The 144179-nt window shown below is 34.7% G+C and overlaps 13 protein-coding genes and 1 long non-coding RNA gene across 22 annotated transcripts in view; 13 read left to right on the forward strand and 1 right to left on the reverse strand.

Annotated features, from left to right (window-relative positions):
- The first annotated feature begins 13937 nt into the window (after positions 1-13937).
- LOC131001196 (low affinity inorganic phosphate transporter 1-like) lies at positions 13938-17114 on the forward strand. Of its 3 annotated transcripts, none has more exons than XM_057927511.1 (2): positions 13938-14142; positions 15313-17114. In XM_057927511.1, exon 2 carries the CDS (start codon positions 15319-15321, stop codon positions 16930-16932), a length of 1614 nt encoding a protein of 537 aa, XP_057783494.1. In that variant the 5' UTR covers positions 13938-14142; positions 15313-15318; the 3' UTR covers positions 16933-17114. The 3 variants fall into 3 exon arrangements, with proteins under 3 accessions (XP_057783494.1, XP_057783493.1, XP_057783495.1); XM_057927510.1 differs by having other exon boundaries at positions 13938-14137; XM_057927512.1 differs by lacking the exon at positions 13938-14142 and adding an exon at positions 14938-15227.
- Positions 17115-17910: 796 nt separating this feature from the next.
- On the reverse strand, positions 17911-20178 carry LOC131001197 (phosphoenolpyruvate carboxylase kinase 1-like). Its single transcript, XM_057927513.1, has 3 exons — positions 19736-20178; positions 18576-19014; positions 17911-18282 (listed from the first exon to the last, which is right to left on the reverse strand). Exons 1-3 carry the CDS (start codon positions 20078-20080, stop codon positions 18227-18229), a joined length of 840 nt encoding a protein of 279 aa, XP_057783496.1. The 5' UTR covers positions 20081-20178; the 3' UTR covers positions 17911-18226.
- Positions 20179-27465: 7287 nt separating this feature from the next.
- On the forward strand, positions 27466-29648 carry LOC131001199 (malate dehydrogenase-like). The gene is made up of 7 exons (XM_057927514.1): positions 27466-27615; positions 28109-28267; positions 28351-28526; positions 28598-28875; positions 28959-29094; positions 29164-29275; positions 29376-29648. Exons 1-7 carry the CDS (start codon positions 27573-27575, stop codon positions 29468-29470), a joined length of 999 nt encoding a protein of 332 aa, XP_057783497.1. The 5' UTR covers positions 27466-27572; the 3' UTR covers positions 29471-29648.
- A 5260-nt stretch (positions 29649-34908) lies between these two features.
- On the forward strand, positions 34909-35513 carry LOC131001200 (uncharacterized). Its single transcript, XR_009093884.1, has 2 exons — positions 34909-35051; positions 35121-35513. It is a non-coding gene; the product is annotated as an uncharacterized LOC131001200 (long non-coding RNA).
- A 10217-nt stretch (positions 35514-45730) lies between these two features.
- Positions 45731-46494, forward strand: LOC131001201 (uncharacterized). The gene is made up of 2 exons (XM_057927515.1): positions 45731-46032; positions 46102-46494. The coding sequence occupies exons 1-2, from the start codon at positions 45746-45748 to the stop codon at positions 46175-46177; spliced, it is 363 nt and encodes a 120-aa protein (XP_057783498.1). The 5' UTR covers positions 45731-45745; the 3' UTR covers positions 46178-46494.
- A 7936-nt stretch (positions 46495-54430) lies between these two features.
- Positions 54431-61856, forward strand: LOC131001203 (uncharacterized). 4 transcript variants are annotated; one of them, XM_057927521.1, is made up of 9 exons: positions 54431-54566; positions 59414-59604; positions 59708-59795; positions 60020-60199; positions 60406-60585; positions 60707-60871; positions 60966-61120; positions 61237-61363; positions 61640-61856. In XM_057927521.1, the coding sequence occupies exons 2-9, from the start codon at positions 59558-59560 to the stop codon at positions 61649-61651; spliced, it is 954 nt and encodes a 317-aa protein (XP_057783504.1). In that variant the 5' UTR covers positions 54431-54566; positions 59414-59557; the 3' UTR covers positions 61652-61856. The 4 variants fall into 4 exon arrangements, with proteins under 4 accessions (XP_057783504.1, XP_057783502.1, XP_057783501.1 ...); XM_057927519.1 differs by having other exon boundaries at positions 54541-54556; positions 59431-59604; positions 61237-61856; XM_057927520.1 differs by lacking the exon at positions 54431-54566 and having other exon boundaries at positions 59411-59604.
- Positions 61857-64126: 2270 nt separating this feature from the next.
- Positions 64127-69213, forward strand: LOC131001202 (uncharacterized). Its single transcript, XM_057927517.1, has 8 exons — positions 64127-64572; positions 64721-64816; positions 65234-65317; positions 66295-66455; positions 67138-67255; positions 68029-68164; positions 68287-68465; positions 68832-69213. The coding sequence occupies exons 1-8, from the start codon at positions 64336-64338 to the stop codon at positions 69069-69071; spliced, it is 1251 nt and encodes a 416-aa protein (XP_057783500.1). The 5' UTR covers positions 64127-64335; the 3' UTR covers positions 69072-69213.
- A 3289-nt stretch (positions 69214-72502) lies between these two features.
- Positions 72503-77030, forward strand: LOC131001205 (putative E3 ubiquitin-protein ligase XBAT35). Its single transcript, XM_057927523.1, has 9 exons — positions 72503-72926; positions 73472-73586; positions 74411-74491; positions 74591-74679; positions 74761-74852; positions 75179-75260; positions 75481-75583; positions 75980-76065; positions 76149-77030. The coding sequence occupies exons 1-9, from the start codon at positions 72825-72827 to the stop codon at positions 76782-76784; spliced, it is 1386 nt and encodes a 461-aa protein (XP_057783506.1). The 5' UTR covers positions 72503-72824; the 3' UTR covers positions 76785-77030.
- Positions 77031-91432: 14402 nt separating this feature from the next.
- LOC131001206 (protein LIGHT-DEPENDENT SHORT HYPOCOTYLS 4-like) lies at positions 91433-92755 on the forward strand. Its single transcript, XM_057927524.1, has 2 exons — positions 91433-91701; positions 91943-92755. The coding sequence occupies exon 2, from the start codon at positions 91985-91987 to the stop codon at positions 92564-92566; it is 582 nt and encodes a 193-aa protein (XP_057783507.1). The 5' UTR covers positions 91433-91701; positions 91943-91984; the 3' UTR covers positions 92567-92755.
- Positions 92756-100771: 8016 nt separating this feature from the next.
- LOC131001204 (probable methyltransferase PMT3) lies at positions 100772-105060 on the forward strand. The gene is made up of 8 exons (XM_057927522.1): positions 100772-101038; positions 102040-102499; positions 102612-102776; positions 102897-103079; positions 103198-103792; positions 103943-104055; positions 104164-104384; positions 104504-105060. Exons 2-8 carry the CDS (start codon positions 102233-102235, stop codon positions 104814-104816), a joined length of 1857 nt encoding a protein of 618 aa, XP_057783505.1. The 5' UTR covers positions 100772-101038; positions 102040-102232; the 3' UTR covers positions 104817-105060.
- Positions 105061-126597: 21537 nt separating this feature from the next.
- LOC131001209 (uncharacterized) lies at positions 126598-133224 on the forward strand. 2 transcript variants are annotated; one of them, XM_057927527.1, is made up of 14 exons: positions 126598-126997; positions 127691-128030; positions 129086-129260; positions 129770-129853; positions 129940-130181; positions 130273-130492; positions 131031-131110; positions 131203-131287; positions 131471-131602; positions 131687-131800; positions 131886-131933; positions 132374-132458; positions 132649-132705; positions 132812-133224. In XM_057927527.1, exons 2-14 carry the CDS (start codon positions 127807-127809, stop codon positions 132907-132909), a joined length of 1644 nt encoding a protein of 547 aa, XP_057783510.1. In that variant the 5' UTR covers positions 126598-126997; positions 127691-127806; the 3' UTR covers positions 132910-133224. The 2 variants fall into 2 exon arrangements, with proteins under 2 accessions (XP_057783510.1, XP_057783509.1); XM_057927526.1 differs by having other exon boundaries at positions 132649-133224.
- A 1004-nt stretch (positions 133225-134228) lies between these two features.
- On the forward strand, positions 134229-138091 carry LOC131001210 (uncharacterized protein At4g14342). 2 transcript variants are annotated; one of them, XM_057927530.1, is made up of 4 exons: positions 134233-134382; positions 134535-134620; positions 134739-134862; positions 137730-138091. In XM_057927530.1, exons 1-4 carry the CDS (start codon positions 134377-134379, stop codon positions 137775-137777), a joined length of 264 nt encoding a protein of 87 aa, XP_057783513.1. In that variant the 5' UTR covers positions 134233-134376; the 3' UTR covers positions 137778-138091. The 2 variants fall into 2 exon arrangements, with proteins under 2 accessions (XP_057783511.1, XP_057783513.1); XM_057927528.1 differs by lacking the exon at positions 137730-138091 and having other exon boundaries at positions 134229-134382; positions 134739-135329.
- Positions 138092-138633: 542 nt separating this feature from the next.
- On the forward strand, positions 138634-141256 carry LOC131001208 (putative pentatricopeptide repeat-containing protein At3g23330). Its single transcript, XM_057927525.1, has one exon. The coding sequence runs from the start codon at positions 138759-138761 to the stop codon at positions 140697-140699; it is 1941 nt and encodes a 646-aa protein (XP_057783508.1). The 5' UTR covers positions 138634-138758; the 3' UTR covers positions 140700-141256.
- Positions 141257-143377: 2121 nt separating this feature from the next.
- Positions 143378-144179, forward strand: part of LOC131001211 (casein kinase 1-like protein 10) — a 6644-nt gene continuing 5842 nt past the window's right edge. Inside the window, exon 1 of one of the 2 annotated variants that reach the window (XM_057927531.1) lies at positions 143378-144179. This exon is cut by the window's right edge and continues 80 nt beyond it. The gene's annotated coding sequence lies outside the window, so the exon portion shown is untranslated. The other variant, XM_057927532.1, reaches the window with a different exon arrangement.

A 144179-nucleotide genomic window follows, 5' to 3' on the forward strand; every position in this document is an offset into this window, starting at 1 on the left:
CCATCCCTATGGATTGATTCTCAACCTCGACGAAGCCAGTTTCAAAGATTGGGAGGATCTTATCGATGAATGGGCTTCAGCATTGAATATCGTAGTCACCACGATAGAGTACGATAAAAAGGAGTTTGCCAAAATCTTCGAAGCAAGTCTTGCAGGAATGGCAAAACAATACTGGGATAAAATCGATATCTCAGCAAGGGAAGAACTGTTTACTAGCACAAAACCTTATGACATCATTAAGGAGGCTACTAAACAGATCAAGATCCATTTCTTGGGAATGGGTTTTTTCGAAGGATCCGCAGAGGAGAAGCGCAAGAAATATCATCAGGCACTCTACAATCTAAGATTAATGGTGCTAGAGCCAAAAGCTCTTGATGAATTTCTACGCCTTTATACCCTATATGTTCATATGGGGGTAGTTGATGCTCAAACCGCCAAGGACCTCTTTTTCACAAAGTTTCCAAGTCCATGGAGGGAGATGCTCATCAACGAATATGTTTCACCAGGAGAATATCCTCTTGATAGTGCCTCAAGAAGGATGTCTTATGTTCACAAGAAGCTGTCCGAATGGTGCCAGAAGGCGGCGGACCTAAGAAACCTCAAGAAATTGAGGAGGCTCAACAAGAAATCTCCATTGATGTGCGACAACATTGATCTTCCAACAGAGATCGGTGCTGAGTTGCTGTATCAAAGGAAAAGCCGAAGGAAACATAGGTATCAACCCTATGAAAGAAAGTCCAGAAGGAGTTCTTGGAAGCCAAGAACTATGTGGACCAGACAGAAGGCACGCTCTTACAAGTCAGGCCAACGGAGCGGACCATCAAGAAACCGATTCTCAAATCAAAAGAGAATCCCGGCGAGAAAAACTTTCAGGCGCACTCAGGCCAAAGCCAATGAAAGTTTCAAGGATTGCAACTGCTGGTCGTGCGGTGCAAATGGGCATATTTCAACCAATTGCCCAGACAATGAGAAAAGGCAGATAAGGAGATTCGAATCCACACCGGATATCGAAGACGCTATCTACCACCAGAAATTGATACCCGTGTATCAATTCGAAGATATATCCTCTGATGAGAGTATATATGAGCAAGAAGAGGTCTTTAGTTCTGAAGATTCGGAGATGTCCGATGGATCAACCGGAAACGAGTCAGACTAAAGAGGAACACGAGGTCCACCACATCCAGAAGGAGGATCAGAATGGATTCACTAGCCATTTTCTGATTCCACAGGAAGAAGTGGTGAAAAAGCTCGTGAAGAAACTCAATAGGGAAACTGGAGAGGTACAAACATACCAAGGGTTTTCCAATGGGAGATTGAATCGAGTTTTTAATAGCTTGATTCCATCCAAAAGGAAGCATCATGTCTATTTTGGTGTCACAAACCGAGAAATGGCGCTTCCAATGGAGATTACAAGTAATCAGGTGGAGATCCAGCTGGTTCCTGCTGAAGATATTAAGCAGGATCTTAAGAAAATGAAGCCAGAAGTCGCGAGCACGATGAAATGGATTCATATTGGAGCAATTCAGTTGGTAATCAAATCATCCCTCTCCCCAGGGACAGACCAACCAATTGATGTCGCACTTTGCGACAAAAGAATCAGGGATACTAGAGCATCAGTTCTGGGAGCCTTTTCGGGCAATCTCTATGCCAAGACGATTATAACCGAGTTTTATCCACAGATCGCTTATAATCTACAGGATTCATCCTTCAGCAGAGCCCTGACTCTCTATCAGGACTACAAAAAGAAGGAGCTGTTGACAGAGGGAAATAGGCCATACTCACTGACTTATCAAGTCTCGTATGCCTTATCAAATTCCCATCATACAGAATTATTTCTGGGAAAAGAGTTTATTGAAATTCCAGAAATATTCAAGGAGGTAGCCAAGGCAGTCAAACCAAACCGAGTGGAGATTCCTCAGATCGGAGAAATCGACATCGATATTGGAGACAAAACGGTGCTGAGCCATACTCAAAGTCTCAGACTTGGAGCACCGAGGCTATCATTCCAAGGAAATAGGCTAACTTCAGGGCCTATTACAAGGAGTTTCTCTCAATCATATGAGAGAATGATGATCCAGGAAACACCAGCTCCAGACATGAGAGTTAAACTCAAATGTCCCGAAGGATGGAGACAAGTTTCCACAAGATTTGATACAACAAGCAGGGAGAACCAATTTCCTTGTAGTTCGTTGTATTATTTGGCAAATCCAGGAGACAACCGATACATCGGAACTCTGGAGGTTGGAGGTTTTGAAATCCAAACCGAAGGCCAAGCCGGACAGGAAGCAGATGTCCTGATCTTAGGACGAGATTTCCTTGACAAATATAAACCATGGTCATGGAAATCAGGAAGAATGGAGATCACAATCGGACGCCAAAGATTGATGATCCAATGACAAGTCCATTCTCGATATACATCTCTGTTGGGATGTTATACGAGAAATACAAAGCAGAATATTTTGCTGCTTATGTGGATTCAGGAGCAGGAATCTGTACAGCAAAACGAGGAGTCTTTCCAGCAGAAGTGGAAGAAGATCTACCTCGAATTGCAGGAAGGGATTTCTCCAAAAAGATTTTGCTCCTATCAAAAGGAGTAAAACAGACGGAAATACTGATCGGCGGTGCAGGACAGACACCTTGGTACAAAGTCAAGACTCCACCGATATATTTCCATGATACCGGAGCAGATATATTATTCGGAAATAATTTTCTGCAAAGCTTCAAGAGATACATACAGGACAATGAAGCCAGGAGGCTAGTGTTCACAACCAATTGTGATCACAAAATCATTGTACAAAGGCTCAATGGAGCTTTTCATCGATCAATGCCAATCAAATTCCGCAGCAAGCGTGGTGATGATGGCAGACTCCGGAGACCACAAATGAAGGATCAACGGAGATTCAGAGAAGTTTTGCTCAAATGCAGAACAGAGGGATTCCCAGATCTCTCCGAGGAAGAAATTCAAATCCTCAAAGTATCTCTGATATCACACAAAGATATCAAAGAAGAAGAACAGGTGTCCATTGCCGACGTCAAAAGAAGAATCCAGAAGTGTTATCACGAGGATCCTTTGGCATGGTGGGACAAGAACCAGCTCAGAGCAACCTTGAAAGCTAAAACTGGAAAGGAGCATGAGTTCGTAAGGTACAAACCTATCCTGATGAATCCTCAAGATCAACAGGATATGATGAGTATAATCAAGGAACACCTTGATTTAAAGCTAATCGAAGGAGGAAGATCACCCTACAGTAGTCCTGGATTTCTGGTAAGAAATCATGGGGAGATCAAGCGAGGAAAACCAAGATTGGTCATTAATTATAAAGGGATTAATGACATTCTTGAGTTCGATGGATATTTTATCCCAAGCAGAGAGCACCTTATCAACTGCATCAGAAGTGCAAGGGTATTCTCAAAGTTTGATTGCAAATCAGGTTTCTACCAGATTCGCATGGAGGAAGGGAGTAAGAAGTTCACAGCCTTCTCAACTCCTCAAGGACATTATGTCTGGAATGTCATGCCAATGGGGTTAGCCAACGCGCCTCAGATATTCCAAAGGAAGATGGATAATCTCTTCAAAGATTATTCTTCGTTTATGTTTGTTTATATTGATGACATTCTTATTGCATCAAAAAACATGCATGAACATGTCAGGCATCTGGAGATCTTTGCGGATGTTTGTCAACAAGAAGGACTAGTACTGTCAGAAAAGAAGGCAGTCATAGCCACCCAGAAGATGGAGTTTCTGGGGATCGAGATCGATGAATCAGGGATTATTCTACAAGATCATATTGTGGAAAAAGTCCAGGGTTTCCCGGAGGATCTCAAGGAGAAAAAACAGCTCCAAAGCTTTCTGGGAGTTGTCAATTTCGCAGGGATGTTCATCAAAAACCTTGCGGAGCACAGAAAGGTCTTCAGTCCATTACTGAAGAAAGATGTTCCATTCATATGGAAGGAGGAACATCGGGAGGGTATAAAGAGGTTAAAAGAGATTTGTAAAAATCTCCCGAAACTTTCAATACCACAAGACGAGGATGACTTGGTCCTCTACACCGACGCAAGTGATCATTGGTGGGCAGCTGTGCTTACAAAGATTACCCCTTATGGAGAAGAACCTTGCAGATACTGTAGCGGCCTTTTCTCCAACGACGAAGCTGTGCGATGGCACATAAACGAGAAAGAGTTTTTTGCAGTCAGAAAGGCGTTCAAAAAATGGCCGCTATTCTTACTTGCTAAAAAATTTGTTTTGAAAGTTGATAACACTAACGTTAAAGCTTTCTTAACCAAAAAGATTGAATCTAAACCTGAAAAGGCTAGATTAATTAGATGGCAAGCAGAATGCCAATATTATGATTATGATATTGTCGTTTTGAAATCTGATCAGAATGTTCTTGCAGATTTCCTTACAAGGGATGGAGCTCCCTGAAGCGGAGGCCATCGAGGCAATACAGGGGCAGCTCTTTGAAAGTCTAGAGCTGCTACAACAAGAGTGGCACAGATGTGTGCTGCATACTAAACAAGCAGGAAAGATACAAGCGGCTGACGAAGCCAAAGTATCTAGCCAAATTGATGTCTGTTTCATGAAGATGTTCAATCTTCAGGAAGCAACTGAAAAGCCGCTCTTGCGCGCAGTCCGTGAAAATCGGGCTAAAGCAATGCTTTCCGTACAGGGCGGATTACCTGTAGCAGGGGATTCAAGTACCCCTAGCCCAAGTCCTGAGAGAATGGCTTCACAGCCGGACGCTCGAGGAAAAGATGTTGTTAAGGGGTCACTCCCTGAATCAACATGTCAACCCTCCACCTCTGGGGTAAAAGAGGGAGAGATCAGCCTTAGGCCCATGACAGGCCAAGTTAAGGTTGATACTAATCTTATTATTTCTTCTCCTTCTTGGCAGAATTATCAAGACAGGTGGGAGAAACTTCTTACGAGAAGGGGCATTAATCCGGGAAATTGCCGGGTTGATGTTGCAGGAAAATATCCAAGGGTTTGGTTCACGCCAGGAGCCAATCCAAACGATGTCAAAGAATGGTATGAATTTGGGGCATTAGCTTCAGTTTATACCACTTCTCCGGCATTCACCGAAATCAAGGGTCTACCCAAATGGATCCAGAAAACGGTGTTCGATGCATGGGAGAACAACGAGTCCCTCAAAAGGGGAGACGTTCTGGAATTGTACTTCTTCAGTGCAGCTCCAGAGCCAGTTGGCAAAGGAGTCTACGAAGCCTTCCATTTCATCAAGCTTCGGAGACCAGATACAGGAGCCTTGAACCGGATCAAAGTTCCTGAATTTAATGCCGCAATCGTCTCAACATTTACGGAGGATCAAATCTCCACGAGGCGAGCATGGGGTCTATGGGTCTGTCTTACAGAGATGGACAAAATGAAGTCCAGATTTAAGTTCTTTCAAAGCTCAGATCTGGGAACGTTCCTGGTTAACACAATGACAGGAACAACAACTCAGTTTGCTGAAAATTCTTTCGAGAATAAGAGGCAAACTATTTGGGGAAACAAGATCGCGGGGAGCAAAGAGACTCGTCGCAAATTCTGCAATATGGCTCATGTGAGCCATTGGATCGAGAGAATCTGTGACCAATGTTCGTCGCAGAAGGAGCCAGAATTCGGCAAAGGTTTCCTCCCGAAACCTGACAGAAGAAGGTTCCGGTCTGATGAACATGAAGAGCGTCAGACACCAAAGGGAAGAACACCTCGGGCACCAAAAAAGTAAGGTGGCCAACAAAACTTGGTGAATCATGTGATTCACAGCAAGGAGCGCACCCACAAAAGAAACGACAAAAGTGGGTGGAAGAACAGGAGGACCACTCACCAAAAGCTGCGGGACAAAAGTGAGTGGAAGGAAAAGTAGCCGGCCCCTACCAAGCATTATCACAAGACGATAAGGCAAGGGTCCAGCACCATGTGATGCCACTAACAAGTGTCGGCAATCAAGGCCGACAAAAGAAGGTGGATGTCATATTCAAGCAAGCTGGCCACGAGGATAGCATTCGAGGCCAACCACCAAGCAATAATGGAGGGTATCAGACCTCTATAAAACCACAAGAGCTGGAGAGAAGAGATCATCGAAAAATTTCCACAACTTTCTCACACTACACACTCTCTCTTCAGAATCTATCTTTGTAATTTTAAATTCTTGTTTTCAAAGTTTTCCGTTTTTAGTTTTAGTTCCTTTTTATTTTTATGTACACAAGGATTAGCTACTATGAGTAGCTAAACTAGTTTGTCTCCTCCCTTGGGGGATATTTTTATGAAATAAATTAATTATTATATAATTCCTCTATAAACACTTTGTTTTTGTCCAACTATTCCGGGTTGAGTAGAAATATTTTCTTTTCATTTTTCAACAAAAATATTTGACGTCGAGACACAGTGAAGGAGGGAAACTGATTCCTGAAGGTGACCATTCGGCGAAAGCCGGAACACAGTGAAGGGAGAAGGTTGCAACCACCACTTGCGAGCGTGTGGTTGGACGAAGGCCGAGGAGGCAAGAAGTCCGTAAAACGCGATAAAAGCTCCAGAAGGTGACCAATCGACGAAAGGTATACTGTTGATTTATGTTTTGAATTATTTTGAAGTGTTACGGAAGCATGTTGGGCCTGATTAAACATTAGACTGTTTAGATCAAATTGATTTGTTAAATGAGCTTGAATGGTATATCGGCTGGAAACTTTCCTCGTGCCCGATAGGTTACTTCGGTAAACTGGGTCTGGACTGTGATACAACGCCACGTACCTTTAAGCAAAAACAGTTTAATAAAATTTGGTTTGCATGTATTAATTAAGCTTGATTGTAGACGAAGGGCGGTTTGGTCAATTGATTGGCTTTTGGTTACTAAAGTCTCACTTTAAATCTTGTGGCTATATAAGTCCTTAACTATGTGAGTTTGGCTAAATGTGTCTTTCCCTCTTTCCATATACTCCCTGGTCTTTTTATTACTTCCTGGTCCCATGAAGCATAACTCAGTTCTTTTCGGCACGGAAATTAAGAAATTGATATTTTGTGTGTTAAGTATGGTAGGTGAAAAAGTGAAAAAGTGAATAAATGGTAAATTGTTTGTCATTTTTAGAAACAAGTCAAACTTCGTGGGACAACTCAAAAAGGAAACTGGGTCATGCTTCGTGGGACGGAGGGATTAATTTTTTTCTTAATATGATAAATTCATAGTTGTTACTAATAATTGTGTTTGAAGTTCATGTTCCCAGACGCTCTTGTTAAGATTTTAGATTTGGTACTTGACCATGGTCCTGTAAGTTGTAACAAATACACGACATGCATATCGTAGTATCATGTTATTTGTAAATGAGTTAGCTTAATTTGACGCCACCTGTAGTGACGGAGTCGGGAATTTTTATTAGGGGACTGAATTTGTACCGCCAAATTGTTTTTGGTTAATTCATACAATTATTAAAAAAAAAACACATAAGTAATAGAAACAAACAATATTTTTATACATTAAATAAATTTAGTACATTACAAGTAACTTAAAAATAAATACTTGGTGAATTAAATAGATCGAGTTTGTATGGGTTCCACCAGTGGACTTGTTGGAAAATGATTTTCCATGAGAGTTGGTGAGGGTTATTTTTTTCTGAATTTGGAGTAAGTTTAATAAAAATATAATTTTCAATATTTGAAAAAAAAAAGGGTTAATGATAATCTTTACCCTATTCGCAGACACACACACGCGCACACACACACGCTCTCTCTCTCTCTCCACCGCGCCTCCACGCCTCTGCTGCGTCTCTGGCGCCTCCACGCTGCCGGCGCCTATAATTGGTAGTGAATATATCTATGCAACTTCAACATCAAACACAAAACGAAACAATTTTTAAATATTCATCTTCAAACCCCAAAGCTTCTTCAATTGTGGTTTTTTCGATTCAATCATAATCTGGTGGTTTGAAAGGTATATTGAGGTCTTCTATACATGAGTTACTGTTATTCAAAAATATTTTATGGTTTATGAACAACATTTTTGAATTGAATTGATATATTTAGAAAATTCACGTGTTTGTTCTATAGTGCTCGATTTGCGAACTTTGCTCGGCATACTCGACACTAGTGTCGAGCAATAGTTCAATTTGAAATATTGCGCTCGCCACGCTCGACATCTCCACCTTGCTCGGCAGTTCAATGCTCGACGCTCGATGCCTTCGCCTCGCTCGATAGTTCTTAGTTCAATTTGAACTATTGCTCGCCTTGCTCGACGCTTGACGCCTCTGCCTCGCTCAACAATTCTTAATTGCTCGACATGTGATGCTCGACACTTGATGCTCGACGCTCGATGCTTGAGGTATCGAGCAATAGTTCAATTTAAAATATTGCTCGACGCCTCGATGCTCTATGCTCGACACAATACGCGAATTACACATAAAGGTAAAAATATCTTAAGTAAGTAGATTTTATTGTTTTTTAAAAAAATTGGTATATTTTATGTTTCATCTTTCAAAAAGGGTATATCTCATTTTGCCTCTAAAAAAAATGTCTTAAGTTCTGTTTGCGGTCATATAAAAAATTAATTTACAAAGTAATATATGCGAGGAAAAGTCAGCTTTAAAGACTTCAATTTAAATTTGGTTTTTTATGAGAAAATTCCATCGACTTTTTGCCTACTCTTTTTAAATTTTACGGCCCACAAGTACGAGGAGAAGTCTTCGATTATATCTAAGAAAAAAATTAATAGAATCATGTCCCCGTGATTCTTTTCATTAGAGTTTGAATTTTTATTGTAAATTTTTATTTTGGTGAAAAAAATTTATTGTGAAACAATCATCCAATTTTAATTAGTACTAGAATTTACTCTCAGGTTTACCAGACTCTCCATATTTGATATATTTATTATTCATTTATTCCCCATCATTTATTTCGTATTACAAAAAATTCCGAAGTTTCTTAAGATCTCATTATTCATTTTAAAGCGCTTGACAACTGTTAAAATAATCAAATTGACATTACACTAAAATCGGAAATAATGCAAGATATAATTAATGATTTGGATACTATGTTGCACAGGTGCGAGGAGGCGCGCGGGTGCGGGAATACGAATTTTCAAAAATTATAAAGTGCGATTCGTGAAGGATAAGTCTATTATATTTATATACTATATTTTATTATATGTGACCAATCAAATTAAAAAAAGAAAAGAACATTTATAAATTAAATATTGCATTGCAAATATAAGTCAAAGTAAAAGTTTCAATAATGAGTTCTTCAAAAATTGCAAAAGAGCCCAAAAATAATGAAAAAAAATTGCATCGCAAATACAAGTCAAAGTAAAAATTTCAATAAATTGCATGTAAAAGTTTCAAATTGCATGCAAATATAACTCAAAAATTACAAAAGAGCCCAAAAATAATTGAAAAATTGTAAAAGAGCCCAAAATGCACCTTATTCGTGGGTGCGCGCACCCGATTCGCAAATCCTTTTTTTTTTTTTGGAGGATTCGCCACCTGGCGAATCCCGTGTGAATCGCACCTTGCGCGTATTCGATACTGCATTGTGCTATTTTTTGAAGAATCCGTGCATCATAGGATACTAATCGACATACAATATTGAAAAACACCACATAGAATATACCTCATCCAACGGATTTATATAGCCTTGTTTTTATTTTTTGAATGTCCCAAACATATAAAATTAGTTTCATAAAAAGATTATAGTTTTTTTTTTTTTTACTCATTTACTAACATATATTTATTTAATTGTTTAATTCACTCTAACTTTATTTCATCGTTAGATAATAAATGTGAATATATATAATAGAAAGTTTATTTGTATGTATTCATTTTCATTTTTTTTTCTTCTTTTTAATTCATTTCCAAATTACATTTAGTCTATATGAATGCGACGGAATGAGTAGAAAACTGCCTTCTTTTTAATGTATTCGCTTTGGATGACTACTTGTGACAGATGACTTGGACTTTCTGTATACATGCCAAGAATAATGAATTTAATGGGGACCCTTAACTGACATTTACGTGTGAATGCAATTTTAATTTAATACTACTATGCGACGAATTAATTCAAATAGGCGCAGAATTCGTAACATAAATTAATAGTTGAATTTCAATCTTTATATTTAAAGGCAATTTTATTCATAGCTTTTGTTTTACTTAGTATAGTCCTCATCTAAAATAATAATGATAATTATAATTTTACTATTTCATTCATCCTCAAAAAAGAAATTACTATTTCATTCTATAGCCCATAAATCTCGAAATTAAATATCACAACCCATTGCTCATGTAATATATTTATTATATCGTACTTCATTTTCAATTGAGTTTTGTCACGTAACTTCACAAATTTGATTATTGGCATAACTTCAATTAATGAATTTTCAATTGGGTCGGACTAAAGCAATGAAGAATACAATTAACAAAATCTCTCCCTCATACTTTGTCAAGCTTTCTCATCTATCTATCCGTTGACAACGTTCTTGCCTCGATTCAACTGCGCGACTAAAAACATTATAAGATTACTAGTGGGTTCCCAGATTCCAAAGTCGCGCTGCTAGTGGTGGTTTAAGACTTCTTCTGGTGGTTGTCCATGGCGGTGCCCTCAGCTTCTTCGAAGATGCGTTAGAGCTGTTATTGTTTGGTGAAACTAATCTGTGAGTTCAATACACCAACATTGAAAATATAGTACGACACAGTTTCATAATTGATTTGGCGTCCCTACGTTGTTAGGGTTTTCGTCCATCTCTGTTAGGGTTTTTTGCGTCCATTTGTATGGAGGTGGCGGTTGTCCCGATAGTTTCTCGGGTGGTGGGTGTCGTTCTAACTTTTTGGGGTGATTATCCTCAATATTTCCTTTATTGTCCCTTCTCTCAGTGGTTGTTGGACTCATCTCTTCTTGAGAACTACTTTCGTGCTACCTTTTGTTGGGTACTATCTGAGAGTTATTGTGTCTAGGGCTTCCAGTGTGCACGCCGCCTTTACACGAGTATTTTTTTTTTTTCTGATATAGCTTTATTCCTTTTGCCCATATTTTGTCCGATCTTTGATCTATTTCCTCTCATCCCTACCTTTTCATATCACTCTTTGTCTAGAGTTTTTCTACTGCTCCTAAAAGGTACTCCATTTTACTGTCTACCTCGCACCACATCGAGTCGCTTGGTGGCCATCACCCTTCTCACTTCGGTTGGAACCACATATTTGTATCTGAACTAACATGGCGGCGCTGGAAGCAAATTGGGGAACTAGGCACAGCGACGAAGACGAAGAGTGGTTCATCATCCAGACCCTAATTCTTAAACGAATAATTGTAATTGAGACGCGACCAATTTATAGAAATAAACAAGGAAAAATTCCATACTTGGTCCAAATAACAAGACAATGAGTTGGGCGACGCCCCTTTGAATGAAGAAAGAAAGACATTGTACTCTCGGCCACTATTACCACCATAGGTGGGGTGTGTGAGTGGTTTGTATTATTTATTTGGAAATTTCATCAAAAAAAAGAAAGAAAGACATTGAATAACATTAGTCAATCATCAACATAGCTAAACCTTTGGATCACAAGTTTAGTTCCATGCTTCTGATAACCAACATTTGTTAACATAATACTAAAGGCTAAGAGTATAAGCTCGACAAAAGGTGTCATTTAAAATGCAACATATATAGAAGTCAAAAGTTGGGAAAACAAAAGATAAGATAAGAGCTAGCTAGTGCTACAACGAAAGTCAAAATATGAAGTTGAACCCTAGCCTCAACTCTGCCCTATCAGCACTAGCTAGTCAACCTGAAAATTTTTGAAACTTTATGCATTTTTTTGTACAATTTAATGCATTATTTGTGTGAAACTTTATGCATATTAAACATGTCTGTTTTGAGATAATGTAAAAAATTTTGATTTTGACGATTTTGATTTTTAATATCCAAAAAATATATTCTGATTTTACCCCAGCCTTGGAAGCTCCTTGCTACGTGTCACAATCTTGGTGCGCCACATGGACAAAATGTGTGGTCCACATTTGATCCTACGTCACTACCTAAGGACATGGTACTACATGATCATATTCTTATATATATGAGATGGGGGGCCTCCGTCCTACTTGCGAAACCTTAATTGCTCCCCCTATTTTTTACTTGCCACAACGCTCTCAAATTTTCCCTCTTCTTCGGTCGTCTCTCCAAATGCAATGTCCCACCCCGATGTGCAAAATCATAATTGTAACCACCTCCACAAAGATGGAATGAGCCCAAAATTGAACTTTTTGCCTACGACGATGAAGCGAAGTTCTTCATGTGCATTTGAATTTTTAGAATGTTTTGGCGCAATTCTAAATGTGTTCAACATTTTTCTAGAAAATTTCAAAGGTTTATAGACTTGGCGATAAAATTTGGAAGGAAATTCAATTAAATTGGCTTTAAGAGTATTTGTGAGGTTTTAATTAAAAATTGTCCATCCATCTATGAAAAGAAGTCATAAGTTATGACTTCTTTTCATAGAGAGATTGACACAAATTTTAAGTAAAATTAATTTTTTATTTAGTGAGTACTCACTAATTAAAAGAAAGTGGAGAATGTTAACGAGAAATGACCCACTAATTAAAACATGAAAGATCCAAGAATGACAATGTATAAATATGTGAAATTCTTAAGAATTAATAATTAGTAAAATTATTGTCAAAAAAGGATTAGAACATATTTATTGACGGACGAAAATAATAATGAATTATGATTTCTCTGTGGACAAAGTGAATAATGAATAATAATATAATAATACCAATAAAATTACAGGTCATACTACTTAAAGCATTCGTTAAAAAAGAATTAATTTTCGTGTCTATAAAATTTGAGACATTAACAGTGGATCAGCATCAGATGGAGTAATTTTAATAGTTGCCTCTGTTTTTAAAAACTACTCCATATATTATTCAATATAGAGGCAATTAATTTGCAAAGTTTGTTTCTATTTTACACGTTTCCCAATGTATTCGATATACATGAGGAGTATTTAATAATACAATAAAATTAATCAGAGAAATTCCTCATGAAAAGAAGTGAAGTGAGCAAGATCAAGGGGTATTTTAAAAGAGGTGGTCTTGGGTAGCCGAGTGTACCGTATAATTGAGTTGCTTCTTTTTTTTTTGATCAAGAAAGAAAATTTCATTAAGCATGAAGCTGGTACCAGAAGTACCTAAAAGTTAAAACAAGAAGAAAGAGACAAAGCCAAAGAGCACCAAGTCTCGAAACTACATTCCACCACAAACAGATTGTAAGATTTAATCCAGCTCCAAAGTCTTCCTTTCGCTTCCAAAACCAGATTTTTTGCCTCCCAAACCTTTCCATCAAATCTACTCTCGTTTCTTTTCTTCCAGATGAGCCAAACAGTACACATCCATAAAGCCTTGAGAATTGTAATGCTTCTCTTACCTCTTCCCAGATGGCTGAACATCAAGAAGCTATGAGAATTTTAAAGCCTTGAGAATTGAGTTGCTTCTTCACTTAGACTTTAATCCGTATTATGATTTGAACTCATATCCTGATCCAAATCATATAAATAATAGTATTATTTTGGGTACGGGTCAACCTGGTTGTACGGTACACTCGGGTGTACCCAAGATTTTATGATTTTAAAATAGAATTTCGACTTTTATTACTCTAAATTACATAAAATTTCCCACGTGTAATTTATTAGTATATCTGTAGTTTTTTCTCAACCATTTTTAAAAGATATATATACTTCTCAAAATACAGCGTTTTTACTTTCGGGAAAAAAAAAATCTTATAAGGTAACCAAACCGTTGACCAAGAGAGTCAGAAGTCAAGGAAGCTTTACTTTAGTATTCAAAGTAGGGCCTGCCTAAGAGCACACGTGTCAAAACCAAAAAAGCTAAGCTGCTTAATTATGGGCCCGAATCCGAATATGCCGCCCAAGATTCCTCCAAATAACTGTTAAATACGTAACTAAACCCCCTTTCTTCTGCACAGTCTACTTTAGTCCTTCCCAATCTTAATTCTGTTCCGATTATCTCTCAATTTTTATTCCCTCAATCTTACTGATCCCTTTAAATAAGACAAATGCAAGTTCAGAGCTTCTGAAAATCGAGACTCTTCTTCTCGCCAAAACCATTACTCCTCGAGACTTCTTCTTCTCGCCTTAAGCTTCTGAAACTCAGGTGAGGTCAGTTTTTTAAAATATTTTTATATTTATTTCGTTTTTATCTGAACGAGAAATCTTGATTATGAATTCCATGCATTTGTTGCTTGAAGAATGATTATGTGAATGAATTGGTGTACTTTTTTTCATCTTCCTGAAAATGGAATTTTATTTAAGTAATTATATCCATGGATTTGAATTTGAATTTTCACGTAGCGTGATGATAAAAACTTTTCTTTAATAGAATTCCTTTCCATATTATTGATGTTTTAATAATGGGAATACGAACATATTCATGCTACTAAAATTCTGAAAGTGGTGCAACATGATTCACATAAATCTTTTATTCCAATATGTGAAAATAGTAGTTGAATAGATTGGTGTATTTTGAAACGGCCTTCCCAAGTTTCCGGGATAGTGTGACCACAGCTGCATTTTGGCGATTCACATAAATCTTTTATTCCAATATGTGAAAATAGTAGTTAGATATATTTACAAACGGCCTTCCCAAGTTTCCGGGAAAGTGTGATCACAACTGCATTTTGTTTTCTTTCTATCAGAAACAGTCTTTTTTGTGGTTCACATGATCTCTTGTTTGTATTTTCAAAGTCTCCTCCAATCATTTCATTTCATTTTTGGCATCAATGTGTAGCAGTCCAATATGACGGGCTGGGCCCATACCATTTCATTTTAGTGCTCGGCCCAACTTACTTTCATTCTTGAGGACTAAAAATATCTAATCGTTTGACTATACTGGTGTCACAAATGGAAAAACGTTTATAATATTCTATTGACTAGAAGGGTTCAAACTTGAGTCAGATGCTGACTGATCCAGCCAGATTCGAGTATTCAATTTCAATAAGATAATTATATGTAAATATAAAGAGCGACAGCTGTGAGCATTAATTTCTTAAATCGGACTATTAATTCAATCTAGGAAATATTTATCGACTTTGGCAAGTAGACTTTTCGATATCATGTGACCCATTTCCACGTCTTGTTCGACCCCCCCAAATCCAATATTATTAGACATCCATTGCACGCATCATCTCTCTTTGGGAAACTTTTGATCATGCAATAAATATATATAGTTTCTTGGAAACTTACAAGTAATCAATTTCGTAATTACTTTTTTTTTTTTTAAGAATAATTTCCTAATTATTTATTTGACTGTTTCTTGCTTCCATTTTTCAGGTAATTATGGCTAAGAAGCAATTGGAAGTGCTAAACGCACTAGACGTTGCGAAAACGCAATGGTACCATTTCACGGCGATCGTGATCGCCGGAATGGGATTCTTCACGGACGCCTACGATCTCTTCTGCATCTCTCTTGTAACGAAGCTCCTCGGACGTCTCTACTACACCGTCGAGGGGGCTGAGAAGCCAGGGTCTCTGCCCCCTAACGTTGCCGCCGCCGTCAACGGCGTCGCCTTCTGCGGCACCCTCACCGGCCAGCTGTTCTTCGGGTGGCTCGGTGATAAATTAGGCCGGAAAAAAGTTTACGGCATGACGCTGATGATGATGGTTATCTGCTCCATCGCCTCCGGCCTGTCCCTGGGCAGCCGCCCAAAGGCAGTGATGGCGACGCTTTGCTTCTTCCGGTTCTGGCTAGGGTTCGGCATCGGTGGCGACTACCCACTCTCCGCCACCATCATGTCGGAGTATGCCAACAAGAAGACCCGTGGCGCTTTCATCGCCGCCGTATTTGCCATGCAGGGGTTTGGGATTCTCGCCGGCGGGATGGTGGCGATCATCATGTCGTCGGCCTTCAAGGCCGCGTACCCGGCCCCGGCCTACGAGGTGGACCCGGCGGCCTCTCTCCCGGCGGCGTCGGACTACGTGTGGCGGCTGATCGTCATGTTCGGCGCGCTCCCAGCCGCCCTGACCTACTACTGGCGGATGAAGATGCCGGAGACCGCCCGCTACACCGCCCTGGTGGCGAAGAACGCGAAGCAGGCGGCGGCGGACATGTCTAGGGTTTTGCAAGTGGATCTGGAGGCGGAGCCCGAGAGAGTTGTGGAAGAAAAGGGGAAGCAGTTCGGATTGTTCTCCAAGGAATTCCTCCGGCGGCACGGCCTGCATCTCCTGGGCACGACGAGCACGTGGTTCCTCCTCGACATTGCCTTCTACAGCCAGAACCTCTTCCAGAAAGACATCTTCAGCGCCATCGGCTGGATTCCGGCGGCCAAGACCATGAACGCCTTAGAAGAAGTTTTCAGAATTGCAAGGGCTCAAACTCTGATCGCTCTCTGCAGCACTGTCCCTGGCTACTGGTTCACTGTCGTCTTCATCGACAGAATTGGAAGATTCGCCATCCAGATTATGGGATTCACGATGATGACCATCTTCATGTTTGCATTAGCCATTCCCTACGATCACTGGACTCACAAAGACAACAGGATCGGCTTCGTCATCATGTACTCGTTGACGTTTTTCTTCGCCAACTTCGGCCCCAACGCAACGACGTTTGTGGTGCCGGCGGAGATATTTCCGGCGAGGTTCAGGTCGACCTGCCACGGGATCTCGTCGGCGGCGGGGAAGGCTGGGGCGATGGTGGGGGCGTTCGGATTCTTGTACGCGGCTCAGTCCAAGGATCCAAAGAAGACGGATGCGGGTTACCCGGCGGGGATCGGAGTGAGAAACTCGCTGCTGGTGCTGGGGTGTGTGAATGCTTTGGGCGTTATGTTCACGTTTTTGGTGCCCGAGTCAAACGGGAAGTCACTGGAGGAAATGTCGAGGGAAAATGAGAATGAGAATGAAAACGAGAATGTGGAGATGGGGGATGTTCATGATGCTAGGACGGTTCCGCTTTGATCACCTTTGCCTTGTCTAAATATATAGTTTGTTTATCTGCGACATGATGGACATTATTATGAGATTCCAGATCTACTCTACTTGCATTCTTCATGTCTGTTTTGAATGCTAATGTGCTACTATAATGTTGTGAGAAATTATTTCGAGCTAGTGGCAGTATCATATTTCAAACTTGATGTTCATATGTATTAGGGCAAGATGGTTATAACAGGATCTTACGAGATGAAACTAAGAGCTCATTCAATGTGGAGTTACCAGTAGTATTATATGTGCTTGATAAATGTTCGTCCACATTTGATTGTTTAGAATCTTTCAACTGCTCATGTGAAAAGTTTGGGGAAATCTTTTTCTGTAAGTGAAAGAAACCAGAACATATAATATTGAAGTCATCTTAGCAAAGCTTGCATAATAATTCCGAGGCAATTATGAATCATTTTGATTTCACTCTTAACCAAAATGATTTATAATTTTTTTTTTTTAAATCAAAACCTAATTTAACCCCTCCCCTCGCGCTCTTTCAATCATTTTTTTGCAAAGAAGACTTTTTTTTTTACTTGCAAAGAAATTTTTTAATTTGCTAGTTTCATCTAAATATGATAGTTGAATACAGTTCAATATTAAGATAAACTTATTCTTACTTCTTTGTAGTTGAAAGTAAAAGATGGATTATTGTGTGTTGATTTAGAAGATAAATTAAGATGTATGGATAGTACGGGATTTAATTAAACTTTCGCTCCTCCAATGACATAAACAGCCTAATATAAATTTGTTGTTACTTTCATGATATAAAGGTTAATTTAATGTTTGTTGCCACATTTTTTATTTATTATAATTTAATTACATATTTTGTGTGTAATGAGATTGGCACCCATATCACCAAAATAAATGAATTAACAATTTAGAAAATCGAAAATTAGTAACTTATGGAATTGATATATGAACAAGCATAACCCGAATTTAAATGATAAGTCCAAAATCTAAACACACACACAAAAAGAAACTTCATTCCATCAACATTAGCAAATTTACAGGTTGTCTGTCTCTTGAACATCATAGAAGAAACGAAAAACAAAAGGGCAAGTGAAGTGCTTATACAAACACTTCCACAGATAGGAAGGCACTCGCCATTGATGCTAACAGCTCCGACTTCTGCACAAACTCTGTACAAAACCAGTGTGCAGAACATTCTACATTCTACAACTATATTATCTAGGTAAGTTTATGGACACGGTGCCTATAAAACGGTTTCATATCCAGTTTTACTAGGATCTCAGCAGTCTTATAAACATCCAACTCAAGCAAGAAGAGCCACGTCTATGGAGTCGCCACCATTTTTCATCCACGGATGCCCTTCACAAAGTGACCGTGAAAGCTAGTTTAGCATCACATTATTGGTATTTAAGAAAAAAGAGAGATCTAGATTACTAGTCTATGCAGCTTCAACTTGAACAATAATTTGCTTTTCTAGGAGCAAGTACTCTTAGCGTTATCAAGGCAATGCCTTCCATTTTTTTTGGCATAAATTTACCAATTCAACTCACTAAGAAACAACACGAAAGCATGCCAAACAATGCAGCATAGTATTTACCAAAACAGAGAAAACAAGATCTTATATTATTAGTTGGCTGTTGGCATATGCTTACTTAGAACTTGGTCAGCTGAGAACCTTCGAGAGATATCCTTGCAAAGCATTCGTCTCAGCAGATCCTTAGCTTCTGGTGAAACAGAACTGAAAACTTTTCTTGGGAATCTCAGATTCGCCCTAAGCACAGCCTCAAAAATCTCCTGCGCCGACTCCCCATAGAAAGGAGGGATCCCGGCTAGCATTATGTACAAGATGACACCCGCACTCCACACATCAACCGTTTCGTTGTAGTCCCTGCCTGCTAATACCTCTGGGGCAACATAGTAGGGGGTCCCAACAATGCCAGACATTAGCCCTCCACTGCCAAAGCACTCAGCTGAACCAAAATCTGCAAGTTTCAGCTCATCGTAGTTGTTGAAGAGAATGTTGTCGGGTTTGATGTCCCGATGGGCTATTCCGTGGTGGTGGCAGTGTGCTATGGCCTCCATTAGTGGCAACTACATAACATCATCATCAAGTATGTAAGCATAAAAATGCAACTCCACTATAATATCACTGTGTTTTTACTATAATTGGTAATTGGTAATTTGGTACTACATACATAGAGAGATCAATTAATGAAAAAAAAAACTGATTGTAAAACAGCAATTTCCCTAATTCAGTACCTAAAATTAGGAGAATAATTACATCTGCTCAAATCCCAATTGTTTTAACAAAAGAATGGTTAATGACAATCTTGTGTATATCTTTCCAAAGTCCAAGCCAAGTAAATAATCATATACTCCTAACTTCAAGTTAGGATAAAACTAGAAAATTAAACCGAGCAATATTGCATGATAATTACAATGAACACCTAGTCAAATTTCTCCCAAAATAGCACAGTAAGGATAAACAGCTTCAAAAGGATAAACAAAAAAGAGGTTTTCTGGTAGAGAACTTTCAAGAAAAAGATAACAATTTTATCTACCAAATCACAATTTCCCATTTAATCTAAATCTGAATAACAAGAGGGAAAAAAAAATCGCACTCCTTTTAACCAAAAGGGGGAAAATATACCAAACTTGTCGAAAAATTATCCTTCAAAAATAATCGAGAAGCGAAGCATAATGTACCTAAAAACTTGCATTTACTTCCAAAGTAGAAGAATAAATTCAGGGATTTAATTTAATTTATTTTTATTTTCAAAAAAGGAAAAGGAAAAGGAAAAGAAGAATTCACCAGGACTCGGCGGGCTTCCGACTCGGTGAGAACGGGTCGGGCGGTGATCCGTTCAAAAAGATCGCCGCCGCCGCAATACTCCAAAACGACATGCAGGAAGTCTTCGTCCTCGTACACATCGAAAACTCCGACGACATTCGGGTGGCCCGAGACGAGTTGCATGAGCTTCGCCTCGTTTTGGAGGCAGAGGCTGTCGACGGCATCGTCCTGGATGAGGCGCTTCTCGATCGACTTCACGGCGAAGCACTGGCCGGTGACGGCGGCGTGGCACCTCGAAACGACGCCGTATCTGCCCCTCCCGATCTGCTCGCCCACTGTGTAGTCTCTCTCTAGCTCTCCACTCATTACTTTTTTTGTTTGTCTCTAGAAGAATAGGATAACAGTACGTACGGTGGGGTATATTTATGAGAGAGAGAGAGAGTGGTATGGTAGTTGGAATTTTTGGGGCGGAATATTCGGCTAAATTGTGAAACCATTTATATGAGCACACGTGTCCACGAGTTGACGGAGAGTTGACGGAGTTGCCTTCAGGTGTTTACTTGTTGCGAGTGTTGAAGTCTTGATCTTGAAGAGAAACCAGGAAATAGATTAATACTCTATTTTTTTTTTCAGCATGTGCGATGTGCGGTGTGACTATTTTTGGAGTTTTTAATATATAGAAAATTAATTCATAAGATAATTTCTGATATATAGAGTAATATTAGAAGATAAAATACAATAAATAATACTTCATTCGTTCACTAAATAAAATAAACTTATTATATATCTCTGCTTTATAGTGTTAAAAATAAAGATTATGAGTACGGGTTACTCCATCTAACCTGGATAAGATCACTCCAATGAGTTCATAATCATGAGCTATCTAATGCTGGGGGATAAATGTAATATGTGGTCAACATTAATCATATTATTGTAATCATAATATTATACTAGCTAGTATATATGAGATTTAAAAAGATATTATGCTGCATGATCCAAGGAAAGACAAAGTAACGTGATAGTAAGATTTCTTATGTATGACATATGTGAGTTGTTACAAAATTCTTGTGATTAATTCTTGGAATATGTAAATTTTAGATGGGGTTTTACATCACTAATGCCTCTGATATTTTGGAACATCACTAGCATTGTTAATTTGATCCTATGTAAAATTCTAATTGAAACCATGACACTCGTTAATTAGATCATCAACAACATATTTGCATATAATTAAGTTGATTGTATAAATATCCTTTCATATGTGTTCAATTAGGAGGTCTAATTGTGGATGACTATCTTTTAATGCCTATATATAAACATTGGCTTGCTAGAAAAATAGATTCAACTTGAATAATGGAATAATGATACACTAATGAAGCCTAACTTAAATGGCAAAGTTGAGGTACCTAAAGACTTTTTTTGTGAGAGGACTTGGGTTCAATCTCGTCTGTGTATGGGGTAATTTTCTCACCTTTATGTGGGTAGAGGTTCCGCCTGCATGCGGATGAACAATGATACATTAACAAAAGATGCATTAATAGCGAAAAATTATCTAGATTATATAAATTAAATCAATTAATTTATGGGGAAAATGTTAAGAGTTGAGATGTTGAAACAGCCCAAATCCTTCCAAAATTTCATCAGATTGGACTTTTCTTCAAGAGATGCGAACACTCACTCGATATTTTTATTTTGCACGTGAACACGTGTCATGCCAAAATTGATGTGGAAAAAGTTTTTTTTTTTTTTTTTTTTGAATCGGTGGAAAAAGTTTAATTGCTAAATATATCCCTACGCCATAAAAATCAATTTGGCTATGTTTGAGTCTGTTGTGAATCTCTTTTTAGCTTGATGAACTCGATCTGGGTCTTGTGTCATGTTATAAATCTCTTTTAGTTTGATAAACTCAATCCAATCATATTATAAATCTATTTTTAGTTTGATAATCTGACCCGACTCTTTTGAAATATATCTACTAATGATACACTTTCGTATAGACAAATTCGAAAATCTAACGTGTTTGGTGTAACTTGAATTATTATTTCAAATTTAAATAATAGTGTGAATAGTGAAATGGGATATGATAAGGTATACAGATTCCTTAAGATAGAATATGCTTTAAAAATAAAGAAACGGCATAAGTTAGGAAACATGAATACTCCGTATTTATCAACTGCAACGGCTCCGTACAGAAGCAGTTAGATTTGGAATCCAGGTATATATATCCGTGATCCACAGGGGTCAGTTATTTTCGTCTACATGTGGTCTATAGTAAGTTGGTGTGTATCCCCAATGGCCGGGCAGCACGGGGCCCACACCCCTTCAATACCCTCAATGGTTTGGTTTGATAAATAAATAAAACTTGGCTTTTTGTAAATTGTAAGCAGACCCAATTTGTTAGTGGGGCTGACTAAATTCCAACACCATTATTTACCAAATATGATCATTAACATGATTTTATAATACTACTATAAGGTTTGGTTTGGTTTGAAAATAAGTACGTTGATCAAAGTGGACACCAAAATACTTCACTACATATGGCACTACAACATTCTAAAATATAACTGATATATTATATCACTTAAATACAGTATAGTTAAATTGAAAAAAAGGCTATAAAGCTTATGTTTTTATGAAAAATGGCTAAATGTGATAATTCTCAAAAAAAATAAAAAAATACCATTCGCAGGACATTAAAATTTCAAATCGATGATGATAAAATTAAAAAGGCTACGTACTTATTAGTATATCTGAAACCTCTTATGGTTGATAACTTATAAATTTATAATAAGTCATTTTAATGTGTGTATCTGACATCTTCAACGTGTGTGTACCATGTGTGTGTGAGAGAGAGAAAGAGAGATCAGCATCACTTATGGTTGATATCTTATACTATCACTTGTCTTTAACTTATTATACATATACTTTTTCAGAAAACTTATTATACATATACAATACATAAAATATCTGAATGTGTATGTATAGCCACGTATATGCATGTATTCGAACAATATTCAAAAATAGAGAGAAACAAAAAAAGAAGTTACATAAACCTAATCAAACAAGCTTTTAAAATAGGTTATCCATTAAAATCCTAAACCATATATTATCAATATTCACCGTAATATCCTAAAATATCAATATACTCCTTCGAAATGTATAGTGGGGATGCATGATAGCATGTTTTTCGATTAATTTTAAAAAGAACTAATATGGCAAAACAACATCGTTTCACTCTGGCATCCGACTATACACGTCAAGTTTTCGGTTTCAAAATTTTACTCACAAGATATTTAATATTTTTGTAACTTTACAAATAGTTCAAGCTTTTTAGCAATATTATCGATAGCTAAAGATATTTTTATGAAAACGCTTATAATTTAAAATTTTAACCGATATTTTTAAGACTATAAAGATTTGATTTGCCGACTGTCTAGGATAAAATTTTATTGAGTAGTTAATAGTCGTACAAAGAAAATATGAAGTACATCCCACAACCGCACAGATCACAACATGGAAATTTTGAGGCTATATTGCGGTGGCTTTTCAAAAGAAGCATGGGTTCATACTTCATATGGAAAATAGATTTTTGTTTCCTCTTCTTTCGAGTATTGACAATATGAAGATACAAGGCACACAACAATCACAATAAAAGGTTGAGTGTGACAACATGTCTTCTAGGTAAGGACAATAATTTAATGCTTTCATTATTTATACAAACGACATAGGCACGTGATCATGAATTATGAATATGTACGTCTTACTTGACAACTATACATTTCTTAATGGAATTCTTAATATTCTTGGAATTTAAAAATGCACAGAAATAATTCTTAAAATAATAATTTTCATTACAATCTGAAAAATAATACACCTAAATCAAATATATATTACGTCTCAGTGGATATGTATTGAATTATCCCAAATATACTTAATTTATTATTTGATATTACGGGGCAAGAGACGCACTCTCGTCCATATTTTTAAGAGACGAAATGAATATTGTTTAGGGAGCCGCACAAAAACTCATTATGTTTGTTTTGGTGAAAACACCCCTAATTAATTCCCCGAACATCGTTAGTTCAATCTCAATCTTTTAGAAAAAAAAAATACTTTGTCTACATGATTAAGCCTCAAATTTCAAAATTCTATGTACTTTTTAGTATATTTAACCATTTTAAAAACTCCTATACACTGTTGAATCCGATCAAAAATGAAAATTATTTTGTGTTGGATGAGTTAATTAACCTATATGCATACTGAAATTATCACCTATTCGAACATATAAAATCTCGCACACAGTAAACATAGTTAAGTATGTGTGCAGATACCGTAAGATAGAATGTACTAAAATAAAGAACAATACGTCAAAAATGATTAGCTTAATTATTCGTTGATAAAACATCTATATTCAGTGATAAAACCCTTATTATTATAAACATTATCTATAAAGTGGCCCCAATCCCATCATCTTTGCGGCTCACCGCACATAAGTTTTTGTGTATATGAAATTGTAGATTATCGATTAATTTCATTATCACAATTGACAAATTTACAAAAAGTTATCACAACTTATAATAAATCGGGACTTCTCGATACTTAATTTTTTAATGGATTCTATCATTACTTTAAGAACTTAATTTTAACATGAATGTGATATTAGAGGTTCCTTACACACCTCCAGTCCCATAATACATGAGTACATACATGATCTACCCATGTCATATTTTTTAAATAATACATGAGTACATACATGATCTACCCATGTCATATTTTTTTAATATAACTAGTAAGCGATCCGTCGAAATTCGACGGGGTCTATTAAAATATAAATTTATAAAATTATTAATGTATTTTTTGGTTCATGAATTTTTTCACTAAAATAAAGAATTTAATGAAATTGTTTTAAACTAGAAAATTATAATATTTATTTGAAATTGACCGACCTAATTTAAATATCTTATGAAATTTATATGTAAGCAGAGTTTCAATCCAATTTTATTGTGATTTTTAAGGGATCTGTAGTATTTTTCTATAGTAGTTTTTTATTCCTAATATACAGTAGGTATTAGAGGCAAATTAAGATATAATAAATTTTAAATCGTGTCCATTAAAGTATTATTGATTAAGGGTATGGATTAGTTCTACATTCTTATCTTAAGAGTGATTTTTATTTTAACCCAATTAAAGTATTATATACGTTGGAACCTGAATTGGTCTGCCCATGATCGAAGATAATTTTTTAGGGAATATAAATAGAATTATAACATCAAAGTCATATATATTAAAAAGTAAATCAAGTACGTTTTTAAATTGAAATTGGAGAGTTGGATATTATGAAGTATAATATTACAATAATCATTACAACCTCAAAATTACAAATATATGTACATTCCATTTTTCGTGTATGGATATAAATAAAATTTTATTGATCAATGGAATACTAATATAAAGATTTTTATTGATCAATGGAATACTAATATAAAGATTTTTAGATATTTAATAGTTTTTAGATATATAATGATTTTTAGATATTTCATAGTTTTTGGATATGGAAATTGATTGAAAAATAAAAAATAAAAATGAATGAGAATTGAGGAAAATTAGAATGGAGTGATTGTACGACGCCACGTAGGATAGAATTTATTTTGTTGGAATATTTACATAATGTTTTTTTAGATATTTAGTTTTAAAATATATCATGATTTTTAGATTTTTAATGATTTTTAGATATAGAAATTGATTAAAATTTAGAAAAAAAATAAGAATGAATGAGAATTGAGGAAAATTAGAATGGAGTGATTATAGGATGCCACATACGGTAGGATTTATTTTGCTTTAATATATGCTGAAATGGAATTTTATTAAAAAATAAAAGCAAAACCAAAGAAACCCCTGAAAGCACATAGCAGCAAACTAGGGGCAGAAAAACAGAGAAATTTTGCTTTTATATATATATATATATATATATATATATATATATATATATATGTAGATTGTGGAAATAGAATTTAATTTATCGGAATATTTATATAATGATTTTTTAGATATAAAAATTAATTAAAATTAAAAAAAATAAGAATGAAAGAGAATTGAGGAAAATTAGAATGGAGTGATTTAATCCATATATTTGGCTAATATTTTAATCATATTATTAAATAGGATTTAATTTAAAGAATATAAATAAAATTATCTATTACATAAAGCCTACACAACACATATCTATATATTAAAGCAAAATAAATCCTACCGTATGTGGCATCCTATAATCACTCCATTCTAATTTTCCTCAATTCTCATTCATTCTTATTTTTTTTCTAAATTTTAATCAATTTCTATATCTAAAAGATTATTATATAAATATTCCAACAAAATAAATTCTATTTCCTCAATCTATATATATATATATATATATATATATATATATATATATATATATATAGGAAGAGGTTCTAATAAAAACCTCTGTTAAAATGAGAACTAGGAACCTAATCTTGACCTTTTAAATATTAGATCTAATGGTTAGGATTTAGTCAACAAAAGAAATTGTGTATCTATTATATTTTACTATGCACTTAAAAAAAATGCAATTTATGCAATTGAAACCAACAATGCAAAATACTCAAGCAAATCGAAATTGTGCATCTATGCAATTGAAACTGTGCATCTATGCAATCGAAATTGTGCATCTGTAGTTAATCTCAGCCCTCTATTTTATTTAAATCAATGGCTTTAAATTGGTTCCTAGTTTTCATCTTAAGAGGTGTTTTTATATTAACCCTACCCTATATATATATATATATATATATATATATATATATATTAAAGCAAAATAAATCGTACCGTACGTGGCATCATATAATCACTCAATTCAAATTTTTCTCAATTTTCATTCATTCTTATTTTTTTCTAAATTTTAAATAGGCTAGATAGGTAACTAATGTTGTTTTTCATCCTTTAATATATATATATATATATATATATATTGAGGAAATAGAATTTATTTTGTTGGAATGATTTTTAGATATAGAAATTGATTAATAATTTAATATTTAAAAAAAAATAAGAATGAATGATAATTGAGAAAAATTAGAATGAAGTGATTATAAAATGTCATCTAGGATAGAATTTATTTTGCTTTAATATATAGATTTCCCTTTTAAGATTTAAGGGATTTAATCAAATGTTTTGCAGAGTCCATATGGCCGTTTTTGCCATCTCATCAATCAAACAAACGTGACATTCAAAATTCCTACATCTATTTGAGGATCTAAATAATACTCCCTCTGTCCAACTTTAATTGACATTTTTTTTTGCACAGAGATTAAAAATAAAGGGTTTGGGCGTGTAAAGTGGATGGAGACCATTTATTTAATATGTGTAAAAAAGGTAGGGACCACATACATTTTTGAAAAGTGTCAGTTAAAGTGAGACAAACAAAAAAAGCAAGTGTGCCAATTGAAGTGGGACGGAGGGAGTAATAAAGCTATGAACTCTTTTTGTCATTCTAATTTCTAAACAAAGATCACATCCAATGAGAAGAAGCATTTGGCTTAATAATCTCCTACATTTATTTCACCATCTCCTAATTATATTTAACGAGTCAAACTTCTATTTTACAATTAGTACTTTTAGCAATAATAAGGAGTCCATGGTTTTGAACACAAAAATTTAGCGGATTTGTTCTATTTTTCACTCTTAGCATGCAATAGTTTGTTAATCGACTAATCGAGATTTTCTCAACAACTTCACCTATAAATATTTGACATACTCTTCTAGAATCAAATCATTCCTCTTCTGCATGTTCTAAGCAACAGCATCGATCTCACATTGCAAATCTAGACCATTCAACAAAGCAATGGCGAAGGAACCAGTTCGCGTTCTCGTCACCGGCGCCGCAGGTGTGATTTTTTGGATCTGCTTTTATTTTTATTTTTTGGAATTGATGTTATTTTTGGATCAGTTTTTACTACTAATTAGAAAATTAGATAATGCATCTGTTGATATGCTGTGGCGAGTGCTTTCCAATGGATGCTTGTGCGTGAAGTTTATGTGTTAAAATGTTATTTGATACAGAAGTAGAAACTAGTAGTTTTGCCTGGAAATCTGTGGAAAATTTTATGTCATTTGTACATGTGTATGAAATATAATCAGTTGTTTAGGAGATTGATGTGAATTTTATTTGTTTCAGTTCCTATCATTTGCTTATACCATGCTTAGATAAGCGTGTTTGAATCGCAGCACTGCATTTTAATCAAACTTGTGTAATGATTTGATCCACCGTTGACAACTGTTTAGATTGTTTTGTTGTGTTAATTGTAGTTGAATTGATGATTGGGTTGTATGAATTGTAAGCAGCAGCATCCAGTTATTAAGGGTTTGTTTGTTATACAGGACAAATTGGATATGCTCTAGTGCCCATGGTTGCTAGGGGAGCTATGTTGGGAGCTGATCAGCCTGTGATCCTCCACATGCTCGATATTCCACCTGCGGCTGAGGCGCTCAACGGCGTTAAAATGGAATTGGTTGATGCAGCATTTCCTCTTCTTAAAGGTATACTATATATATGTGCTCGTCTTGACTAATTGTATATCCTTATTAATTGAGATATGTTTGATTGTGCTGTTGAAAATCAGGTGTGGTAGCGACCACGGATGTCGTTGAAGCGTGCACCAGTGTCAATGTCGCCGTCATGGTTGGTGGCTTCCCAAGGAAAGAGGGTATGGAGAGGAAAGATGTGATGTCAAAGAATGTGTCCATCTACAAGTCTCAAGCGTCTGCTCTTGAAAAGCATGCTGCGCCTAACTGCAAGGTTAATTTAGTTTTCTAAAGGTTTAATTGGCTGTAAATACACAAATTGACCACATCTTGTTGCACTTGCAGGTTCTGGTTGTTGCGAATCCTGCCAATACCAATGCGTTGATTCTTAAGGAATTTGCTCCGTCAATTCCTCAGAAGAACATTACTTGCTTGACTAGATTAGACCACAACAGGGCTCTGGGACAGGTTTCAGAGAGACTGAAGGTGCAAGTAGCAGATGTTAAGAATGTCATAATTTGGGGGAATCACTCCTCAACACAGTATCCCGATGTTAACCATGCATCTGTCAAAACCCCATCTGGAGTGAAGCCTGTGCGCGAGCTTGTTGCGAATGATGAATGGTACTACATGAGTTCATGCGATTGAACACAAAAACATACAACTCATATGTATTTAGAATTTGAATTGTTTGTTATATTGTAAGGCTGAAAGGAGAGTTTATAAGCACTGTCCAGCAACGCGGCGCTGCTATAATCAAAGCTAGAAAACTTTCTAGTGCACTCTCTGCTGCTAGTTCTGCTTGTGATCATATCCGCGACTGGGTCCTTGGCACTCCGGAGGTAAGTTTTCACTTGCTTAATTGTGCTTGTTCAATTTCTAATTATTTTCTTTTGTCTGGCCTTGAACAGGGTACTTGGGTTTCTATGGGTGTATACTCTGATGGATCATACAATGTGCCAGCTGGTCTCATCTATTCATTTCCAGTTACCTGCAAGAATGGGGAGTGGTCGATTGTTCAAGGTTAGAATACATTTAAACACAAAAAATAGCATGTTATTTTAGGTCATTCACATTTTATTTTTTATTTTCCTTGCAATCTTACTACATACTCTGTGTTCAGGTTTGTCAATTGATGAGTTTTCACGAAAGAAATTGGATGTAACCGCTCAAGAACTGAGTGAGGAGAAATCGCTGGCGTATTCTTGTCTTCAATAATTTTCCTCTTCTGTTTAGTCGGTTCAGATTGACTCGAATTAGTTGCACGTTTTAATAATAGCATTATTAACTCTAGTGTGGGAACTAGTTTTGAAAGCTAGCAACTTTCTAAGAAATTTCTATGTATCTAATTGGGTGTAATCGTGCCTTAGATTTAAGAGCGAGAACTACCGAGAAATTGTCGCTTCTACATTAATTAGCATTTACACTCCAAGCAATTCATGATAAATATTTTTATATTTATATAAATTTAATACCAACTCAATTATTATATTTATAAATATAATAAAAAAATTAATTTTAATTAAATATATTTAAATTAAAAATTGAAAAAAATACAAAAAAAAAATTCACAAATAAAAAAATTGATACTCCCTACGTCCCATTACTTTTGAGTACGGAGATTAAGAAATATATAATTAGTAGATTAAATGAGTTAGTGAAATTATTTAAATATAGAATATGTCACCAAAAAACGAATATGACATTTGTAATGAGACAATAGTAATGAGACAGATGGAGTATTATGAAAAGTTAAAATAAATGAAAATGAAAATGAAAATGAAAATGACAATGAAAATAAAAATAAAAATAAAATAGAATGAAACAATAGATTTATTTTTAAAAAAAATTATGAGAGGGGAGAGGGAATATTTTTTAAAATTTTTAATTTTTAAATAAATATAACTTTTACATTTTAAATCAAATATTGATATTTTAAATCAAATAATTTATAAACATAATAAAAAAATAATTTTAACTTAATATATTTGAGCTGAATATTGAAAAAAAAAGAATTAACAATAATAAAAATTGATATTATAAAAAAGTAAAAAAAAAAACTTTAAAATGAAAATAAAAATAAAATATTATTGGCGACTAAATATACAAACTTTGGGCTCATTTTAATTTTTCCCACGAAATTTGAAAGTTGTAAAAAAATACAAAGACTGGAGCTAAGCAGATGGCTTTGTTTGGAAACCAAACTGGTCAAATTCTGGTTCCAGAATCACATAACACAAATGAAGGTAGAGAGAGAGAGAAATATGAAATTACATTCAATGCTAGGGGAGGGGGAGAGAGAGACAGAGATGAAAGGGGAAAAAAGAAGAAGTTAATTTTTAAATTTAATATTAGAGGTAAATTTGTATTTTTGCACAAAAAATAATCAATTTTTAAAATTTTATTTGATAGACTAACTTTTAAATTTACTATAATGTTAGGTCCTGAGGGTCTCGAATAGGTGTATGGGGGGGAATACACCTATGGGCCATTTTTGCAAATTCCTCTAAAGCAGAGGGATCTCCAAGAGAGAACAAAACGAAACTTTACACGCAAACGGTGACGCCTGTTAACTGAAAACAGTTTTGACCAAACAGGGTAGACGACTGATACTGAAAGCTCTTCAGTAAGGAGTTATCAGTTAAGTTACTGGAACTTAACTGATGCACTTATGAGCTTCAGTCGAGTTTGCTAAAACAGAGATGATAACACTCTTCCTGACTATCAAAAGATAGATCAGTCAGACTGATATCATACGCAACGGAAATTAAACTTAGTTTCGTAATAGCCTCGGTTGAGCACGTTGTTGGTCTTAGGTTTCTCTTTGCAGTTAATCAGTATTCAGTTTATCAAATAAAACAACACAAGTATGAATGTAAAACTAAAAGCTGTAAACAACACAAAGACTTTTACGTGGTTCGGAAAAATCCTTTTCTACATCCACGGTCGGTTGATCAGACCAACAATCCACTCCGCAAGTGCTTAACAGGTGCACTGCAAACCAAACTGTGTGCTTTCCGGGTGCACACAACCGTACCACTGAAGAAAACCCTTCTTTAGTACCCACGCTTCACTCGCGTCGGATTTCTCTTGCTTAGCACAACGCGCGCTAAGACTCTCAGAGTCAGAGTACCTTTCTGAACTCCGAATCACTCAAAACACTCAAATCTTTCTTTTGAAAAGGAGGTTTGAACGAGTGCCAACTATACTGCAAGGAACAAGTTCTTTGTAGCAAGTTTGACCTTGGCTTCTGGGTGAACAGAGGTTTGCCTAAGGTCTAAGAGAATGTATGTAATCAGCAGTGACTGATTTTGGCTTTGGAATTCTCTTCTTCGATTCAAGCTTTGGGGAGATTAAGCTTTAGGCTGAGTAGCGATTTTGGCAGAGCTTCAGCTTATGTCGTTGAATCGGTGAAGATTGAAGTTGATCCTCGAGCGCTATTTGTAGGAGAACTCTTGAATAGATCCGTTGGCGTAGAAAGTCCTCAAGATTTCTTCCGTTGGAGAGCAATTCGAATTTGGGCTGAGGTTTCAATCTTCGAGGTTCCTTGTCTAGTGGAAACGACTCTCTTGAGGGACAGGAGATGTGACGTCTTTGATAAAGTAGCCACCAAATAGGAATGACCTCTGCAGAGATAAGATCCTGAGATCTCTGCATTTAATGCGGCTGTACTTTGTGAGTACGTGGCTTCCTTTGAACGTTGGAAGATCAATCCGAGGAAGAATGTTCAACTGATACTTGACTTTAGTATCAGTCCATGGCACGCATTAAGTAATCAGTTCCTAACTGATTCTTCAACTGATACTTCAGTTGGTATCTTCAGTCTTCAGTCTTCAGTCCTTCGTTCTTCAGTCTTCAGTCTTCGAAACCGCAAGTTAAACTAGAAATTAACTCTAACACTTGAGTTCAAAACAGTTCTAGTCTATTACAATTAAGTCCTATGAATTTTGGTATCATCAAAACAAGGATCAAGATATTCCACAAGGTTCCCAATATATAAAAAGTGGTCAATTCCATATATTAATTGAATATGATATGGCATTTATACATACTTGTCACGACCGCACTTGCTAAGGATAGCAAATTCGGGAAAACCGCGACTAAGGGAGGGGATTTAGGAGCGGGAGTTAGAAAGGGGCATATTCGGTTTCTTGATGACTCGACTTGTATAAGGAAAATAATTGAAATTAACTAGAATTTCAACGAAGGCCACAAGGGGACCGTACATAATATTATTCAAAGGGGTACTCAACGAGTTTGAGTACATTATTAAATAGTACATATTGTTTTGACAGATAACATAATGTCTTAGTAAAATCAGTGTTTGCAGCGGAATAATAATTTGAATATATGTATGAAGACATATACTCTACTCTGAGGTACTCATCCTAGATTGACAGAAGCTCCGCTTGCACACTACATCCTCGATCACAGCTCAACCTGCACATTTAAAAATACATGCAGGGCTAAGTACAAAAGTACTTAGTGGACACTTGCCGAAATTTACATACATGCATAATATTTTATTGTCAAGCCTTTCAACAGTAGTAAAATACGAGGGTTTTCCTTTAAAGTCTCGTATTTACCAAACATAATATCATTTCTTTCATCAATAACCCGCGCAGGTATTTTATATCATTAATCACCATATCAGTAACTCGTGCCGAGAGGGAGGCCTCCCTCTACGGACACTATGATCGGCCAACCCGCTAGATGACTCACGATCACAAGGTGTACACTAATTCCGAAGGGATTTGCGGTCCCATCCAGAATCCGAATTCGATTAACATCAGATAGGCAATTAATAATAAAACATAAAGCATTTAGGCATTGACAATATCATTTAAATTCATAAGCATAAAGTCTTAACAATTCTAATATATAATTTTAGTTTATACGTAGAAAGCCTACCTGAATAGCCGACTCACGGTTTAGCTCTAACTCTGGTGCTTGACCTTTAATCCGAGAAAATAAAATAAGATTCTAATTCTCGAAAAATCTCAATAAATGAGGATGCGTGAAATGATTATGCATGACTCATATTCCTTTAATTAAATTATGAGATGCTAATCCTATTTAAGAAATTAAGGCTCGTCTTATGAGGTCGGATTATTAATCTTTAATAATCTACTCATCTTAAAATAATCTAATTCACTTACTAATTAATAATTAGTAAGTCTTAAAATCTTCTCTAATTAAATATAATAGAATAATTATGAAGGCCCAATTAAAATAAAATAATCAAGGCCCAAAAGGAATTTAATTTGAGCCCAAAAGAATAAATTCGAAGCCCAATGCATTAATAATATTAAGCCCAACATCAATTAATTTCTAGAGCCCAACAAATGAGGCCCAAGATAATAAAATCATGAAGCCCAATAAGTGAGCCCATCATCATCCTTAAAAAATTAGTAAACTTTAATATTAATCACTAATTAAAATAATTAGGATTAATAAAGAAGCCTAAAATAATAATTCTTATTGGGTTAAATAAATAAATTTCATTGGACTTAATCAATTAAATCGTAGGAGCCCAAGTAATATAAATTCGAGACCCATTATTAATAAATAATAGGAGTCCAAGTAATAATTAATGTGGACTGGAAAGAATTAATCTTATCTCGTCAAAACCTTTAACTCAAAACATTATCACATAACTATCATTTAGGTTCGAAACTATTTATTCGAACATCAACACGCGCATTAATCATAACTCGTTCTATTTATGCCATCAAGTCAAATATTCCGTCATTTAAAAACAAATCCTATAATATTACATAGATAAATTATATCATCATAGATCATGCTTTCTTATTTTTTTTAAAATCGTTTAATCATTTTCAAATAATCCATATTAATAAGTCATTTGAAAAGAATTAATTTAAATGAGAGTTTAACTCGAAATATTTCATTTTATAATCCATTTATAAATACTTGAAATAAAGAACTCCATTTAAATAATTAATTTAAAGGTCAATATATAATTAAATTAATCAAGCTCAATTTAAATTAATAATTAAGAGCTCAAATAATTTAAATAGATATAAGCCCAAATTAATTAGATAAATTAAGTCTATCATGTTTTTCTTTGAATAAGGCCCAAACAATTTAATTAAATCGGCCCAAGAGTTTAATTAAATCGGCCCAAGAGGGAGCCCAATATTTTCGGCCCAAACCCGGCTCAAACCCGGCCCAAACCCGGCTCAAACCCGGCCCAAACCCGGCTCCCTTTTCTAACCTAAATATACACACACAAACACCTCCCAACACACACAAGCTTATCTCTCTCTAACTCTATCTCTCGGCTCTCTCTCTCCCTACTCTCTCTGCTCTCTCTCTTTACTCTCTCTGATCTCTCTCTTCGATCTGCCGCCGCCGCTGCCGTTCAACGGCGCCGTCGCCGCCGGCGAGCGGCGCGGCCTCTCCTTCTCTCTCCCTGAACTCTTCCCCCCCTCTTCTCCTCTATCTCTCTCTCTCAATCTCGGCCGCTGGAAAGGCACAGCAGCGCAACCATGCCGCCGCTCCGTCGCCTCCGCCTCTCCTCCATGGCAGATCCGCCGCCGCTGCAACTGGATCTCGGCGAGCACCGTCGACTGGAAGCCGCTGGAGCTGCTGCTGCTTCGCCGGGAGTTGAGCTGTCGCCGCCTGGAGCTGCTGCTGCTCGCCCGGAGTCGCCGCTGAAAGTCAGCCGCACGCCGCCGCCTTGGGTGTTCACGGCCATCGCCTGGCCGTGGAAGAGCACGGCCGCCGCCGTTCGTCGTCGGATTCGCTGTGAGGAGCCGAGCACCGTCTCACAAAGGTAAGCCCCCGGATCTCCCTATTCTCATTTTCTTTTTCTTTTTCCTCATCTTTTCCCCTTTCTTGGCAGATCGGAGACAACGGCAGGTTCACCGCCGCCGCTCCGTCGCCGGCGACGAGCCACCGCGGCTGCCGCCTCCCTCTGATTTCGACTCACACACACAGTAGGTTCAAGCCACAATTTCAGTCATAGCATAGATGATTTGAGCAAAATTCATACATAGTCAGGAAATAATTATCTCTATATGTCCATGTAAAAAGTCAAGATCTTTAATTGTTCTTCAATTAATCACACTGCATATAAACACCTCACTTGCAAATTCAGCCTTTCGAACATCAATGTTAAAACGAGTTTATACACAAGTTGTATGCACATAAAGAGGAATATGAGCAGTTGTATGCGTTGGTGGTTCTTTTGGAGTTATGAACTTGATACAAGAAATGGAGTATTTCGATTTAGAAAGTAACCTTGAATTGGTAGATAATGATTTACTGTTTCTGCATAATAAGCATGAATAATAGGATATCAGAAGGTGCTCTGTAAATGACAAAGAAATGAGATGGAAAAATACTTGTAATAATTACCATGAAGTTTGGTTGGAGGAATGAACGTAGGAGACGTTGAGTATGGAAAATAATGGTGAAAGTGCTGTGATTTTAAAGAAAAATGGGGTGGCTTGGATGGATGAGGATGGTGTAAATTATTCAGCTGACCAGTATGAACATGGACATGGATGAGGGTGGCTTGATAAGTATGAATATGAAATTCTTTCTCAGCATGCGTATGACTGAAATTCTTCAGCATGCGTATGACTGAAATTCTTCAGCATGCGTATGACTGAAATTCTTCAGTATGCTTAGGAACTATTCAAATTTAATCATCAAAATATCTAAGAGATTAATACATTAATTATATGGTTTCAAACTCATTTAAATACATTAAGACATATAAGCCTAATTCTTATTGAAGCATAAAATCCATTTGAGCTTGCTTCTAACATAAAATAAATTACTCATGGGCTTAAGTAAACAATCGATAAAAGATTCATATTTAACACTTCAGTGTTAAATTCTCCACAATAAATTAATGGACTCAAAATATATTTTGAGTGCATCATCTATTGAAAATAAAAAAAAAATAAATCATCACATATATAAATTATCAATTTCATATAAGTTCGTATTTTATAAATGGATGCTGAACTCTAATTACCATAATCAATCCTTAAATCAGTAATTAAAAGTATATAATCCTTAATAAAAAGTCGGGTCATTACATACTATCCCCCTTAAAAGAAATTTCGTCCCGAAATTTGCATACCTATGTGAAAAGTTCTGGGTATTTTTCTTTCATCTGGTCCTCAAGTTCCCACGTTGCTTCTTCTGGTCCATGGTGTCTCCACAGTATTTTGACTGACGCGATCGATTTATTCCTTAACTCTTGCACCTTTCGGTCCAAAATGGCTTCAGGTTTTTCCTCGTACGTCAAGTCTGGGTTAAGAATCATTTCATCTTGATGAATCACGTGTTTGGGATCAAACACGTACCGTCTCAGCTGTGACACGTGGAACACATTGTGGACGTTTCCAAAGCTAGGTGGCAGTGCCAACCTATATGCTACGGGACCTATTCTTTCAAGGATCTCATAAGGTCCTACAAAACGGGGTCTCAACTTACCCTTAACACCGAATCTAACGATCCCTTTCGAGGGTGATATTTTAAGGAAAACCTTGTCTCCAATCTGAAATTGTAGTTCAGTTCGTCGGGTATCAGCATAAGACTTCTGTCTGTCCTGAGCCTCTTTAATTCTTGCTCTAATCTGGCGGATGGTCTCAATCATCTCGCTTACTGCATCTGGCCCAAGGATTTTTCTTTCACCCACTTCATCCCAGTAAAGTGGTGATCTACACTTCCTTCCATACAGCGCCTCATAAGGTGCCATATCAATGGTTGCCTGGTAACTATTGTTGTAGGCGAATTCGATTAACGGCAGCACTGATTCCCAACTTCCTCCTCGGTCTAGCACCACTGTCCTCAACATATCTTCAAGGGTCTGAATTGTCCTTTCTGATTGTCCATCTGTTTGAGGGTGAAAGGCGGTGCTAAAGTTTAATCTCGTTCCCAACTCTTTCTGCAAACTGATCCAAAATCTAGAAGTAAATTTTGAATCTCTATCTGAAGTAATGGATATTGGTATTCCATGTAGCCGTACAATCTCACGAATGTACAGTTGGGCTAGTTTCTCCGATCCATGTGTAATTGGAATCGGTATAAAATGAGCGCTCTTTGTGAGACGGTCTACTATTACCCAAATAGCTGTGTTGCCCCTATTTGTCTTGGGTAAACCCGTCACGAAATCCATCGCTATGTGCTCCCACTTCCATTCTGGGATTTCCAATGGCTGTAATTTCCCATATGGTCGTTGATGTAAAGCTTTCACTTGTTGGCATGCAAGGCAACGCTCTACAAACGAGGCTATATCTCGTTTCATCCCGTCCCACCAAAACTTCTGTTTTAGATCTTGGTACATTTTGGTACTTCCGGGATGAGCGGTATAGGGCGTGTCATGAGCTTCACTCATGATCTCGTTTCTGAGTTCCTCGTTATGGGGAACACACAATCTTCCTTCAAAAAGAACTGCGTTATCCGTTGCCTCTTGGTAGCCTCCTGGCGTGCCTGTTCGGATCTTGAGACGAACTTTTTCCAAGCTTTCATCCGCTCTCTGGGCACTGACGATCCTTTCTCTGAGGTCTGGGACGGCTACTAGAGTTGCAATAATTGCTCTTGTCGTTGCCGGTGGCTGAACCACTTCTATCTTCAATTTGTCAAAATCCCTTACAAGCGTGTCCTCTTGAGTGAGAAGAAGTCCTAACTCGGATTGAGTTTTACGACTTAAAGCATCAGCTACTACATTAGCTTTTCCCGGGTGGTAGTTGATACCGCAGTCGTAATCCTTTACGAGTTCGAGCCATCTCCTCTGTCTCATATTCAAGTCTTTCTGCTCAAAAAAATACTTAAGGCTTTTGTGATCAGTGAAGATTTCACATCTAACTCCGTATAGATGGTGTCTCCAAATTTTCAAAGCATGCACAATTGCTGCCAGTTCCAGATCATGAGTGGGGTAGTTCAATTCATGTGGCCTTAGTTGTCGCGAGGCGTAGGCAATGACCTTTCCTTCTTGCATCAACACACAACCTAGCCCATTTTTGGACGCGTCTGTGAAGATCACGTATTCTTTATCGGCTGCTGGAACTGCTAACACTGGTGCAGTTGTCAATTTCTTCTTCAGCTCTTGGAAGCTGGCTTCACACTCTTCGTTCCACTTATACTTGATTCCTTTGCGAAGTAATTGCGTCATTGGTCTCGCTATTTTAGAGAATCCTTCGATGAATCTCCGGTAGTATCCTGCCAAACCTAAGAAACTTCGGATTTCATTAGGTGTGGTTGGTGATTTCCACTCGCGCACTGCTTGCACCTTGGCGGGGTCCACCTTGATTCCATCTGCTGATACGATGTGCCCTAGAAACATTACTTCTTTCAACCAAAATTCGCACTTGCTGAATTTGGCGAACAATTTCTCCATCTTTAATGTCTCCAGGATGATTCTCAAATGATTTTCATGCTCTTGGTCATTCTTAGAATAGATGAGGATATCATCTATAAACACTAAGACAAATTTGTCTAAGTATGGATGGAAAACTCGATTCATGAGGTCCATGAATACTGCCGGTGCATTGGTTAAACCAAATGGCATGACAACGAATTCATAGTGACCATATCTTGTGCGGAAAGCGGTCTTAGATATATCCTCTGATCTGATCTTCAGTTGATGATACCCAGACCTTAAATCTATTTTTGAGAATACACTGGCTCCTTTGAGTTGATCAAACAAATCATCTATCCTTGGATGAGGATATTTGTTTTTAAGCGTCAGTTTGTTCAACTCTCGATAATCAATGCACATTCTCATGGTTCCATCTTTCTTTTTGACAAAGAGTACAGGCGCTCCCCAAGGCGAGACACTGGGTCTGATGAAACCCAAGTCCAAGAGTTCCTGTAGTTGCACCTTTAATTCTTGTAGTTCCTTTGGGGCCATCCTGTACGGTGCCTTTGATACTGGGGCAGATCCAGGTTCTAGATCAATGGTGAAATCTAGTTGCCTGTCTGGAGGTAGTCCTGGCAATATTTCAGGAAAAACTTCTGGAAAATCTCGTACTATTGCCACATCTTCCACTTTCTTGTCTTCACTAGCTTCCCCGTTTAGGTAGACGAGATAAGCTGTGCTTCCTTCCTTCATCATCTCTTTTCTGGCTTGTAATGCGGATATCACTGGTACTCTTTTCTTCATACCTATGCCGTGAAATTCCGTCGGTTCCTTTCCAGGTGGTCGAATAGAAATTTTTCGTTCACTACAAAGGATGGTGGCGTGATTCTCAGCTAGCCAGTCCATTCCTAAGATTATATCTACATCCCACATGAGCAGAATATTAAGATTGTTCGCTACCATCTTAAGTTCTCCTATTTCAAATTCTACGTTCGAGCAAACATGTGTGGTGGTAGATCTTCCTCCTGAGGGTGTAGTGATTCTTAAGGCACACTTAGCTCGTTCTGATTCGATTTCTAAGGTATCTACGCAAGGGGCAGATATAAAAGAATGCGAGGCACCAGTATCGAACAGAATCATTATGGAAAAACCTTTAAGCTTGCCCATACCTGCCAGGTTTCCTTGGTTTTTCTCGGGCTGGTTTTGGGTGAGAGCAAAGGCTCTCGCCTGCTGCGGCAATGGTTGCTGCCGCCTCTGTTGCTGTTGGCGCTGTTGGTGCTTGTGTTGGTATTGCTGCTGGTATGGCTGTTGTTGGCGGGGCTGGTATTGGTATTGCTGCTGGTATGGCTGTTGTTGGCGGGGCTGGTGTTGCCCTTGAACTGCTTGCAGGGGCTGGGCATAAGTGGCCCTGATTGCCGCGCCCTGCTGTTTGTTGGGGCATTGTGACGAGTAGTGGCCCTTCTGGCCACACGTGTAGCAACTGTCAGTTCCAGCCTTACAGACACCACGATGTGGTTTGTGGCATTTTGGACAAAGGGGAACTTCATTTTGTCTTTGGCTGCCTCCAGCCGGGGCAGGACCCTGTTGCTTCCCTTGTCCTTGTTGCTGATATTGTCTCAACGGCGCATTTCCTTGCCATGGCCTCTTGTTAGTCTGGTTTTCATTTCCTCCATGGTCGTTCCAGTTGCGCTTCCCTTTAAAGTTCTGAGGGCGTGCAGGTGGGTTGGCTGGCGCTGAGGTCTGTGGCGGAGCCAACCTTTCTACTGGCATCGCAGCTTCGATGTCCAGTGCCCTGTTCAAAGATTCCGTGTATGAGAGTCCACCATGACTAGCTAGAGTCATCCGAATCTCGTGCCTCAGACCGGCACAAAATTTCTCCGCCATTTTCTCATCAGTATCCACCTGTTGTGGAGCATAACGCGATAGATCGCAGAACTCTCTGTCATACTCTGTCACCGTCTTCTTCCCTTGTTTCAGGCTATAGAACTCAGCCTCCTTCTTCTTTCTGTAGCTTTTGGGAATATACTTATCATATAATCCCGTCTTAAAGTCTTCCCAAGTGTATGCTGCCCATTGTTCGGGAGTCAGAGTCTTTCGGCGGGCTTCCCACCAAAAGTCAGCCGATCCGGCTAGTTGGAAAGACATACACGAGAGTCGCTCCTCTTCTGTGCAGTGTAGGAAGGTGAAGATACGCTCCAAGGCGCGTATCCAAGCTTCGGCTTCGGCTGGGTCGCCTGTCCCAGTGAATGTGGGCGGATTCTGTCGAAGAAATAGTTCTTCAGTCCTTCTAGCAGGGGGTGGAGGGGGTGGGGTAGGTTCCCTATCGTTTCGCCGCCCTTCAGGTATTTCATCGCGATTTCCATCATTGTTAACGTTTCTCCTAGGGGGGCGACCTCGTTTAGGCGGCATTCTGCAAATTACAAACACCCTTTTTAATATATTCTCTACAGGAATCTCTAAGGCAATTAATAAAGAATTGTTTGTCAAATTTAACTTATCATAATTCCAAAAATATAACAGGATCTGTTGCATACACGAGTCACATTATTCAAAGTTACTACATTCTTAACTGACTCGTGAAGAATAAGAACCCGTAGAGAAACATAAAATATATACGAGATCGTCGCAGAAAACCCATGCTAGGGTCATATATATATCATGGAATATTGCCTCATTGAGGGCTTTTACATCGTCAACCAAAACGTAAATAAAGTCGATCCGAGTACTCCCTATGGTGTACCGGTTTACTAGCTAAGCAACCTCGCAAGGGTACTTAATCATGGAACGTCCTAGAGACCAACGTTTTCGTATAAATGCTAGCTAGAGACAACATAAATAAAATCATAGTCATAGGTTACAAAAATATCGGAATGAATTATCGTTTTCGGAAAACATCAACAAGCTTAAAAATTATCAAATCCGCGAACCCTGAGTCGCGGTACGACTGCTCCTCGGTGACGCCAGGGGGTCCTCTTCTGGATCCTCCTCGGGGTCCTCCTCCTCATCCTCCTCGGGGTCCTCCCTGGCCCTCGCCTGTCTCCCGCATGATCTGGGCTGAGCGGAAGATGTCGTTCACCAACTCACGGATCGGATCATCTCTGGTGCTGATCCTGGCCGTGGCACGAGGCTCGGTTGGAGCTGGAGGTGGCACGGGCTCGGGATGAGTACTCCTCATCGTACCATACGGTACTGTACCATCATTCTCCTGCATAGGGGCTTTGCCCCTATCTATGAACTCCCTCAGGTTGGACATGACCCTGTCAGCGTTGGCCATGGCAGTCGAAAGCCTTGCTTCTGCCGTAGGTATCATTGGTGGTGGAGGAGTAGCAGCCCGGGCTGATGAGTCAGGGGGCGATGGAAAATCCCTGCGAGCCCGTGGACGAGAAGGGCCTGCCTCGTCATCGTGCCTACTACGGCGCCCTAGAACTGAGGCTCGTGGTGGAGGATCTCGGGGCAAGGCCATCGAGGGCTCGGGAGTAGTAGTGGGTGCTTCCGCTGGCAAAGGCGTCCCCACCTGTACGTAGTCTCCCGGAAGGATGTAGGGCCCTAGAGGAGCACGGCCCCACAAAGTGAAACAGATCTGAAGCTCCGCAATAAAGCTAGGGAAGTCTCCCATGAGGTCGTGGTAATCTTCTCGGCGAAAGATATAGTGGGCAGAGACCTGTCTAGCCCATCCCTGCCACTCGGAAGGTAACAGTAAGATCAACCTCTGGATACCGTCATATCCTGATACTCCATGTGCACTCGCCTCGACCCAGTGTCTGTGAAAACCTGCGAGGAACTGTCCGAGGTTATCCCCGTGACATGGAGCATAGGTGCGGTAGGACCGCTTGACCTCCTCTGGACTAGCCCATGGGGGTAGTGGTCGTCGTCGGGTGAAAACAGTTCTCGCCATCTAACAAAGGAAATTCTATCGTCAAAAGTAGCACACGACAAGTAACTTAAGGCGATAAGGTTCTAAATATCTAAAATCGGAAAACAAGTTCGGTTCAATAACCATAACGTGCAAAAACACCTCATCATCTAAATCTACCATTTACACAAGCCATACAGGTTCTTAATACTTAATCACAGATTATCAATTCGACTATCATATAGTTCTAGTGTCGTTGTTTACCGAACTTAGGGCTTGTTATGTGATGATGATATTTTCTTAAATCTAGCAACGAGCACTAAAAGTTTCAACAAATTAAGTTCAAAAGGCCAAGTTAATTCGAGATCTCATCGTAGAAAAACACTCGAATTTTTAAGCTATGCCCATGCCATCAACGTACTATTGGCGTTCGTTACGCTGCTCAATCTTCATGCTCGTGGTTTCATCATGCGACCCTTCGTGTGATTCTTCTTTCTCTATTTCGACCGTCCTTGTCGATGTCATCGTAACATGAAGAAAAAGTTAAGGCATCTCCCTAAGTTCTCTTCTATGTTCCGTCGTGAGAGTGAGCATATATAACTTAACAGTTCTAAGTTCTTGTGATTCATACCATAGTCATACTTATTCATGCTTTATACATTTCAAGAAATTAACTTAATTAAAACTTGAAAGTACTTACCATAACCTTCGTTGAGCGTGACGAGATGTAGTGCCAAGCTTTTGTCAACTAGTTCAAAGTGTATTTACTTACTTAATCTAGACTCAACTTAGAAAGAATGATTAGTACTCAGAGCAAAAGAAACGCTCTGATACCATTCTGTCACGACCGCACTTGCTAAGGATAGCAAATTCGGGAAAACCGCGACTAAGGGAGGGGATTTAGGAGCGGGAGTTAGAAAGGGGCATATTCGGTTTCTTGATGACTCGACTTGTATAAGGAAAATAATTGAAATTAACTAGAATTTCAACGAAGGCCACAAGGGGACCGTACATAATATTATTCAAAGGGGTACTCAACGAGTTTGAGTACATTATTAAATAGTACATATTGTTTTGACAGATAACATAATGTCTTAGTAAAATCAGTGTTTGCAGCGGAATAATAATTTGAATATATGTATGAAGACATATACTCTACTCTGAGGTACTCATCCTAGATTGACAGAAGCTCCGCTTGCACACTACATCCTCGATCACAGCTCAACCTGCACATTTAAAAATACATGCAGGGCTAAGTACAAAAGTACTTAGTGGACACTTGCCGAAATTTACATACATGCATAATATTTTATTGTCAAGCCTTTCAACAGTAGTAAAATACGAGGGTTTTCCTTTAAAGTCTCGTATTTACCAAACATAATATCATTTCTTTCATCAATAACCCGCGCAGGTATTTTATATCATTAATCACCATATCAGTAACTCGTGCCGAGAGGGAGGCCTCCCTCTACGGACACTATGATCGGCCAACCCGCTAGATGACTCACGATCACAAGGTGTACACTAATTCCGAAGGGATTTGCGGTCCCATCCAGAATCCGAATTCGATTAACATCAGATAGGCAATTAATAATAAAACATAAAGCATTTAGGCATTGACAATATCATTTAAATTCATAAGCATAAAGTCTTAACAATTCTAATATATAATTTTAGTTTATACGTAGAAAGCCTACCTGAATAGCCGACTCACGGTTTAGCTCTAACTCTGGTGCTTGACCTTTAATCCGAGAAAATAAAATAAGATTCTAATTCTCGAAAAATCTCAATAAATGAGGATGCGTGAAATGATTATGCATGACTCATATTCCTTTAATTAAATTATGAGATGCTAATCCTATTTAAGAAATTAAGGCTCGTCTTATGAGGTCGGATTATTAATCTTTAATAATCTACTCATCTTAAAATAATCTAATTCACTTACTAATTAATAATTAGTAAGTCTTAAAATCTTCTCTAATTAAATATAATAGAATAATTATGAAGGCCCAATTAAAATAAAATAATCAAGGCCCAAAAGGAATTTAATTTGAGCCCAAAAGAATAAATTCGAAGCCCAATGCATTAATAATATTAAGCCCAACATCAATTAATTTCTAGAGCCCAACAAATGAGGCCCAAGATAATAAAATCATGAAGCCCAATAAGTGAGCCCATCATCATCCTTAAAAAATTAGTAAACTTTAATATTAATCACTAATTAAAATAATTAGGATTAATAAAGAAGCCTAAAATAATAATTCTTATTGGGTTAAATAAATAAATTTCATTGGACTTAATCAATTAAATCGTAGGAGCCCAAGTAATATAAATTCGAGACCCATTATTAATAAATAATAGGAGTCCAAGTAATAATTAATGTGGACTGGAAAGAATTAATCTTATCTCGTCAAAACCTTTAACTCAAAACATTATCACATAACTATCATTTAGGTTCGAAACTATTTATTCGAACATCAACACGCGCATTAATCATAACTCGTTCTATTTATGCCATCAAGTCAAATATTCCGTCATTTAAAAACAAATCCTATAATATTACATAGATAAATTATATCATCATAGATCATGCTTTCTTATTTTTTTTAAAATCGTTTAATCATTTTCAAATAATCCATATTAATAAGTCATTTGAAAAGAATTAATTTAAATGAGAGTTTAACTCGAAATATTTCATTTTATAATCCATTTATAAATACTTGAAATAAAGAACTCCATTTAAATAATTAATTTAAAGGTCAATATATAATTAAATTAATCAAGCTCAATTTAAATTAATAATTAAGAGCTCAAATAATTTAAATAGATATAAGCCCAAATTAATTAGATAAATTAAGTCTATCATGTTTTTCTTTGAATAAGGCCCAAACAATTTAATTAAATCGGCCCAAGAGTTTAATTAAATCGGCCCAAGAGGGAGCCCAATATTTTCGGCCCAAACCCGGCTCAAACCCGGCCCAAACCCGGCTGAAACCCGGCCCAAACCCGGCTCCCTTTTCTAACCTAAATATACACACACAAACACCTCCCAACACACACAAGCTTATCTCTCTCTAACTCTATCTCTCGGCTCTCTCTCTCCCTACTCTCTCTGCTCTCTCTCTTTACTCTCTCTGATCTCTCTCTTCGATCTGCCGCCGCCGCTGCCGTTCAACGGCGCCGTCGCCGCCGGCGAGCGGCGCGGCCTCTCCTTCTCTCTCCCTGAACTCTTCCCCCCCTCTTCTCCTCTATCTCTCTCTCTCAATCTCGGCCGCTGGAAAGGCACAGCAGCGCAACCATGCCGCCGCTCCGTCGCCTCCGCCTCTCCTCCATGGCAGATCCGCCGCCGCTGCAACTGGATCTCGGCGAGCACCGTCGACTGGAAGCCGCTGGAGCTGCTGCTGCTTCGCCGGGAGTCGAGCTGTCGCCGCCTGGAGCTGCTGCTGCTCGCCCGGAGTCGCCGCTGAAAGTCAGCCGCACGCCGCCGCCTTGGGTGTTCACGGCCATCGCCTGGCCGTGGAAGAGCACGGCCGCCGCCGTTCGTCGTCGGATTCGCTGTGAGGAGCCGAGCACCGTCTCACAAAGGTAAGCCCCCGGATCTCCCTATTCTCATTTTCTTTTTCTTTTTCCTCATCTTTTCCCCTTTCTTGGCAGATCGGAGACAACGGCAGGTTCACCGCCGCCGCTCCGTCGCCGGCGACGAGCCACCGCGGCTGCCGCCTCCCTCTGATTTCGACTCACACACACAGTAGGTTCAAGCCACAATTTCAGTCATAGCATAGATGATTTGAGCAAAATTCATACATAGTCAGGAAATAATTATCTCTATATGTCCATGTAAAAAGTCAAGATCTTTAATTGTTCTTCAATTAATCACACTGCATATAAACACCTCACTTGCAAATTCAGCCTTTCGAACATCAATGTTAAAACGAGTTTATACACAAGTTGTATGCACATAAAGAGGAATATGAGCAGTTGTATGCGTTGGTGGTTCTTTTGGAGTTATGAACTTGATACAAGAAATGGAGTATTTCGATTTAGAAAGTAACCTTGAATTGGTAGATAATGATTTACTGTTTCTGCATAATAAGCATGAATAATAGGATATCAGAAGGTGCTCTGTAAATGACAAAGAAATGAGATGGAAAAATACTTGTAATAATTACCATGAAGTTTGGTTGGAGGAATGAACGTAGGAGACGTTGAGTATGGAAAATAATGGTGAAAGTGCTGTGATTTTAAAGAAAAATGGGGTGGCTTGGATGGATGAGGATGGTGTAAATTATTCAGCTGACCAGTATGAACATGGACATGGATGAGGGTGGCTTGATAAGTATGAATATGAAATTCTTTCTCAGCATGCGTATGACTGAAATTCTTCAGCATGCGTATGACTGAAATTCTTCAGCATGCGTATGACTGAAATTCTTCAGTATGCTTAGGAACTATTCAAATTTAATCATCAAAATATCTAAGAGATTAATACATTAATTATATGGTTTCAAACTCATTTAAATACATTAAGACATATAAGCCTAATTCTTATTGAAGCATAAAATCCATTTGAGCTTGCTTCTAACATAAAATAAATTACTCATGGGCTTAAGTAAACAATCGATAAAAGATTCATATTTAACACTTCAGTGTTAAATTCTCCACAATAAATTAATGGACTCAAAATATATTTTGAGTGCATCATCTATTGAAAATAAAAAAAAAAATAAATCATCACATATATAAATTATCAATTTCATATAAGTTCGTATTTTATAAATGGATGCTGAACTCTAATTACCATAATCAATCCTTAAATCAGTAATTAAAAGTATATAATCCTTAATAAAAAGTCGGGTCATTACAATACTATTTTTAGAAACTATATATGAAAAAAATTAAAACTAAAGTTACTAATTACTACAATATGTAATCATTAGTATATATACTCCATTTACCTACGTTCATGATATCGTTTCTTGTTTGCGGGACGACATGGATGTTAAGAAAGTGGTGGATAATACTCCATCTGTTTCAATATTAGTGGCTCCTTTCTTTTAGGCACGTATATTTAGGATACTAAAATTAGGAGTAAAAATGTGGGACCCACATAATTAGTGTTATTTTTAATTGCTTTTAGTAATTGTTAATCGGGACAAAAATCATTCTTCATCAAAATTAAAACTTCAGAAAATCATCAAACCAGTCGAGCTCTAATACACTCAAGATGAAATTTTCAGCAATAAGAACATAAATCAAGATTAAATTTTCAGCAGCAAAAGCTCAAACACGAAAATCTATAAAAGGAAATTAAGAAAAATGTGGATTAAAATCGAAGAAAAATTGTTGTTGTCGCATCATCACCGTCTCCAACCTCCAAACTCAGCACCATCGCAGCCTCCAACCTCCGCACCATCTTCATCGCCGACTCAACCCATGTCATTGTGAAATCTCTACAAAGGGAAATCAAGAAAACTTGCTCCTAGAGGGTGGAAAAATTTCTCCTGGAGGGTGGTGGAGGAGCGAGGCAGTCCCCAACCACAGTGAAACCTCTATAAAGGGAAAACAAGAAAAATTGCTGCTGGAGGGTGGTGGAGGCGCGAGGCTGTGGAGGGTGGTGGAAATAAAAAAAAAATCTCCACAGCCCTTTGAAAATGGCGTCGTTGTTAGTAGACTAGGTTTTGTAGTGGAGGCAATGGAGGTAGGGCAGGAGGATGGTGGGGGCGGTGGAGGCGCGATGCAGTGGAGGGTGGAGGGATTGGAGGCGGCGAAAGAAGGAGTAGAGATAGATGAGGATGGTTTAGACGAGAGATGTGAAAATTAGGTTAAGTTTTGCCTTTTATAGTGTAGTTAATTAAGTTATTAATTCACTCTTCATTATGGCTAAAAAAGGAAACGAGTCATGTTATATGGGACGGCCCAGAGAATAATACGAGCCAACAATATTGGGACAAATGGAGTAGTTGATAATAATAGGAGTAATATTGTTGGGGGTGGAATTTGGATCCCACTTTATTGTGAGTGGAAATTTATGGACCCTACAACTATAGATGAAAGTGGAAACGATACGGTGAACGAATCAGAATGACAAAAGTTAAAACAATATCATGGACAAATGGAGTAGATTATAGTGGCTTGATTAATCTTAAATGTTGAAAATTTCTTTTGTACTTATTAACTAAATATTCATGAATGAAAGATAAATAAATACATGTATTAAAAGTCCATACATAATCATAAATCTTATCTATATTAATATTTTGACAATTTTACATACACTTAACATTTTAATCATTTTAGATAAAAATATGTTATTACATATTTAATTAAAAAAATATGTTATTGCATATTTAATATGGTCATCTATATCTATATAATATATAAAAGAGAATTTTTTCCCTCCATTTTTTTATCTCTTTTCTTTCACCTTTTTCATTATTTTTTGGGTAAATATCATATTAAATATTGAACTATACCTACTTTATCAAAAATACCCTGGAACTTTGGAAATGCTCTCTAAACCTTCAAAGTACCAGGATTTTATCAAATATATCCCGCATTTTTTTTCCGGCGACCAGAAAAGTGACGTGGCTCGCCGGATGCCACAATGTAATTTAAATTCTATTTCTTTTAATCCATGTCATTTTATTCTCTTTTTTAATCCATGTCATTATTTTATTCTCTTTTATTCTGGAAATTAAAATACACGGTTATCTTCCTTTTTAAAATCTTTTAACCCTAATTAAAGAAAGAAAAAAAAACACGGTGACCTCACTCTACCAACTCAAACTTGCGATCTCTACCAGAAAAGAAAAATCTCTCAAGATTTGCCCCGATCTTTGCGTGGCAGTCGAAGGCCGGTAGCTCCTGTGGGGGAAAGAGACAGCGATATACACAAATAGTGTTAAAGGTTACAATATCAGGCTCGAACCCACGTTTGAAAAAAATGCCTAAGATCGCAAACCCAAAATCAGGCCTTTTGAGTCGGAAATAGCAATCAATCGCAATACTCAATGTGTAGTGATCTACAGGAGCATCCGTTTGAAGCATATCATCGATCAGATGAAGGGCAAGAGAGTATTATTTCATCTTGACCACAACACTCAGCAATTTCGAGATTCGAATCTGGGATAGGCGGCTCCGTTCTCATCATATATATCCCAAAATAGAGCAACGACATCATTGGGCTCATGTATAGATTCAAATTCGAATCTGGGATAGGCGGAGAAGTATCTAATTTTGTGGCTGAGATTATAAAAATTGAATCTGGATTTGACAAGAAACGAGTGTAGAGAAGCAATGGGGAGAGTGGATGAATTGAAAGAAGAATTGGAGATAATTTTTTCCAAAATCATGGCAGCATGTTTCCGACTCATTCTCACTCTATTTTTTTATTTTTATGTGATAAAAAAGAGGAGAACCGTGTATTTTAATTACCAGAATAAAAGAGAATAAAAGAATGACATGAATTAAAAAAGAGAATAAAAAAATGGCATGGATTAAAAGAAATAGAATTTAAATTACACTGTGGCATCTGGCGAGCCACGTCACTTTTCTGGTCGCCGAAAAAGAGATGCGAGATATATTTGATAAAGCCCTGGTACTTTGAGGGTTTAGAGAGCATTTCGAAAGTTTCGGGGTATTTTTGATAAAGCGGATATAGTTCAAGGTTTAATATGATATTTACCCTTATTTTTTTCCTCTCTTCCTATCAAATTTTTCTCTTTGTTTTTTTTCTTCTAACTATCGTCATATTTAATTAATGAAAAAACTATTCAATATTTATCTTAAATTTAAGCTCGTGAAAAGATCTTTAACTTGATATAATAATAACCAAAAATAAATTTAAAATAAATAAATTATAATTTTTTAAAAAAAATATGTTATTTTCTCTCTCCATTACTTTTTGCAACTTTTTTTTCTATGTTCGTATATGAAATATTTATTTATTTATTAAAATATATTTTACATTTATTCATATTTTGATTATATGTAATATTTATATTTTTATTATATTTAATATTTATATTTATTTATTTAAATATATCAATTAATTTTGATGTCCGGCGTGCATCGCACGAATGGAGGTACTAGTATAGGATAAAGTTAGGCTACAAATTCATTTTAAAATAAAAACTAACAAATCAAGAAAATGTAAAAAACTATATAAGTAGAAAAAATTATAACAAAAAGATATTTGTATGATATAGTAGATGAAATGAATAAACAAATAAGATTAAAAAAAATTATTTTCAAAAATATTAAGATGATTTTGGCGGAAAAATATACTTCTTCCGTGACTTTCATCCCACCTATCTTGAGACACTTTCTTTTTTTAGCGTCTCATCTATCTTATGATATTTTCTTATTTGATAAAAATTTTGCCCTTCACCTTTTTATTTTTTCACTTATACACAAAATACTACTTTCTTAATTCTCGTGTTCAAAAAAATATCTGAAAATAGTCGGAACGAATGGAGTAACTTACTATTTTTCAAAGTCATTCTCTTTATATACTCTCTCTCCCTCATGTCCACAATATAAGATGGTCCAAGCATTTGCACTAGAATTAAAAAAAATAATTAACACTAAATTTTGAGAATTCACTCTCTTTTCTCACACCCTAGATTAGTGTATTTCGTCATCTATGCATGTGTGTGTGTGTGTGTTTTTTTTTTTTTCCATCTATGCCTATTTTAATAAATTTAAATGAATAATTGATAATCCATTCATTTTAAAAGAGTATTTTGAAAGGGAAATAATAAATAAATTTAATTATTATCTTAATGAGGAAGTTGGAAAATAAAAAATTTAAGGTAAATATCATGAAAATTCTTGAACTATATCCGTTTTATCAAAAATACCCTGAAACTTTAAAAATATTCTCTAAATCCTCAAACTATCAGGTTTTTATCAAATATATCTCGCATCTATTTTCCGGTCACCAGAAACGTGTCGTGGCTCGTCGGATGTCACAATATAATTTATATTCTATATTTTTAAAAATGACATGGCAAAAACAACTTCGTTTCGTATTATATCATTTTAAAAAAATCCACTATGGAATTTAAAATTCACTTCTATCGTGTCTGAAATTCGTGCTAATACGAAGTTATTCTTCTATCGTGTTTATTCCTAATTCTAGTTTATTAGCGTGAATTTCAAACATGATAGAAGTGAATTTTAAATTTCAGAGTGAATTTTTTTAAAATGATATGGTACGAAACGACGTTGTTTTTGCCATTGCATTTTTAAAAAAATAGAATATAAATTACATTGTGGCATCCGGTGAGCCACATCACATCTCTGGTGACCAGAAAATAAATGCGGGATATATTGAATAAATAGTTTGAGGATTTAGAGAACATTTCAAAACTTTTAGGGTATTTTTGATAAAGCGGGTCTACTTCAGGGGTTTTATAAATTTAATTGGGAGAGAGATAATTAATCTTAACTGAAGAGAAAATCTTATATTGTGAAACAAAATAAAAAACTTAAAACATTTTATATCATGGATAGATATTTATATAATATATAAACACAAATTCTCCTGTGCACCCTGGTGCACGGTGCACCCGGATGTACAATGTTATTTCGATAACATGATAGTGTCATTTCAATATAGTGTTAGTGTCATTTCGCGACGGTGTTATTCATATAACATGATAGTGTCATTTATAAAACAAAATAGTGTTAGTGTCATTTCAAGATAGTGTACGTGTCAGTGTCATTTTGCACCAGGGTGCACAGGAGACCACCTCATATATATATAAAAGATGAGTTTTTTCCCTCTAGTTTTTTTCCCTCTTTTTTTTCTCTCTCTTCTCCCACCAATTTTTATATCTATTTTGTTATATAATTTAATTTATTTTTTAAACATCGTTAAATTTGATTAATAAATAAATATTTAATATGCATCTTAAATTTAAGTTCGTGACAAAATATTTAATATTGTATAAAAATCATCAAAAATAAATTTAAAATGAATTATGAAAACATTAAGATATTTTATTTTCTCTCTCTTCGTTAAAATTTTACAACTATTTGGGTAAATATCATATTAAACCTTGAACTATACCAACTTTATCAAAAATACCCTAAAACTTTCAAAATGCTCTCTAAACCCTCAAAGTATCAGCGTTTTATCAAATATATCCCACATCTATTTTTCGGCCACCAGAAACGTAACGTGGCTTGCCGGATGCCACAGTGTAATTTAAAATCTATTTTTTTTAATCCATGTCATTTTTTTATTCTCTTTTTTAATCCACGTCATGCTCCATCTGGAAATTAAACTTACTACACACTAATAAATAAAATGAAAGAATAAATAAACTCATTCCCAAGCCTCAAGGGTTCCGCCGCCACCTCCTACCCGATATGGACAGTCACTTCTCGACCCGTGGGTTTGAAGAGATCAAGAGGATGGGGTTGCTTCGCGTTGCAACGCAGGATGCTATCCACAAACTCTTCTCCCAATTAGGGGTGAGCAAAAAATTTGAAAACGAATAACCGAACCGATCCAAATCGAAATTTCAAAATATGGTTCGTTTTTACAGTTTTTCGGTTCGGTTCGGTTTTTTTTTCCATAAAATTTCGATTTTTCGGTTCGGATTTTTTAAAACTGAACAAAACCGAAAAACCGAATTATATTTATAATATATATATATATATATATATAAATATATGTCATAATATTTTAATTATAATTTTATAATATCTAACTTCTAATATTTTTTTTTATTTTATAGTTTTTTTTTGGAATTTTCGGTTTTTTTTTCTTCGAAAATTTCGGTTTTTTCGATTTTTTTTTTCGAAAATTTCAATTTTCGTCGGATTAATTCGGTTTTTAGGTTCGGTTCAGTTTTAATTATAAAAATTTTGGTTAATTCGGTTCGGTTTGTTCGGTTAATTCGGTTCGGCTCGAATTTTTTTTAAACCAAACTAAAATATGGTTTGGTTTGGTTTTAGCAAAAACCGAACCATATAACCGAATGCTCACCCTTGCTCCCAATCTAGTGTTCAAATCGATATTGACTTAGGGAATGGGAGAAGCCTTTGATAGGGAAGAATTCGAGCAAGTGAATAGAGAAATCTTTGAGAAATGTGAGAACCTAATCAAATGGTGCTTGCTGGATGCAAAGGTGAAAACAGGGGATATAAGTGATGTTATCCTTGTTGGTGGCTGCTCCAACATCTTGAAGCTGCAAGGGTTCCGCCGCCATCACCAAATTCCCATCCCTGTGCAACCTCCACACCCATTCCGGGTGCCGTCAGGAGCGCGTCGCCGACGCCGGCGGTGAAGCGGCGTATAGGTGATGACGCAGCCCATAAGCAGTTATAGTGATCAGGGTTTATTCTTAATTCAAGTTATTAGCTTGATAATTGTAATTATTTAGGGAAGAATATATATTAATTTCCAGATGGTTTTGACATGAATTAAAAAAAGAGAATAAAAAAATGATATGGATTAAAAAAAAAATAGATTTTAAATTACACTGTGGCATCCGGCGAGCCATGTCACATTTCTGGTGGCCAGAAAAGAGATGCGGGATATATTTGATAAAACCCTGATACTTTGAGGGTTTAGAGAGCATTTCGAAAGTTCTAGGGTATTTTTGATAAAGCAGGTATAGTTCAAGGTTTAATATGATATTTACCCCAAATATTTATTTATTTATTTACTACGACGTACAATTTTCTATAATGATAATGTGTAATGTTAAATTTTCATTATCAAATGACTTAAAATTATTCAATTAGACTTTGTACAAATTAAAGTTGAAAATTTATGTTTTTAAATTCGAGATTTTATTGAGTAATTGATGTGAATTATTTATATTTTATTTTTAATATATATTGTACATTTATTTATATTTTAGTAATATTTAATATTTATACTTATTTATTTAAACATATGGTTTGATTTTCATGTTCGCCGGCCGTATTAGTATAGATATATAATGGGTTTAATGAGAAAAAATAATAACTAAATGTAAAATAGTAGTAAAACAAATATAAACAAAATAAAATGCCCTAATTTTATTTCATTACGTCGCGCCGCTTCTTCTTCATCGATCCATCGCAGCTTCTTCTTCAATTCATCGCCGGTGCTTCTGCCGGTCTTGAGAAAAATGAGGCCCTGGGCGAAATTATAAAAATGGGCCCTCAATGTATTGAAAAATAAAATTTTCCATTACTTATAAAAAATGACTTCATCTAGCATTTTTAGTTGCATGTTATCTAAAATCTCTTAATCTCTTTTTCTATACATAACTAGTATTACTCCCGTGTGATGCACGGTAAAAAAAATTATGTCTTTTAGAATATTATATTTAGAAAATAAAATTCTATAAGTTACTTATATTATTATATAAAATAGCTCTAATAAAGATAATAGCATTAAAATGAAGATAAAACGATCTTATAATTGGAGGATATAAAATGAATGATCAAGATCTTGACAAAACCTTTTTAACTAACGATTATTATTATCTATTTAAAAAATTTCCACCCAAATATCTAGATATTTTTCTTTCAAATTTTCTATTAGTTTTGAAAGGATTTTGGAACTTTTTACTTATTTGCATTTCATAATATATATTTTTTTGAGGCGTTAATTGACTGTAAATTTACAAACTATTAGTTAATTTTGCTATTTTTTTCAACTATATAAAGTTACAATATAAATACATAAACTTTAGCTCATTCTGAAATTTGCCCTGAATTTTAATTTTGTTCATACATGACAAAATTAAAGATGATATAATATATACATATTAGATTAAAATAACTTATACAAAATTTCTACTGAAATATACACAGTACTAATAGCATATATATATATATATATATATATATATATATAGGGGTGGGCTAGAATAAAAACACTCTTAAGTGTATAAAATTTTAAAATATATATTTTGATAAAATTAACAAATACAATCTAGCAAAGATGAAATTTAAAATTGGGAAAATGTGCAAATTGGCCCCCGAAGTAGTAGCCCATATAGCGTATAACCCCTCTTACTCACTGTGTGTGCAACTAAACCCCTGAACTCCGAGAAAATGGTGCAAATTCCCTCCTCTGACTAACGGCTGTTAACGACATTAGGTCAGAGGGGGGAATTTGCACCATTTTCTCGGAGTTCAGGGGTTTAGTTGCACACACAGTGACTAAAGGGGGTTTTACGCTATAGGGGCTATTACTTCAGGGGCTAATCTGCATATTTTCCCTTTTTTAATTAACTCTCATCTCTCTCACTAAGCCCTCTTTCTCTCTCGGCCACTGCACCGCCGCTAACGGTGGTTGAATCAACAAGTTGTAGGATCATCTTTTATCAGCAACACAAACGATTAATCCATCAAATCAACATTATATAGAAATAGCGAAAATAAGTAGGTTATGATCGTTACATTGTGAGAGGCGTCAAATTTGGCAATGGCGCCGACGCCTTGCCAAACATCACAAACTCGCGAAGCTTCGAGGCAGCAAGCTTGCTTCTGCGGCGTGATTTGGGGGCGACCTTCGCACTGTCTTTTGTTGAAGCAAAGTACAGAGGACGACCGCAAGTTTGAGAGAGAGCAGCCAGTGGTGATGGAGAGCGTGCGCGGCGCTCTTCGTTCGAGATTCGAGCGATGGAGGCACGCCGGTGCTAAGGTTCAATCCTTCGTCCTCTTTTGAGGAGAATCGAGCAGGAGACGACTCTCCGGCCGGGTGCGGCTGCACTGGAGCCATGGATTGGCTGCTTGCCGGCCTTTTAGCAGCGGTGGCGGTGATATCGCCGTATTTGAGAGAAAGAGGCAACTCCTCATCGAGAAAATGTAGGGCTCGCGATCTATCACAGATTGAGATAGAGAGCATGCGGTGGGTGTCATTGGCGGTAGACGACCGGTTTGCCGGATATCGCGGCGGCGATTTCGGACTGAAGGGGGGAATTAGGGCTCGCCCTTGACGTTGAGCGTGTGCAGCCGAGAAAGCTCCGGGGTTTAGGGCCCAGGAGAGAGGGAAAGGGGCGGTGCCCTCGGCCAGCCTCGCCGGAGCTTAAATCAGCGGTGGCGGCGATCAGATTTTGGAGGAGGAAAGCTTCCTGTTTTTTGTGCGTGACTTTTTGAGAGAAAAGAGAGATGAGAGATAATTTAAAAAAAGAAAGGAAAATGTGCAGATTAGCCCTTGAAGTAGTAGCCCTGTAGCGTAAAACCCCCCATTCGTCACTGTGTGTGCAACTAAACCCCTGAACTCCGAGAAAAGGGTGCGAATTCCCCCCTCTGACCTAACGTCGTTAACAACCGTTAGTCAGAGGGGGCAATTTGCACTCTTTTCTTGGAGTTCAGGGGTTTAATTGCACACACAGTGAGTAAGAGGGGTTATACGCTATAGGGGCTACTACTTCGGGGGCCAATCTGCACCTTTTCCCTTTAAAATTTGTCATGATTAAGAATCATAACATTTTAAAATTTGTTTATTTTATTCTATTTTTTTTTTATATTTTTACTATATAGTATTATTTTTATATTTAAATTTTTTATTATAACAATTTAATGCAGTTACTAAGATTAAACTTATATTTTTTCATTTTAGAACTCTTTAGCTTAAAATATAAATTTGTAGAAAAATAATTTTATATACAAATTTCTAATATGATTTACATTTATTAAGGTGATTTACATATAACTTAAAAATAGTAAGGCGATTTATATATACAAATTTCTATTTTATATAACTTAAAAATAGAATTTCTAATATGATTTACATTTATTAAATTTTTAGTACATTTTTGTATGAATATTATATTATTATTATTATTATTATTATTATTATTATTATTACTATTATTATTATTATTATTATTATTATTATTATTATTATTATTATTATTATCTAGAGTAGATTGATAAAAAAAATAGAAAGAAAAAATTATTTTTAAAAATAGTAAGGTGATTTTTGGTAGGAAAACTAACTTACTATTTTTGAAAGTGATTGAGCTTTTATATATGTATATAGATATTGTCAAATCATTCAATCTCTCTAGGGACATTGACGATCTCAAATACGTTTTCAACAATTTTAAATTTAAGAAGCTCATTTTAGAACAGTAAATCAGTAACTGACATTGTCAGCATAATTTTATATTTCGATTTGAACTTTGAAGTTTTAATATAATATAAATTTGACATTAAGTTATATTGCCTAATATTTTTTTTTAGTATATATAAGACCATCTTTATCCATGACCTTTGAAATCGGTTATAAGAGGTCATCATATAAGATAAAAAAAAATAATAAAAAATAGATGTAATGATTTGGTGGAATAACCGGTTATGAAAAAAGGTTGCGGACCAACCCATTTCACAACCACTTCTATCAAATAAGAAAGTGCCATTTGGCATTTTTTAATTAAAAGATATATGAATAATTAATAAAAAAAAGAAAATATGTTTAGGTTGGAGTGGGTTATTGATAAAATATAAAAGTTGTAGTATTATAGGTTGTATATGTGGAAGAAAGAGAAATATTTTTTTATTAAAAAGTTGGGTTGTTATAGATTGTTGATAAATATAGTCTAAAGTCTATATTTAATGAAATAGAGAATGGATCCGTGGAATAGAGAATAGAGAATCAATCTCATCCTTTGAATTTAGCATATCTAATGGTTTATATTATTTTGTTTTATTTGATTTTTAAATATATGGAAGGCTAACCGTCAATCTAATAAAAAAAAACTGAAACAAATCTCACTATTTCCGGAAACAAACCGATATCCATGGATTTAATAATTTAATTTTTTGTTCTTCCTTTGACGTTGAACGTGTGTACTTATGGCATTGAATTAAATAATTTGTCAAGATTTCAATATTTCATCCACAAATTAAAATGAATACAGGTACGTAGTTCAATAAAAAAATTTCATGAATATTATTGTATCATATATTCTACAGTTATAAGTAGTATATTTTTCAATTTTAATGTTTATGTTTATTTTAATACATGTGCTTATTCATGTTCATTTATATTTTGCAATTATAGTATGAATTATTTTCGATCAATTAAATATCATTCAACATTATTTATAACGAATATCGATGTCATTATTACGAACAGTTATTCAATTGTTTTCGAATATCATTGTATTACATGTTTTACATATTATTGTATAGCAGTATAGTTTTTTCAATTTTTTTTAATATATATTACGTATTCATGTCATTATATTTTTTAAATTTTTGTTAGGTGTACCTTTATTTATTTTTTTGTTTTATTTGTGATATATATTCGGTGTATTATAAATCTTATATTTTCATCAAATAAACATGATGCATCAGTAACTAAAATGAACAGTGTTAAATATATTTAGAATACGTAGGTATATAATATTGAATATTCGTATCAACAGCAAAATAAATTAATCTTCCTAAAAAAAGTAAAATAAATTAATCTATAGGTGCATATACTTCAACGGGAATCTTTTTTTTTTTTTTTTTTTGAGCTTTTCAACGGGAATCTTTGATTTGCAGGAATAAAGTTTGTAATTATGAAAACTCTAATCTACAAAATAAGGAATGAATGTGGGGGCGTGAAAATCGGAAGAGCGAGATTCTTCAAGATTTACTCTAATAATAATTAATCACATTTTTATTGAATATTCGGTTTTAATCCTGTCCGCTTAATTCTCAGGATCTAACGGCAAGTACTAATTCTCTATTCTTTATTATATCCTAATTCTCTATAGATAGCTACCCTAATGAAATATATTTAAAATTTTGGGCCCTCAAAATTATGTTACAAAATTATCATCAAATTAATTTGAAATTGATTTTAAATTGAACTTTGAATTTTTGACAATAAATTATGTTATCTAATATTTTTTAATATACATAAAGCCTATAATTAATGATACATTACTAAAAAATTGGGCCCTAAATTTTTTGGGCCCTGGGCCGTCGCCCCCGCCCGCCCGCCCGCCCTCAGGGCCGGCCCTAGCCTTCACTCTGCTTCATCTTCTTCCGCTTCCTTCTTCTTCTTCACTCTGCTTCGTGTTTTTGCGTATCGGTTGGATAGTTTGTGCAATCATAGACATTGATAGTTTTTGAAATCACTTGACCAGCAGAAAGAATGACAGAGGCACTTAGTTCTACGCCCAGCGATGAACGAATTAGTAGGTAAGGTTATCTGTACTTTTATCCTGATAATTCGCTTTAAGTTGTGTTATTGTTTTTCCTTTTTTCTGTCAAAAAACTCATCTTTTATGTAATGATTGTCTAGAGAATCTCCACAGCTGGTTGCTCTGTTGAAGGAAATGAAGGAAGGTTTGGATAATGTGAGGAGTAAAATCGAATCTTTGACTTCCAAGGTATGGCTCGATCGTTCTATGTCCATTCTGATGCTTGGTGCAAGTTACTGCTATAATTTATTTATTTTGGTGCGCTATTATTTGATTTGATGCAATTCATGGTATTGAACCCTAGACCTCTTCACCCCGTGGAGAACGTTATGAACCCTAAAACAGAATAGTGATGATTCTTGGATGCTGAAATCAAAGGGTTTCGATGCTCGCTTAAACTATTTTATTTACAGGTGAAAGCAGGAAATTTCCCAACATCAGATGGTATAAGCTATCTCGAGGCCAAGCACTTGCTTCTTCTGAACTATTGTCAGTCTCTCGTTTATTTTCTGCTTCGCAAGGCGAAAGGATTATCAATTCAGGGACATCCAGTTGTTAGGAGTCTTGTTGAGATAAGATTATTCTTGGAGAAGGTATCTCTTTATATCTCCTGTCACATTAGACTGTAGAAATAGAATGAAAAAAGAAGAGAACAATGAATCAATTTCTTATAAGAAGCTGCTGCATGCTGATATATGACGAAAATTTAAAGCTTGGTTGAATTGTTAGTGTTGCACTGTTGTTTTTCAGTTCCATTCGTTTAGGACTTCTGTTCCCTCATATCTTCGATTTTGTGCAGATTCGCCCAGTAGACAGGAAAATGCAATACCAAATTCAGAAGTTAACAAACACCACCACAACAATGGCAGAACCAGGTTCGACTGAGAAGGGAACAGATAAACAAGAGAAGGCGGAGGACTTGTTAAAATATCGCCCAAATCCAGATTTACTTATCAGCAAAACAAAAGCAACTTCAGAGGTGATTAATACTATAATTCAGTAGCTATTGCTTATTATAATTAATTGTTGCTAATGTTTGTGGGTTATCCTCCAGTTATTATCTTTTTTGGTGTAAATAATATAATGAAATTGTTATACAGGATGGTTCTGGTGTATATCGACCCCCCAAATTCGCTCCAGTTGAGGATAAGATGTCAAAACAAGAGAAAAACATTTTGAGGAAAGAAGTACAAATGATGCGACAAGCGAAACAGAGTGCTTATGTTAGAGAGTTAATGGATGATCTCCAGGGAAAACCTGAGGAGGTGAGTTGATGTTGAAACTACTAACAATGTACATTTTTTCGTCATTGGATTATGTGCTCATATGTGGTTGTCTGGTTGGTCATGCTAAATGCAGATTAGAGAAAGTGTAGGAGTAGAGAGTAGAGAAGCAATGAAGTACATGGCAAAGATGGAGGAACGTGCACAACAAGAAGAGGAACTTTTTACTCGTGCGCCTATAACCAAAGCTGAGAAGCAAAAGATGAAGCACTTAACTAAGTCTAGAAACGGGTAAGTTCCTGGGGAACATGGACGAAAGCTGCATTGAATGAGTCATCTGCCATGATAATATTGCTTCCCTTATGCTGTTTTAATCAATCAAGTGTGTTGCCTTTGCGTTGTGCCAGGTTGCTTGGTCTCACTGAAAGCTTCTATGACGAGATAAAAACTTTACCCCTTGATGGTAGCGCCCCAGAAGAAATTACCAGTTTTAACAATGTTGGCAATGGAGATAGGAAATTTAAGAGGCGCAAGGTATGGCTCTGTACTTCTATAACATTACTTGGATTAAATTGTTACTTTCCCAGAGTGATGGACCATGAATCAGCTGCAAATTGTTTACAGTTTCTTCATGGATCCATCATTGAAATCTAGGCACAGAATCTTGATATCATGAAATTGAAACTGCTGCTGCTCTGAGCAATTGATGGGGCATAGTCACTGCTCTCATTTTGTTACCTTCATATCATTAAATGATTCATTTTGCTTAGAAAATCTCGTATTAAAATCTGCGAACCCGTTGTGTTACAGAGAAAGCATTGAGTCGAGGATACACCAAGTCATCAGAACAGGATGGCATTTGTGTTGAAGTCTTGCCAAATACAAGCAGAGATCATTGTGTTGGTAGCTTTTCTCGACGTAATGAGTGTAATGACTATAAGTTCATTGTTTGGCATCAAGGAGAAGCATACTGTAAACCGCATATATTGTTTTTTATTCTTTGATTAGGCTCAACCTTATTTACAAATTGATCGCCTTTTACTAGTATAACTCGTAATGAGCTCATGGCTGGTATGCAGGAATGGAATGGTGAATTTTTGTGTCCATTCCCAATCTTTTCCCAATTTTGTGGCCGGTACACTTTTTATAATGGGAATCGTCATTTCCGATGGAATCTCTATTCCCATGTATATGGGATTAGCCATTCCTCCTCTCCCCTATGGTATTGTGCATTGTCACGAATATGAGATTACTTAAAAATATTATTTATTTATTATTATTAAAATAAATAATAATAATAATAGTAAAAAAATATAATAATACAATATAATAATAATAATAATAAAAATAATAAAATAATTTTAATAATAATAAATAAATAATGTTAATAGTAAATTAATAAATGATAATAATAGTGAAACAATAATAATAATACTATTATTATTATTTTAATTTTATTTTATTCCTATTCATCCATTCTTTGTAAATACTAGCCATATGAATCCTATATTCCATTCCAAAATTCATTCTATTTCCTTCTAATTTCATTCATGCATACCAGCCATCACCTGAGTCTAATGACTCTGAATCTCATGTTAGTCCTGATTGGAAAGTACTCCCTCCGTCTGCCAAAAGTGGACCACTTTTACTATATCGGGCGTCCGCAAAGCGTATACCACTTTCCTTTTATAGAAATTGTCTCACCATCCACTTTAATCTTTTATCCTTACAAACACTCTTTATTTACAAAAAAATCACTTCAAATTCAATCTCGACCGCACATCTCATAAAGTGATAGGACTCTTTCTCCGCTACATCAAAATTATCACAAATTTTATTAAATCATGTGCCTAGGACGAAGGGAGTATTACCAAAATAGTAAGAGGCCCAGTTGTGAAAAATAAATAAATAAATAAAGTACGAGAAAGATGAATGTTTTGAGTTAACTACGAAAGTGATGCGTATTTTTTTTAACCGTCCCAACGAAAGTAGTGCATTTCCTTTTCTGGTAATAATTTTACATTACAAACAATGTGGCTCCATACATATTTACACTACAATCTTATTCTCCTCAAATCTCGTGCCGAAAAGAAGCGCATCGCTTTCGTTGGGACGGTGGGAGTATTAGTCCATATCATCTTATTATTTATTATAATTAAATTTATATTATTCTAAAATAAAGAAATTTTTTATAGGAAACCTAATTCCGTCATATTTTGCTTGTCGACCCCTTGGCTGCAATCTTGTTTAACACGAGACAACTTATTTAAATGGAGTAATTTACTCGTGTTAATGGGTAAGCTACCCACTTTTCATGATGCAGTACGTCCATACGTGTAATATGCGATGAAATCAAAATTAAATAACACTTTAATTATATACATATATATATATTAAACATAATTAAAATATAAATAAGTATTAAATATGATTTAAAAATAAAATATCAATTACTCAATAAAATCCTAAATTTAAAAACGTAATTTTCAACTATGTATAAAGTGTATTGATAATTATAATTACTAAATAAATTTAAATTATTTGATAATGAAAATTAATATACACGTTATTATTATATAGTATTACACATAACAAATAAATAAATAAATATTTTCATACACGGATATAAATTAAAAAAATTGTAAAATTTTAACAAAGAAAAAGAAAATAACATATTTAAAATTTTTAATAACATATTCGTTTTCATTTTTGATGATTTTTATACCATATTAAAGATTTTGTTACAAACTTAAACTTAAAATGCATATTGAATATTTCTTCATAAATTAAATTTGACGATATTTAGAAAATAATTAAAATTATTGAAAAATTGTGAAAAAATTAACGGGAGAAGAGAGAAAAAATGGAAGAAAAAATGGAGGGGGAAAACTCTTCTTTTATATATTATATAAATTTAGGAACATGGAATTTTTACATAACTGAATATTTGACAATTTCTTAAAAAGAAAAGAATATTGACAATTAGTTTCTTTGAATTTATACACATACTTGCACAGGTACATGATATGGTCACCTTGCACATTGAAAACATTTGCTTCATGGGCTCATAGGCTCATAGCCCTACCAAAAAGTAATTGTTTTCATATACAAATGCGTAGATATAATTATCAATTCACTAGAGAAGATATGTATAAAATATACTATGATCTACTAGTGTGCTGAATGGTGACACTTATTATTATTATTATTATTATTATTATTATTATTATTATTATTATTATTATTATTATTATGTTGAGAAAGACACTCATTATCCATGGACAAATAGATATTGTTGAATGAAGGCAAGTAGGAAAGAGGCGGTAATGGAGTAGAAGCCCAATAAAAAGCTAAAGTGGTTTGAGATAATAATGAAGAAGTTGGAGGGCCTAAACGCAATATAATCATCCAGTCCAGTGCACTGCTTTAGTCCACGTTGCATAGAGTTACTGTTTGTGCAGCTATATTTTTTCAAACTTGACCACTCCGTTCTTGTAATTTCTTCCATGGCTTCATCGCCCAACTCCTCCTCATTTCTTGGCAGAAGTTCCACTCTCGCCGTCACCCGTTTCCCCCGCCACCAGGCGCCGCCTCCGGAACGCGGCCGGAATGTCGCGGTGCTTTGGAGGTGGAAGAGGAGCAGCAGCTTTGTGGTTTTCAGCAAAAAACAGCAGGAAAACGCGCTGCAGTACAGAAGGCTCGGGGACTCCGACCTCGTAATCAGCGAAATCACTCTCGGCACTGTCAGCTCTCCCTCTTTCTCAGTTTTAATTCGAGTTGTTGCCTAGTGCTGGAATTATCCGTGATTTTATTCTAGTTTTTTCAGTCACGTTGTAATGCTAGGGTATCTGAAGGTTTTAGATATTCCAATCGTGGTTATGCATATTGCAGATGACTTACGGCCAGCAGAATACAGAGAAAGAGGCTCACGAACAGCTTAGTTACGCGTTTGAGCGCGGAATTAATGCTCTAGACACTGCAGAAATGGTAAAGCTCAATCACACCTCACCAAACTAGACATACCATTGCGAATTAGGATGTGATGAATTCATATCCTACAGTGCGATGAGTTTGCTAGTTTTATTTGGTTGGAGACTACTAATTTTTCGGGCACTTTGTCTTTGCTTATATATGTTGAATCAAGCATGTTATGTCGGTTGGTTTTTCATTAATCTGTTTTAAGTTTTTTGGTCTAGCTGTGGTGCTTGTGCTTCGCAAGAAAATTTCCATAAATTTATTTTTTCCGCAGAGTTTAGAAGGCCTGCTTGAACAAACTTTTCTGTTTAGCTGACGGATTAGGAGTATTCACATTTTTCTGCAAAGATCTATCTTCCAATCCCATTTTTTGGTTGGCAACTTGCTCATGATAAGAGATACTGTTTATGTTTTTCTTACCCTTTTAAGTATCCAATACCACCGAGAGAAGAGACCCAGGGGAGGACAGACCTGTATATCAGTAACTGGCTCAAGACTCAGCCCCGAGACAAGGTTCAGAGTTATTTTAACTCCTGTTTTGTTTTGAAATTTTCATTTTCATCTGCTATCTTCATTGAGTTTTATGCCATCTTTTTCTTTATCTGCTCAGTGTTGCAAAATTTGAGCTTAGAAGGATTTAATGTTTCTGTATGATCCATGATCCAAGATGTTCTGGGGTGTCATCAATCTCATCGACTTTTTACAATATCAATGGCCACATCTGTAATGTGTAAATCTTGCCTGTGATAATCTCTTAGCTGCAGCCTACATATTTTTGCTAATTTTAGGCCAAAGAACTTGATAATGCGTGAAGGCTGCTGACTGTCAATTACTCGTGAAATTTGTTCCATTTCCCGTTAAAAGTCGTTCATCTTCTGATGAAAATAAAGGCTTGACGATAACACTAATGAGAGGAAAGATAAAATTTATTTTTGCAAGAAGCAGAAATGTATTATTGTTCGTCGGTATGAAGTCCTGCCCAAGCTAATAGCTGCTGAAATTTAGAAAACACTAGACAACATAACTAATGGTGTGCAGCCTTATTTTTATACCCTAATACAATCCTAACTAATCCTCTCAACGACAAACATAACTTAATAAGATACCCCAGGTAATTAAAATATCAAAGGTATTAGGATCTCAACCGCCAATAACAAAATCCAAATGCCTTACCCATAGGCTAATCCTTCTTCTCCTGCTATACACACGATAACGAGGATTCATATAATTTTATCATTTCATGTTCAATATGGATTCTTGTAGTAAGTCTCATGAAATGTTAATTGTGGTAGCCCCTGCTGACTCCAAGTGACCAAGATTTAAAGTTATTACTGTGTCATGATGTGTGGCTTAAAATTTACAGAAATAATGTACTTCATATGGCTTCAAGTATTCTGGAACATCAACATGTAATGCATCAGATATGATAATCCTGTTAAGGTTTATCGCAGAGTTGTGAGACTTCACAACATTTCTTTTCTTTAAACTAGGTTATTTTGGCAACAAAAGTTTCTGGTTACTCAGAGAGATCCACTTATTTGCGTGACAGTGGAAAGATTCCGCGAGTTGATGCTGCTAATATCAGGGAAAGTGTGGAGAAAAGTCTTAAACGTCTTAATACAGATTACATTGACTTACTCCAGATTCACTGGTAAGGGATGTGTTTACTTAAAGTTAACAATGCTCGATTTATTCAGAAACTATTTTGTTGACTCATGAAATCCCCTGACAATATTTGGTTTTGCCATCTTAAACTACTAATAGTAACTCGTTACCCTTTTTTTATTCTGGTGTTGCACATAATTCTTCTATTCGTAGAATACAAAATTTATTCTTCTTGTTCTGTGGATTACATTTTAAATTTGGGTCTTCGCTTGTAAAAAGAAACTTTTACATCAGATCCAAGTCCATACAGAAGCAAATATCCTGAGTACATGGAATTTTAACTTTGTTTCATAGATATAGGTTCCACACCGTGTAGTTGGCAACTAAATGATTCACCCTGCGTCCGATGTTCAGTGAGATGTTAAATGAAATAGAATTTGGGTAATCAGAGAAAGTCTAGGCTTGTAGGTTCCTCTCAAAGGAGGTGTTTGTGTGGAAATATTGTTGTGCTAGGAACTTTCTGAAGTTTCTACCTTGTCTATGTATCAGTAGTCATTTGGACAAGATATCCAAGTTGATTATGATGTAGCTGTAGCTGTAGCTGGCTTTAGCTTTTAGATACAACAATTGTGAGAACAAGGAAATGGCATCCAGGACACCACAACATGCACTCACTAAGCCAGATATCCTTGCCATTCCCCCCCATAAACAACTACTTGATATTCCAGGCCAGATCGATATGCTCCACTATTTGGGGAATATTTTTATGATCCTTCAAAGTGGAGGGAAAGTGTACCATTTGCTGAGCAGCTGAGGGGATTCCAAGAACTCATTGATCAGGGGAAGGTACATTACTGTAGTTTCTGTAATGTTTGTCGGCATTTGCAATAGCCAAAAGTAGAAGGGAACAGGTTGTTTCCTGAAATTTTTGGTCTTATTTAATTGAATAAAATAATGTTCACCAAATTTATCAGATTCAAATTATTTTATTAATTCATGGCGTCATTTATCTTACTAGATTGTTGTTCACAAAGATCTAATGATACTGATAATATTATGATCTCACTTATCTAGATAATCTGAACAATGACCTCATATTTCAAGCACCAAAGTACCTAAGATCTTATCCCTGAAATAAAAAGGCACAATATAGGGCTGTTTTCTAGTACATTTGTTTCGGTATTTACTAATCATTTTATGTTACAAAAGCAAGATGAAAAAATTAATCTCTCCACTATAAGATGATAATAGATAAGACTCTTAGCTTGTCAGATTTTGTATGTATTATATTTGTTTCTATGATTCCATGGAAGCGAAATACATGTGTTTCATATCATATGAACAGCAGTGGCTGTGATTAGGCTGCTCATTTGAATCTGTTTTGCACGATGAGCATGTCTGGGATATATTTATTACACATTCACAGATCTCATGTAAAATTTTCATGTGAGGGGAACACACTGCTTAGGCTGAAATTACATTGTTTAACCAAAATTCTCTGAAAATAATAAATAAATACTGAAGAAGTCTACGTCAGGCAGCTTCATCAATGTACATTCAACTTATTTTTTTATTACTACAACATCAATAATGATTGCTTATTACCAAAATTTAAACAGGTGAGGTACATTGGCGTTTCCAATGAAACTTCATATGGAGTCATGGAGTTTGTTCATGCTGCAAAAGTTGAAGGACTACCAAAAATTGTCAGTATCCAAAATAGTTACAGTATGCTAGTTAGGTGCAAATTCGAAAGTAAGTTATACTTGAGCACAATCAGGAAGAAGTTGAAACAAGTTATTTCATGTCATAATTTTACCATGCAGCATTCTATGCAAAGTCGATTTAGTAAACTAAAATACTGTCATGACGTGCAGTTGACCTGGTCGAAGTGTGCCACCCAAACAATTATAACATCGGTTTGCTTGCTTATTCTCCCCTTGCGGGTGGATCATTGAGCGGGAAGTATCTAGACATCAATTCGGAAGCTGCCCAGAGAGGCAGGTTTAACCTCTTTCCCGGCTACATGGAAAGATACAATAAGTCTTTTTCTAAGGTTAGCAAAGATGCTACTTTTCTGTGTACTATCATCAAATACTTTGCGCCAAGATGATTAGTGTCTTAATCTAATTATGCCTTGTTCTATTATGTCACTTACACATTAGTCAAAGTATTTGGCAGTTGATGCTATAGAATCCTGTAAGGGACTGTTTTGCTTTGGTGATAGTTAGATAAAAATAATGTAGAGTAATCCACCACATACATCAAATTTGAGTTGTTTGATCATCTAATCCTGTAAATACTCTTTATCATATGTACTGTCAGTCTAATCCTGATCCTAAAATAAATGTACCCCCGACCCGAACACATTAGAGATGTAGCATTGCCATTGATTTAACTAATATCTAACATCAATCCCCAGGAAGCTACGACCAAGTACCTGGAGGTGGCAAAGAAACATGGGCTGAGTCTAGTTGAGTTAGCTCTTGCATTTGTACGAGACCGATCATTTGTAACCAGCTCCATCATAGGCGCTACTTCCGTGGACCAACTAAGAGAAAATATCGATGCAGTTTTAACAACTGAGAGGCCTCTGCCCCCTGGGGTGGTGCAGGATATTGAATCTGTTTTCAAAAGGTTCAAAGATCCTGCAATTGATTAGGTTAGTGAATCCAAACTATAACCACTTCTGAATATTTTATCTCAATTTTTATTGTTTTTGCGTTGAGTGAAAAACAATACTACGATCCATAATATTCACAATTTTATGTGAGTTAATAGAGATTGCATCTTTCATATTTGAATTTGGTATGTTGCCACTATCATCCATGAATTGACAGCATATTTATCGTAATTATAGGCATGCAACTACAATATTAATAAAACGACTCATTGTTATAATTCGAGTATTAGTATATGTTTATGCACTTATACTGGCGTGGCGCCTGACCAATCAGTCCCAAGTATTCATATTTCCATGATATACACTAATAAAATTAAATGTGACAGTTATAATAATAATATGAAAAGCGTCGCGTACTAACCAATAAATAGAATTATCGGCGAAGCAATAGGAATATCGTGCTCCGACCCCAAACAAAGCACTACAAAATATATCCAGCATGAAAAAGAAAGAAAAAAATGGAAAAATCTGTAATCATGCACGCCACGGTATCTATAAATCCCTCCTCGCAATGACAAAAAGCCATTAAAAAGAAATACGCAACGCAAAACATGAAAGACAACCTTAGAGCATCCACATTGGGGTTACATGATAGCTTACTTGATGAGGGGGATCACATTGTGTAAAGAGACTGCATTAGGATTACATGATAACCTACATGATTTTTTTAGTTTTGATTTTTATGGTTTTCACTTAAATTTAATTGCTCAAATTTAAATAACACATTTTACTAATAATTAAAATTTCATTAAAATAAAAAACCTAAAAATTACATTAAAAAAGGTCAAAAATTGCACGGAAATCGAGGCAATCAAAGCTACATATTTAAATTCAATTTATTTTTTTTAATGGAGCGTGTTTCACACGCGCCTAAATTAAAGGGTCGAGCGGACTACACGTTAGAACGTGTAGCCCTCGTGTAAGTGAGAGCTGCATCGCCTTACACGTTGCGAGTTCTACACGAATAGGCCGCCATCATGCAAGCGATGTGGATGCTGTTAACATTTTCTCTTCACATTCGCCTGGTGGATGGTGAGTGTGCTCGACCATTCCCTTGAACCATTTGGAAATTACAATACCGGGCCGGAATCCCATACTTTTATTTGACGACCACCCTCGATCCGACCAGTGTTAACGCATCGCCATCCTCGTTCATGCACAGGCCCTCATTTCATCCATTTGTGCTTAAGATCACTCTCTGGCAATGTAAATATCATCCAATTCCTACTTTTGTCTATTTATTTATGATTTCTTATATTTTTATGTTTCATAAAATAATATCTATATAGGTGCGTCCCAATGAATTTGATCAATTTTCTTATATGAAATAAATATAAACGAAGAAATATTTAATCACTTATTCACTTTATTATCAAACACACTTAAAACACTAGTTTTTAAATTCGGTGTAAAAAAGAAGTTGATCAACTTAAACGTATAATTGTATTCATTCATAATTTTCAATAATAAAATTAAATAAAATATAATAAATTATATAATTTCAAAAGAAAAATAGTTACATCATCACATCAAACTAATGTCAACGATTCGGCTTCAACAATTCAAAATCAGATCCTAATTTACTGGTAATTCGCTAGTACAAGGTAAGTCCGGACCATACCTCGCCTCGAGCGGGTTGATTATAAATCAAATGGGATGAATTGTGAATCAACGGTCAAGTCCAAAACCATTGATTTTTGATCTGCATACAATCTTTACTATATTAAAAAGACAACTCCTAATTTGAAATTAATTTTAAATCAATTGCAAAATTGAGTGGCAATTTTGTAGTTATAATAAAATTTAAGGCTTATTTGTAAACTATATTTTCTTTATTTCCTTTTTCTTTATCTTCTTATTTTTTTGTTTTATTTATTTCTAAAATTTTAAAATTCGACTAATTATAAAATATTTAATATGCATATCAAATTAAAGATCACGATAAGAGCTCTAATTTGATAGTATATTTTTTTATACATATTTTAATTTAAAATGTAGTATCTATTTAAAGATTTATTTTTTTAAAAAAATTATCTCTCCTGTTTCATCTTTTTTTTTCTTCAATAAATCTATTTTTTTATTAGAAATAATACATCCGCGTGGCCATTTTGAAGAAGGAAACACAAATTTCGGTCACTGATGTGAAAAACACAAAATATGGCTATTTTTTACGTTTAAGGATTGTTTTGCTCTTAATTAGGACATATTGGATTTGAGTTTGCGCGCGGGTTAGGTACACTTGGTACTATTAGTGTCAAAATTACCAACAAAAAAAAATCAAATAAATCGGTGCACTTGACACTATTAGTGTCAATAATGTCATGCGCGAATGGTACTAATGATCATATTAGTGTCAATAGTGTCATATACTTGTGCTGATACATTGTCTTGTCTTATATAGATGTGTTTAGTTTTTTTTTTTTTTGAAACGGAATATAGATGAGTATAGTTATATGACCATTTTGAACATTTAGATTAGATTCTTCATTCAGAGTTTAGATTCTCCATTTAGGGTTTACATTCTCCATTTAGGGTTTAGATTCCTCATTTATGGTTTAATCATTGAATTATACTTTTGACACTAATATTACTATTTGTGCTAAAAGTACCAATTTTTTTTTTTTAATTTCTGTTGGTATATACTTGTGCTGATACACTGTCTTGTCTTATATAGATGAGTTTAGTTTTTTTTTTTGAAACGGAATATAGATGAGTATAGTTATATGACAATTTTGAACATTTAGATTAGATTCTTCATTCAGAGTTTAGATTCACCATTTAGAATTTACATTCTCCATTTAGGGTTTAAATTCCTCATTTATGGTTTAATCATTGAATGATACTTTTGGCACTAATATTACTATTTGTGCCAAAAGTACCAATTTACTTAATTTTTTTTCCTGTTGGTATTTTTTGCTCTAATAGTGTCAAGTGTACCTAATCCGCGCGCAAACTCGAATCCGATCCGCCATAACTAAGGGCAAAACAATCTTAAAATATAAAAAATATGACCAAAATTTGTGTTTTTTAGATGAGTGGCAAAATATTGTGTTTTACTATTCAAAATGACTCATTTTATTATTCATTATTTTTTTTGTTTTTATTATTTCAACTTATTTCATATTCTGTTTTTAATGTTGTGATTTTTTTTTTAATTTTTATTTTTTTAATATTCAACTTAAATATATTCAATTAATTTTTATTATTATATTCATACATATGGTAATTGAGTTGGCATCGATTTTATATTAATATAGAAAAATAAAAACGATCATTATCGCTTTTTTCCTTGAAAAATTGAGGGGGCCTATGTTCTTTCATTAATCGTATGCGAGCCAACAAAAATTTAATCATTCGTTTTTGCGACAAAAAAAAAATTTAATAAAAAGGGTGAGTCGTGGAAATTAAACAGAAACAAAATAAAAAGTTTAAGAAAATAAGAAATAATGATTTCATAATCAGCTTGTAAAAGTCTTGGAAAGGTTCAAGAAAGTGATTACATTTGATTTTCTTCCCTTATTGAGTAAGAAAACATCCTCATATGTAACCTCTCCATATCCGGAGCTGCGACGCCCCCAATTCACCAATTCTTTGTTTATATAATATCACTCGTTTATTTTTCTTTCTCTTATCCTCTTGGGATCTTTTTTCTTAACGAATTCAGCGATCAAAGTTCTTGATACTTCCTTCCTTTTTGATTGTCCCAAGAAGGAAGAAAATCAACCTGTAAGAATGGGGCAGCAACAATCTAAAGATCAATTGCTGTTTCAGCAGGTTAATTATGGGAATATTGAGGGCATCAAAGCTCTCCGAAGTCAAGGTGCTGGGCTTGAGGTATCCCATCAATTAATTCTTGCAAAATTGCCCGTGTTTTTATGTTCATCTAAATATATATATAGGTTTTTATGTGTGTTATGTGTTTATGTTATTGACTGTGTTCATCTTTTAAAGATTTCTCGTTGTTAGTCAATGCCTATGCGGCTATGCCAATTCTATTGGATTACATATTAAATGGTGAGAATTGGTTTATATGAAGCTGAGTTTGCGTTGGTCTTTCTTTAACAGGTTTTGAGCGTGATCAGTAGTTAAATTAAGTTTGGTGGTTTATTTATGCTGTGGTGTTTATAAGTGCATCATACACATAACTCCCATATCACTCGATGCTCCAATGGTTGAATCATATCAAATTAAATACACCTGTCCTCGTAGAATTTAGAAATATTAGACTTGATAGTAAGCTACAACTTCAGTAGTATGAATCCATAGTTCACAGGGTCGGGGCTGGGGGTGCGATCAGTTCGTTTGATGTTAATGCTGTCTTTGTTAAAGTATATCCGTGCCCCAAAATTATACGTGCTGAATTCTCCTTCTGGTGACAGTGGATTGACAGTGAAGGCAAGACAGCGTTGATTGTAGCTTGCATGAACCCACAGCTTTATAATGTAGCAAAAACATTGATTGAATTAGGTGCCAATGTCAATGTATACCGTCCAGGTAATTACAATCCTTGTACCTTCTATTTCATATATGCAATCTTTCATGATTTAATTTATTTTAATTGCCTGCCTTCTCGCTTCCTATAGTCCTATCCCTACCTGTGATGCATGAAACTGAGAAATTGTCAATAAAATAATTGGTTGCTAAATCATTTAGGAGAAGAAATTTGATTGCAAGTAGATTATGTTCATGCTGCTATAGTCCTATCCCTACCTGTGATGCATGAAACTGAGGTATTGTCAATAAACTATTGGTTGCTAATTCACTTAGGGTGCGTTCTCTTTGGTTGTAAATTTATCATGAGAAAAAAAAAGATAAACAAAATTTCACCCTTTAAATTCTTCCTTTCTTTTTCCACATTTCCAACTTGACCCTTACTCATTCCTCATTTATACAATAAAGGAGGGATAATATTATCACACCATTTTTGGAGGGACAATATTATCCCTCCTTTGTAGTGTAAGTGAGGAATAAGTAAGGGTCAAGTAGGAAATATGGAAAAAGAAAGGAAGGATTTAAAGGGTGAAATTTTGTTCATCATTCCTCTTCCTATGATAAATTTACAACCAAAGAGAACGCACCCTTAGGAGAAGAAATTTGATTGTAAGTAGATTATGTCCATGCTGCTATAGTCACAAAATCATTATTAGCTAAGTTCAAGTTCTCTCCGTTACTTGGATCAGTTGGATGGCATACCATGATTTTATGATTCAAGTACATGCTATGAGATCTTATGACTCGAATTGGCATTTTCTATCCCAATTTTTACTTGATTGTCTAGCATTATTCTTCATCTTCAAAATTTGCTCTTTCGCTTGAAGGTCGCCATGCAGGAACTCCTTTACATCATGCTGCCAAAAGAGGGCTGGATCAGACCGTTAAATTACTTCTTTCACATGGGGGTGAGCGAAGCACACCCTTCGATTTACAGTTATTCCGAGTTGAGTAGAATAAACGTGTTTATTATCTCTTCTTATTTTGATTTTGCATTGAAACTTCAGCAAATGCCCTAATAATGAATGATGATTGTCATACCCCACTTGATCTTGCCAGAGCCAAAGGATTTGGCAATGTTGTACGAGCTATTGAGGTAAACTCGTAACTCATTCTGGTTCAGTTTGTTTGCCAACAGTGATTTTGATAGCTCACCTCTTTTTGGTATGCTGCTCAGGGCCATCTGTGCTTGTTCTCTGGTTGGCTGCGGGAACTTTATGGACCTGGATTTCTGGAACGTCTTGCACCTCAACTGCTCTCAAGAAAAGTGTGAGTACAAAATCAGTATTTCCGTTGAAATTGTATAGTATACAGTATTCGTGTTGGAGTTGGTCCTTCGGGTGAGACCTCTTGTAGATAGCTTAGTTCTCATTTCATTAAGTTCTCTTGCGTGGATTACAAATCAACGTCCATATGCCACATACACCATTTTGTTACGGTGTGGGAGCCATTAGCTTCCTTTTGATCTAGTCCTTTTGAGTCGAGAAGCAGCTCACTAAAATGATCCTCCTTTTGCCTTTTTATCTGCTCTTGTAGTTACACCAATTTATGTTCTCGTTAACACCTACCTTGATCTCTCTCTGATATCTCTGCAGATGGGTGGTTGTCTTGCCATGTGGTTCCCGTAACCTTGCAAGGCCTTTCAAGTTGGAGCTTGCTATATATGCTGGTCCACAGGTACCGTAATATATGAATCTTCTGTGTGAATTGACTGTATTGTGTGCTTATTTGTCTTAGATTCTTTCCACGAGTTTATATCTCATACACGAACAAACCTACGGGCGTAGAGATAGGTTACAAATAGTTTTGTTTGTAAGAATATACTGTGCAACAACCTGGTGTGACATTATATATTCATCCATGGAACTGATGATGTGTTGCACATGGTATTTATCAGGATGCCAAACCGAGCACGACTATTCAACTATGGAAGGCCAATTTAGAAGAACCAAATTTTGGCCAGCCAGATCCTGCAGCAATCATATCTGATATCTCTAAAAGTAAGTTTTTTACATTTAATCTTTATTATGATTACCTATGTTAAATTGTTAAATGCTTGATTGTTCTTTTCGTTAGCTGAGGATAAACTAGTTGGTGTGCTGCTGTTTTGGATACGGGACAAATATTGAGTAATAGGGCATTTAAGGATTGAATCTAATGGATTTTTGCCCTTGTTTCTATGTCTAGGCCAAATTTTGGTAATAAGTTTGAGTTTACTTTCATTACACAATGTCGAATAAGGGAAACTAAAATCATGACAGAAAGAGTTGGAAATGTGTTGTTGATACTTTTAATTAATAATCGATGTCAGGGATTCCTGTCAATATATTCATGAAAATAGTTGCGAACATGTGTTGTTGAAAGGCGAAAATCATTTTTGTGTCCTGCATTTGCAGGTACTCGAATCAAACTCGCACCTGCTAGTGAAAGTGAAAAGCACCAATTGCAAAGGTTTTGCAATGCCTGTAAAGGAATTCCTCAGGTATTAACATACTTTGCTTTAAATCTCTCTCTCTCTCTCTCATGTTTTTATTGAGTTCTTGAACTGAATGGCTTGAAAATCAGGTGATGCACCCGTCATTTCCTTTCGACAACCAACCGCCTACTGCTCCACCGACTGCAGAAGACGAAGAGCTACTAGCGATGGCGATCAGTGCTTCCCTTCAGTCCGTGACAGACGAAAGGCCGCCAAATACCGACACATATCTTGGATCCGAAGCTGGTGCATCCACAAGCACAGCCAACTCGAGCAATAGCTCCAATCATGTTGAGCCTTACAACAAGGGAGCAGCAAGCGGGATCGAATCCATGGGCGGTCCGTCTCACGTCTCAGAAAACGACCACGACGGCCCTTCCGTAGTCCAAACAACTCCCGAGGATCCGTCTTCGGTTTCTACTCCATCAGCTCCTCCCGCTGATATAGGTCCTGGTCCCATTATTTATCCGTCCATTGACACAAGCCCGATTGATCTATCTTCGTCCGCGTTGGATGCCACAACCAGCGAAGCTGATACAAAAAAAGGCGATGAAACCAGTTCATCTTGCACTATATGCCTCGACGCCCCACTGGAGGGCGCATGCGTCCCGTGTGGCCACATGGCCGGGTGCATGACGTGTCTGAACGAAATTAAGGCCAAGAGCTGGGGTTGCCCCGTATGCCGATCCAGGATCGATCAGATCATTCGTATATATGCCGTTTGATTTCTGACGATCGGAAGCTGTTGGTCACTTGCCGGAATTGAGGTTCGATGGAAGGGGAGGTCTAGTGTCGACGTCCATTATTGTAATGAGCTATACATATATTGTAAGTAATACTTCTGTTTAGTGTGTATTCTAAAAAATGAAGCCCAAGCCCTTATGTGAGAAAGGTGGTGAGTATTATGTGTCGGTAAAATAAAACGACATTGAAATATGATAAATTTTGACGCTGACGGGTGAGATTCACAATTTGAGTTGTATTGCTAAAAAATCAATCATCTTATGTGGCCTGCTAATCCATATCAAATGAGGGAAAATAAAATTTGTCCTTGTATGATTTACTTTTTCGCAAATTTTTTTAAGGGGTTAAGTATCAAATACGCCCCTAATATAGAGGCAATTATCACATATAACACTCTAGGGGTGAGCAAAATCGGACCAAAACCGACGGACCGGACCGAGCCGATCGGTTTTTTCGGTTCGGGTCGGTTTTGGTCCGTGTATTGGTCCGGTCCGGTCCTATTTTCTTGGACCAAAAATATTTCGGTTCGGTCCTGGTCCCGGGGAGGCCAAAACCGACGAAAACCGGACCGAATCGAATATATATATTTAATTTTTTTTATTAATATTATTAATATTTCTATTAATTTTTAATATTTTTATTAATTTCTAATATTTTTATTAATATTTCATTAATATTATTAATATTTTTATTAATTTTTAATATTTTAAAAATGGTCGGTTTTGGACCGAATCGGACCGAGAACCGATGGCGGTTTCGGTTCGGTCCTAAGGTTTCAATTGGTCCGGTTCGGTCCAAAAAATATTGAAAATTCGGTCATCGGTTTCATCGGTTCGGTCCGGACCGACTGCTCACCCCTATAACACTCTATATTCGACTTGGGTTTAACTAAACCCCCGAAGTTCTTCATTTGATGCAATTACACCCTCTGCCCTAACGGTTGGTTAACACCCTTGACTATTTAAAAAAAATCGCTGGTGGTGTCACTATTTTCTTTCCAATTACATTTAATAATAATAATAATAATAATAATAATAATAATAATAATAATAATAATAATAATAATAATAATAATAATAATAATAATAATAAAATAGGAGGAGGTTTCGGTGATGTTGTATATAACCTCCGCTCCACATGTACATTAGTTATATGGAAACAATTAATCTTATTTGGGACACCTGAACTCTAGTTTTATTTCAGTTTGTGGGACTTTTCCTCCTGATCACATCTTATGTGCTATTATTAAATACTCTTTTTTCTCAAAAAATATTACTATTAAAAGAAGTATAAAATGATTTAATCTATTTAGGTGACTAGAAACTTCGCCCTATATACTACTCCTATATTATATGGAGTAGTAAACACATCCCAAGTACCAATCTGTTTATATCTATTATAAAAATATTATTCATATTGGTAACAAGTTATTCTGGTTAGGTATTGTCAGATAAGTGCAGGAGGTAAAACAATAGTAATTCTTAAGTTATTTTTAAAAAAAATTACCTCACAAATTTATCTTAACTGACATAACGAGCAAGTGGTACCAAAACTAAAAATGTCTTCTTTATTTGAGTTAATGAAGTTTTAACTTCATTGAAACTGTTGACTAGGGGAACTCATCGGTTAAGATATATGGTAACGATCAACTCTAATTTTAATTAGTTTGAATTGTTATTTATATTTCAGCACTTAAATTTCATGTTTTTAGGTAGTGAAAGTTTCAAACGCATGATTAACTCCTGAGTTATAGTTCATATTTAGAAAGGTTAATGCATTAATATATTACTTATTACTAGATTTTCCATTCATGCAATGTAATGTACGAAAAATATTTTATATTTTTTAAATTTTAAATTATATATAGAATTATATGAAGGGTGCGTGTAAGGAACTAAAAATGATATGGACAGTGTAATCTTGTTAAAAATCTAAAATTATAAAATTTTCGAATTTCGATTATATATATATATATATATATATATATATTCAAATTACCTATTAAATCTATTAAAAATTTGCCCATCTTTAATTTTTGCATTATATAATATATTTACATGGAAATATGTAAAATGGAAGATTAGTAGGGATCCTTTGTCCCATAATTTAGTGTGTATCACCGTGTATCATTCTTAATTTCTTTATTTTATAATTATTTTTAATAAAAATAAAAATTATTATTATATTATGAACTATAATTAATATTTATCACTAAAAATTAAATTAAAAAAAATTATATATCATAACTTTGAATTAATTAACCCAAATAATCTATTATTAATTCAAATAAATATAAAAAAATCATTATAACCCTAATTGGATGAGTGAACTCTTGATAATTATCTTTATATTATATTAAAACATAATAAATTAAAATTGAAGAAAAAATAATTAAAAATTATAACAAATTAAGAGTGATATACGTTGGTACACACTAATTGTTTAATTTTTAATCCTACTCGGATACTTTCACACAAGTTGTTTAATTTTTTTCCCAACCCTACGCGCAACGTAGGATGAGAGATTCAAAACACGAGCACGTGCTTTGGTTAATCAAAGTGGAAACCAGAATAATAGAGGCCCCCAAAAAATTCATACTAATTCGAATCTACCTATCAGTTCCTTTACATTAATCTCTTTTTCTAATTCATATTATAATATCATCGTTAGAGTGTGATAATGGCATGTAATTAGCTGCATCAATTAATTTGCTTTGATATATTAATTAAAGTTGATCGCTTTTCCTTCGATTTGCATCTAATTCGATTTGTTTGTAGTGGACATGTTGCCAAACCAATTAAAAGGACACAATGGATTGTAGAAGGAATCGTTGTCGATTTGCTCATAAAAGTTTGGTTTTAATTTATAGTTAATGAAAAAGTATCTACTTGTGATGAACCCTAACTAGCTATATATATATTATATATATATATGGTAGTTTCAGAATATTGATTATAATGTTTTTAAATAGACAGTGGTGGATCTTGAAAGCGATTATTGGATGGTCTTTCTGGTGAGTAAAAGTTCAGTAAAGAGAATTCATAAACATTTTTTTAGTTTATTTCTTTATTATTACTATTTGAAATGATGGTGAAGTTTATAGGGTTGTAAAATTCTATACAGAAGGAATCGAGATTGGAGAGCGAAAGTTAAAATAGCTGTGTGTGTGTCCAAGAGAGAGAGATTCTTAAAAAGTTGATAATTATTGGGTCAAACAAATAGGATAATTTGTGTGTTTGCTTTAAATGTAATTTGGAAATTAATACTCCTTTTGCGGCAACGGGGATGGCGACGGCGAGAGGGGGCTGGAAATTCAATGTGAGAGAGAAGGGGGGGAGGCGGGCATGGGTTCTCGTTTTTGGGCTTTTAAATTACTAGCGGCCCATGCCGCCGGGCTTTTGCCGATAAAGCCTGACCCGCTTCCAATTTACCGGCGGCAACCTTCCCCGTCGCCAATCACCGACGGCTAAAGCGGCCAATAATAATAATAATTAAAAAAATTATAACAACTTTACCAGCGATCTCCTTTATTATCTGCGGCACTATCGGCGACCCTATTGCCACCGGTATTTATGCCCATTTTTTTAAAAAAGCGGGTCGGCTACACCGCTGTCGGAGAGCCGCCGGTGATTATCGGCGGCAGTCACGCCGCCTGTAAAATCGGCCAGAAATTGCGCGATTTTTTGTAGTGCACTAAAAATGATTCATTCCATAAATAACAATGATTAATTCGTGTGAACTTTATTACTTTTAATCAATTTATATATATAGTTTAATTTTTGTATCCAAAATTAATGGAAATAGTAGAAGAAGGGAGTAATATTTGTGTGGAGGTGGACTCACAGCATGAAGGTTGAAAAGAATGTACGCCAAATGTCAGTTGTGTACGTGTGTAGTAGCAATAGGTAATAAATTTGAGCCCGTGATATATTGGGTTAATATGGTTGTAGACTTGTAGTTCCAACTTTTATGGTAGTTAATATTTTATTTTGTGTGTATGGGTTGAATACTTCTCGTATTCTTTATTAACATGTTTCAATATTGACCTTTCAAAAAAATATTGGGTTAATATAGGATGAACAATACTAAGTTTGTTTTAGATGTTGTTTGTTTTATGGGAGTAATATATTATCTCATTGTTTAGTAGGATGTATTGAAATTAATATAAAATTTAATTATAAACTTTAATTAATGTGGTTATGGTTAATTTAGTATAGAAATAAATTAATATCGTATATATAACTATATTTGGTACTATGTCACCTGGAAGATACCTAGTATATACACATAATGGGTTAGCTTCTATGGAGACCACTCCCCTACATAAAAAATAAAGACCAAATCTTGTGCGCCGATCTTGCTTAATTTATCGGTTCATATAGTTTCCTGATTTGATTTTTCATGTAATTAAATATTGGTTAATTAAATCCACTGAAATCTGGGATCACGTTGAATAAATCCCGGAAATTCCGAAACTTCCTGTTCTGGGACCTGATCCGTCAATGAACATAATATGTTAACATTATTATGTTCATTTGTTTTCCTACGAAAATATCGACGGACATTAGTATGTTCATTTATTTTTTACGAAAATATCGACGAAGATTAGTATGTTCATTTATTTTTTAGGAACATATCAACGAAAATTAGTATGTTCATTTTGTTTTTATACGAATATATCAACAAACATTAGTATGCTCATTAGTATTTTCTACAACCACTAGAATGGAAATAAGAATATTCCATAAATAAAAGATTTGATTGCCTATATCTATCACAATTAACGAAAATATCAAATCTTCACCAGATGAATCATCACCCTTGGATATACCAAGATCGACGCACATGATTTGATCTTCGTTCTTGGAATTTTTGATGGTCTCCATATAATTCTATCATATACATAATTATACAAAAATGTAGAATACATATAGGCCTTGTTTTATAAAGAGTTTAATTTTTATTTTAAAGCAAATAAAATTTTTGTTTAGTGCGGCATGCATTTCATCTGAGATTTGCAAAATTGTATGTTTTGAATAATGATTGTGGGTTACTTGCAACTAGCTTGTGATTGTAACAAGTTAATTGAAATTAAAAGTGATATCTAGTTGAGATTTGATTTGATTGATCTGAAACTATTTGAAAGTGACTATATTTGAAAATTTTGCTATATATGCCAAGGAAATTTAACTTTTGCGACCAAATTCAAATGTCAAATTAATAAAATAAAAATTGGGAACGAGCGTAATTCTCCAAAATCGAAAAAACGAATCGAGCTGGTTTGATAAATTTGGTTAATTCAGTTAATTTGATTAAATCGAATTAAATTTTGGTATTTCAATAATATGAACTTTTGTTTTACTAAATTACTGATAACCATATTATGTGGAGTATATAATTATATTTAATTGTTTTCTTGATATTAAAATTTTAACGCTTATAACCTTATTTAAAGTATATTCGAAAGATATTGAATGTCCCCATATTTTTTTCATTCTTATTATCTAAATTCTCAATTCAATGTCCTTATATTTTAGACACTTTAAAATCAAAATTTTGATTAGGAAAATTGTTTAAATTATATGTTATGAAAATTGTATAACTTCAGTATTTATTTATATCGATATAAATACATATAATAAATCTCTTTATGTAATATTATATATATATATATATATATGGAATTAAAAGACATAAATTAAAAAATTTAAAAAATTACTAAATAAGAAAAACACACCCCTAACATTTACGTTGAATCAAATAGGTCTCTAACGTTCACAAATTGAGGCAAATAGGTCCTTCACATTCACAGCCATTAGACGGAGGGACTTATTTGCCCCGATTTATGAGCGTTAATGATCTATTTGTCTCAATTTGTAAACGTTAGGGATCTAGTTTCACAAAACATAACATCAAGGCTCTACTTGCTTTTTGCTATAAACGCTAGATGTGTATTTGTTATTTAACCCATTAGACAGTTATGATAAAATAAATAATCTTCATCGCAATCGAAAACAAATCATATAAAAAAGTTAATATATCGTTAAAAAAGTTTATGAAATTCTTATCGGTTTTTAAATAAAAAATAAAAATTTAATTTAAAAATAATTAAAAATATTATTAAATGCCAATTTTAAAAATTAAAAATGTAATATTAATGATCGAAGTTTCGATCGTTAATTTTTTTTTAAAAGTTAAAAATATAAAAAATAATGAACATATAAAAATATTACTACAATTTAATTTTCGGTCGTTAAAAAAATACAAAATATATTTAAAAAAAAACAAAAAAAATATTATTAACAACCGAAATTCAATTGTTAAACAAATATTTTTTTAAGTTAAAATTAAAAAAATAATATTAACGATTGAATTTTTGATCGTAAAATAAATAAAATAATGACCGTATTTTGGGTCATTATGAGAAAAAAAAAATATTTCGATCGTTTAAAAGGAAAAAACGGTTGTTAGTGCCACTAAGTTAACGACCGAAAATGTTGGTCATTAATTTTGATCGTTATAAGAGTTTTATGTAGTAATGCGCCTTCTCCCAATTTAATGCAGTGATTTTTAATTTAAGCCCTAATTTAGTTTGATGTTAATTTTAAATATAAGCGCCATCATTTAATAATACTCAAACCGACGTTATATTATTTGGTGAATTTGGACAGGTAGGATTTTAGACGGCTATTTTAACATTAAACTTGGACAAAAATAGATGAGAATGGAAAATGAGAAAAAGTTAATAATTAATTTATTTTTTAATACAAATTTAAAGGTGGTGCGAAAAAGAGAACAATATTTTAATTTGTTCTTTTTTTGTATATATAGAGAAAAACATGGGCATCGGTACTTGTCATGTTTTTATAATTTTTTGTTATTGGTAGGTTCGTCTTTTTTCAAGGAGTGATGTTTAGTAGGGATTTGGGATTGTTCTATATTTTAATTTAATTTCAGTATTTATTACATCAAATTTTGAACCTCAACTGTATGTCAGCATATTAGCAAGGCTATATATTTGGATTTTTGAATTCAAAGATATAGATTCCATATTGCAAAGATAAAATTCAAATTCAAAGATATAGATTCCATACACTAACTAAGCATGAAAGATGTAGATACCTAATTCTAAATATGGGATTAATATCTTTAGCAGCATTTTTCTTGTCAAGCTACCGAACAAAATGAGAAAAAATATCCATTCGACGAAAAGAGAGGAGAAAGAATATTAAATACTAAATGTTTTATAACATGCTCTTTCTAACGTGAATAAATAATTAATACACAATCTTTTTAAGTATTAATACACGATCTTTCTAATGTGAATAAATAAATAATACGGTTGTTAGTTTGAGTACAAAATTTAACAAATAGCATTTCAACCCAAATAACACAAACATTTTAGGAGGATAAACCTTAATCCTAATTCACGAACTTGAATTAACTAGTAAGTCAATTACCGGAAGTGTAAATCTAAGTATTTATGGGAAATAGCAATATTTTATTTCATATTCTTAATTATGTTAATGAAATAAATGCATATATATAAAATGATCATCATCGTCCACATATATTCGTAATAAGATAGTAAGTTAATTCATATAAGAGAGGAAGCCAAGTTATTGCATTTTTACTAAGTGAACCGAGCTTATGTTGAGATTGAAAATTAATTTATTACGACAAAATGAATTTTGTCTCCCAAATGAAGCTTATCGTGGAGTAGGAATGGTACATTTATAGGGTGCACCAAACAAGGCCTACTTATTAGCAACCAGTGTTAGGCCATACATGGTGGAGTCCTTCTCATAGTAGTTGATTCCATAGTGTAATCATATATCTAGAGATCAGCGGGTTTGATGGACCTGGTGATCATTAAAATAAGATTTTATTAAAGAAAAAACGAAAACCTAAACCCTTGAAAGCACAACGAAGCAGATTAAGGGCCGAGCCTCATTAAAACCTCAACTTGAGGAAAAAGAGTACTCGTCTACAGAAACATAGAAAAACTGTGAGGGTGCGGGGTGAGACCACCTCAGAAACTCCGGCCTAACCATCGTCCCTAGATTGCCTCGGCTACCCATCACAGAAACGGAACAAAGAAGAAGAAAAGAAAGAGCGAACAAAATAAACCAACAAAAGGAGCAAAAAAGCCAATTGTTAACCCAACCAAGCCAGCTGCTAAGAAAAGTGATGAACTCCAAACGAACAAGAAGCTTCTTGCTACAGCCACCAAAGGATCCAAGCTCTAAAAAGAGCGAGACACGGTGTATCAACGACCAGAACTCACCGCACTCAATGCTGATCAATCATAAGGTAATTGTAAATAGGATATAGAAAAAATACTATTGTTATAGCCAATAAAATGCTTCATATATATGTAGTCAATAAAGATCCTAGAATATGATCTAATTAACTATTCAAGCCTAATCGTGCAGTTAATACAGGGAAAACCTTTTTTTAAGCTTAATCTTGATGGCAACATCCCTTTTGATAATAACATTTAACCAAACATTAAATTAAGCTACGCGTACAGTAACAGTGCCCTACTATGATTGATATTCATTCTTCTCCGAATACATTGAATCACAAATCTCAAGTCTCTTTCAAGTTTCATCCAAAAGACTATATCTGGTTAGATTGTCTACGATGACTATTCAAATAAATGGCCCCAATTTTAATTAATTGTGACGTACGGAAGGATTGCCCAAGTGACGATCAGAAGCGTGAATTGAATTTTACTAATACAATATAGGAACAATGGATCGATAATACAAAATTATATGGATCTTTTAGTACTATATATATTATATACGGTAATTTTGCGCGCGGATAGACGATTAAGAAATTAATTAGTATTGCGATCGGTTTTTGCTTCTCGCATGATATTGGTCCCGTGGTTCTTTATACGGATTCCCTCTTGGCTATACATTTACTCCATGATTCTCAGCATGGTTCCGACTCGCTATGTGATGATTTATACGAGACCTTTGCTCATGCCCGTGATACTGTGGTTTTAGAGTTTTTTCATGCTCGTCGTGAGGCTAATAGAGCAGCTCATGAGCTTGCTCGTTTTGCTTTATCCCTTTCTGATGTAATGATTTGGAAGTCGGGGTTTCCTACCTGGCTTTCAAATATTGCTCTTTTCGATTTGAATTAATATAAGTTCGTCTTTCCCCTCAAAAAAAAAAATCTTACAAAATTATTATAAATACAAACCAACGAGCATCGCATGAAGATAAATCAAACCAATAAATGTAACTTTGATTGCCCAGTTTGAGAGTCTATTTATTGAATTTTATCGGTATATATATATCCAATTCACACAGTTTTCCAAACAATATTTAGACATTTATAATCAATGTTTACACATATTTTGATCATAAATTAGAACTAACTAATTGCCATCTTACTAATGGAACATAGTATTTTCCTCAAAAAAGAAAAAAAAAAAGAACAACTTATGGAACATAGTGAAAATACTGTATAAATTGCCCTTAAACTGAAAGCAAGCGAGGACATTGTCACATTGTGGTCACTTAAAAAGGTGTTGTCAAATCAAAGAACTTTATCGACTTTGCATTTGATGTATACATACAATATAGTCTCTCCTTCCCAAAAATTTCAATATGTCACTACCCAACATGCCAACATAACTCATTATTTACTCCAAATTTCAAATGTCATTTTACCTCATACATAATTATCTCTTCTTTATTTCTTTCTTCTACTTTTTCGATAAATATATCTTCAAAAAAAATTATTTTCTCTATCCAATTTTATTATAAATTATTCATTTCTTATTAATCGTGTCCGATCCTTGTGGCCCATTAAATTGGAACGAAAATAGTAAATATAAAGTAGTAGAATGTTCAAATGAGAACCTTAAAGTTCAAGAGTGTTTTTATAGTCAAGATTTACCTTCAATGCACCAATTTGATAGATAAATGTGAAAAACCTGAGTTTGAATCTCACTAGGGGTAAAAAAAAATTATGTATTTTTTTAATATAATTAATTTAACAAGAAATTCAATAATTTTATCCGTTCAGTGCAATGTTCTCAATTTTCACAACAAAATATAATTTATATAGAAAAAGGTTTCGTTGATAATTTGTTTGAACACTGGTTAACAAGTCAATAATTTTTATGAATAAATATTTTTATTTGGATTCGAATCCTAGAGGTGATGAGATTTTCACTATATTATATAGATTCGTCTTCATTAATTATATTAATTTATTTATAGAATTTATTGATTTGTTCATTAATTATTTTCATTTCCTTTCTCTATATATGTATATTGATTGTCGCAGTGCACATTGCATGCATATATTTCCACGTCGTATATATAACGAGAGAGAATTATATATCAATTATGCATGCATGTAAGCTACAATAAGAGATGAGTAATATATTCGAAAAATATATTAGTTAGTTATATCATATTTATATATTGTGTAAACAATAAAATATACTCCCCCGTCCCACCTTTTAGTATCCAACTTTCCTTTTTTGATCGTCCCACATTTTGGTATCCATTTCCATTTTTGGTAAAAGTAGGTGAGGCCCTTACTCCACTTTAATTATTTTAACTCTCACATAAAATGTCACTACAAAAAAACGCGCAAATAGCGACGAAAACTACCGACGGCGGCGCCGCCGCCGGCAATTACCGACGGCACCGCGGCGGCAAAAACGGCGACCCGCCTTTTGACTATTACCGGCGAATTACCGACGGCAAAACGGCCGCCGCTAATTAGCGGCGGTTACGCCGTCGCTAATTTAAATATATATTAATATACATATATATTATTTATTACCGACGGCATTTGCCGTCGGTATTTACCGGCGGCAATCGACCGCCGCTAATCGCCACCGCCGGTGACATCCGGCGATAGCACAACCGCCGTCCGGCCAACGTTACCGACGGCATTTTTCCGCCGCTAATTACCGACGGCAAATGCTAATTACCGACGGCAAATGCCGTCGGTAATTAATTTTATTTTTTTAAATTTTTTTTATTTTTTTTATTTTTTTAATTTTTTTTTCATTTTTTTTTCTTTCATTTATCATCTAATAAATTGATCAAAGATAAAAATACAAAAACATTGAAATCAAATATATATTGAAATACAAGTGAAAATTTAAACATTGATTATTACTAATCTAAGATTATTACTAAGAATTCAAGATTCTTAGTAAGAATCTTATAATTATAACTTAAGAATGTTAATTTAATTAGTGATTCACTCATCAATCATCACTAATCCAAGATTATTACTAAGAATTCAAGATTCTTAGTAAGAATCTTATAATTATAACTTAAGAATGTTAATTTGATTAGTGATTCACTCATCAATCATCACTAATCCAAAATTATTACTAAGAATTCAAGATTCTTAGTAAGAATCTTATAATTATAACTTAAGAATGTTAATTTGATTAGTGATTCATTCATCAATCATCACTAATCTAATATTATTACTAAGCATTCAAGATTATTAGTAAGAAACTTATAATTATAACTTAATAATGTTAATTTGATTAGTGATTCACTCATCAATCAACACTAATCTAATATTATTACTAAGAATTCAAGATTATTGGTAAAAATCTTATAATTATAACTTAAGAATGTTAATTTGATTAGTGATTCACTCATCAATCAACATTAATCTAATATTATTACTAAGAATTCAAGATTCTTAGTAAGAATCTTATAATTATAACTTAAGAATGTTAATTTGATTAGTGATTCACTCATCAATCATCATTAATCCAAGATTCTTACTAAGAATTCAAGATTCTTAGTAAGAATCTTATAATTATAACTTAAGAATGTTAATTTGATTAGTGATTCACTCATCAATCATCACTAATCCAAGATTATTACTAAGAATTCAAGATTCTTAGTAAGAATCTTATAATTATAACTTAAGAATGTTAGATTGATTAGTTATTCACTCATCAATCATCACTAACCCAAGATTATTACTAAGAATTCAAGATTCTTAGTAAGAATCTTATAATTATAACTTAAGAATGTTAATTTGATTAGTGATTCACTCATCAATCATCACTAATCCAAGATTATTACTAAGAATTCAAGATTCTTAGTAAGAATCTTATAATTATAACTTAAGAATGTTAATTTGATTAGTGATTCACTCATCAATCATCACTAATCTAATATTATTACTAAGCATTCAAGATTATTAGTAAGAAACTTATAATTATAACTTAATAATGTTAATTTGATTAGTGATTCACTCATCAATCAACACTAATATAATATTATTACTAAGAATTCAAGATTCTTGGTAAAAATCTTATAATTATAACTTAAGAATGTTAATTTGATTAGTGATTCACTCATCAATCATCACTAATCCAAGATTATTACTAAGAATTCAAGATTCTTAGTAAGAATCTTATAATTATAACTTAAGAATGTTAATTTGATTAGTGATTCACTCATCAATCATCACTAATCTAATATTATTACTAAGAATTCAAGATTCTTATTAAGTAACTTATAATTATAACTTAAGAATGTTAATTTGATTAGTGATTCACTCATCAATCAACACTAAGGTTATGAATGGTGTATAAACTAGATTGATAAAAAAAAAAAAAATCAAAAATTAATAATAAATTAATTAATAAATATTTTTCCGACATAAAAATAAGAACGGAAACGAGCCCAATCCGTAATTAACAACATTTTTTGTATATCATCTCGACATATTCTAAGGTTATGAATATATATGATATTGTATATTGAAGTAGACTTTAAATGAATTAATAGATACTATATATATCAATAATACGAGTGTTCTGTACTGGTGACCATTCGAAAAGAACTTCAAGGTTAAGCGTACTTGACTTAGAGCACAACTAAGATGGGTGACCGACTGGGAAGTTCGTCTAAATTATGCAATACTGTATAAATACCGAAATAAATTGTGGATATACAATAAAATAAATAAATAAATAAAATAAATAAATAAAAAAATAAAATAAAAAAAATAAATTAAAAAATATTACCGAGGGCAAATGCCGTCGGTAATTTGCCCTCGGTAATATCGTGAACAACTCCGGCGTGTGCGCCACCACCGTTCGGTGAAAATTACCGACGGTGATCTCGCCGCCGCTAATTACCGACGGCAAACGCCGTCGGTAATTTTCCGGCAAGTCTCCGCCGTTCAACGGCGGTATTTAACGGCGGAAATGCCGGCGGCTTCGCCGCCGTTAATTGCCGGCGGCGGCCGATCGCCGTCGGTAATGGCGTTGCCGACGAACCGTTTAGCGACGGCGAGTTGCCGCCGGTAATGCCGCCGGTAACACTATTTACCGGCGGCCGTCTTTTGTTACCGACGGCATTTCGCCGTCGGTAATCAACGATTTTTTTGTAGTGTGTGGAACCCTTATTCCACTCACAACACATCAATCACTTTATTAAAACTCGTGTCGTTCTCAACTGGATATCAAAAACCGGGACGGAGGGAGTAATACTATAAATTATTGCTCAAAAACTTGACTGATTTGATGAGAACTCACAAGTCTCCAAAAACACACACCAAATACTCAAATCACAATTAATACTGGAGATCATCTCATAGGTGCTAATGATATCGTCAAGTGTGATACACACCATTAAATAAAAAGTATATATATATATATATATATATATATATGAGTCGGGCTAAAATAAGAGTATTTCTTAAGATATAAAATAATAATCATTTTCAGTCTTTAGATCATCAAGATCTACGGTTGAATTATGTTGGATGAATTTGTGGTTCTGAGTTCGAATCTCAAAGGTAATAAAAATTTATTTTTCACAATTCATACCTTTATACACCAAATTCATACATGTTCTACATAAAATTCATACATTAAAAATTATTTTTATTTCTTATTTTAAGACGTGCTCTCACGGTAGCCCATACATATATATTTGAGTCAAATACTTAATCCGTCCCAATCCAATAGGCTCACTTCTTTTGGACATGAAGATTAAGAAAAATTACTCCCTCCGTCCCTAAAATAACTTCCTCTTTTTCCATTTTGGGACGTCCCCCAAATAACTTCATCTTTCTTTCTTTCCATTTTTGGAAACCTACCCCACCACTAACAATACTTTATTTATTCTTACTTTTCACTTTTCACCACTCCCATTACTAATTATAACACTTTTCACAATTTCCAATAATAATTATATCACTTTTTCTCCACTATCAATACACTTTACAACTTTTTATTAAAACTCGTGTCGTCCCCAAATAGTAAGCCATTTCAGGGACGGAGGGATAGGAAAGTGGTAGTAAAATAATGTGATCCACACCAATTAAGTACAATTTTTTTATCCAAAAAGAAAAATAAGTCTATTAATGGAGTGGGACATCCCAAAAATAAAAATGAGAATGGGAATAATAAGTATAAGTACGGTATATTATTAACATAAACATAATCCACAGTAATAATATTTAAAAAATATTAATAATAGAGTAATTAAGGGTCCTAGGTCCCAATTTCTCCCATGAGGCAGCATTATTATATCTATCATCTCCCCTGCCCTACTCTGCAACCTCTTCCTCTTTTTATATCCACAAAAACCCTACTAGGTCCCTCCCTCTCTCTCATACCATTTTCCATTTTACCAATACTCTCTCTCTTACTCGTAAAAGCGCCACCACCACCACCCACGACAACAACATATCCTACAATGCTACTACTACACTTGCTCTCTCCTCTCTAGGGGAAAGTAAATCAGCCAATCCCTTCAATTTTTTGCAGAAAACAAAGCCATAAAAAAAGCTATATATCCAACCAAATTAACCTCACAAGTTTTCTAGGATTGATCAAATTAACAACAGCCAGAAAAGGGAGATTTCAAGGTCAAGCTTCTTTCCTAGCTACTGTTAAGTCGGAGTAGTATTATCCCCCAAAAGAAAAGAAAAGAAAAGAAAAGGAAAAAAGAAAAAACACCCAATCCCATCCTTCTGCACTATACAATCTCAATTTCCCATATATACTTTCACCCACCCCTTATATATATATGGTAAATAGCAAAACCCTATTTCCTTGATGATCAATCATTGATATTTTCTTCTGTTGGTTTCTTCAACCCTAGATCAGATCCTCCCTCTCTCACTAGAAGATCAGGTAAGTGGAGTCATCATGGACCCAATCACTCAAGAAATGCTGTCATCAAGCACCGAGATGAACACTTTCAGCACCACCTCTCCGCCGTCGTCGTCGTCGTCCGCCGCCACCACGATGGGGTCCTCTTCCTCGGCGTCGTCCCCCACCACTCTCAGCCGATACGAGAACCAGAAGCGGCGCGACTGGAACACCTTCGGGCAGTACCTCCGCAACCACCGGCCGCCGCTCTCCCTGGCCCGCTGCAGCGGCGCCCACGTCCTCGAATTTCTCCGGTATCTGGACCAGTTCGGGAAAACCAAGGTCCACACCCAGCTCTGCCCCTTCTTCGGCCACCCCAACCCCCCCGCCCCCTGCCCGTGCCCCCTCCGCCAGGCCTGGGGCAGCCTCGACGCCCTCATCGGCCGCCTCCGGGCAGCCTATGAGGAAAACGGAGGCAAGCCTGAGGCCAACCCCTTCGGCGCACGGGCTGTCCGCCTTTACCTCCGCGAGGTCCGCGATTCGCAGTCCAAAGCCAGGGGGATCAGCTACGAGAAGAAGAAGCGGAAGCGCCCTCCGCCGCAGCCCGCCTCATTGCCGCCGCCGGAGAGAGGAACCTGATTCCCATATTGCATGGAATGTCGATCATCTCTTGCTGTTTTTATAGTCTATCTCTACTAGCACTAAATTAAGTCATTTCATGAATCATGCATCATCTATTAAGCCAAGGTACCCTAACTTTTTCCCTATCCTTAATTCTTACAAGATTGTTGTCTTATGCTATTTTTAGTATAAATGTTCGTTAGATTTTATGGGCTTCATGATTATTTCTTATTTGGTAGTTTTGGAAGTGGTAGTTTATGTGGTTGGTTTCTAATTATGGTTAGAAAATCTTGATTGGTAATTCATGTTGTGATGAAACTTGGCAGGTTCATGATACTATTGGCAGGTACTAAGATCTATGTGACTGTGTTTGTGTGTGTGTGAGAGAGAGAGTATATGATATGTGATTGTGTGTATATATGTTACAATAAGATTAATATATATTCTGAAAATTTGAGATTTGCATATCATGTTTGGTGACCCTTTTGCAAGATTTTGAGGGTTTTTTTAATGGGTGTTGGCAAATCATCCAGATATGAAAGGGAAAAGGATGAGTAGCTTTGCAAGAATCATATGTCAGCATTGTCTGGCACTAAAACTTGTCATTTGCTCTAGGACGAGTCATACTTCGTGATCACTAGTTTCCCTTTCTATATATATACTTGTTTCTTTTGCTAATTTGCTATATATAAATATATTAATGTAAACATATGTAAGTTGCGGACACTAGCTAGAATTTCGATCTACGAATATACTATATTTGGTGGCTGGTGTGGTGTCGTCTGTCAAAATATATTTCATATATATATGGGTGTTTAATGATTATTGAAAATACTCAAAATATTTTACACCGCTATATATATATATCTCACTTATTGGGGCTCTATTTCTCATTGAAAATCACCTATAGGAGTCTTCTCTTGCCCTTTCTATTGAACTTGTGGTTTATATATATCTTATACTTTGTTATCGCCCATAAGATCATGTGCATGGATATTATATTATAAGAGAAAGTTAAATATGAAATATAGTATAGAAAAGTCGAACTATAATTAAGTTTTTGGTTTATATCCAACTCATAAATATGCTAGTTGATCTATCACCATTTCTCAAGATTCAAATGTGTCATATCACTCTTACATGTTCCCCAAAGAGAAGATAGCATTAAATTAGTCAAGTAGACTCACATGAACTCTTTCCACAGTTAAATTTAGTTAGGTATTCATTAAATTGTATCTTCATCCATATATGGAAAAGGGGAGAAAAAATCCATTGATTTTGCTGGTATCCAAGAAACACATGTGGCCTAAATCTCGACGGGTCCATGGTAGCTCTTATATATATAAAAAATTCAACCCCTATGGATATATATTTATATATATATATATATATCATGATCCATTCGCATATCACTTTCATTTGTGATTTTCAGACAGCATATATAGAAAAGCTAGGTTCTCTGATTTCATCGTTTGCATCATTAGGTTATTGGTTGCACCTTAATTTGTTCGAATTCATTATAATGTATGTATTTTCAAAGACATAAACCTGAAATGTTTCGGTTGATTTAGATGATGTTGTGGATCTACATATATACACTATTTATTAGCAGTAAACTTACTGTATATAGCAGCAAGTTATGCATATCTTTTCCAATGAAGAAATTCTATTTTATTCATCTCGTGAAGATCATCAGCATTTATATCCATATATGCGAAAGATTGTCTGTTCTTACATTAGAGACCAAGAGAAATATTGTCCCTTATATAAGAGGTAAGAAAACCGGATTACCTGTTTGCTTATCATCAAATTAAAAACCATCAGTAATAATCAATCCACCAAATTAATGAAATAATTAAGGAGTGTTTATTTTATTTATATGTCCTCTAAATCAGTGGATGAAGTGTGCTTCTTATAATAATTAGATTGGTCATTATATGTCAGTAATTTTGATATATGCATGTTCTTTTTATCAAGTGTATATATCCATAACTAATTAAGATTGGGTTGTAAGGGTAGCTTGCTAGCTGTGCTATTATCAATTTCTAATTTGTGAACTTGATTAGTTTATAAGTTTTATTCTAAATGATTGGTTCAGCTCAGCTTTTAGAGATTTTCCACTCTCAAAGGGCTACAAATAATTAATGCATGGTACATCTCGTTTAATACTAATTCAAAAAAAAAAAAAAAAGTCTTTTCGTACGATCATTTTATTAATTAAGCCAAAGATAATGCAATGTCAAATCATAATCTTTTCTAAACATTGTATTCTCTATATTTGTAGCTGTTCACTTAGTGTGATTTGATTAGCATATTTTTGTTTCATTGATTGCATTATCAAAAACTTTATTGTATTCGCTGTTTGTTAGTGTCCTTAATGCATGGTAGCCCGATCCATAGTTCACTTTTAATTGGATAATTGATTAATTAATTCCATCATCATGATCTGAATGAAATATTTACATGGATTTATTTAATTAATCATAATATATAGTTGAATAAAGGAAATTTTATTAAATAATCACTGGTCAGATTGCAATATATACATGCACACACACTTGTTCTTCACACCTTATTTGAATGGATACTCCACATTATGCTGAATACGACTGAGATTAACACTTTCCATTTATCTTGGATTTAAACAAACTATTTCATCCGTCTACGAAAAATATGATACTTTTGTCATTTTTTGTGTCCATAAAAAATATAGCACTTTTTTTTAGAACATATCCTCACATTTTTTCCTTAATTTTTATCCTTACAAACACTTCTTAGAGCATCCACATCCGTTCAGTAAGTAGCTTATTTATTCAAGGAGGGGATCACTTATGAGTCAATAGCCTACATTGGTCGACTCATCCACAAATCGATTCATCCATATAAAAAGTGGATGAGTAAGTTATGAGTCGACCCCTTACATCCGTTGACTAAGACTCAAGTCCCCTTAAAAGTGGCGTGTGCATGCGCCCGCCTTACATAAAGGCGGATAAGTAAGGCTCGAGTAAGCATCCACTTACATCAGCTTACTCATCTGAGAAACGACTCGAGTCCCCTTGAATGAGTAAGCCGATGTGGATGCTCTTATTTACAAAAAAAAAAAAATCACCTCAAATTCAATTTTAACCATACATCTCATAAAATAGAGGGATATTTTTTCAACTACATAAAAATCATTACCAATTTTATTAGAACATGTGCCCACCAAAAGTGTTATACTTTTGGTGGACGGAGGAAATAAGATTTAATGTATTAAGTGTGATAGGTGAGATGTCCAAAATAAAAAGTAAAAGAATATATAAAAGGTAGTATAACTTTTGCAAAATAAAGAAATGTCTCAAGATAAGTGATATGTCCAAACTAAAAATTGTTACAAGATTGGTGGGATGGACGGAGTAGTGCATAACACTAAAACTTGACGTTATATTCAACTTTCAAGAAAAAATAGAGATTAATTACATTTTCTTTATTGCAAGGCTGATTTATCTCAAAAATCATGCCTAATTAAATGCAGTACATTTACTAACAGGTAAATGAAATGCATGCATGCGTGAACCAAATTCTTTACTACTAAACCTAAACGCGTATACTTAAATCACTTTATCTTAGAATCCCCTTGGTTAAAACCAACAAATCTCAACTCCATTTTTTTTTACGTAAAGCGTATATATATTTGCTAGTCCCCCCCTTTAATGCTAGACTGTCATTTTCACGAACTTTTCCCCCCACGCAGTAAACACAAAAGTACAACAACAAAAAAAGTAAAAAATAAAAATCACAAAAATGTATAAAAAGGAAAAGGAAATAAAAGAAAAGAAAATAGAGTTGGTATATCTAAAAAAGAAAGGGGTACGAGAATCCCTCTGAATTCACTCATCAGTCCAAAACTGAGAGTCTTGAGCTGACTTGACATAAAGAGCTTTAGTGGGGCCCATGGGCCTGCTCCCCGCACGTGGGCCTCCGTCACACTGTCGGCCCAGTTTCAATGTTAGTACCACCGCCCGGCCAGATCCCGACACGTGGACGGATCGACGGTCATGACGCCGTGTTGTCTATGTTGACGTGGACCATACACCCCTGCCCTGTCTTGTCCGCACCAGAAAACCAAAATTTTCTTGCTTCTTTGAGGTTTTTCCACATTATTTGCCCCGTATTTGAGTTGACGACTTTTCATCAGCTGTATTTTAATTTTTGGAATGGTAAGCGTTTCATCACATATGTATTTTTTTTTTTTTTGAGATCAATTTCATGACCATATGTTTGTATTTAGAATTAGAAGTTAGCATCGAGGCTGACTTGGAAATGGAATACACATGTGCAAACATGTAAAAAAGTATAATAAAAAAGGCATTGTTAGAAACGCATGTCGTTTTGAGAGTGCTCGTTGGAGTAACACGGTACAGTTATTACCAACATATAAATATTGAAGACCTCTCCTTCATTCTCTATCCTATGTGGCACTCTCACAAGTGAGTATTTTGATCATTCTCAATTTTATATTATATGGCATTTGTACATCTTTTCTTCATCCATCTCACATTGAAATTATCCTAAACTTCATCAATTCATAATCTATATAAAATGCTCAATAATCTTCATGTATCTTAAACTTCATCAATTCATAATCTATATAAAAGGCTCAATCTTCATGTAGACATTAGGCCATCTATTTTTTCCACATTGATATTATCTTTAATCATTGGAAAATATAGATAAAGAAATACTTATAATATGTATTTCAAATAAATAGTTTTCCACATATTTTTATAACTGTAATAGATTTTCACATTAAATTTATAATAAACTTCATAATTCAAAATCTAAAAAGTCGAAATTAAATTTCAATATTTGCAAACCTAAATAAAAGTATAGATGTTTTTGAAATAAATAGGTTATTAAACTGAACTTGGTTAAAGTAAATAAAATGATCGTTAGATATATTTTAAATAAATAAGTAATATAATTTAATTTGGTCATATAAAATAAAGAAAATGATAGTAAGATATATTAAATAAATAAGTTCTTCAATTTAATTTGATCATGTATATAATTTGAAATAATCCTCATTTTCACATTAAACTCATAACCTAAATAAAAAGCTTATTTTTCATTAATATTTTAGCTTTTCATCATTCTCACATTAATATTCTATTGAACTTAATCACTGAAGATCTAGATAAAGAAATACTTAAACTATGTATTTCAAACACATAGTTTTTCATATATATTTTTTTATAATTGCAATAGTTTTCCACATTCAATTGAATTTGGATATATAAAATAAATAAAATGATACTTGAATATATTTTAAATAAATAGGTTATTCAATTTAATTTGGTCATATGAAATAAAGAAAATGATACTAAGATATATGTTAAATAAATAAGTTTTTCAAATTAATTTGAAATAAATCCTCATTTCCAAATAATCTCATAATAATCTAGATAAAACACTTAATCTCCATTCATATATTAGCCTTTCATCGTTTGAATTTTGGTTGAGACGGATGATCAACTAAGGTAACAAATTATATTTAATTATCTATATATTTCAATAACTTAAATAAGTATGAGTAGTGGTGGGTATTACGATAAATTGGTCCTCAATCAAAATGTATAGTAAATAGTAATTATTTATTAATTTTTAAACGAATACAGGTGTGGATATATAAATTCAAAATGAGTCTAATCAATTGTATAATATCCAAATATGTACCTTAAATTTGATTTTTTATATTTTGTTATTTATCTATGTACTATATCAATTATCTACATACTGAAAGATCTCCACTAGTCTTTATTCTATGTGGCAATCACACAATTTATATTTGTTTCACTCCCAATTCTACACCATATGACATTTATACATTTGTTTTCATCTATCCCACATTGAGTTTATACTAAACTGCATCAATTCATAACCTAAATAAAAGGGTCAATCTCCATGAATATATTAGCTCATCTATCTTTCCCACATTGATATTCTATAAAATTTAATTATGGGAAAACCTTGATAAAGAAATACTTATGATATGTATTTCAAATAAACAGTATTCCATATTTTATTTTATAGTTGCAATAGTTTTTCATATTAGATTTATACTACTAAACTTCATAATTCAAGTTTAAGAAAATTATAATTAGATTTCAATAATTGGAAACCTAAATAAAAGTATAGATATTCTCGAAATAAATAGGTTATTCAAATCAAATGAATTTAGTCGTATAAAAAAATAATACTTAAATATATTTTAAATAAATAAGTTATTCAATTTAATTTGGTCATATAAATAAAGAAAATGATACTAAGATATGTACGAAAAAAATAATTTCTTCAATTTAATTTTGATCATGTAAAATAATTTGAAATAAACTTCATTCTCACATTAATCTCACAATGATGTATCTTAATAAAAGGCTTAATCTTTATTCATATATTAAATATTTTTTTTATGAATCAAATTTGATGATGTTTAAAAAAAATAAAGAAAAAGCGAAGAAATTTGTAGGAAGAGAGAGAATAAAAAAAAGTTAGGGGGAAAAACTCTCGTTTTATATACTCCTATATAAATTTGATCCTCCATATATACAGATCTAAAAGAAAAGATATCCCATCTTTTGGGCTGAAAATTTGTGATCCTATCAAATTTTTTGGGTCTGAATTCGAAAAATCTGTGGTCATTGAAGCCCCACGCGTGAACCAAAATTGGGCTAAGAAAAACTGAGCCCAATGAGATGTAAATACACTCAAAATACAAATGTCGGTATCAATCCAGCTCAGAAATTGCTCACCGACAGCATCATTCACTTTCCCCTTTTTCCAATATCACCGCATGACACCCACTATTTCATTTATTAAATTTTCATAATAACTAAGTAATTAATAATCCCTCCGTTCAATAATTCAAGGCCTACTTTCCTTTTTGGTCCGTCCACCAATTCAAGGCCTATTTATTTTTAGTAAATTTTTATTCATATTTTAATTGATGGGTCCCAATAAACAATATTTTTTCTCTACTCAACTAATAAATAATATACTTTGTGGATCCCTTTCTCCACTCAACCAATAAACAATACATTTTGTGGATTCCTTTTTCCACCCAACTAATAAAAGTACACTTTTTCTTAAAACCCGTGTTTTACCTCCTAGGTCTTGAATTAGTGGACGAATGGAGTATCCATTATTTACCACTTTGCTCTTATTTGAAATCTAAGACCTCTCGAGTCTTTAGATGTCTCAACTTTATTACTTTGACTAAATATTATTAAATATTAATATTTGGATTCGATCTTGATATAATAGGGCGGTTGATTTTTTTACATTGATTGATCTCGTCAAATTATACCATTCATGATAATTACCTTAATTACAAAAATATTAGTATAATTCTTGAATAGTACTCAATTAATTGTCTACGTCAAGGTAAATATAGAATTTCCAATTTGGAGACTATCGATTTATTATGTCCTAGTAATAAGCACCTAATCAATTGAAAATGTAGGCATGTTACAATTATTGTTTGAGATGGATTTAGTTGAACCTTCTTATTTTTTTGAGGCAAATTTTATTTATTTATTTTAGAAGGGAGTTTAGTTGCACATTAAATGTGCCAATGGTTTTCATTTTTGTTTTTTTCTTTTCTTTTTCCAAATTTCCCTTCATATGGTATGTGACGTTGAATAGACATACGAATTGTCATTATGTCAATTTATAGTTTTAATTAATGACTTCAAACTTTTTCTACGTTTTAATAATTTCGTTTGCTTGTTTTTGTCACGCAATTAGTAACTTGCATCTAATGGTATGATGAATTTGGATTCGACTCCAGGTTATTACAAACAAATCAAAATTAATGGCAAACAGTTATTGCAAATGAGTCTTTTATGGTAATGTTGTTGAATAAATTATGAGTGCTTGCATCAAGATTGAAAAGCGCCGACAATTATTTGAATGCCTAAAGCTATATCATGAAATTATATATCTTATTTATAATTTAACGTATTAGACTATTAATAAATCAGAAAATTAGACTTTACTTTCTCTTTTAACCTAGATATATTAAATTTTTCAATATTGTTAAACTGTTAGTGTTTTCTATTTAAGAATACTAATTCACAGATATGTCAAAAAAAGAAAAGAAAAAAGAATACTAATATTTCATAGAAATTGAATTAAGGCCCACAGAAAAATAAAAGTTTCACCTTTTTCCCCTCCAAATAAGGGAAAAACACACACGCAAAGCAAGACAGTAAAATCACAGAAATTCAAAACAGATCTAACCCCATTCATTAACTCTCTCTCTCTCTCTCTCTCTCTCTCTCTTCCTGAGATTTACAAATGTTTCCAATTACTATAAAGACGGCACCTTAGCTTTATCTTCACTCACTCACCTCTCCAGCACGCACAATATTGGATCGATAACAATTTATTTGTACTGTAATTATTCCTTCAATCTAACTCAGATCTGCCGGTCTCAATATTTTCGATCCGGTAAGCACTTCGCAATCCTGATCTGGCTTTCATTTGATTGGAAAATTAGGATAATTGATCTATTTGGTTCATTCCAATGCAAAGTTGTTAACTTTTTTGTTTTTATTGCAATGTCGAAATCTGTGAATGCACTATGTAATGAAATTGGATGGGGATTCGAAGTTTTATATTCGTAGATCTGCGTGCTCTGGACATTTTGTTGAGAAAGATTAGATTTTGTTACTTTTGAGAAACTTGGTTTGCATAATGATTGGACGTATCTTGCTTGTGATCATTCAATCAAAATAGGCAATGATTTGCTACATTCGTAGATAGCTGAATCTGAAAATTTATTTCTACAATTGTTCATTCTGCAAGAAAAAAATTCAATGTAACTGTGAATCTAGTTGCGAGAGAAACTTGGTTCCTCTAAACGAAATTAGTTTTACTCTGGTAGTACCGTGATTGTTCATTTCTAAATGCTCAGTGCATGCGACCTTATGCTGTAGTTTTTATTTATCGCAGACACTCCGAGATCGGCGGTACTTTATTTTTTCTCCCTCTAAAAATTGGTGTTATTTTTATATTTTCTTGAAAAACTAAACATACATTGTCTTAGAGCTTTATCTTCTCTTAGATCTGTTGGACATCTCAGCTAATTTTACTTGTGTAATTGTGTATGTCTTTAGACTTTACCCTCACACCGTGGTTGCCTTTTTGTTTGTGGTTTCTTTATACTACTCTTGTTGTGGTTATAGCGTTGAAAAGAGAAATGACAATTGAGCCAGTTCTATCTCTCGACTTGCAACTTATTTTGCTAAATTTATTGTATGTACTCTATTATGTTAAGACTTGTAATACAATTCCGTTTTGTTAAGCATACGTAGGAGGAATAGTAATTTTTTTTATTCTCATGAATTATTTTTTTGATTGAAAATTATTATGTTGATTTTTCTGGCATTAATGATTTATTAACATTCTCATACTTGTCAAATTTATCTAATTGTCTATTGATGTTACAGGTTGCTACACTGAATAGTGGTGATTGTAATTTCTTGGTTGATAGACTCCAAAATCTCTGTAACACGACTAAACTTCTGAACCATATGGTCCAGATTTTGAGGCAATAGTTTTACCCCAACAAGAGAAAAAAGGGAAAAACTTAGGGTGGTTGGAGAGGCGGGGGCCTTTTCAAGTTTTAGTTAATCTACATAAATGTCGAGGGGACGGCCAGATGGAGCACAAAAGAAGCGGTGGTTGACTACTGTATGTGTTGTAGCTCTATTTCTTGTTTTTCTATATGTCTACTATGGCTCTAAGAATACCGGGGAGTCTGCTTTAGAGTATGGCAGCCGGTCTTTGAGAAAGCTGGGGTCTTCTTACTTGGGCGGAGATGAAGATTCTGATCTTGGTGGTAAGCAAGATGAAGCCAAGTTCGGGCTAGATGACAGTGAGGATGGCATGACTCCCAAGAGCTTCCCTGTAAGTGTTTAGACAACACATTTTGTGCAAATCAAGTTTGTCTCTCATCATAAAAATGATACGAATTGTCTCTAATTGACTGTTTATGATCTCATTGTGTTCGGTTTCTAAGGTCTGTGATGATCGCCATTCGGAACTGATTCCCTGTCTGGACAGAAATCTTATTTATCAAATGAGACTGAAGCTGGACCTATCATTGATGGAGCACTACGAGAGGCACTGCCCGTTACCTGAAAGGCGGTTCAATTGTTTGATTCCTCCTCCTCCTGGGTACAAGGTGAGGTCTTCGAGCTCTAGGTTTATAGAACTGTTTTTGAAGTTTGCTGCATAATAAAGTTGGCGAATAGATTGTTTTGCTTCTTTCTTTAATTCTTTTGATCCTTTCTTGGAGTTACAGATCCCGATTAAGTGGCCAAGTAGCAGAGATGAGGTTTGGAAAGCTAATATACCTCACACTCACCTTGCACACGAGAAGTCGGACCAGAACTGGATGGTTGTTAAAGGCGATAAGATTCATTTCCCCGGAGGAGGCACCCACTTTCATTATGGAGCAGATAAATATATCGCACACTTGGCAAATGTAAGTTTCTCGCTATCATAGTACCAAGAATTGCATAATTAACGTGATTTAGTAAATATACTGCAATAACTGATTTATAATAAAACTCAATTTTTGTAATTTTGCTTTCATTTGGCAGATGCTCAACTTTTCAAACAATGTGTTGAACAATGAAGGAAGATTGCGCACGGTTTTTGACGTCGGCTGTGGTGTGGCAAGTTTTGGCGGTTACCTACTTTCATCCGATATCATTACCATGTCGCTTGCTCCTAACGACGTGCACCAAAATCAAATCCAATTTGCTCTGGAGAGAGGGATACCTGCATATTTAGGTGTTCTTGGGACGAAGAGACTTCCTTATCCGAGCAGGTCTTTCGAACTTGCTCACTGTTCTCGTTGTAGAATCGATTGGTTGCAGAGGGACGGAATCCTTCTCCTTGAATTAGATCGGGTGCTTAGACCTGGAGGCTATTTCGCCTACTCGTCTCCCGAAGCTTATGCTCAGGACGAAGAGGATCTGAGAATATGGAAGGAGATGAGTGCGCTCGTGGAGCGCATGTGTTGGAGAATCGCGGTGAAGAAAAACCAAACCGTCATTTGGCAGAAGCCGTTGAGTAATGATTGCTATTTGGAGAGAGAACCCGGTACTCAGCCACCTCTCTGCCGATCTGATGACGACCCTGATGCTGTCGGGAGCGTGCCGATGGAGGCGTGCATTACGCCTTATTCTGATCGTAAGCATCTTACTACATTTATTACCTAGAGTCTAGAGATCTCTTTTAAGGAAAAAGAAGAAAAACTTAAGTCTGCCTCAAAAAGTCCATGGCAAAGTTTCTCTGATATGACTTTAGTTATTTATGTAACATTTTGTTTCTCATTATCAGATGATCACAAAACAAAAGGTAGTGGACTGGCGCCATGGCCTGCTCGATTAACTACTCCTCCTCCACGCCTTGCTGATTTTGGCTATTCGAGTGATATGTTCGAGAAGGACATGGTAAATGGGCACATTCTTTCTCTATTTCTTAAACCCCTACAACTCATTATGCTCGTGCATGCATATGTGCCCAAATATATTGATATTATTCTCGCTGATTAAAAACAGGAACTATGGAGGCGGAGGGTTGACAACTACTGGAGTCTCTTGAGCCCGAAGATCTCATCCGATACTATCAGGAACGTGATGGACATGAAAGCGAACTTGGGGTCGTTTGCTGCTGCCTTGAAAGACAAGGATGTGTGGGTGATGAACGTTGTAGCTGACGATGGACCCAAAACGCTTAAGATTGTCTATGACAGAGGCTTGATTGGCTCAGTTCATAACTGGTACGCCAATTAACTGTGGTGGCTCAAGATGTTTTGATGTTTTTCTTTCGTTAGTGATCTAGTATTAGTTGATGACAGCACCATTCATAAGTTTTGAGTCCTTATTTAATAAACTGCAGGTGTGAAGCCTTCTCTACGTACCCGAGAACCTATGATTTGCTCCACGCCTGGAACATCCTTTCAGACATCGAGAAGAAGGGTTGCAGTGGCGAGGATCTACTGCTTGAGATGGACCGCATTCTCAGGCCTACCGGATTTGCCATTTTCCGGGACAGGCAGCCAGTTATCGACTTTGTGAAGAAGTATCTGGCTGCGTTGCACTGGGAAGCAGTGGCGACCGGAGAGCCCAATCAGGACGATGGAGACGAGGTTGTTTTTATCATCCAGAAGAAGCTGTGGCTGACAAGTGAGAGCTTCAGAGATGCAGAGTAGGCTGTTGTGGTTGGTCGATGTGCCTCTTGTTATATTTGTTCAACATATTCTTGGGATTAAAGAAGCATTTTCCCAAGAGGTAAAGGGAAAATCATTTCTATTTTAGTGGACAATGCATGGAGTAATTTATTTATAGGCTACATTTTGATTGATTGTGTTATTGTAAAATTAAGATTTTGGTGAACTATAGTTGCTACTCAGAATAATTTTTTAGCCAAATATTTATGTAATGATATATTTTTAAGTTCTCCCTTTTTATTGTTTTCTTTTAGTTCTTCGTATTCAAGAATCCTGTTACATCTTGTATCTTGCGCGAGAAAATGGTTTGAGTCATTTCTTGTAACAAGAAGAAAATTACATAAGCCTACATAAGAGAGAAATTGGATTAGCTAGACAAGTCTAGTGCGATAGGTTATGATAATATTTTGCACACTATATATATATATATATATATATATAGGGTGTGGTTCTAGAGAGAACTACATTATTTGTGAGAACGGGAGAACCATCAAATCTAATGCATCCACTATAAAAATTAATGCACGCATTCGCTGTTAAAATTAATGCACGCATTCGCTGTTAAAATTAATACACTATATATATATATATATATATTTCTAAAATTATTAACAATTTTAAATAAAGAAATTTAAAGGTTGCGCCACAATTCACAAGGGATTCGAACCCAACACCTTTAACCTTACGCATGAATCCCTTACCGCTTGGCCAACACTTGCACACAGTACCAATTCAATTTCATTTCTTGACGTAGTTAATCGTACAGATAACTTTTACGCCCTTCCAAAAATGTTTATGAGTTAACTTGAGCTGTTAATTCTAATTGTTAGAGTGTGAATACTTTATATATTGTATTGTCATTATGTAAACTATGACAGAGACTTATGGTACATGTGGAGTTATGAGCTGTCAGATATGATATTCTTAAGGATAAGCATTTTCACTAATCTTTTATCATATCATACATATTCTCGTAAAGTGATTGGATAAAGTCATTTATAAATATAAATTAAGAATCATTTTCAGTCATTAAATTATAAAAAATTATGACGGATTCATTACTTTATTGAATAAATTCATTTATAGTTGTGGATTTGAATCCTATTAGAACTTAAAGTATATATATATAGTTCATCTTCTTTTACAATGAATTTATCATATATATTTAGTTCATCTTCTTTTACAATGAATTTATCATGTTTCACTGGAAATTTATTATGTTTCACTAGAAATTCATCATATTTTCATAATTCACAGTCTTATTTTTAAATGGATTTGAGGCCTAATCCGAATATCCGATCCTCTCATAAATTCCCTCATTTTCTGAAATATTTTTTTCATTGATAAAGAGAAACTGATTTCGCAAATGTGAGTTGATCTTGTCGTAAACTGTAAAGTTGAGTTGATTTTTGGCGTCCAGTTTGATTTGATGATTTTGCAAACATTGATCTCAGGCGTAACATTCTATATTATTTTTTACATAATTTAATCTTTCTTTGTACATATGTTTCGGTTTTGCTTCTAGACTTGAACTTCTATTGTTTTTAGGTTATTGGCAGCTAAAAATACACAAATTATGGGTTAATTTTGATTTTTTCCACAAATTTTAAAAGTTTTTAAAAATACACAAACTTAAACATCATAGCAATTTTTCCACAATTTGAATTTCAGTTAAAATTGAATCTGAGTTATTGGCGCGTAAAAATACACAAGCTTTGGCTCATTTGAGAATTGTCAAAAAATACACAGAATTAAACATTATTGTAATTTTCCTATAATTCAAATTTACGTTAAAATTACATTTAAAATGACGTCGACGTGACACAATTCTAATAAAAATGATGTCGTTTTATTTCATGAATGCACGTCACAAGCTAGGTTCTTCATTTGATAAGAGAGATGAAGAAGGAGAAGCGGGTGACATGGATTTTTTTTTTAGAACATAATTCCTATGTCTACAAAAGAACTTCATAGGAGGAAGTGACACAAGTTTTAAGAAAAAAAATCTTATTATTATTAGGATTAATTGCATCAAAAAACCTGACCTTATTCCAAAATTTGATTTTTTGACACACTTTTTAATTGTAGCAAAAAATTAAACGAGCTTTCAATTGATAGCAATGTCCGTCTGGAGTAATTTTCCGGCCAAATTAAATCTGAGTTGGCAGTCGGAATGCCAACTCAAATTTAAAAATGCCAAATCACACCCCCTCCCCCTCCCACGTCACCCTTTATCTCTCTCTCTCTCTCTCTCTTCCCACATCCCCATTCCCCCCCTCTCCCCGTCGGCTCTCTCTCTCTTTCCTCAGAAAACATCGATCATCTTTCCCCTGCGCAGAACCCTCCCCCTCCTCCACCCCGGCGCCGCCGCGTCTTCTCTGGCCGGCGAACCCTCCTCCAACGCGGGCGGTTGTCGCGGACTTTCTGGGACTGCCGCGACGGGGTTGAAGGGTGTTTGGGGCGCGGCCGCCCCTCTGCGAACCCTAACCAAGCGTCGTCCCCCTATTTCGGCTTCTCCGAGCGGCGGTAGCTTTCTCCCACGCCACCCCTCCGCTGCCATGTTGTATTTGAGCGGTGGGGGAGGCGGCGACAGGAAAAACCCTACTCGCCGCGAACCACCCCTGAAACCTCGATTTTCCTTGAAATCCTCATCGGGAAAAAGGTCGATGATGATAATATCTCTGAGGCCACCCCTGAAATCCACGATTTTCCTTGATTTAGGAGCATTTTTTTGAAGTTTTTTCTAGAATTGGAAGTTTTTCTTCATTCTTCAATTTTCGATTTGGGGGCGGCGGGTTTTTGGATATCTGGGCGGTGGAGAGAGAAAGTCCGACGAGTTGTTGGGAATTTGGGGGCGGCGGCCGTTGCTGTGGAGGGTTCACCGGCTGGAGAAGACGCGGCGGCGCCGGGTTGGAGGGGGATAGGGAAGAGAGAGTGATGAGGAGTAATATATGCAGAGCAGATGAATGACCTTTATCAGAGGAACGGCTCTCGCTAGAGGAACGGATGTCGTCAGAGAAACGGTCCTCACCAGAGGAATGGCTCTCGTCAGAGGAATGGCCCTCGCCAGAGAAATCACCAAAGAACAGAGGAATCGCCCGCCTGGGAGCAAATTTACTATTATGCCCTCGACCACGCGGGGAGCATGTTTTAGAGGCGAAAGTACTATTTTACCCCTAGCATATAATCTATAAATACTCATGCACACGCACTCTGTAATATACGCTCTCATTACTTTTCAATACTATTGCAACTTATTCTCGTGCTCTCAGCAATTCAATTACTATCTCTCACTTTTCCGATCAAACACTAGGTATAATTCACGATTCAACGACAATTCACCGATTAATTCCCCACCTGTATATTTATAATTCACCAGAGAGAGAGAGAGAGAGAGAGAGTCGACGTGGGAGGGGGAGGGGGAGGGGGAGGGGGTGTGATGATTTGGCGGCTGCCAACTCAGATTTAGTTTGGCCGGAAAATTACTCCGGACGGACATTGCTATCAATTGAAAGCTCTTTTAAATTTTTGCTACAATTAAAAAGTTTGTTAAAAAACCAAATTTTGGAATAAGGTCAGGTATTTTGATGCAATTAACCCTTATTATTATTATTATTATTATTATTATTATTATTATTATTATTATTATTATTATTGAATGTATTGAAAGTGGAGAAAATGTTATTTAGTGTATTGGAAGTGGTGAAAAAGTGAAAAGTAAGTGGTGGGGTATAGTCCAAAAATAGGTAGGAAATTTTTTTGTGGACGTCTCAAAAAGGAAAAGTAGGAAGTTCTTTTGTGGACGAAGGGAGCATTTCGTAATTAAAACGATGTCGTTTGGATTACAATTGTGTCATGTCGACGTCATTTTATATTCAATTTTTGTAAATTCGAATTATGGGAAAATTACAATAATGTTTAAGTTTGTGTATTTTTCTACATATTTTGTAAATTCGAATTATGGGAAAATTACAATAATGTTTAAGTTTGTGTATCTTTCTACAATTCTCAAAGTTTGTAGAAAAAATAAAATGAGCCGAAATTTGTGTATTTATGCGCTAATAACTCAAATTCAATTTTAATTGAAATTCGAACTGTGAAAAAATTACTATAATATTTAAATTTGTATATTTTTTTGATAATTTTTGAAAAAATCATAATAAATCTAAAATTTATGTATTGAACGGCCTATAATCTTTGTTGTTATTACTTGGATGCTTTCTTTTGTTACTGTTGGTAATCACTTTTTAAACATATAGCGATTTTTGTTTTTTTTTTTTGTTTTTTTTGCATTTAATCTAATAGATGGAAAACTCATATAGTCGATTTTTTATATAAAAAATAATCGATTAATAGTCGGTTTCAAAAAAAAAAAAATCGATTAATCGAGTCATAGTCTTCCCTACTTTTTAGCAATTTGAATAAAAAAAATATAACCAATGCAATGATAAATGGAGAGTGATTTTTGGACACCAAGTGTCTTAGACACATTCATCGGTTTTTGCTTGATGTTTGATTTAACTGATCTTTTGTTATTTAGTGATTTGTCTAAAATATTATTTCCAAAAATATATTCAACCGATTTTGTTATTATTTTCAATTTTTATATATTTTTATATAAAAAATTAGTGAACTTGGAAAAAAAATATTAAAATAAAAAAATAATAACAAAATCGGTTGAATATATTTTTGAAAATAATATTTTAGGCAAATCACTAAATAACAAAAAATCAATTAAATTAAACATAAAAAAAACTAATTTTTTATGAAGGTATCTAAGACACCTGGTGTCCAAAAATCTTTTCCCATGATAAAAATAGGCTTGGTTGGTACAGTCTCAACTAGGGTTGTAAACGAATCGAATCGAAGCGAATATCACTGTATTCGATTTGTATTCAATATATTATTCAAGATTCGAATCAATATTCGAATACCTCGAATAATAAATTTGATTCGTATTCGATTCGAACTATTCGTATTTGATTCGAATATTCAATTCAATTCAAAATTTTATAAAAAAAATATCTAAAATAATATTCTAAATAATATAAGATTATATATTTAACCTAGAGATATGAAACTGAAAGAAAGGTGAGCGTTTGCTCTTAAGTTTAGGGGTTAGAGATATTACGATTTAGTTTTAATTATTTTTTATTTTTGTTTAATTCATTTAATTATAATTTATTAGCTTATCTATTTAATCGTAAGGTTTAGGTTGGTTGCTGTTATACGTTTATTTCATTAGTTATCTCTATTCAATTATAATTAAATTAGATAGTTATAAATAACATATTATATATATATATATATATATATTATAATAAATATTTAATCGAATCGAATAATTACGAATATCGAATCGAATTTTAAAATTTTTAATTTGTATTTGGTAACTAATCAAATCAAAAATATTATTTATATTTGGATTCGATTCGTAAATTTTTGAATACGAATATCAAAATTCGAACAAGAATACCGAATCGAACAAAATTATTAAATTCGTATACAACCCTAGACTCTCAACCCCGAAGCGACGTAACAGTCCAATGAGGTAAGGAATCTCTATGTGTGAATAAATATTTACGACAATGAATCACATTACATGGCTGATAATTAATCTTTACAATAAGTGGTTCAATAAAAAACTAATTTAACTATTCTCAAAAAATAATAATAATAATAATTTAACATAAATGTTATGAATTGTTTTTTACACTTAATAAGTGGTCTCCATTCTTACTTCTTAGACCGCTCTTTTTTTGACTCACTCAAACCAGACCCTCTAAATTACATTATTTACTTTTAATACATTTGTAAATTAAATTAAAAAATCATTAAAATTTAAATTCAATCTTACATTAATTAAAAAAACCATTGCTATAATTTTAAAAAATTATAATTTTTGGATTATGGCCAGATACCCAAATATGCTCGATTAACTCTTCTTGGAGGGGGACGTGCATTCGTTTATCATGAAGAGTGGAGTCTCGAGCCAAATATGCACGAAATTCCGACAGAGATTTGATATGAGTCAGAGGTTGTTGAGAACTGCTACTTGATGCCTCGTTGGTCCATTTGGGTTCTCATTCTGTCGCATACTTTCCCTCATCCCTCTATTATCATGTTGTGAAAAATAATGCACGCAAACATGACATCACTCAATTGCTCATTCTTCCATAGACGAGTCGGGCCTTTGATAATAGCCCAACGAGCTTGAAAAACATAAAAGTCTCGTTCTATGGCCTTCCGTGCAGGTTCTTGCATCAATTTAAATCTCTTATTTTTCTCATCCGAAGAAAATGAAGAACTCTTGACAAAGATTGGGCAATCAAGGTAGATTCCGCCTGTTAAGTAGTAGCCCGTGGTAAAGTGGACACCTTTGACCTCGAATTGCATCGCCGGAGCATTTTCCAAAAGAACATCGTTAAACAACGACGATTGATTGAACACATTCATGTCGTTGTTTGAGTTGGGGACCCCGAAGAAGGCATGTCAGATCCACAGATCTTGGGATGCAGTCGCGGCAAGAATAATCGTCGGGTTGCTGTGAGCATCTCGGGTGCAAGCTCCTTGCCACGCCATCGGACAATTCTTCCACGTCCAGTGAATGCAGTTGAGACTCTCTAACTTTTCCGGAACCCGTGTATCGCCTCATACATATCAATTATTATCCTTTGGTAGTCGATTGTAGTTGACCTCTTCAAATATTTTGGGCTAAAGATGTGGACGATTGCTCGACATAATTTCTTCAAGCACAGCAACGCCGTCGACTCGGCAATATGCAAACTCGTCGTAAGAATCTGCGGCCCCTTCATTTGATAGTTGTCGAATTACCACCACCGTACATTTCAGGATCAGTGTAAAGCCAACTTGCCAAAGTAGTGTCTTCCCGTTGTTGGAAGCAAGGATCAGATTCCACCGCATTCACAATGTGCAAGAACAAAGGCTCGGCGCATACGAAAATGACGTCGGAAAAATGCTTCGCAAAATAGAGGATTAGGACAAAGTAATCCCGATAAAGTCGCTTACCACTAGCTTCACGATCGCGATGAATGTATGCTTTCTTATTTTCTCTCTTTTTTTGGAGGGCTATCGGGCCTAACATGACTCGCTATTTCCATAAAATTTTACTCACAAGTTGCATGAAATAAAGGCCAAGATGAATGTTCGGATCCTCATCGTCGGAGGAAGAGTTGGAAGGAGAAGACATTTTTTTTGAAGAATAAGAGGTATAGATGAAAAAAGAAATATAGTGTAAAAGATGTGTAGAAGACTGAGTATTTATAAATAAAATTAAAAAAAGAAATTTTACCATTTGAACTAAACGACTCTTTCAGAATAAAATTAAAAATTGAAATTGCCTCAAAAAAATTGTTGGTAAGCCGATTTCATTTTTTTATTTTTAGTTTTTTTCATTGGGCCGTGAGAATCACGCGCCCCTTTCTCTCCTCGCGCATTGGGCGCGCGACTCTGCGCCTCGACCCTAGCTCCCATGGCAACAATATGCGGCTCGCACCTGCTCCGTAAGCCGCGCTGCGACTGCTCTTACACTTATTTCAACTTTTGTAAGTAGTACAATTATAGTGATTTACCATAGAAGTGCAGTCTCTATACATTAAGGGGCCGTTTGATTTGCAGTTTAGGATTGATTAGGATTAAAATTATCTTGAGAAATTAGTGTGGATTAGTGTGGATTTATATTATTTCATGGGTGTTTGATATCATGGCTACTTAATCCTATATTGTGTTTGATATCCATAGGATTATGTTGGATTATATTATCTAATACCAAAACTATCCTCATATAATTTTAAAAATATCATGTGTGTCCACCATTACTTGGGCATTTGCATCGATATGCGTGAGGAAGGGTAGCAGAATTTTTATCCAATTTTGCAGTATTAAAGTTATCCGAGGGGGGAGGGCCGGATTATTAGTATGGGTTATTCCCACAAAATAGCATGTAGAAGTAGAATTAAGTAGGAGTTGACCACATTAATAGAACATGATATCAAACATCACACTAACCTGTATTAATTTAATTTATCCTACCTATAAACTCATATCAAACAGGCCCTAAGTATAATTATTTTATCGATCAAACGCTAAATTTGTATTTTTCACGTGAAATAAATTTTGTATTGTAATTCAATTCAATTTTTACATCAATAACTATTTAACATTTATCTTTTACTTTATCAGATCTTTATTATCTAAAATTGTTGTATTTTCGAAGTCGCTACTCATCGCAAATCATTACTCCCTCCGTCCCAGCTTTTAGTATCCAATTTTCCTTTTTTGGTCGTCCCACATTTTAGTATTCATTTCTATTTTTGATAAAAGTAGGTGGAGCCTTACTCCACTTTAATTATTTTAACTCTCACATAAAATGTGGGACCCTTATTCCACTCACAACACATCAATCACTTTATTAAAATCTGTGCCGTTCTCAACTGGATACCAAAAGCCGGGACGGAGGGAGTACTATATTTCTAAAGTTAGTTGCGATAATTTTGAAAATACAATCTGTCCACCTTATTGCCATTAGTCATACTCGGATATTTGAATTGGATCTACTTTCATCATTATTTTTCGATCTTAAATCTGATTATGAGTGTAAGATCTCAGCTCCCAAAATACCCAAGAATGATGTTACACAACTGAAGAATACCACAAGACAAGATCAATTGCAAACTCAAGCAATCTAACACTAAAAAATCAAAAGTAAAACTATCAAAGAGACTCCAGAAATTACGTGGTTCGGATCAATGATCCTACATCCACATAGGGTTTTTTTTTTTTTTAGCCTACATCCACATAGGGTTAACAAGATGTTTATTCACTAATCAAGAAAATTACAGATACAACACAACAAGAAGAATCGAAACAGAAAGTAGAAAAACCTCTAACTCAAACACCTCTCCAATTCTTATCTCTCTCGTGTTATCTTGCTTTACAATGAGGAATCATCACTCTAAACTAAACTTCAATATCCAGTAAATATACCAAGGAAAGAATCCAGATAATAGCACGCAGATGAATAGTGAATAACAAATTCTGAGAAATCTATTACTTTTACACATAAGTCCCTTACTGAAATTGCTAATGAGTCCATCAATTTTAGAGTTCTTCTCAGTCACACCCTCACAATGAGAAACTATAATTTCAGCAAATCAAGATCTACGAATAACATGTTATTTACACAACTTATTGAGTTCGTATATGTGAATTTTCCAAAACCCAACTGTATCGTATATTCTTATATTGCATGCTACACTCTTGATGAGTATCATTTTACTGATCCCTTTATTAACAAACAAAAAATGAAATAGTTGAAACTACAACATGTCTAACTTCTGGTGTAAGAAAAATAAATTTAATTTGTTTTATTTTTTAATCAACTTCTACAAGCTAATTTAAATACTTATCAAAAAAGGGGACAAGAAAAATGAGAGAGTATACTAATGCCTAGATTATCCGACAATTGTTTTCCCTAAAATATTCCAAACCAGACACACACATACTTCTAAGTTACAATGTCCAAAGGAAAAGAGCATTATAGATAGTACTTTGGGCTCCATCACATGTACATTTTCATCTTCTTTTTCTTTTTCTTGACCGAAATATCATTGAACATTTGAACTAGAGAACATTCCCATATGAGAATGGACATATATAGGTCATGTTTGATTTATTGATGGGGGCCATAAATCATTTCATTCATCATCATGTACCAATTCTAATTTCTAAATATGCTCTAGTTTAGAATCTTTTAAAATTTCTTTCTTTCTTATTTAACAGAGTATGGCAAATATTTCACCAAGATCACTTTTTAAATAAATTTGATTATATCATCATCATCGCATATTTATTCAAAGGATGAACATGGAATATGCTACATTTGATAGAAATCAATAAATTTGTTTCCAAACAAAAATTGGGATTATTTGTTGTCCCACCAATATACATGCATATTAACAGTGCTATATAGAGAGGATCGCGATATGTCGCTTATTATTTGTGATCATCTTATGTGAACAGTCACGTTCAAAAATTTTATTTCATAATATTATTTTCTATAATAAGACTTCATAAATTGTTATAAGGACAATTACACCTACAAATTAGATATATAAAAACGAAGTAAATTAAGCTATGATTTTTAAGTAATTTGTAATTTTGATGATTTCAATAATAACTTTTAAAATATTAAAAGAAAAAATGGCATAGATTAAATGTCACTTAAAGGCTCATGAAAATGTGCTCATAAGTAATGAACAATATATCAATGTTATATAAAAGAAGTTTTTATTTTAACACACGCATATAGAGGTGGGCTAAAATAAAAACACTTTTTATAAAAATATGAACTATTTTCAGCCTTTAGATCATCAGGATCTACGGTTGATTCATCACCTTGTTGGATGATTTTATGGGCCCAAGTTCGAATCTCATAGGTAGCAAAAAAAAATATTTTTCGCAACTCATACATTTACACAGCGAATTCACACGTGTTCTACATAGAATTCATACATTTTAGGTAGTTCTTATTTTCTATGTTAAGAAAAAATTATTAATTTTTTTAATAACATTATTTACCAATATATATTGCTTTATTCAACATTATACACTGTTTTATTCATTGTACTCATGATCTCACGAAAAATAGCAATTTCATTGAAGTCCACCTGTCTCTATATATAAACTTGTCACACATGTTTTGCCAACCCATTATCGAAATTCATAAGATTGGCCCATATTCGTGTCACCAGTTGGTGACTGCTCACAACTCACTACCTTCCTATAATTATTTTAATCTCACTCAACTATATCGTATAAAATATTCAAACTTTTAAAATTAATAACAAAAAAAAGAGAGAGATAAATATTCACAAAGTTTGAAGCACATGCGATTCCACTCGGATCCATATGCTGACACTCGATTGGGAACTTGCCCTTACCATTGGTAACATGCTATGACATGTGGGGTCCCTTCTACATATATTTTTTGTATTTCCAAAAATATTAACTATCGCTATATGTGGATGAATACAAAACATTTAGCACTCGTTTGATATTTATTGAAATTGTCGCCTTTTCAAATATACTACTCGCTTCGTTTCACTTTTATAATCCTTTATTCCTTTTATAGATATCATAATCTATAGTTCACTTTCTAACATTTAATATTTATTTTTTACACAAATAACCTTATTTAAGTATAGTCATAGATAAATAAGAGTGAAATTGAATAATTACACATAATATGTATTTCTCAAACACTATTTATTGCATTTTCTTAATATGTGTGAAAAACTAAAATGGCCTATGAAGGTGGGATGGAGGGAGTATATATATACATCCTCATAATAGACAGAGTGCAACAAATGTAATAAAGAACAGAACACCATAAATAATAACATAATTTGGTGATAGAACATTTATGTCTAGGGCCTCGTCCATGGAAACATTTCACTATCTGACAATTAAGTCATAGAAGGATTTAAGATAAGATTCGATCTTACTTAGCCACAATAATTTTCCAAAACCTCACTAACGATAAAATATTGGAAATTAGACAACAACTAATTTTCTAGGCATGAATACTGACGTCCACCACCTAATCCCTCATAGATAAATTCATCAATTGCTTAATGAAAGAAACAATCACGAATACACGAACACAGTCGCTCAAGCACACGAAAAAGCAATTTCACAAGATCATACAAAAACTCAATGTATGACCTGGATAGACTCACGAAATTATTCTAAAACCACAAGAGAATAATGAATGCAACACGCATATAAAAGTTCAGCTCGATAAGAACTCTGCTAGGATATGTTGCTCGATCAAGCTGATAATTAATTATCTTTCAAGAATATAAAGTCTATACGTTTGTTGCTGATCAAATTCGTGGGATATCAATAACTGTAGAAGTATATCCGAACAATAATTATAATTCAATTAGGAGTTTTGTGCTTATTCATAGAGATATCGCTTTTGCAGAACGCGAATCACCTCATGTACCAAACACCACAGGTACAATCTACATAATGACAAAATAAACATAAAGTATACAAACTCTAACATCTATGTTTAGAAATGGATTGATTAATGAAACTAAAATAAGTAATACAATGAATAGTAATACACTACAATAAACTTCACCGAACAACGACGAAATTATCGACGAACATAATGCCATCGATAATTATCAACGAACCACCGACACCACTCATCAAAGGGCCTGTGAAATTTTGGCGTTGGAATTTCCAATTGTGTTACCGATGTAAGATCGCAGACGAACGATGGCCATCGGTAAACTTATCCAATTTATTTTATAAGTTTATTTCTTAATCTTATCGACGGAATGTGTCTGTAGGAATTTTTGTACACGTTTTTGATAGTCAGTCCGTCGGTGTTCCGTCGGCTATTATAAATGAAATAGCCGACGTAGGGCCTTTCCCCTTAGTGTAATGTGCCCTAATTTCGTCGAATTTATCCTAAATTCTCCTCCCTTCGTCCAGTTATTATGTCTGAGCACCTCCATCGTCGTCGCCCCTCTAGTGAGTCTATCTCTCACTCTTTCATCTCTTATTCTTTCCATCTCTCTGTCTCTCACTCTGTCTGTGTCTTTTTCTCGTCAAAAAATCGGTGACGCTAGGCCGTCGACCGCCATCTACCTTCCGCCACCTCTACCCTCCGCTGTTTGGTGGGGATGTTTCGGCCCTGTTACTCACGGTGGTAAGTTCTTGCGGGATATGGTGGCTCAGGTCTATTGTTGGTTGTTCCTTTGGGCGAATATTATCTGGGGCATTTATACAAACACTTGGAGCTTGGGGGGGCTGCGAGTTCGACTATTCTGATTCGTGTTGGTTGCTTGGGTGGTGTCAGATGGTATGTATATGGGCATTCCCCGGATCCTTTTACAGTTTTCTGGTGCACTAGAAGCTGGGATCCGGGGGCTCGGGTCCCATGGGAAGCTCCGCGACTAGCGAGGGTTCATTGCCTTTAAAAGTCGGCGTCGATGTATTTTGCATTATATTGCTGGTTAGATTTTGGGGGCTGTTGCGTTTCGGCTTGATCGTTTCTGTGATCATTTAGTTCGTTTAGTGGACGACATCTACAGTGTGCGTGCCGTGGATTACTCGGTTCGTGTGTCGGCGAGAGAAGTTTGGGAAGTCTCTTGGCCCTTTTTTCAGTTTTCGGGTGAGCTCAGAGTTAGGGGCCGGGAAGTCGGGTCCCTTTGGTTGCTCTGCGACGGGCGAGACTTGGCACGTCGGCGTTGAGAGCACTCATTCCCAAACTTAGTTTCTTGCGGTGCAGCCCTCTGAGGCATTATGTCAAACAGTTGGAGAGGGGTGTCCCTCTTCTCTTCATCCGTTTTTTAGCTTGTTTTCTTTCTTAATTTGCAGCTTCATTGGTTTATTTTACAGACTCAAGTTACGCGGGGGTTCATTTGGCATGATGGTCAGGCCGGGGTTCCATTAATTCATGCTTTCTTGTGTATGTTTTTTTGTTTTTCCCTCTAAGTTTTCCTTAAAGAGGTTGTAATAAGGTCCGACCCTTAGTCTGCTTCTTTGTGCTTTCAAGGGTTCCTAGTTTTTTTTCCTTTTATATTAGCCGTTATGTCATCACATAATTATATTTAATAATTCAAGCTAAATTATATATAGATACACACACACACACACATATATGTATATATATATATCTGTGTGTGTGTGTGTGTGTAGAGAGGCTAAAATAAAAATAACTTGTAAAATATAATATAAACCATTTTCAACCCTTAAATTATAAAGATCTACGGTAGATCATGGTCCTGAGTTCTAATCTTATAAATAGAAATTTTTTTAATTTTTGCAGTTCAGACATTTACACAGCAAATTCATACGTGTTATATATAAAATTCATATATTTGTATACGATTTCTCTAAGATTAAATCTCAACCGTTAGATTATGGGTAGACCACTGATGTAAACTTATTCCTATTTTATACCCTAAGAGCTATTTTCAACCCTCCTATATATATATATATATATATATATATATATGATTTTTATGTAATTTATAAAATTAATGATCTCAATAACAATTTATGATGCATTAGAATAAAAATAAATGTCTATAACAAAAAAGATAATGTTAACGAAAGTTAAACGTGAGTGCTGCTCACATAAAACGCTCACATAAGGTATGTAGCATAATATTTTTTTTCTCTCTCTCTCTCCATATATATATATATATATATATATATATATATATATATATATATCTCAGTTGAAAAATAGAGAAGCAGTTCAACATGTCATGAACTTTTGGGGGTTGGGGGGTTCGATGGCTGTTCATGTTCAACACAAATTCCCGTTGAACATGGCGCGAATCAATCTCAGCCGTTAGATTAAATAAGATCAATGGCTGAGATTGCTTCTCCTTTCTAATTTGTAAATATTACTTCTCCATAGAACTCATCTCTCTCTCTCTCTCTCTCTCTCTATATATATATATATATATATATATATATATATATATATATATATATATAAGTTCTTTTGCTTTTTCGTATTATTTGAACTGAATATAGAAATAAATAAATAAATAAATAAATAAAAGGAGTCACAATATTAAAAACTAATATTACGAAAAAGCAAAAGAACTAAAAAACGGAAATAAAAATAAAAATAAAAATAAAAATAAAAAAGAATTGAAAAATCAACTTATTCAAATAAAAGAGGAGATGGATTTTTATTTTTTTTAATTTTAATCTTTATACAATATAACATTTACATTTCAAATCTAATATTCGCATAAAATATATCAAATTAAAGCCTATGTTGCATAGGTACGGATGTGCGGATGCGGGGGCGATACGATACGAGTACGGGGATACGGGATTTTAAAAATTATAGGGTGCGATTCGGCAATGATACATCTAATTATTAAATTTTTGTGATATATAATGCTTATAAAATATATACAATTTAAATTTTCTTAAATTAATTATATGTAATTTACATTTTATTTTACCCAAAAGTTAAGCATTTTCAATTATATAAGTTAATTGAGCAACAATATAACGGTTCAAATATTATTAGTCCAATATATAAGTCATAACTGAAAATAAAATTATCAAAATAACCTTGTGTAGGCCTTTCGTGCATGGTATACGTGAATTTCGCCTATGGAATTTGCGAATCCGGTTTATTTTTATAAATTGTTTTAAAAGATACGCCACGTGGCGAATCGGGTGCGAATCCGACGAGAATCCGAGAGAATCGCACCCTAAAAGAATCTGATTCGCCGTGCTAATTTTTGAAGAATCCGTGCATCATAGATTAAAGCTTTTATCATGATCTTTAATATATTTTTTTTGAGGCAAAGAGTGAGAATTATATTAAGTCCCGATGAAGAATATCAGTAAGCCAGACTGGGAAATCCGACTTCCAAATGATTACATCATCGATAGAAGTAGCGAAATTCACTAAACTATATATATAATATTTTATAATTAATCAAATTTAAAATTTTTAGAAAAGAAATAAAATAGAAAATAAGAAAATAAAATAAAATTAAAAAATTATTTGTTATACATAAATTTCAATTTTATTCTAATCACAAAATTGCCATTTAATTTTAAAGATGTCGTCTGGTGACTATTTAAGTTACATTATATTTGTATATTTTTCATAATTAAATATTTGTATTTATTATCAATTGCTGACATAATTTAAGTCGAATCGATTCTGATTTATTATTTTAATTTAATAAATATGTTAATTTTTTTTACTTGGATAAATATACAAGTGAAAAATGCTAGATATCTAATGAACTGTTCTTGATTTTATTTTTTTTGAAACCGAAATGTTCTTGAAATTAATACAAAGCTTGATTGATTAATTGCTAATCATATCGGTGAGTTCGTTAATAAGTAAAGTAGAGGTCAACTATTCGTTCAACAACAACAAAAAAAGTAGAAGTCAACTAGATATGAGCCTAGAACTTTAGGACTAAAGTCTTTATGACTAAATAATTACTATAATAACTACAGCTTTATCATTAATTATTGAAAGAGTAACTAGAATTAGTCGCAATTAGTGGCATGATTTCAAAAGCTTATGTCCGTGGAGTGCCTTTTGTTCTTTATTTTGTTTGTTCAAATAAAGGTCATTTAATGGACCCCTCCTATGTGCCCTTAATTTTGGGGAGTGTGGCCCTTGCGGTGGGGCAATTTTTATACCAAATTTCTTTCTTCTCTCATTTTTTTGAATTTGAATATTTAGTATTCCCTCTATCTATCAGGAATATAACATTTTTTTAGGCCATATAAAAATGAGTGATTATAGTTAAAAAGAAAAAGTGAGGTCATATTTGTTGGGAATAAATCCAACAATTACGGAAGTGACGTCAGTAACGTCTGGATCGATGGGCACTAGCAACCTGAAATCACAAGCACCGGTGAGGGTGTCGATGGAAGGGTCTCCGACGCTCAAGTCAGTGAATTGTTATAAAAAACAGACGTAAGTAACGTAATGAAATAATAAACACTAAAAAAGAGATAGCAATAAGAGTGTTCTCCAGATGATCGGAGTGTCCCAATGGACGGAGTTGGAGCTATTGAGCTCTGTGGAAAAAAGGGCGATGGACGTCCGGGCTAGCAGGGCCAGTCAGTCGGGCAATCGAAACCCTAGAGTGTTGTGAGCGTGGAGGCGGAACGAAAGAGTGGGGAGAGCGGGAGATAACGAGAGTGATAGATCGTGTGCAGGTGCTAGAGTGGATACGAGTGATCGTGGATCATCCTGATTGCGTTAGTGAATTAGTATATATATAAGTCACGGACCTGCAGGGAGGCGATTAGGGTTAAGGTTTGTTGGAATGCTCGCTGAAACTCTAACGGTTCTGACTTCTTAGGAAACGATCTCCCGCGAATCTCGTCTTACTTAATCGCCAAGTAACTGTCGCGTTTAGGGTTCTTCCTGGCGAATTCACGTGTGCTATGGACCGCTTTACCGGGCTAGCCCGTTGGGCCGTATAGTTAGGCTTATACGGATTTTATCCATTACAATATCCCAAAAAAAATATTACATTCTTTGTAAACGTCCAATCGAGTAATTGTGTTACACTCTTGATGGACGGAGGGACTAATATTTTCATACTGTGAGCATAATTTATTAGGGTTAATTACAAAAAGAAAAGATAATTTTCATATTAACCATGCAAAATAGTGAAAATCAATAATTATAAGTTAGTAATTTATTTCACTACATTGCGAGTACACGGTGTAATTTCAATAAGAGGTGTTGAGAAAATTATGAAGTTTTCATTTAATACCAAACCCCTGACTGATGTTAATATGCAAGGGTATATCTTGTAGACTGCAGCTCACATGTGACATATTAGGAAGTGTACATTTTGTGTTTACAGATGCAACCTGATGGCTCAACTGATCATTTAATATTATGCCCACAACGCGAAAATTTCGCTAAATATAGAAGACCAGCTAATGAGAAATCAGCTTGACTAAACTAAATAAAGGATCTGAAGTTGACACGTACCCCAAATTTATTAATGCCACATCAGCCCTAAAGTCAAAAAGGCAAAGCGGACTCAACATTTTTTAGCGTATCAAGCAATATCAGGCGTTTAATACAGAAGATTTGATATTTAATGAAGACCCCGCTTTATCTATAGAAAGGACAAGATGGTACGGGGATTTCTGCAGAATATCAACTCTATAGAGTATGGATTTGCAGAATCTGACACAGACATCCTGGGTTCCAACAGGAATAATTTTAAAGCCAACCATCGAAGTTTTTGAAGCACTCTATCCAACGGATCTGTTCAACACTTTGATGTATAAATACCCCATAATATTCCAATGAGAAGACTATATATCAGAAACGCTGCGAATTTGAAATCTCTCAAGCCATCAAACATTCTACACATACTCGCAAGAACTCAGCGTATTTCGAAGAAGGGAATTTCGAAGTATTTACAAGCTTGATTATGAAATTACAAGATTAAGTTCTTTCAGATTTTGTATACAAATTAACATTATTTTAGTTTTAGACAATTATTCTTTAGGATCTTAAACAAGGAGAAGAGCTTTTCTTCTTGGTGTTCGAATGATATGATTATCTCTGTATTGTAAAGGACGAACTATTTTGTGGTATCTCTGGTATCAACTCAATTTTAATGAATCTTTCTTCATCAAAAAAGGTTTTAGACAATTATTCTTTGTATCTCAAGCCTATATTTAAACACATTTCTAATCCCATTGTTCTTGAATTTTTAACCTAAAAACACTTCATCTTTTATAAATTTTTTTTAGAGAATCCTGTATAAAAATTAGGTGTTAGTATTAAAAGAAAATCAATCCATAAACTACAAGTTTGTAGTGTGAAAATGGAAAGATTGTATTTAATTCCAATGAGGAAATTGACTTATCATTTTCACTCTTTCTCACACAAAAATAGCCAGATTTTAGTAATTTTTTGCATCAGTCCACTAATATCTCAAATATTATGTCAACTAATGATTTGATTCCCCTTGAAAAAAAGTTTCAACTAATAAATACGGGACCATCAATATTACCTGCTCTTATTGAACTTCGCACATATCTTCTTCAAACAATTCAAACAAAAGTCAAAAGATAAAGTCATAAAACTATTTAGCGTCATAAAACTTATGCATGAGAAAGAGAGACACAACATCTTCTAAACGTCGAAAATAATTTTGAGGTACACATGTAATTTTTAAAAAAACATTAGGTATTTTTTGTGGTTATGATATTTGGACATTTTTATCAATTTGCACAAATATTGAAATAATAGTTGATATTTATCATTTAAAAGATATGTCTATAAAAATATGGAGAAAATTTTGTTGGATTCCTTATATCGGTATGTTTCATATTAATATTTGAAAAATACGATATTTACTAATTGGTGGAACTTAGAAAGATAATATAAAAATTACTGATAAGTCAATGTTATATATATATATATATATATATATATATATATATATATAATACAAAATAATTATTACAACTTATATTTGATTATCTAGATTTTTATAAATTTTAAATGAACTCGGCATATTAGCATGTATCACTATATGAGTTTAACGAGCAGTTGAGAACAATGATAAAATTGCTTGTTAATTAAGACTGAGACGAATACAAGTATATAAATTCAATATCTATTTAGATAGTTGGACCTTATAATTAGTCTGTATTAGTGTACGAGTTTGGAACGATAACAAATATTAATAAATTACTTATTTTTTAATCAAGTTTGAGATAGATACAAATGTATAAATTCTAAACAGGTTTCATTAGTTGTATGATTTTCAAACGTATACCTTAATTTAATTCAATTTTTAACTTTATGATATTTCTATAATTTATTGTTAATGTTCACTTGATGACTTTTAGAATTTTATTGACACAATAATTAATTGTTGGTATAAATTTTATTTGATTATATGGATATTTTATAAATTAAGGGGCATGAACTAATAATAAAATCATTTTAATCGGGGTATGAACGTGTGTGAATATAAAAACTTTTAATACGTGGAATTTTATAAATTTTTTTATTTCTATTTATCTAAAATCTTCAGTTCCCTATGAACTTTTAATACTCCCTCTGTCCACCATAAGTGTGATGTGGATGGAATGACAAGAATTTTAAGAAAATACTTAGAGATGTATATAAAGTAGAAAAAATGTCTCAACCACTGAATTGATTTGTTAAATAATAAATAAATAATTTGTGAGACGAGTTTTGTAAATATTGTGTATGGATGGAGTAAAAAGACCACACGCTTATTGTAGACGTGCAAAAATAGTAAAAAGACCACACTTATCGTAGACCAAAGAGAACCTATATGAAAGGGTGCACATAATGTGTATTTCCAATATTATTGAAATTTTCATTTTTTTTGTCTTTATTAATTGAAGAACTTATATAAAATGGCTAAATATAAAAATGTTTTCAATTTTATTTAATTTATTTTCAACAGTTTATGGTATATTTTCTTAAATCAAATATTTTTTTTAATCCAGAAAATTAATAGTCAATTGGATTTTTGGTTAATTTATCAATCTTAAATGTAGTTAACAGAGATGTGATTTTTTTATTAGTGTGAAAATGATTGTGCTGTATAAAAGGAATTACTAAATAAAAAATTATAAATGTTGTTTTTAAGTTGAAAAAGTTACTAATTTATGAACAATATGTGTGTCTAATAATTTTATTGAATATTATCAAATACTCCATCCGTCCCAAATGAAATGTCCTGTTTTCCTTTTTGGGCTGTCCCAAACGAAATGTCCAGTTTTTTTTTTTGGCAATACACACTCTCTCTATACTTAATATTTAAATAATTTCCATCAACCCACTTTATCTACTTTATACACATTTCTTAATCTCCGTGCCGAAAAGAAATAGGTCATTTCGTTTGGGACGGAGGGAGTACTAATATTTTATTCATCAATTTTCGACGGTCTACAATATCTCCGTATCTTCTTCAAAAAATTCAAACAAAATTTAAAGGGATAATTGCACTTAAATACACCAACTTTGGCGAGAATCAATTTTTAACACAATCTTAGAAAAATTCAATAAAATACAAGAACTTTAGTTGTCGTTCAAATTTGATTCCGTTAAATTCTAGAATGTTTAAAATTGCCACCTCTTTCAAAACAAATTGCACAAAGTCCACTTCCAAATTTATGTGTATAAAAATGTCTACTTTTGAATTTGTGTATGATTTTAATAAATTACCTTGATGAACATGTTCTCTTATAATTATAAATCTCACGCTGCTCTCACAAAAATGGTATCAGGGCGGACTTTTATTGAACATTTATAAAATATTTAATATATTAAGTAATTAACTCAATGTGGGAGGAGACTCCAAAAAAATTATTGATCCGGACAACTGCCAGTCTGCCAGAGATGGATAATTGCTTGGATTCACCTTATTGCCGCTTGGAACTCGGCAATTTCTAGAATATGGGCTTGATAATATTCAATACTCATGGTAATTTGACGAATATTTTCTCAGTCTTCTTCTCGGCAAACATGTCATTCAAAGCATCATTCACACAATTTAAGATTGTCTCGTAGACTATCTCTCTTACCCTCCATCTCTTGGAAAATAATCATGTATGCATTGCATCTCGGACAGTTATTCAGATAATTTTTTTGGAGTCTCTTCCCACATAGGGTTAATTACTTAATAAATATTTTATAAACCTCAATAAAATTCCGCTTCGATATCATTTTTGACGAGAGCATGGTTTTATAATTATAATAAAACATGTTCATAAAGGTAATTTATAAAAAGTTTACACACAAATTAGAAAGTGCATTTTTTTTTTGTACACATAAATTTGAAAGTGGACTTTTGTGCAATTTTAAAAGAGGGAGCAGTTTTGAACATTTTAGGATTTAACGGAGATAAATTTAAATAATAACTAAAATTCGTGTATTTTATTGAATTTTTTAAAATTATTAAAAATAAATTCTCACCAAAATTGATGCATTACGTGCAATTATCCCAAAATCAAATGATAAAACTATACAGCGTCACATAACTTATGTGTGCGAAAGATAGAGAATTTTGGGGGGAAAGTTGGCAATAAGCATCTTTGTAAGAAAACGCGTTTTTTCCGAAAAACGCGCTACAAATTCAACGGCGTTACAGTTAAAGATACCACAAATTTATGACTCAACAACTTCAATTAGTGCTAAACAGACTAACATGAAAAAGGCAAAAATATGACTCAATTTGACAAAGATTTCCATTTTCCCCAAAATACCCAATTTGTGAAGAAAGAAAAAAGTTTTATCACTGACTAAAAAACAAAGAACTCTCTCTCCATCTCTCTCTCTTCAACTTTTAATGGCGAATGATGCCACCAAAGCATAAAGCTCCATTACAGGCCTCTTCTTTAACTAACTTCTCTTTCTCAGAAAAGTCTAGGGTTTGAGAATTCACTGCTCTTTTATTGCTACCTCCTTGGACTCCAGAGCTTTTAAATTTTTATGGTGGTATTTATATCTCATTAATCTACAGCTGCTTTCTGGATTCGAGCTGCTGATTGGACGGTTGACGCAGTTCTACAAGCTTTCTGATTCAATTTTTTTGCAGGTGAGTGATTTAACTGCTTCGTCGCTTTTGGGTACGAGATTTTGGGGATAATGCTATTGGTAGATCGCTTTGATACGGTCAATTGTGCTGCTAGAGTTTGAATTTTGCTCAAGAAATCCGATTTTGGTGCTTTTCTAGAAGTATTTGCTTCATTTTGAGAATCTTGTTATTGGATGGTTTTGTACTATGGCTTATCGAATAGAATTCAAGATCATTTCTATTTTGATTTTATACGGAGTAATGGAATATGTTGTCCCATTTAGGGAGTTTAAATATCTTTTGTTTTTTTATGTTATGTAGATATGCTATTTGATTTGATAGCTTTTCCTTTTCCTTTTTTTCTGTTTCTCCATTCGAGGGATGAGTTTAATTGGTTGTTTCTTACTTTTTCAATTCTAGACTTTTTTTTTGGTTACGGTTTGTATTGTTATAAAATTCTATTTTCGGCATTTGGATTTATTTGGAGCAGTCTAAGTAGGAGGTTAGTGCAGAAGTTTGTTAGCCAATCATGAAAAGACTGACAATTCAACACGAGATCAGCGATGATGTATTATAAATGGTATAAGAATTAGTTAGAGTCAGGTTATGGAAGCTTTGGATTTACTACCAACCAAAAAGAGGTTTCTTGGGCATGAAAGAAGATTGACTACCTTTCTTGATTTACTATTACCTTATATTCTCTGCTTTATGCAGCATTCCCAATGTACTGGAAGCTTGATGTGGAAGGATGGAAATTATTTAAGACACTAAAATTATAGTATCGGGGAATTTGTACCTGAGTTTTGGCAACAAAAGAGGAGTCGAGGTAGATGGAAGCTGCTAGGCGTTGGTGCGCGAAGTTCCATTCAAAGGAGAAGCATAAGACTTCAAACAAGAAGTCTGAGCCAAGGCCTAATGGAAAAGAAGGTTTGAAGGCACAATTGAATGAGGAAACGCCTTCAAATGCAACTAAACAGAAGGCAGCTGCAGCCAAGCAGTATATTGAAAAGCATTACAAGGAACAAATGAAGAGCTTGCAGGAAAGGAGGGAGCGGTATGACAAATTTTCTGTCTTTTATTGTGGATTTTAGACATATTTCCCCTGCATGCTATGTTTACTCATCATGATTCATGTCGTCGACAGACATAGCATAAGACTTTCTTATGTCAAACTTCCTTGACATTGCTATTTTCAGTATTTTGTCAGAAGTCATATGTGCCAGTTATATTATATATATGGGATTACATTTGGAGTAATGCCCTCCATTTGACAAAACGAATCTGATATCATCTGCCACATCTCCTTAATTTTTTGTAAGCTGGTTATTGAGTATGAATGTGAAATTGTTTCCTTCACATATCGAACGAACTGCCTTTTTTTTATGTCTTGTGAATGAGTGGAGACATTTTGTTAAAATAGTTTGCACAGTGAGTTATGTTACGAAACAAAGCTCTTTATGAAGTTTCGGTTCAAATACATGTCAGAATTCTGCTATTTTCATTTGTTAGCCTCTATATAATATATTTTTATGTCTTCCGATGGAGAATTCCTTGTATTAGTTCTTAATAGCTTCAGCATTCTATATTTGAGACATTAGCAGAAGTTGGAGTTCAATCTTCTTTCGCCTTTTGTTAGGAATACTAGATTAATAAAGAATGTTGTTTTGGTGGCTAATAATCTCCTCAAGCTCAAAGTGAATAACTGGGAGCTAGATTTGCAGCGCTTGATTTTCACAAGGAATCAGTAAGACCTAAAATCAGTTTGGTTCTTGGGTATGCATCTCCTTAGAATATTAGGTAACTCTCCATAGTGACATGATATCTAACAGAATCTATACAAAATATATGCTGGAGTTTCTTAGTATGAAAGATTATGCTTCTTCTCCTTCCATCTGGCCAGATCCCCAATTCCGCTTTTCCTTTGGGTTCTTGTCTGCATTCTGAGCATTTTAAAACTAATGTCAAAGCTGCTTCTCATTTTTTGCAATTTCTCTTTCTCTCCTTTTTGGGGGTTGCATATGTTGTTTTATTTTATGAACAGCACCATTCCTGTTGATTTATCTTACATCGTGTGCAAATACTGAATTACAAGTTTCTGGTTTCTTTTAGACGTAATATGCTTGAGAAGAAACTAGCTGATGCTGACGTCTCTGCGGAAGAGCAAAACAACATTTTGAAGTACTTAGAGAAGAAGGAAACAGAATATATGCGCCTTCAGAGGCATAAAATGGGTGCTGATGATTTTGAGCCATTAACCATGATTGGAAAGGGTGCATTTGGGGAGGTTCTCTCTTTCTCTCTCTTGCACGCCTGGGATTTGATGCAATTGTTTCTCTTTTGGGTGTTAATACTGAATAACATCACTTCCATGATATGATATATTGTTGATACAGCACCCTGTTTTTAGTGTCTTACCTCTTATTTTCATGTAAGGCTGAAAAATGGCATTTGTAAATATCTCTGTTGATTCTTGTTCTGAACATTGATACTTAATGATTTCGACATAGGCAAAATCATCAATCAAAAGGAGTACTTGCCTCCTGCTTGCAGTTGAGGCCCATGCATTCCATTCCTTGAGTGGAGAAGGAGAATTTTGTTTAAGACAAGCCAACTTTGATTACATCTTAAATTGATCAGTTACTAGTTGCATTTTATTTTTCTTGTTCTTGTACGGATGGAAAAACGTAGGACAGTAGTTTGTCTTAGCATTTGATGCTGATTCCTATGTTACCCATTAAGCTTTTTCCATGTTTGTGCCTATAACTTTTCTAAAACAATCATTGTCAACTTCAGGTTAGAATCTGCAGGGAGAAGAAAACTGGCCATGTTTATGCCATGAAAAAGCTTAAGAAATCAGAGATGCTTCGTAGGGGTCAGGTAGAATTAATTTCTCATTCAAAACAAAAGAACAATTATGTGAAGTTTATCTGTTAACCTTATTCCTCCTCATTCTCCATGTCTAGGTTGAGCATGTAAAAGCAGAAAGGAATTTACTAGCGGAAGTTGACAGCAATTGCATTGTCAAACTTTATTGTTCTTTCCAAGATGAAGAGTATCTATATCTAATTATGGAATACCTTCCTGGTGGAGATGTGATGACTCTACTGATGCGTAAAGATACATTAACAGAAGATGAAGCCAAATTTTATGTAGGAGAAACAGTTCTTGCAATTGAATCTATCCACAAACACAATTACATTCATAGGTTGCCCTACTTGCTGATTACCCAATGAGAATGGAGTCCTATAGTATTTTAGATTGATATCAGATCTTAATTCTTTCTTTATATTTTTCAGGGATATCAAGCCTGATAACTTGCTTCTTGATAAAAATGGTCACATGAAGTTGTCTGATTTTGGATTGTGCAAACCACTGGATTGCAGTAATATTCAAGAAAAGGATTTTACTGTAGGAAACAACTATAGTGGGGCTCTTCAAAGTGATGGGCGTCCAGCAGCACCTAAGCGCACTCAACAGGAGCAACTGCAGCACTGGCAGCGGAACAGGAGGATGCTTGTAGGTTTCCAACTTGTTCAAATTCTTAATTTTACACTGCTGACCTAATTAATTCTTAGCTTTAAATTCTGATATGTCGAGAGTTGGTAAACTTCATTATTGAAGATGAACGGAAAAAAAGGAAAAAGAAAAAGGAAACACATGTCTTAAAGAAAAAGAAAAAGGAAACACATGTCTTTTCTTCACATATGTAATGCTGGGTCATTGATAGGACAATGGGAATCAGGAATCAATTTTGTTTTTCTGTGGCTACATAAGCATACTTGTAATGTTTTCTTACAAGGTGTTGGAACATAAACATGCGGACAAGGATGAATTCAAGTACATATATATACATGTGTGTGTGTATATATGGCTTAGAGGGACTTATATTTTCCTAGTGCATTATAATATCCTAGTGTATCAACACTTGAAATTGTGCCATGATGATTATTTAGGCAAAGTACTGTTATATGAGATTACATTCTTTCTTAGAAGAATGCTGGCGGTTGTAAGGACAACATGCAATAAGTTTATATCCTCTTTATTTATGTTGTAGGCCTATTCAACTGTTGGTACACCTGATTATATTGCTCCAGAAGTTCTGCTGAAAAAAGGATATGCAATGGAGTGTGATTGGTATGTGTTTCTCAATGTTCTTGTTTTCATTTGAGAAAAGATTTGGTGATATTTCTGATTCAGACTGTCCACACCACATCCCTACTAATTAGGTGGTCTCTGGGGGCAATCATGTATGAGATGCTTGTTGGGTATCCACCATTTTATTCTGATGAGCCCATGTCTACCTGTAGGAAGGTAATAGATGATTCTTTTTTATTTACTTTTTTGTTCTAGATGCAGCTTTCTTGTTGGCTCTTTTACTTATTACTTGATCGTTAAACATTACATTACGATTACCATTTTTCATTAATAAGGTAACAGATTTTAGCATTACTAAGGTCAGTACTCTTCTTAATTCTTGCCTTAATCTTTACACAGATAGTTAACTGGAGAACTCATTTGAAATTTCCGGAAGAGGCGAAACTATCGCCAGAAGCTAAAGATCTTATTTGTAAACTCTTGTGTAATGTAGAGCAAAGGCTTGGTACAAGAGGTGCTGACGAAATCAAGGTGCTCTGCTTTGTGTCTGTTTTAAATATTCTGAAATGCTGTTAGTAACAAACCATCAATTTATGTGCTTTACCATCTTTTCAGGCTCACCCATGGTTCAAAGGCACTGAGTGGGATAAATTATATCAAATGACTGCTGCATTCATTCCTGAAGTTAATGGTGAACTGGATACCCAAAACTTTGAAAAGTTTGAAGAGGTTTTTCCCCTTTTCCAGTTTAGACTTATCTCTCTTGCTTTTCGCTTTCAGGTTTTTTCACCCTTATGTTATTGGTCTTTTGCAGGCTGACAGTCAAGTCCCTTCAGCAGCAAAATCAGGCCCCTGGAGGAAGGTGGGTGCATGCTGCTACTAACCTTTTCTACCACTGTTCTCATTGTGACCTGCAATCTTAAATTTTCACTGAAAGCCTGGTTTGGACTCAATAGAGCATGGTATTTTGTTTGTGTTATGTTGTCTTGTGATTGTGGTATGGGTTATAAAATCCTCGTATAGCAATGTGTTCTTGGGTGTTCATATATGAGTGTTTGTTGCAATAACATAATACACATTACTGAAGATATGCCTTTGAACAATAGTTTAACAAGCTTAATGAAGATTGAGCCTGTTTCTCATATTTGTTGTACCATGACTTGAAATATGCAATATCATGAAAAGAGAGAGAAGGTATTTGTTTGGGAAAGCGATCAAGTGAAGCTAGTCATTTTGTTGCTGCATAAGTTTCTTATACTGCAATTAGATCTGATAAGTGATAAGTATTTCTTTATTGCACAGATGCTTTCATCTAAGGACGTGAACTTCATGGGATACACCTACAAGAACTTTGAAATCGTGAATGATCATGAAGTCCCAGGAATGGGTAAGTGTTATCTTATTTTATGCTTGCTTTGTCCGAATTAGCAATGTATATCTGTCTCCACATGTAATAAGTTATGAATATAGCAACTGTCTCTGGTCTAGCCCAGCATCCAAATTTGGCTTCTTTTTATTTTTCTGTCTTGAACTTAACGAGTACTGACTGGTTCAATGCGCCTTGGTGTTACTACCAGTTGAACTGAAGAAGAAGAACACCAAGCCTAAGAGACCTACTGTGAAGTCCCTTTTCAGTACGATCCTCTTCCCTTCTCAGCTAGTTTATGGATATCGTGAGTACAAAATAACTAGGAAACACGAGGTTAGGCTGCCCTTACATTTTCTTTTTAATCATAACAGGTGAGGAGTCGGACTCAGAATCCACTCAATCTTCAAATGGAAGTTTCCTAAACCTGCTACCTTCCAAATCAGATACCCCAAAACAATGCGATATATAGGGCTCGATAGCACCAGACTAAACACGTGGTGTAAAGCATTTCTGGATGGGTTCATTTGGGTTGCCTTCCTTCTTCGTGTGTGCTTGAACTGTAAGTATCCATGACGATGGCAGTTTTCCAGCTATATTTTCTTGATTCAGCAACAGCTTGTGTAAATCATACCCTCATTGTACATATCTCTCTTTACTGCTTCTCACAAAGGATGATGTAATTCTTTTTGAATTTTCAAGCTGTAGAAACTAATTCATTGTTCATAGGATCAATTTGAACAAACTACAATTTTGAGAGAAAAAAAATGAAGCGTTGTTTGCCGCATTGTTGTTCATAGTAGTACCTCCTCGAGTTTTAGATAATTGTGTGATTATATTATAAAATGATCGACACATCATTCACTACTTATGGGGATGAGATCCAGTGTCCCATGTGTCACTATGCTCCATGGTTATATCTATTATTTTAAAAAATAAAATTTAATTATATCGAAAAATTAAAATATATATATATATATATACCATGACTTTGAATTCATAAACCTATTATTTGTTAACAAAATTGAAATTAAATGATAAAAAATTAATTATATATATCCTAGATTGATAGAATAAACCCTAGTTAATAATTACAAGATTAAATTAAAACATACAAAGTTAAAATTAAAGAAAAAATATATATAAAAAAATAAATAAAATTGAAAGTAAGACATAAAATGTGATACAATGAATCTCATTCCCTATTTATGAGTATGCACCGTCTAAATTTAGTTAGTGTCACCGTATTTCTTTTACATTGCTAATATAGTTTTTAAATTCTAATACCTTAAAATTTGTTATCAAGAATTTAAATTTGCAAATTACATAAAAATTAAAGTTTGATTTTTTTATTTTTTTTCCCCCTGTAACTTCTGAAAGAGATGAATAAAAGAATAAATTGAATGTAATTAGGAAATTTGCATTTTCCGATAACAATTTTGTAAGTATTGTAATAAAAGATTGAAAATATGTTAACATGGACTAAATGTTAAGATGCTTTAAATGTTAGTATTGTAATTAGATATACACAAAACATTTTAATATCAATATATAGAAACGTTATGGAGTAAAATTTATTTGTAAATATTAACATCATCTACAATTATGTATGTTAAATTCAAAAAATATTCGTATCTCTGGAGTATAATTTTTCACGACCCTAAGATTATTAATTTATAAAAAAGTTTCCATAGTAGTATTCACCAATTTAGAAAAAGAAAGATAAAAGGAAAAAAGAGTAAAGCAAATAGTATTAATTTGGATATTTTTATTTTTTTAATAAAACAAGAGGGTGAGAGAGACTGCTAGAGTCTAGAGATATTCTCAGCGTTTACAAGAGTCGCTATTTCAGTTATCAGTTACACGCTTACTATTCTACACTATAAACACTCGACCATATACCGCTCATTTCTTCTTCAGCTCATTCTGACTGTTCAATATGCAGGTAAATCAATTAAATTCCTTACTGAAACCCTAGTTTTTTTTTTTTCTCTGTCTCTCCTTCTTTCCACAATTATTATCTCCAATCACTTTCTTTGAAGCTCACCATTATTAAAATCTGATGGAATCCAATTTTTGTGGCTCTGACCGGTGCAGGCGAGCGACAGGTTTAATATAAACTCGCAGCTCGAGCATTTGCAGGCTAAATATGTCGGTACAGGGCACGCCGACTTGACTCGATTGTAAGTACCTAAGCTAAAACTGAGGAAAGAGTTCTTATTTGTTCGATTGCTTTCGATGAACCAACTCTTTGTTTTTTATCTAATGTTGGGAATTTTGGGGAAATTGCTTCTCTTGTAGTGAATGGGCGGTGAATATCCACCGAGATAGCTACGCCTCGTACGTCGGGCATTATCCGATTCTGGCCTACTTTGCCGTCGCTGAAAATGAATCCATTGGGAGAGAGCGCTACAATTTCATGCAGGTATGCCTTCTGTACGCTTTTTTTGTGTGTGTGTGTGTGTGTGTTTGGAGCATGTCTAGTCATCTGGTGAAGATAAGGTACTTGAATTTTGTGGGTGTTGAGTTTTCTAAATTTCTTTTTATTTCCCCCTTTAATTTCTCTATTTCGTGGATTTGGAGTTGGTGGGGGCTGTTTCTTTTATGGAATTTGGATGGTAAATGTGTAACTGATTTGACTCTGAAAATGCCTCAATGAGATGTGAGTCGGTTGGTGCACTCTTTTTCATATTTGGCCCTTTCAGCTTTGAGTTAGGTTTTCGGGTCAAAATTTACAATGTTTTGCAAATACTTCAGGGTAGTGGTAGTAGCCTAGTACATATATTTTGTTTCAATTTGGAAGGTTTCTGAAGAAGATGAGTTGCTCGTTACATTTTGAATTGTTTTAGCTTCAAGTTGTCACTGTACATGAATAGGAATGAATGAATTATGTCACAGATGGCATCATGGTATGTTTGATTGGTTTTATTCTTAACAATTAATCAAAGAAGAGATGAAGATTTTACTTATGTGGTCTCTGTGTTAGGAGATTTTGGTATGACATTTCTAAGAAATTGGCATTATATCTGAATATCTTTTTTTTTTTTTCACACAATTATATGCTAAATGGTTTCCTGCATCATTCTGGTTGAGTGTCTTTCCAATTATGCTAGCATATGTGGGAGTAGTTTCTTGTAAAGTTGATATTTGACTCCAGCCACTGACCTGTCCAAACCAAAGTCAGTTCTGGTGACTGGTTTCAGGTAAATGGTTTTTTGGTTCGGGTTACTGGTACCACTGAGGGCCCGTTTGCTTGAGTCCACTAAATATCTAGGTATTAATTATATCTGGATAATTAATCTAGTTGCTGTGAGTTTAATTAACTAATCATTTGTTTGATATAAAGTTAATAATATATGTATATCTTGTTTTGGGTGTTTGATGGCATTCCAGATATAAGTCGAAAGGGATGACTATCCTTTGAAATTACCATGTTAACCCCCACCTCTTCACTCTCTCTCTCCTCGCCCTCTACACCCTCCACCACCACCCTCTTCTCCCCTCCCTCTCCTCTCTCACCGCCGCCAACGTATTCCTCTCCTCTGCCAGCAACTACACCGTCTCCGCCTACCTCCGCCACCTGACCCTCCGCCCCCACCTCGCCGGCACCCCTCTCTCCCTCTCCACCGCCCTCTACGTCCACTCCCACTTCCAATCCCTCGGCCTCACCGCCCACGCCACAAACTTCTCCGCCCTTTTTTCTTCACAATAAAATCACCGTCGTGGCTCCAACTCCAATTGCCAATCCCAAACTCACAAAAACCAGTTCTCTCAACAAGATCCCCACAAACTATTTCCCAAAACCAATTTCTTCCAATCAATTCATGTTTTTTTTAATCAATTCTCTAATTATCGCCGCTTCAATTGTTATCGCCGCTTTAATTTAGCCACAAGAAATCATTCCTTCACGGGTGGCGGCTCGATTTTGCGTTTCTAGTTGTCGACTTCTGGATCTTGATTTTTGGTCATCAATGGACGCTCTCGATTTCTTCGTGGGCCACAACGTTTTTCTGTTGGGGATGGAGGTATATAGCGGCGACGATGGTAGCTGGTCGTCGATGGCTAGTTGCGAAGAAGAAGAAGATCCGTTCTTCCAATTGCGAAGAACACAAATATAATTCACAAATATAATTCACAGAGAGAGTATTCGCTTTTTGAAGTTTTTTGAAGTTGGGTTGATGATGAGGATAAATTTGTCAACAAAAAGTTAATATTTGTTACTGTACAAAATGGTATAATTTAACTTGGGGGAGGTGCGGGATGGATTTTCTAAGTGTAACAGTAGAATTACAGCGGGCCTCGATTTTCTTGCGGGCCGAGGCTATAACTTATGTTGCCTATCAAACATGCAATTAGGGGAGATAAATAAGCTAATACCCCCTTGTAACCCCTAACAAACACGCCCTGAAACTATTAATTGGGTGGTTGGTTCAGTTATGATATTGGTGCAGTTGTTTTAGGGCCCACCGGAGCCCGATTGAGGATTTAATAACTCACTTTTAAAGAATGATTGTATGCATTATAACTGATTCAGGGATCATTTCTTTGAAGAAGCATCTTGCCTCCCTTGGACCCTCTGTTTATGTCCCCCTTCCCCTTGAGCGTTGCATTTAAACACCAATCCAGCTAATTTTGAAGCCACCCACAATCCAAGTGCACCACATGCATAATCGGGCATTTGGACTGCCACTACCACCTCCGTTTGTTGTCCCCTCTCCCCCCCCCCCCACCCCCTCTTTCCCCTTTATGCGTGTATTGTTCCAATCTTGAATGTGAAGACAATCTCGTCTTAGTGCTAGCAGTGGGTGTGAAGTACTGTGAAGTTCTCAGGTCTTGCAGCAATCAAATTTTATTTCCATGTAGGTCTAAAAGTTAGACTAGATTTGTAACTTGGGGATCTTGAATATTGCTGTTACTTTGTGTTCATTTTTTGGAATTGTTCAGCTTTAATAAGAGCAAATAGGTTCTTATTATAATTTAAGATTTGTTTCTTTTTCCCAAAAAATGAAAGTACCCAGATTTTTCATTAGTGAAGTCTCATTTGAATTACTCCTAGTCCTAACTGAACAAGACAACCATATCACCTGCCTATTAAACACCCTAATTTTCTGGTAAAGGTTATCGGGAGATGGATTTTAATGCTTAAATCTCCCGAGCGAGCAGATTTGCTTGCGGTGACGTTTAGAACATCATAGTACTTCATGTATTCTTTTTTATATTCTTGGAGATTGTTTGTGGCTGGTTTTCGTATCAAAGTTTGTAATATTTTGTGAATTCCCAACGTCTGTGCAGAAAATGCTTTTGCCGTGTGGGCTTCCTCCCGAGAGAGAAGATGATTGAAATGCCTCCTGAGATCGTTGTGGCTGGTGAAAGCTGAAAACTGCACTCGGATGTTCTCAGAGACTCTCAGCCATGCCTTTCACGATTATTAGCCTCCTTATGCAGTTTCCAGATTTGGGCACTTGTGCTCGACTCATTCACGCTGTAGTTGACTGCTACTCTTACTACCTCTTAACACAATGCTTGGTTTTTTCAAGCAAAGATTGCTACTTTTTCGAGTTTTTGTTCACTTGTGTGTAAATGTTGGAGTATTTCATGGCTGTTGTTGCGAGGAATTGCGATCTCAATAATTCAATCTTGTTCTCTTTCTTATAGACTAGAGTGACATACACACAAGTCTATAAATCGACAAAAATAAAGTAAGCAATAAACCAAACACCGTGCACTACTCGAGAAAAAAAACTTGAGGATGCACGAGCTTGAAATTTTTTCCACTAAAAAATGTTACTCCCTCCGTCCACCAAAGATATGCCACAATTTTCTTTTTCGTCCGTCCACAAAAAATATGCCACATCCATTTTTAGTAGTAGGGTCCACACAACTCCACTCACATTTAAAGTGAGACCCTTATCCCACTACCAACTTTACTCAAACTCACCCTTATCTCAAATTTTATTAAAATTCGTGCGGAAAGTAAAGTGATATACCAAAAAACTTTACTCAAACTCACCCTTATCTCAAATTTTATTAAAATTCGTGCGGAAAGTAAAGTGATATATCTTTTGGTGGACTACCAACTTTACTCAATTTTTATTAAAACTCGTGCTGAAAGTAAAGTGGCATATCTTTTGGTGGACGGACGGAGTATTAATTTTTATTATAAGCAACCACAATTGTATTGTGATTTGTGAAAGCTACATCTATAAATAGGAGAATGCATGACACTATTTGTAATAAGGAAATCAGCTAGGACTGAAAACATGGCATCCAATTCAGTCAGTTGTCTGAAGTGGGTGTGATTTTTCTTTGGTTAAAAATCCGATGAAAACCGCCGTCGGAACCATTTTGGGCAACCCTTCCGTCATCAAAAGCAGCTCCCAAGCGAAACAGCTCCATGCCCAAGTCGTCAAACGTCAAGGAAATGCCATTCTTTTTGCTAAATCCGCTGCTATCATTCTCTCGGTTTACGCCAACTTCAACCTCTTACGAGACTGCCTCTCTCTCTTCAACACTTTCCGCTATCCGCCGCCGAGTAAGGCGTGGAAATCAATCATCAGATGCTGCGCTTCCAACGGAAATTTCCAAGAATCCATAGCTTTCTTCAAGAAAATGAGGGCTGCTGGGAAATTCCCGGATAGGAACGTGTTCCCTTCTCTGCTGAAAACGTGCGCCCATTTGGGGGATTTGAGGTTTGGTGAGGCGGTCCATGGCTGCGTGATCAGGGTCGGGTTAGATTCGGATCTTTTTACGGGCAATGCACTCATGAGTATGTATGTAAAGTTGGAGCCTTTGAACGCACGCAACGTGTTTGATGGTTGTTCTGAACCAAAAGGGTCATTTGAATTTTACAATTCTTTGAATAGGACTGTGAGTTCAGCTAGGTATATGCAAGATTGTAAAGGGATGTTTGGAGGGACTGATGAAAAACTCGACTCTTCTAATGAAAATGCTAGTAATGAGTTGATGATTGTTGATCAGAATGTGATTTTTAACGATAATGTGAGAAGTAATGTTGATTGCGGTGATGAGGAGATTGTAGTTGTTGATAGTGTATTAGAGAGGAGAAAGAACAGTGTGGGGAAAGTTTTCGAAACAATGCCAGTTAGAGATGTTGTCTCTTGGAACACGGTGATGGGAGGACATGTGCAGAATGGGATGTATGAGGAAGCTTTGTTGACATTGAAGGATATGGGGAGGGGGAATTTAAAGCCCGATTCTTACACTTTATCTACTATCCTACCGATCTTTGCAAAGTACGTAGATGTGATGAAGGGGAAAGAGATTCATGGGTATGCAGTTAGGCATGGTTATGACAAAGATGTGTTCATTGGTAGTAGTTTGATTGATATGTATGCAAATTGTATGCAGTTGGAAGATTCATACAAGGTATTCAGTTTATCTCCTCAAAAGGACAGAGTTTCTTGGAATTCCATGATAGCAGTGTGTGTCCAGAATGGAAGTTTTGATGATGGATTGAGATATTTTAGGGAGATGTTGAAGGCTGGAATTGAGCCCGTGGCTTTTTCGTTTTCAAGTATCATGCCGGCCTGTGGCCATCTCGCGACACTATGTTTGGGTAGAGAGCTCCACGGCTGCATCATTAGGCGGGGCTTTGATGATAACATCTTCGTTGCTAGCTCCGTGATGGACATGTATGCAAAATGTGGTAAAATAGCAGCTGCAAGGTGGATTTTCGACAAGATGGAGTTTCAAGACACGGTGTCGTGGACAGCCATGGTCATGGCATATGCATTGAACGGGCATGCCCGTGATGCCATTTCTTTCTTTGAGAAGATGGAGACGGAGGGGGTGAAGCCTAACTCTGGTTCTTTCCTTGCTGTTTTGACGGGTTGTAGTCACGGCGGATTGGTGGATGAAGCTCAGATGTATTTTAAGAGGATGACTCGGGCTTATGCTATTGCACCGGGTTTAGAGCACTATGCTGCAGTCTCGGATCTTCTTGGCCGTGCAGGGAGATTGGATGAAGCTTACGAGTTCATCTACAAGATGCATATCAAACCAACAGAGGCGATTTGGTTGAGTTTGTTGTCTGCTTGTCGAGTCCACAAGAATGTGGAACTGGCTGAAAGGGTTGCCAAAGAAGTGCTCACAATTGATCCTAAATCGGTTAATGCTTATGTTCTGTTATCCAATGTTTATGTTGATGTGGGGAGGTGGAAAGAGGCTGCAAAGTTGAGAAGAGCCATGAGAAAGAAAGGGGTGAAGAAGGAAGAAGCTTGCAGCTGGGTTGAGGTTATGTAAGAACGAGCTTCCCATGGTTATCATCCCAAGATTGACAAGGCGCTGCAGTATGGAAGGGACGTGCCAGACACGAACACCACGACGTGGATGAGGAGCAAAAGATAAGATCTTGCACAGAGATGTTGGCCGATTTCAAGATTGTTTTTCGCCATTGCAGAGTCGTGTTGAATTAGGAGAATTTCGTGATGCTCAATCACACTTTTAAGTTTCAGTGTTGAAGATTTCTATGCTGAGAAATGTTTTGTGGTTGAGAGAGGTGGAGCTTGTGTTTGAAAAGCTTTCAAATGCAGCAAGTGACAAGAAACAATTCTTGAATTCACTTATTTCTTTGATTTACTTATACAATCCATGTGTTGCATAACTGCTGATAGGATAGAATGACAATGTTAATGAGAATTTTTTTTTTTTTTTCTTTCCAACTCGATTTGGCGTATTTACTTTGTTTTTATCTTGAAATGATATGTAAATGGACAATATTTGGGTCATGTATGTGGTCAGCGTGTACCTATATATTTTCATTTATTTTATTCAATTATCGTAAGATGGTATTGTCACAATCTTATTTGTTGTTTGCTATTTTTCTCGACCACTGTATCTTCTAATGAGAATTAAAAAATCTTATATACTTTTTTTTGTTATTGATTGACAATGAAATATTTGTTGTGACATTTACATGTATGGATATTATTGTTAAAGTTTAATACTAGCTATTATGTGATCGGTAATGGAGTGGAGATTACGCTTCCCGCTTCCGCAACTAACATGGACTTAGAAATAGTATATACTAATTCTCAAAATAGACAAAACGTAGAAATAAGTATATATCGACATGTGTCCGCAAATAAAACCAATGAGAAATAAATTAGTAATTCACGAGAAGATTCCGATTTCCGTGCGCTTTCTCATCAAAGAATTCTGATAATGTAATTTATAAATTCGCCTTGCACCTAGTGCGATAATAAGAAATTTGTTTAGATTTTAATTCAAGAAACATAATTAAATTTGAGGCACATATGAGAACAAATGTTTATATTGAGGATTGAACTCATAATCTCTTATTTTAAATTCGTATTTAAATATATGAAAAGTCTCTCCGAATAAAATCTTATCCCCTTCGTCCCATTACAAATATTCCATTTTTCATAATGGAATGTCCCACTACAAATGTCTCATTCATTTTTGGCAATATATTCCCTCTTTATACATTATATTTAAATAATTTTCACCAACTCATTTTATCTACATTCTAAACATTTCTTAATCTTCGTGTCCAAAAGTAATGAGACATTTGTAATGGAACGGAGGGAGTATTTATTATTTAAAAAATGTCTTATTTATACTTAATAAAAACTTTTATTTACTCTTAAGAAAAGTTTTATTTAATTTTATAAAAAGTATTATTCACATTTAATCAAAAGTTTCATTTACCAATGAAAAGCATTTTTTGCTCTTGCAAAGTGTTATTTAATTAATTTTATAGAAAGTCTTATTTGATTTTATGAATATATTATTACATTCAAGTAAAAGTTTTATTTGCGAGTACAAAGTTTTAAAAGTCTTATTTGCTATTAAAAAAAGTCTTATTTGATATTCTGACAAATATTATTTACACAAACAAGAGTCTTATTTACAAATAAAAGGTCTTATTTAATTTTATAATAAGTCTTGTTTGCATTTAATAACAAAAGTCTTATTTGTAGGGGAAAAAAAACTCTTAAAGTCATATTTGATATTAAGAAAAGTTTTATTCACTCTTAACAAAAAAATGTTAATAGGCAAAAATGCTCTAATCCTTAAGTTGGAATAGTCTTATTTACTCTTAAGAAAAATCTTATTTAATTTACATTTAAATAAAATTTTAGTTAAGAATCTCGGTGTACCTCTATCCTCAAAGAAGCTGACTATTGCTCAATGTCAGTCATTAATTCAGAAGATTCTGAGAAGGATTGATTGTTGGACGACAAAACTTCTTTCTTATGCAGGTTGACTACAACTCATCAAATCTGGTCTGGGAAAAAACTAGTACTATTATATAGAAATGAAATGAGTGATTATGGTTGAATTGAGTGTAAGTCATGATAGATTTTTTAGTAAATAATAGGTGTTTGTAAGGTTAAAATATTAGGGTGTGTGATCATATCCTTAAAAATGAAATATGGTACACTTTTTGTGAACGCCAAATAAAACAATTATTATATACTCTTCATGGACGGAGGGAGTAATAGGGAGTGGTTAGACTATAAAATTATTTTAAAATATGAATTACAATTTATGAAATTATGATGAATTTTATGAAATTTATCCCTATGAAATTTCAAAATCAAGAATTCATTATAAATTTTTATGGTCTAATAACTAAAAATGATTTCTAAATTAAATCTTAAAATAATTTTATATTTTAGCAGCCTAATCCAATAGTAACAAACCTCTATAACAAACTTGCACGTTTTATTTGTTTAACTTACAAGGGCACTCTATGATGTTTTCCAAGTTTTCTTTTCCATATACACAAACATAAGAAGTTGGTGTGTTTACAACTCAATCATGATTAAGACAAATTAATTGAGTTTGAAACAACTAAGTGACCCTAATTTGCCAAACAGTGTAGTAAATGTAATCCATGATAACATAGTAAATAACCCTTCAAATTAGGTTTTGAAATTAATTTTTTTTAAGGCACATCACAAACTAAAGGGAGAAAGAAAAAGGGCAAAAGAGAAAATTAAACTGCAGACACACAGATACACACATATAAATGTATATGTATATATACACACACACCCATATCTTGAACTGACATTCATGAGATATCCACAAATGTTATCAATCAGAGCAGTCTGAATTTGCTCTTCAATTCTTGTCTCTGTTCTTCTCTCACACGGATCTTTTCCAGAATCTATAAACTAAAATTTTCACCGCTACTTTTGTCTCCTTCAGATTCTTCTTTCTCTCTCTTAGTTTCTCGCCTTCCACATCCGACATTTTGCTGTTGAAATACTTCCCCACTTCTGTAAAACATTCCTCAATTGATTCTTAATTCCGGAAAGAAGAAGAAATTCTGGGGTTTTGATTGCCAAGTCCCAGATGTTGACTTTGCGTGTCCAAATTTGTGTAGTTTCCCTTTTTGCAGCGGTATCTTAGCTATTAATTCAGTCCCTGTTGTTTTCTAACTTTCAAGTAGCGGAGATTTGATTTTTTTTTTCCCCTATACACAGTGTATGTATATTTTTGGGTTTTATGTGATATATCGACTTTGGAAAAGCTTCTGTATTTTCAATTAGGGTATTTGTTCTGGGTACCATTTTGTATCGTTTACTTTGATAGGATCTGAAGGGTGTCAGCTCAAATTGGGATTTTGATTGTGTATTAGGGATTTATCCAAATATCTTGATACCATTAAACTGTGCATCGTGAAATAAAAGGAGATTCATTTTTTTATATTGATTTTCTGGGAGAATTTTGGGTTAATTTCTAAAAATC

The sequence above is a fragment of the Salvia miltiorrhiza genome, chromosome 8 (assembly GCF_028751815.1).
Source record: "Salvia miltiorrhiza cultivar Shanhuang (shh) chromosome 8, IMPLAD_Smil_shh, whole genome shotgun sequence".
Lineage (NCBI taxonomy): Eukaryota > Viridiplantae > Streptophyta > Magnoliopsida > Lamiales > Lamiaceae > Salvia > Salvia miltiorrhiza.

Excerpts from the sequence above, each read along its gene's own strand:
- LOC131001204 (XM_057927522.1), top strand. The coding sequence starts at position 102,233 with ATGTCGAGGGGACGGCCAGATGGAGCACAAAAGAAGCGGTGGTTGACT. Across the intron at positions 102,500-102,611 it reads TGACTCCCAAGAGCTTCCCT|GTCTGTGATGATCGCCATTC; the intron begins GTAAGTGTTTAG and ends TCGGTTTCTAAG. Across the intron at positions 103,793-103,942 it reads CATTACGCCTTATTCTGATC|ATGATCACAAAACAAAAGGT; the intron begins GTAAGCATCTTA and ends TCTCATTATCAG.
- LOC131001206 (XM_057927524.1), top strand. The coding sequence starts at position 91,985 with ATGGACCCAATCACTCAAGAAATGCTGTCATCAAGCACCGAGATGAAC.
- LOC131001201 (XM_057927515.1), top strand. The coding sequence starts at position 45,746 with ATGCCGCCGCTCCGTCGCCTCCGCCTCTCCTCCATGGCAGATCCGCCG. Across the intron at positions 46,033-46,101 it reads CCGAGCACCGTCTCACAAAG|ATCGGAGACAACGGCAGGTT; the intron begins GTAAGCCCCCGG and ends CTTTCTTGGCAG.
- LOC131001208 (XM_057927525.1), top strand. The coding sequence starts at position 138,759 with ATGAAAACCGCCGTCGGAACCATTTTGGGCAACCCTTCCGTCATCAAA.
- LOC131001199 (XM_057927514.1), top strand. The coding sequence starts at position 27,573 with ATGGCGAAGGAACCAGTTCGCGTTCTCGTCACCGGCGCCGCAG. Across the intron at positions 28,268-28,350 it reads AGCATTTCCTCTTCTTAAAG|GTGTGGTAGCGACCACGGAT; the intron begins GTATACTATATA and ends GTTGAAAATCAG. Across the intron at positions 29,276-29,375 it reads GGAGTGGTCGATTGTTCAAG|GTTTGTCAATTGATGAGTTT; the intron begins GTTAGAATACAT and ends CTCTGTGTTCAG.
- LOC131001197 (XM_057927513.1), bottom strand. The coding sequence starts at position 20,080 with ATGAGTGGAGAGCTAGAGAGAGACTACACAGTGGGCGAGCAGATCGGG. Across the intron at positions 19,015-19,735 it reads CGGAAGCCCGCCGAGTCCTG|TTGCCACTAATGGAGGCCAT; the intron begins GTGAATTCTTCT and ends GATGTTATGTAG. Across the intron at positions 18,283-18,575 it reads CTCAGCTGACCAAGTTCTAA|GGCATCCGTGGATGAAAAAT; the intron begins GTAAGCATATGC and ends CACTTTGTGAAG.
- LOC131001196 (XM_057927511.1), top strand. The coding sequence starts at position 15,319 with ATGGCTAAGAAGCAATTGGAAGTGCTAAACGCACTAGACGTTGCGAAA.
- LOC131001210 (XM_057927528.1), top strand. Across the intron at positions 134,621-134,738 it reads CACGCCGACTTGACTCGATT|TGAATGGGCGGTGAATATCC; the intron begins GTAAGTACCTAA and ends CTTCTCTTGTAG.
- LOC131001202 (XM_057927517.1), top strand. The coding sequence starts at position 64,336 with ATGGCTTCATCGCCCAACTCCTCCTCATTTCTTGGCAGAAGTTCCACT. Across the intron at positions 66,456-67,137 it reads GACTTACTCCAGATTCACTG|GCCAGATCGATATGCTCCAC; the intron begins GTAAGGGATGTG and ends TTGATATTCCAG. Across the intron at positions 67,256-68,028 it reads AACTCATTGATCAGGGGAAG|GTGAGGTACATTGGCGTTTC; the intron begins GTACATTACTGT and ends AAATTTAAACAG.
- LOC131001209 (XM_057927526.1), top strand. The coding sequence starts at position 127,807 with ATGGAAGCTGCTAGGCGTTGGTGCGCGAAGTTCCATTCAAAGGAGAAG. Across the intron at positions 130,493-131,030 it reads AGCGGAACAGGAGGATGCTT|GCCTATTCAACTGTTGGTAC; the intron begins GTAGGTTTCCAA and ends TTTATGTTGTAG. Across the intron at positions 131,603-131,686 it reads GAGGTGCTGACGAAATCAAG|GCTCACCCATGGTTCAAAGG; the intron begins GTGCTCTGCTTT and ends CCATCTTTTCAG.
- LOC131001205 (XM_057927523.1), top strand. The coding sequence starts at position 72,825 with ATGGGGCAGCAACAATCTAAAGATCAATTGCTGTTTCAGCAGGTTAAT. Across the intron at positions 74,492-74,590 it reads ATTACTTCTTTCACATGGGG|CAAATGCCCTAATAATGAAT; the intron begins GTGAGCGAAGCA and ends TTGAAACTTCAG. Across the intron at positions 75,261-75,480 it reads CTATATATGCTGGTCCACAG|GATGCCAAACCGAGCACGAC; the intron begins GTACCGTAATAT and ends GGTATTTATCAG.
- LOC131001203 (XM_057927519.1), top strand. The coding sequence starts at position 59,558 with ATGACAGAGGCACTTAGTTCTACGCCCAGCGATGAACGAATTAGTAG. Across the intron at positions 59,605-59,707 it reads AGCGATGAACGAATTAGTAG|AGAATCTCCACAGCTGGTTG; the intron begins GTAAGGTTATCT and ends ATGATTGTCTAG. Across the intron at positions 60,200-60,405 it reads TAAGATTATTCTTGGAGAAG|ATTCGCCCAGTAGACAGGAA; the intron begins GTATCTCTTTAT and ends GATTTTGTGCAG.